The sequence below is a fragment of the Heptranchias perlo genome, chromosome 40 (assembly GCF_035084215.1).
Source record: "Heptranchias perlo isolate sHepPer1 chromosome 40, sHepPer1.hap1, whole genome shotgun sequence".
Classification (NCBI taxonomy): Eukaryota; Metazoa; Chordata; class Chondrichthyes; order Hexanchiformes; family Hexanchidae; genus Heptranchias; species Heptranchias perlo.
Window position 1 is genome coordinate 17,326,734 of NC_090364.1, and position 144,179 is coordinate 17,470,912.

General features: G+C 45.0%; 1 protein-coding gene across 1 annotated transcript; it reads right to left on the reverse strand.

The window, feature by feature from the left end:
• Positions 1-9,209: 9,209 nt before the first annotated feature.
• Positions 9,210-104,054, reverse strand: LOC137305760 (SUN domain-containing protein 2-like). Its single transcript, XM_067974710.1, has 18 exons — positions 103,799-104,054; positions 94,199-94,366; positions 90,509-90,714; positions 86,880-87,038; positions 75,953-76,021; positions 75,134-75,227; positions 73,731-73,792; positions 70,337-70,470; positions 66,682-66,930; positions 66,134-66,211; positions 64,192-64,235; positions 57,512-57,674; positions 52,420-52,659; positions 51,864-51,948; positions 43,769-43,884; positions 37,676-37,843; positions 27,145-27,237; positions 9,210-17,158 (listed from the first exon to the last, which is right to left on the reverse strand). Exons 2-18 carry the CDS (start codon positions 94,318-94,320, stop codon positions 17,045-17,047), a joined length of 2,196 nt encoding a protein of 731 aa, XP_067830811.1. The 5' UTR covers positions 94,321-94,366; positions 103,799-104,054; the 3' UTR covers positions 9,210-17,044.
• Between the last annotated feature and the right edge of the window lie 40,125 nt (positions 104,055-144,179).

Genomic DNA, 144,179 nt, shown 5'->3' on the forward strand with positions numbered 1-144,179 from the left:
ACCTGACATACATTTACCTGCATTGTGTGTAGGTGTTTTCTAATAAAATTAATGCATGTGGCTAAAACAGTGTCGCTATAACCATGCCTGTGGCGAGTCAGCGATTTCTATTGGACAACACTGGTTTAATATATTACCAGTGAATGTATTTAAGGTAAGCCCAAGAACACACTTTTCCATAAAGGTACCAATATTATGCCATGTAAAATAGTATATTGATGTGTGGTCCCTTTAGACTTGAAGGTGTAATTGGTGTGGATTCTTGAAATGACTCCAGGTGTTGTCTGTACACGGGCCCAATAACAGGATGAGTGAGATATACTAAATGTTATCACCATCACCTTCAGTTATTTCCTAGGGTTTCCCAGACCACACATTATCCACAAGCAGGTGTGCAGGAAGCCAGCCTGCTGCCAGACTCAGCCCCATGTTGCTCTATTGCTGCTGGCTGAGAGTTGGATGAGCGGCGAGGACAGAGTCCTCTTCCCTGTGAGCTCCTACTCTGCCACGCCACACGGCCAAGAGTTACTGGGCTGTGAGCGAAAATCCCCGTCCAGCCACTCGGTGCCACAGGCCGCTCCTAGTCCTACCTTCACTGGAATTGTCCAAATATCCGTGGCAAGCCTTTCTCTGTTCGATTACAACCCGACCAGGTGGCCGTTACCACTCAGCGACCTCAGGCTCTGACGTTGCCCAAAGTCATTCCCCCTCCCCAGTTTGTCAAACTGTGTTTAATGACCCACCCCGCCTCTCCTGCTCACCTCTCGGCTCCTCCGGATCTCACCAGAAAAATGGCGCCCGACCCGCGCCGCGCCGCCCGCCGAAAAAGGAAAACCTGCCACGTGCTACTGAGACCAAGTCTCACGCGTCCATTGGTTGATCCCATCACGTGTCTCTCATTTAAAGGCAGCCGGCCGTTGGAACAGTTGGTTTTGGCGGGAGTGGGAAGAGCGGGAAAGGGAGCCTGGCGCCACCCTGGGAACATGAGCTGTGAGGAACCTTTCTGTCTAACGATCTAATTCGCGGTGGTGAAAAGTAACCAGCATTCTCTTAAAAAAACGGCAATAGTTTTCCAATCTGATCAGAAGACATTCCACTGGTGCAGACTGTTCAACCATAGACCTGTCGATGACCACCTACAACATGCTCATATAATCAGCTCCTCCTTGGGTTCAGTTTTATCATTTTTGCTCTTTAACACCACAGGCACATGGGAACAACACCACCTGCACGTTGCCCTCCAAGTCACACACCATCCTGACTTGGAAATATATCGCCGTTCCTTCATCGTCGCTGGGTTAACTCCGTTCCTAACAGCACTGTGGGAGAACCTTCGCCACACGGACTGCAGCGGTTCAAGAAGGCGGCTCACCACCACCTTCTCAAGGGCAATTAGGGATGGGCAATAAATGCCGGCCTCGCCAGCGACGCCCACATCCCATGAACGAATAATTTAAAAAAACTGAACATACAGCCTGTGGGATCACTGAGGTTGTGATGGGCGGGGGCTGTGGCAGCTATGAACCTACCGTTGGTTAGCTACTGCAATAGGAGAGAATCTGGCAACAGGATTGCTGGAGGTGAGTCATGCTACCCTTGGGCTCATCTTCAAACAAGGAGTTGGGGCACCGATTGGATGGCCCTGCAAGTGGAGACCCTGCAGAATAAAAGTGTGTGCGTGCCAACTGATGCCCGTGGCAGTGTCTGAGACAAGAGTTGCGTTGGGTATGTAACAATGATATTTACTACACGTGAGTCAAAAATAAAAGTGTTGCTTATATGCTTGTGTACTCCCAGACCATGCCCAGGACACATGTCGGGAAACTGCCCACCTCCAGTATTCATTTCTTGGTCTCCAAAAGAAGGGAAATTGTTACTTTGAGATAATTTGCTAGATATCTAAACACAAGATTGATTTGGATGAAAAGGGGCCATTTGGGTTCAACCCTCCAGTATACTAATCCTCACTGTCTTCCTATCACAATCTCTTGCTGTTTTCTGAATGAATCCATTGTCTTGGCCTCAAACACTCCTTGGCAACTGGTTCCAGTTTTTGATCACTCGCCTTGTAAAGAAATACTTCCTGACCTAAACTTGTCTTTCACAACATTGATCTTGACTGAGATTACGTAGTCTCCTCTGAGACTTTTTTTCAAAACTGAAGAGCTTCAGCTCCGGGCTGGCCAACTGACACCTTGGGAGCTACATACAGCTGGTCAGTGTGTGATTCTGAATGCTTTGTTTTGCTACCCCGCCAAAGCATTTAATCCTGAGGTGCAGATCATAAAAGCCACATTAAACTGGCAGAATCCTCTCTGTTCTGACCTAGGAATCCTGTACAATTTTGAATTACTGTATTAACTATTTTCCATTGGGTGTGCAATAATGAAATAATGTGATCCTCACATATTGCAGCACACTAAAACAGGGAACCAAAGCTTGACTTAACCCGTGCTGAAAAACAAGCTTTTTCTTATGTGAATCATTGGCTCAAGAAGATGGTGTAGACTGAGGAGCTGGAACTTGCATATATAATCTTCAGCTTGAGAAGTTTTATGCTTTTTTCAGATCCTGGTGTTATGTTTTTGGGTCTCTTACTCAGGTATTTCTTTTGTGCTCAGTGTCAAAGACCATTTCTGTAAGTGAGCTCCTGCTCCATATAACCCAGAGTATACTTTTATATGTCCAATATCTTGCAAGGGTTGAACATAAACCCGTGTCACGGCACTTAGCTTACGGGATATGTCATGAGCCATTTCATGGTCTAGATCTCAGATAGCACGATCAGACTGTAGCTTAGGCTATAAACTATGTAACAGATTTTCTAAAAGTAACAGTTAAACTGTAGTAAAGTATACACAGAACAAATCTATTCTTCCTCAAACATTGAAAATAATAGAGGTGACCTGACGTAGAGTTCCCTAATAAGTTTTTTTTGAGGTGTTTTGCTTTTTCTTCGCTGAGCTATTTTCTTTCTCTTGATGACCTCAGAAGACCTGGTGAACTGGGAGCAGCAGCCAAAGGTATACCCTGGTACCTTTTGAAATTAGATCATGAACAAAGGAAGTCAAAAATGTATATCTCATAATCAAAGCTGCCAATCAATATACTTGAAGCCACCGAGTATGTGTACAACTGTAGGAACCATCCTATGAGTGTCAGAAGTGTCCATTTAAATGTCAGACCCAAATCCATTTATCACCTGATTGCAAATTCCTTCAGTATTACCATCCACAGGACAAAATAAACCACTTTAAGGTGGTTTCAACCTAATCCGCTTTGCAATCAACCATTTCTTATACCGATCATCATTCAGAGGTGAAACTCCAAATGTTGAAAGTTGAAACCATTGTTGACTATGAACAAGGACTGCTTGAAAATGGCGTGCATAGGTTATGCTTTTAATTCATTACAGGTGATACTGGAATAGGCGTGCCATAAGATAAAGTAGATTGTCTGTTCCTAGGGTAGTAGAATCAGTTTTGGTTCATTAAATGTTAACCTGAATGCACCATCTAACCAGCAAGGGACCTATTGTGCACATAGCAGCTCATAAATGATCAAGCAATGTGGGGCCTGGCAAAAGGAGAGGGCATTGTTACTACTGCCACAAACAAAAACCTTCAGCGCTACCAACAGTTGTTAGCTGTTTTGAGGCACCTTTCAGGAATGAGACAGAGCTGCTGCTAATAACTGCATGATAGAAAACAAATGAAGGAGAGAAGAAATGAGAGAAATGGCACGGGGCCTTGCCACACGGGAACATGGGTTGCAAAATCAGCTTCTAATGTTAAAATATGTATCCGTGACTCACACTTCCTCCTATCGCGGCTCTTCCCTGAATTTACCCGTATACTTAAAATTGTCTTTTTTTTATCAAGTCATTCATAATAACTTATCTCTCTAATGCTGCTCTCCTCTAAAACCTGTTTGCCCCCTTATGTCACAGATGTACACTATATGGGACACTCTGGGTTAAGCTGCAGCATGATCTGGGTCCATAAACTCAACTGCTCTGGCAAAAACCCAGCATCCTGCTGACAGTGTACTGCTGCTTCATACTGTTTTGACGTGGTGAATGTCTTTTTCAAACCCCTCTTGACAAGTCCTATCCCATAACGTATAAATTCCTCTTATTTTTGCTCCCAATATGCAGTGCCATACACTTGTATGTATTAAACTTCATTTCCCACTAATTGGCACAGATGCATACCCTGTTGACCTGTCTTTGTAAGTGAATTTTTAGATTGTTTCCCTATTGTTGCTCTTGTTTTTGCTTCGTTTTAAATGGAGGTTGAATATTCATTAAAAGTCAGCACGTTTGTACTTAGACAAGATGTCTGGTTTACTGTTGCAGTACCTCTTTGACATGCTACGGTTTGATTGCAAAATTGTTATGGGTTGATATACCACAAGAAGACTTCCTGTTAACTATTCATGAGTCACCCATTAATTGAAGTTGCCAGACTCTACCTTGTTGGATTTTTTTGTAAATAGTATATTTGTCCTGTAATCCCATCAAGATGAGCGGCTGAGCATTATCTAAAAACAAACCATTTTCAGGTCAAACGGAATCATGGACATGTTTACAGAAATGTCAACTACAGCTCAGTTTGATTTGTCTTGCTGTGGCAACGTTCACCTGAGGAAGGAGGAAGCCTCCGAAAGCTTGTGAATTTAAAATAAAATTGCTGGACTATAACTTGGTGTTGTAAAATTGTTTACAATTGTCAACCCCAGTCCATCACCGGCATCTCCACGTCATTGCTGTGGCAGACAGTGAATTAAATGCTACATCATGCTTGCATAATTCATACAAAGATTATATTCTATTTTTGCTGAGAAACAAGTTTACTTTTTTCCTGCTGAGAAGTATTTAATCAAAACAAAAGCAAAATGCTGCAGATGCTGGAAATCTGGAAAAAAAACCAAAATGCTGGAAACACTCAGGTCAGGCAGCAACTGTGGCGAGAGCAACAGAGTTAACGTTTCAGGTTTATGACTTCATCAGAGGTATTTCATGTAAAGCTCTGTAAGAGGAATTCGCAGGGCAATGTTTGCTGGTTTATTTGATTAACTCCTTATGAACTGTTTGCAGATTCCTGTGTTGGACTGTTCAACATTTCACCTATACTACTTGCTTCTGTGAATAATTCTTTGTGAATAAACATGTTTGATTGTTTAACCTGTTACAAAAAGTATCTAGTTTGGGTTATATTATCTATCTTCTGAAGTGAAGTGAGATTTAATGGAATCCTACATACTATACAATGGCAAATAAAAGGGAGGATGATTTGCCCTGTGATACACTATTTACCATTTATTGAACATGTAACATTGTTTCAATCATGGGGCCCACTTATGGAAGCTGCCTTTTACAGTGAGATTGAAGAAAAAGTATTGGAAGCATGCCTGAATTGTGTCTGAAATCAAGTCTGGATGAACAAGAACTTTCCTCAGTTCAACTCTGAAGGCATCCTGTGCGGCTCCTGGCAGAAACTTTACATCTTGTGTTGATTCCATTTCCCTCCTTAACTGCCTGCTCAGACTGAATCCATCACCTGTGAAATCATGGTGAAGTTCACCTCTAAGCTGAGCTTCTAACTCCACATGCAGTCCATCTCCAAAGCATTTTTCTTCCACTTCTGGCCCCTTTTGAACCATCAGGCCCCAACCCCCACTGCATTCCTGCCCATCAGTCTCCTCTCTCCACAGCCCCTTTTGTGCCCTAAGATACCCTCCCCCACCACCGTGCTCATTGTCAGTCATTTCCTGTCCTTGCATTTCTGCCTTAAAGGATTTAATAATAATTTTCCTGCTGCTTAAAATTAGTGGATGGAAAAATCACAGGCTGAGGGTGTGCAATTTTCCGATATGTGCTCTAGGAAATGGAGATTGGAAAATATAGTGCACTATTAGTGAGTTTGTCGACTTATGAAGTCTTTAGCAAACATGAATATCCCTAAAGAAAAATTACCTCATAAAATGCTGAAAAGTTTGTTTATGCAGCTTTTCTATAAAAATATTTCTTTAAGCCTCAGAAATTGTTCAGAAGAGATTTTTTAACTGGATTTTCAATAGTAATAAACAGGCAAGTGAATAAAAGGAAATCCAATCTTGATAAACAATGTTTTATATTCTGATTGTCAACAAAGAAGCCATGACTGCAGTTACGACTGATCAACAATGTCTGTCTGTGAGCGGTTCATATCAGAACATAGCATGTTAACAAATACCAGATTTGCCTGAAATAAAGCTTTGAGAATCCATCTCTAGCTTCTTTCAATGGCTTGCAAAGAAACATTTAAATTCTCACAAGATGAGGGTACACACCCTTCTAACCTTCAAGTTATTCCGATGCACAGATTGTGTGCTAGGAAATTCTGTGAACACTTAGATTGCACATATGTGGTTGAAAGATTTGAATAACTGTTGAAGTAAAAATAACGAGTCAAAGTCGAGGCTTTTGAGGCCTTGTAAAACCTTTAACAGGCACAAAAGACAATTCAATGGGTAAATTTAATCATTATTGTGAAATATGTATTTTTTTTAATTTAAGGCCTTACTTTGGACATTAGAAAATTGTTACTGAGGGAAAAATGGGAGACAGAATTTTTTTTCAAAAAGCATGTTGAGTTGTTTGCTTAAATGAGGAAGGGAGTTTCAATCAATGTTAAATGTTGACAAAAGCATTACCGATGTTTGTGACAATAGGAAGCAAGGTTTGTCAACAGAGAGTGTATATATTGATGATTAGTTCTTCCGCTAGTTCCTCACCGACCTCTTTCAGTACTGTGGTGTCCAAAGCATCTGGTCCGAGAGTCTTAGTCATTTTTAGTGTTCTCAGCCCCTTTAGAATAGTTTCCTTATTAATACATATATCTATTGGCTGCCCTACATCATCATCCACAATACTTAGTTCACTCTCCTCAGAACACTACAGCAAAGTATTCATTAAATAACTATTTCCTTATCCACCATAATCTCATTTTTGAGTGGCCCTCCTCAATGATTCACTTTTTCCTATAAAAACCTTAACTATTTTCCATTACCCTGGCTGCAGGTTCTTTCATATTCCCACTTGGCTCTCCTTATCTCTCTTTGTAGATTACGGTATTTCTCACAACTCTGTTGTGTCTCTTTAGCTTGGTCTTATGCTTCATTTTCAGCCTAATCCATGGAACTATGACCGAAGCGTAGCCCCTTTTAAATGTTAAAGATTGACCTGGGATGTGATCAGGTCACTCTTCAGAACCTGGGCTTTTAATTGGCTGAATGACCTCATAAAAAACATTATATTGTTTGGGTAAAGTTTCCACTAGATTGCGCTAGTTATATCAGCGCAATCTGCTCAAACCAGCGCAAGAGGTTGTGGAAAATCAAGTGCAAGTTATGCCAACTGTAAATTAAGTTTCCACAATCTTTAAATCTGGTTCAAAAGTTATTGCACCCGAAGCTGAGCCTGCCCACAAAATTGGCCAAGCCCCCAGATCGAAATAACGAGGATGGCAAGTTTTGGCCAATTGTGCCCATTCGAGGAGGGTCTTCAAATTAAGCTTGTTTTCTTAGGCGCACAGGCACTAGTAGACACATCTTAAAAGTTTTTACATATTAAATATTTAATTTACTAAGAAACTGACTAGTTTACACCAATGAAAGTAGTAAATGGTTCAGTATAGTTTTTTAAAAAAAGTCATTTTCAGTGATTTAAAATCAGGTTACTCGCAGGTAGAGGACTAGACACTGATTAAAAATGTATATTTTTTGTAATTAACCCATTTTCAGCTGCATTAATAAAACTGCACCAGGTTATCACTCTTAAATACATCAATTTAATGCAAAGAAAAAAAATAAACAATTACGTTCGATTACGCTGACCGATTGCACTGGTTCAGGGAAGATTTTGTTTGTGGTTATGCAAATACATTTTAGCAGAAACTTGCAATTTCAAGCGCAATTAGTGCCCAATTTACTGATTGCGCCCAAAGCGGAATCTCTATATTTTTTTAACCCCAATATTTCCGATTTCATTCTGTCCAGACCCCTTGGGAGATGCGGGCCAGATACTCGTGTCAAACCCAGTAAATAAGCCACATGATTTTGTGGAATTGCACGTTTCCATGCACAAAAAAAAAGCATAATTCACACACAAAAATGGAGATCTTCCAGGCACACACAAAGCCAGGTTGCCCCATCCACAAAACTACCCAATGCACACAATTCTTCCCATCCTTCCTCTCCATCCAAGCTTGAAAAAAGATTCAGCTATGGCTTTTTTAAACTTCCAGGCTAGAGGACTGATTGGTGCAAAAAAAGCTGCTTATTCATTGGTCTATATCAATCAGAGAGCAGCCTTTTCTCTAGTCTCCCAGGCCCAGGATATTTAAAGGCCAGTTGAGTTTTTTTATCCAGCTCCCACTTCTCATACTGGGAGAGATTTTGAGTCCTCCCACTTAATGGAAATGGGGCAGTAGCAACCTGAAAATGGTAGGGAACGACTTGCCACCCCATTTTGATTGTGCAGCCATCCCTATCTTCCCCAGGGCACACCTCTGCATGGCCAGAGTGCCTGTCTTGAGTCAGGTGGATGTAGCCTGCAAATTGTATACTCTGTATTGTGTAGTTTGGAATGTGATATGACAACTGTATTGTATGTATTGCTGCAAATTTTATGAAAAGTATATTTTATGAAAAAAAGCCTGTCTGAATCAGGTGGTGGGCCCTCTTAATATGCAAATTTGGGTCTTAGGACCTACATAGGAGCCCAATTGCCATTTTAGGACATTATTGGGCTGAGTGTGTGCTATGCACAATTCACAGTTTTGGCAACCTTCTGGCCTGGCTGACTGATGTGGCAGAGACTTGAAGCTAGCGAGCTGCCCTGGAGTGCTCATTTTTTTTAAAAAACCTGAATCCCACCAGCCCTGTGCTAATGAGGCCTGGCCCTCCCATTGGGACTATCTGGCAGCGGCAGGCATTCACCGCCAGTTGGTTGCCCGAATACACTGCAGGGGGAAATCTACCGCATTAAATGCGCACAGTCGAGGTTCAGCTATAGTTAGTTTCAGCTTCCAGTGAAACTAATGCAAGTTGAAACTGGCTTTCTGCTCAGGGACTGGATTTGGCCTCAGACTTTGACAAGCCTGCTTTTAATTTTTTTTTGTTCTTTTTTTAATATTTAGAAGTACACCACACCTTTTTAAATGCATTTGTAGCTTTATTTTTATGCAGTGCAAATTATAATAAAACATTGGTAACAAGTTAAGAGAAGCATACAAAAATAAATTCCAGAATCCTTTTAAGTGCAGTAGAAAATACTTGCATTTTTATCCAGTAGTTATGTCACGATAGAACTGATATAATGTATAATACAAGAAACAAAAATAAACATTAAAATGTTCATCTGGTTTTTTTGAATCAATGAGCAGTAAAGCAAAGAAGCAGATTGCCCTTTTTATCCAGAACAAACTTAAATTTAATACATGCACTTTTGCATTTCCGTTGAAAGCTTTAAGTAAAATATCCTTACATGGTTTGAATCAGGAATCAAATCATTGTTGTATCACAGCAATACACTAATATATCAAATACTGCATGGAGTCAGTATTGCTACTGTAGGAAAATACTAGTATCAGAGATACTGGTGGACATCTATAATAGCTCCCCGTTTGCGTGGTTTACATTTATGTTCCAGTTGAAAACGACTGCCTTGCGTGGATGCCTCAGCTTTGAAAAGATACATATTGCTATACTTGCTTTGTTAGCTGCTAGGAAAAGAACTTTTGTAGAGCGCTTAAGAAAAAAAATACCCTTTTCTACATTTCATGTTCATATATTATTATAGCTGATAGCCCTGTCAATATTAATTCTATATTTTAATACAATAATTATGTAGAAGTCTTAGCTGTCAACAGCTCAACTTCATTGTGCTGGTTTTTCTTTGAATCTTTTTTGAAAATTTGTCATTGTGACCAGTCCTTTACCTAACAAATCTTAAAGGTGGTAGTGACCAGTGCAATAGCATAGCAGTGCAAATATATTGCCTCATAATGCCGATAGCAGGCCCACAGCTAATGCTGCAAATCATTAAAAATAAACTACTTGTCACTTGGTGACTAGCAGTGTTCTTACTTCATTTGCCTAAATTAACTTAACATGACACAAACTCTGACTATAAGAAATAAGTACCCAAAGAGTGAAATATACCATTAGATTTGATGGGGCAGGGGAATGAGGAACATGACTAGAGAATCCCACTCCCAATCTAGCTGGGGGTGAGTGCAGGAACAAGAGGTTCTCTAGATATACAAGAATGGAAAAATCGAAACAACTCAGCAGCATGGTGTGTGAATCCTTCCAGCTCCAATCCCTCACTCATTGTTTTCTTGCATCTGATCCTGTGTGGCCAGTTGCAGATTTTCATTTATATCTATAGTTACATTTTTATAGTTAAGAAAAAAGTTGCTGATTTTTTTTTTAGTGCTCATCAAGGTAATGGATATTAAGTTCTGAGAAATGGAACACCGTCTCATTTCAGGCACACAGTGTCAGCATCAGTAATTCCCAGGTTAAGTATACATACCACTGTTTGGTGCAAAGTAAAATTTCCTCTACCCCGACAATGTGCATCCACCCAAACCTCAAAAGCATCACCTACTTCACTGCTTCCATTCTCCATACCAGTCATCTTGTAATCCCTCTAAGTCAGGTTGCTAATTAGTGCAATCTTAAAGGTTCCAGAATTGATTTTCATGTTGAGTGTTACGGGATTCTGAAGAGAATTTGATCCTGTCCATCTCTGCTTATTAAAACCCAGCTCCTAATGGTGAAAGATAGTATGCTAAACTGTTTCACCAACTCCCTGTATATTAACCTATTTAAGGTTTATTTCTTCTGGCCAAAGTTGCTTTGTAACCAGTAATAGGTTAATTTTGGCAATTTGAAAGAGACTTGCATATCATGGAGTGAGTAAATTTGAAAATGTTTTTTGAACACCATTTAAGGGTACAGGTAAAGGGGAGTAAAAGAGAACAGGTGAAGATAGAGCTTTACTTATAAAAGTTGTGAATTAGAATCATAGAATCTACAGCACAGAAGGCGGCCATTCGGCCCATTGTGCATGTGCCGGCTCTTCGAAAGAGCTGTCCAATTTAGTTCTATACCCCAGCTTTGTCCCCCATAACCCTGCAAATCTTCAAGTATATATCCAATTGCCTTTTGAAAAGGTCCTACGGAATCTGCATCCACCACCCTTTCAGGTAGTGCGTTCCAGATCTTAACAAGCTTTTGTATGAAAACATTTCTCCTCATTTCCCATCTAGTTCCTTTGCCAATTATTTTAAATCTATGACCGCTGGTTACCGACCAACTTGCCAGAGCAAACAGTTTCTCCCCACTTGCTCTATCAAAACCCCTCATACTTTTGAATACCTCTATTAGGTCTCCCCTTAATCTTCTCTGCTTTAAGGCGAACAATCCCAGCTTCTGCAATCTCTCCAGATAACGGAGACCCTCATCCCTGGTATCATCCTGGTAAACCTCCTCCTCTCAAAGGCCTTGATATCCTTTCTAAAGTGTGGTGCCCAGAATTTTACACAGCTGAGGCCTAACCAGTAATTTGTCAGGGTTAGCATGACTTCCTTGTTTTTGTATTCAATGTCCCTATTTAAAAAGCTAAATATTCCATACTTAGCTTTCTTAACCGCCTTATCAACTTAACCTGCACCCCCAGGTCCTGCTGTTGTTGCGCCCCTCTCAAAATTGTACCATTTAGATTATACTGCCTCTCCATGTTGTTCCTCCCAAAGTGCATCACCTTACACTTATCCACAATTGTTTTGCTTTTTCGGTCACTAAAACAGAAAAGTAACTTGTCGCTTGTCTGCCTATCCAACATTTAAATCTGTTGCTGGCAATTCTTGGTCATGCCACTGGGAAAAGACCTACCCGTGTTAGCAGAGCATTATGCCTCACAGTGGACCAATATTACCTGCCTCTCAGACTGCTATGGAAAGCTATTGACACTGGGCTGTTGAGCAGTGCCCAATCTGCATTGTTCGCCTTCCAACAGAAACTGAAAAGAAGAATGGAGAGGTGTTGTGGGGCAGAGACCGAGGCTAAGGTGGACAGGTCAAATAGAGTACCTTTAAATCTAGTTACCATTATTGGTTTGAAAGTAAACCTGAAAAACTGTTTCTATATACTTCATTTAAAAACCATTTCATTCACTACACTGTTAGACTAACGCAGGAATTTGATTTAGGATGGGTACTTTATTGCAGAGAGTACCTGTGCTTGCATTTACCCTTTCCCACAGCACCTGCGCTCTGTCAGGCATCTTGCTGCCAGTAGATTTCGGGTGTTTACAATTCCTACAAAGTAAACATTTTTTTTCCTTAAAATAGACACCTTGCAATGTGGCCTAGCAATTATTTTTGTTCCCATACACGAACAAAAATTACAAGTGTGGGCAAATGGAAATCTTGTGCGCGAGCATTGTTTTAATGTAAACTATTTGCTGGTAGGTTAAAATATGGGAAGAAAAAACCTGCAGATAATAAATACCTATTAAATGGCAGGTGACGACCTCTGTTCTGCATTAAAAAAATTACAGAAAATAAAAGCTTACAGGGATGAGTCCAAGCAAAAACTATGATCAAAAGGAAGAAAAAAAGGTGAAATGCAGCCCTCTCCTCAGCACACTGTTATTCAGAGGTTTGGCACCTCAGATTGTGGACAAACCCTTTCAAAAAATAGCACTGGCTGAGGACAAACAGCTGCGGTTATTTAATTAAAACTTTCACATGGACATTTCTGATTTCAGTCTGTACCATATTTTTCATTGTAACTGGGTCACTGCAGGTTAGAAGCATGAAAGCTCGGTAGCAGATGTATGTTGCGGTCGTGTGAGAGTTATGATGGTCTTCTATAGGGGCAATAAATGTTGCTTTGCAGTCAGCCATGTGATAAGTGTGGTTGTTGGGTTGGGCACCCACTTTCAGTTTGAACCATCTTTTAAACATACAATGTAGCATTGTTTTATAATTCAATCCATGAATTACCGTCTAATTTGCGCAGACACAATCATTCACAAAATTAAATAAAACTAGATGCAATTTACTTGTTTTCTGCTCTCACTCCCATGATTGATCCCATTCACTGATAGGACGGATATTGCTTTTCAGCTGAATACAGTAACATTCACTTAATCAGATTTAAACTTGTCAGACACCAAAATATTGCACACACCAGCATGATTTAAACAAACACATTTACAATTACAGAAATCTCTGGGTCCTAACATTACTGGCTAATCATATCTTGCGTTTGAAGTCTATAGTCTGAACCCTGCACCTGAAACATGATTATTCTGTCACTGATTACTATGACTTCGGTGTACATCAAAAGACAACATGATCCTTCCTGCCTGAGATGTTAACGCAATGTCACAAACTCTGATCAATAATAAAACTGAAAGCAGGGTGAAAGATAGGGTCATGGCAACAGTTGGCTGTACTTGTAATCATCCCAAACAGCTTCAACATGGCTACAAGTTTCCTTCAGCAGCCTGTCAGTAGTAGAAAATGGTGTTGTTTCCTTTTTCTGAACTTTTTACAGAAATATGGTAAAATCATGCTGGGTAAAATCAACCCAGCATGACAAAAATGAAAGATCACAACAAAATGTTGCATTTAAAATGCCAAATAATAAATATCAAATAAGAATCTTTCCTGTAACTGCAACTAAATATTGCACTTTAGGATCAAACACATGAAGGCTACACACTCTATACAAACATATGCAAAAGGTCTGGAGAGAAAAATTTAGAGAAGTGTTTATTCCCTTGGTCCCTGTTCTACACTTATCATAGAATCACAGAATGATACAGCACAGAAGGAGGCCATTTGGCCCATTGTGCCTGTGCTGGCTCTTTTAAAGAGTTATCCAATTAGTCCCATTCCCCTGCCCTTTCCTCATAACCCTGCAAATTTTTCCCCTTCAAGTATTTATCCAATTTCCTTTTGAAAGTTATTGAATCTGCTTTGACCACCCATTCAGGCAGCGCATTCCAGATCATAACAACTCACTGCGTAAAAAAATCTCATCATCTTGCCTCTGGTTCTTTTGCCAATTACCTTATGTTCTCTGGTTACCGCCCATTCTGTCACTGGAAACAATTTCCACTTATTTAATCTATCTAAACCAGTCATAATTTTAAACGCCTCTATTAAATGGTATAAAAATGGTCCTCCATAATATCTACCAGTGAATAATAAAAGCCACTCCTACTATATGGAATTCTCAAATGAAATACAGAGCTGTGACCATCATCTTAAATACTACCACACTTAATGCTGGTTAACTTGAGCTGAAGGCATCAACATTTTTTCAAAAATGTTATTTCTACATGCTCAACCACAAAAAGAAATGCTTGTACTTAAGCTAACAATTTTTACAACAATCTGACAGACTTAACATTGAAGACCATTTCAAGTCTAATGACTATTGTACAGGGGCTTTGCTGGTATTTTACAGCAGATTGGATGGTAAGATGGGTTGTGATGAAACACTATGGGGGTGAATTTCTTTAGGGCTTGCTCTCACGTGTCAAATTTCTGCCAAAGTTATGGCAGCGGAGCCCCAAGGAACTTCACCCCCATCAGAAGTAATTCAGATCAAAGCAAAACCTACTCTGCCATTTGGATTTTCTAGCTTCCCCAAAGGGTCAACGTCAATAGACTAGAACCAGTACTATGTATCAGTAGTAGCATTACACTCTGGTGTAGCACATTCTATCGAACATTAAACTTCAACCAAACAACTGGAAATTAACTGCAGAGGACAGGGGACAATTCTGCAATGCTTTCATCACCACCGTATTCCACTTTCAAAATGATAGTAAAACAACCTAAGAAAATAATACCTTCTACTCTTAATTCAAAGTTGCTCAATTCAAATGATCTGTTTTTTTTAGTACTAAATACCCACTTTTCTGTGTTATTTACATTAATTAATTTAATACTGAATAATTCAAATGTTTAGCATAAACAACAAATAAATTATGCAGAGTAGACTGTATTGCCTTAATGTGACACCCACTGCTCATTTACAGCCAGTATAGTCATGGCACGTAACCTCAGATCATAGGTGAGATGGACTTTTATGTATCCTTTTTACAATTCAGCTTTTGAGTGCTGTTCATCTATTGACATCATACTCTTGGCCCAAGTTGTGGTATTTGGGAAACACTAGTCCCAAATTCTTTAGTTACAAAAGACACAGGCCGACTGTGAAGCACGAGTGACCTTATTTGGGGGCTCTACATAACACTGGGCAGCCAAAATGCTGAAAATATTGGTTGTATAAACTTCTGTAAAACCACCAATTAATGTAGCTCAAGAGGTTCAAAATTTTATTCCCAAATACAAATTGCAACAAAATTTAAGGTTTGTCATTTTGGCTTGTTTAGTAACCGCAAGCATCATCCTATTCCTATTGGTAAGCTTAACAGTACCTCACAAGCCCCATGTTGAGGTGATGAAAATGGACACATAATTGGCACAAAGAGTCCTAGTGAAGCATTACTGGACATCACTTTGAGCAGAGTAGCCTAGTGGTTATGGTACTGGACTATGTAATGAGTTCAAATCTCACCATGACAAGTTGTGAAATAAATTTGATAAATCTGGTAATTTGTTGCTGGCACCAGAAAATGACCAAGAAAGCTGCTGGACTATCGTAAAAACCCAGTTGGTTCACTAATGTCCTTCAGGGATGGATCAGTCACCCCTACCTGGTCTGGCCTACATGTGACTCCAGTCCCACGTGTGGTTGACTCTTAATGCAGTCAAGGTAACTAGAGATAGGCAATAAATACTGTCTTTCCAGTGTTGCCCACTTCCCAAGAACAAATATTAACATCACTTTGAAATGTTAGACCTTGACTTTTAACAATTTAAATCCGGGCTTGTCCATGAAGACCTGATTTTTAAAAGTACAAATTATTAGGAATTAGGACTCTTACAAAAATGCCAGGAATTTGAGAGAAGTTGGCATTCTTCCACATGTGACACCATGGCAGGAGGGTTCGTTGTGCTGTGCTATTGAGCTCACGCAATATTTTCAGTTAAGGAGCTCTGATGGGTGGAATGAATTTTTGTCACAAATCAGCGCTCTGCCAAAGAATCATTTTAGTCATAATAGTCCTGAGAAAATAGCTGTGCAATTGGACTCTTGACCAGAGCTGCAATAACCCTAAAGTGTACCCAGACTGCGCCAACAGTATATTCCTGGCACACAATACTTGCACTGGTCCATCCTGGGACTGGAACATGTGTGGGGTTGGTATCTGAATGTCAGTCAGTTGCAGGATAACTGTTTCCAGATGAATACAAATGTTCTGTCATTTGCAACTTCTGTACATGGTGGGAGTCAGTGGTCTTTCACCAGTGTGAAAGCCTGGATGTTTTTGTAAAGGTGACTCACCTTGTTTGCCAGTGAATTCTCATTTTATAGTTGCAGTTGACAGGAAATCAACTTTCAGTTAAATGTTATGGAATTATAATTTGAATGTCTGGATCACTTGCAACACCGACACAAAAAGTTTAAAATGTCTCATTGTGTCCCATGGTCCTTTTAATATGGATGAGTGCTTAGACTTTACCACTGGGGTTTACAGGTGGGCAGTGAAAATGAAGGGTTTCTTGAGAGGAAAGATTTCCCAAACACTTGGCATCCAGCAGATTTCATTCTTCCATTCTTCGCCTTCACAGTTTATAACCGGAGATGTGAATAAATTGGAAGTCCTGAAATTGTGACGTTTCATTTCAATATTTTCTAGTTCCAAATATCGTTGTCATTCTTTCCAGAAAAATGTGCTTTGTTTTTTTTCCACTTGCAACAAACAACAGAGCAGAGTTTGAGCGACAGTTAGAATAATCTCCAGCACTGTAGCTTCAGATGTGGAAAAAATAAAAGCTTGATCAGGTCCATGAAATGCTGCCCAAACATTTCCTGTACAGTGCAGGTTAACTGATTCCCAACATTACTTCACTGGGTCTCCATGGACGCGGAATCGATAGAGGCAGGTGTACTCGGGATGACCCCAGTTACTATTCACCCGCAGTTCAATGACTTGAAATGCCCGAAGTTCTTTATTCTGAAAGATAAAAACAAGGAAAGGACATTACGTCAAGTCATGAGGCTGGTTCAGCATGAGGGTACTGCAAATAGAGGTGGCTGGTAGCAGTGTACAAGGGTTGGCCTGGAGACTGAATTTACAATTTACTCATACTAGCACATTTCCCATGGTTCTGCTCATGGAGTCCGAGGACATACTGTTCTATGACAACAACGTGCATTGATATAATGACTAACGTAGAAAAAAATGTCCCAAAAGGTGCTGTGGGGAAGGGTTTAAACTAATATGGCGGGGGATGGGCACCAGAATAAAACATTAGAAAGGAGAACTAAGGTTCGCAGAGGACTGGGAGAGACAAATAGCACTAGAGTACAGAATAGTTTAGAAATAGGAGGGATCAGAATGCAAGGCAGTCTCAGATGAGTTTACTATATACTGTTGCCTCACAACCTACCCTCTATTTACCAATAAGATTGGTGAGCTGCAGCTCATGTCACCACATAGGATTCTGATATAGTGGCAATACCAGAGACCTGTCTCAAAGAAGGGGAGGATTGGGTACTTAATATTCCTGGCTACAAGGTATTCAGGAAAGATAGAGAAGGAAAGAAAGGAGGGGTGTGGCAGTATTGATCAAAGAAACTATTATAGCACTGGAAATGGATGATGTAGTTGAGGGGTCAAAGACAGAAACTATTTGGTTAGAATTAAGGAACAATATAGAGGAGCTATTACGCTGCTGGGTGTAGACTATAGGCCGCCAAATAGTGGGAAGGAGATAGAGGAGGAAATTTGCAGGCAATTTACAGAAAGATGCAAGATCTATAGAGTAGTGATAATGGGGGACTTCAATTACATTGTAGACTGGGATCGTAACCAATGTTCCCTCTAATTTCTGTCAGCCATATGCGGAATGAATTTGAGTTTGTGTACCAATATAAAGGGTGTGTGCGCCACCGTAAAAAAAAAAAAATCACAACTTTGAATAGAAGATCTTTTTAGAAAATATTATTCAGGGTATACAACAAACATACAAAATAATGGATAATTGTAACAAGGCGAGCTGTCAAGGATTTTTAATGAAACAAAACTGGTTATAGAAACCTCAGAATTAAAAACTGTCACCAAAGGAATGGGGACATCCTGATTGAGACCCAGGCCCCGATATTAAAGTGGAGGTGGGATGGCAGCCGGTGGGGGGGGGGGGGGGGGGGATGGTGATTAAGCGTGTGGGTAACCGGCCCAATAAAAAATGTTCGTTTCCCACTCGTTCGTGAGTCAATTGGAGCCACTTAGCGTGGCTTCCGGGTTTGCCGTCTGAAAGCTGCGCAGCGGGCAGACTACGCACCCACATCACAGGCGGTCAGCTGGAGGAGCTCTATTTAAAGGGGCATTCCTCCAATGGCTCCTCCTGGAACAAACACCCACACACCACAATGGAGCAGCATAGGGGCAAGGCTGCTCCAAGGTTCAGCGATGCCTCACTCCAGGTGCTACTGGATGGGGTGAGGAGGAGGAGGGCTCTCTTTTACCCAGCGGACAGGAGGAAGTGGCCTGCCTCTGCCACCAAGGCAGCTGGCTTGAGGTGGCAGAGGAGGTCACCAGCACCAGCAACATATCCCGCACCTGAATCCAGTGCAGGAACTGCTTCAATGACTTAACTAGGTCAGCCAAAGTGAGTACACTTACTGATTCCCCTACATTCTGTCTTCCACATCACCGCCCCCACCCCCCAATACATTCTGCGCTGCCAACACTACTCTCACATCACTCCCCACACCCACTTAAGGCTCATCCTCAACTTATCTGCACTTCCTCACCTCCCCATTAGTCATCCCACCATTATCACTCAATCCAATCCTCATACAGTGTCATGGCTGTCTCATACCCACCCTCTGATACATCTCTTTCACAGTCAGCCGCACCCAAACCAATGCATTCAACGGTTGGCCACGTCTCCATCACTCACTCACTCACGAGTCTGTACTTTTTCCCCTTACAGGAGAAGAGAGCTCAGAATGCACAGGAGAGGGCGAGAACCGGAGGGGGACCGCATCAAATAGTCGTCCTCAACGACGCGGAGCAGGAGGTGCTGGAGCTCAGCCGAACCCTCGAGTGCCTGTCCGTCGGGGACGCCGAGACTAGCACCCGAGAAACGTCTGGTGACATAGCTTTAACATTCAGCACACACAATATGAATTGATGTTATCATGTCTTGCCATCTTCAGCACCTCAGTATGCTCATCGCAACATGACACATCTGAGATGATGCTTAATATTGCCTTCTGTTCTCTTACAGGGCCTTCAGCGACTGCAGAGGCGATTCCTCAGAGGACCTGCCAGCCTCTGAGGGTGCACCATCACATCTTAGCAAGCCATCCAACAGCGCAGATACTCACACCTCGGTGGGTCCTAGTCCTCAGTTAGTTGGGTTGGCACCTGGTGAGTTACCACACACGTGAGCACGAGCAGACACTGGTGGCAGGGCAGTTGGGGAGAGTCCACGTCGGTGGGAGCACTCCTCTCCAGGCTCTGCTGAACTGGACACAGATGCTGAACCCTGAGGGCCATCCTTTAAAAGGATAATGATTGAGGAACAGCAGCACATTTGCGAGATACTGGAACAGGTGCGACGCACACTCTCCACACTAGCGCAGAGGATGGAGGAGTCAGACTCCTGCAGGAGTGGAATGGTGGCACAGGTACGGGAGGAAATCTCAGATAGTGTCACAGGGACGTGAGCAACTCTCTGAGGTACTGTCACGGGTAAGTGCGGGAATGCCTGTGATGGAGAGAAGGCTAGCCTCCATTGAGCTTCAAGCATGGCTCACAAATGAGTCCATTCAGGCCCTGACAACGTCTGTTCGGACTCAGTGAACAACATTCTGCCGCCTTAAAAACAGACGGGCAGATACACTAGCACTGGCCTTACAAGGCTTCACACGTCCTCCAAACTGTTGTCCGGCAGAATGGTAGGAGTGATATGGGCCTGGCCCAGGGGAGGGATGATGGCAAAAGGGACTATGGAAGTGGGGACGCCACTCAAAGCACTCTCTCCCGTTGCCCCCCTCTCAACCAGTACACGCAATGCTGCCTCCTCTCCAGGTGGCCAAGTCTGCCTCTGCAGGTGGAGCAGTCTGTGGAAAGGCCCTCACGGGCACCAAAATCCAGAGGGCTTTGTAAGCACGAAGGGTATGCACAAGAGCGTTTGACGGTTGGTCATGTTTTTTTATTTATATTAGTTTTTTGTTAAACGCACATTAAATAGTATTACTGCTACCACTACTGCCACGTCTTGGCCATTCTTGACTGGCTTCTTTAATAGGGCCCTTTCATGAGGTTCACAATGAGTGGTGACACTTGATGCCACCCATTGGGTCACTCTACAGTGGGTGTATGTATAGTTGCAGGCCTGTTTTGTGCAGGGAGGGGGGGGCGTGGGGGGCTGGTGTGGTGTCAGGACTGGACTCTTCACAATGTCTGATGTTAGGAGAACTGTTCACATATCAGTGATTTCCTGGCCTCACGAGCAGGATGACTAAAGATAGAGATTAAAATGAAACAAAAAGAGGATTATGACAAAAGGTAAAGTTCATAATACAGCAGAGAACCAGGCTGAATACAGAATGGACAGAGGAGATCTATGAAAGGGAATAAGAGAAGCAAAGAGAGAGTATCAGAATAGATTAGTGGCTAACATAAAATGGGAACCCAAAAGTCTTTAATAAATATATAAATAGTAAAAGGGTAGTCAAAGGAAGGGTCGGGCCGATTAGGGATAACAAAAGAGATCTTCTTGTGGAGGCAGAGGTACTAAATGAATACTTCGCATCGGTCTTCACTAGAGAAGAGGATGCTGCCAATGTAGCAGTAAAGGGGGAGGTTGTAACGATATTGGATAGGATGAAAATAGATAAAGAGGAGGTACTCAAAAGATTGGCAGTATTCAAAGTAGAAAAGTCACTTGGTCCAGATGGGATGGATCCTCGGTTACTGAGGGAAGTAAGGGTAGAAATTGCAGAGGCTCTGGCCACAATCTTCCAATCCTTCTTAGAGGACAGTTCTGGAGGATTGCAAATGTTACACCCCTGTTCAGAAAAGGAGAGGGGGATAAATCCAGCAATTACAGACCAGTCAGCCTGACGTCGATGGTGGGGAAACTTTTAGAGACAATAATCTGGGACAAAATTAATTGGCACTTGGAAAAGTATGGGCGAATAAATGAAAGTCAGCACGGATTTGTTAAAGGAAAATAATGTTTGACTAACTTGAATGAATTCTTTGATGAGGTTGATGTATATATGGACTTTCACAAAGCATTTGAGTTGGTCACACCGCAGGTAAAGGGTATACAGGCAGGAAGTGAATGGGTGACCACCAGGAAGAGTAAGAGATGCAGGCAGGTAGTGCAGGGGTCCCCTGTGGCCATCCCCCTCTCAAACAGATATGCCACTTTGGATGCTGTTGGGGGGGGATGACTTATCAGGGGAAGGCAGCAGCAGCCAACTTCCTGGCACCACGGGTCGCTCTGCTGCATAGGCTGGGAGGAAAAAGAGTGGCAGAGCTATAGTGATAGGGGACTCAATTGTAAGGGGAATAGACAGGCGTTTCTGCGGCCGCAACCAAGACTCCAGGATGGTGTGTTGCCTCCCTGGTGCAAGGATCAAGGATGTCTCGGAGCGGCTACAGAACATTTTGGAGGGGGAGGGCGAACAGCCAGCTGTCGTGGTGCACATAGGCACCAACGATATAGGTAAAAAAGGGGATGAGGTCCTAAAAGCAGAATATAGGGAGTTAGGAGGTAAATTAAAAAATAGGACCTCAAAGGTAGTAATCTCAGGATTGCTGCCAGTGCCACGTGCTAGTCAGAGTAGAAATAGGAGGATATTTCAAATGAATACGTGGCTAGAGGAATGGTGCAAGGGGGAGGGATTCAAATTCCTGGGACACTGGAAACGGTTCTGGGGGAGGTGGGACCAGTACAAACCGGATGGTCTGCACCTGGGCAGGGCCGGGACCGCTGTCCTAGGAGGAGTGTTTGCTAGTGCTGTTGGGGAGGGTTTAAACTAAAGTGGCAGGGGGTTGGGAACCTGAGCAGGGAGAGAGAGGAAAGCGTAACAGGAAGGGACAGAAGGTATGGAGTAATAGGTAAAGTGTTAAAAAAGGAAAAAGCAGGAACTAAGCGTCACAAAACAGATTTGAAAGTTCTTTATCTGAATGCACGTAGCATTCGTAATAAAATGGACGAGTTAACGGCACAAATAACTACGTATGGGTATGATCTTGTGGCCATTACAGAAACATGGCTGCAGGGTGACAACGACTGGGAATTAAATATGCCAGGGTATTTAACAATCAGGAAGGACAGGCAGGAAGGAAGGGGAGGTGGGGTGGCTATGTTAATAAAGGAAGGAATCACTGTAATACAGAGAAATGATATTGGGACAAAGCATCAAGATAATGAAACAGTTTGGGTGGAGATAAGGAATAATAAGGGAAAAAAAACATTAGTGGGCGTAGTATATAGGCCTCCTAATAGTTGCAACTCTGCTGGAAGAAGTATTAATCAGGAAATAGTCGGGGCATGTAATAAGGGAACAGCCATAATTATGGGGGATTTTAATTATCATATTAACTGGACAAATCAAATTGGGCAGAGCAGCCTCGAGGACGAGTTCATTGAGTGCATCAGGGATGGATTTCTTGAGCAGTATGTAACTGATCCTACAAGGGGGCAGGCAACCTTGGACCTGGTCCTGTGTAATGAGTCAGGATTAATTAATAATGTCCTAGTTAAGGATCCCCTTGGAACGAGCGACCACAACATGGTTGAATTCCATATCCAATTAGAGGGTGAGAAGGTTGATTCTCAAACAAGCGTACTGAGCTTGAATAAAAGGAGACTATGATGGTATGAGAGCGGAATTGATTAAAGTGGACTGGGAAAATAGATTAAAGGGTAAGACGGTACATGAGCAGTGGTGTTCATTTAGGGAGTTATTTTACAACTTTCAAAATAAATATATTCCACTGAGGAAAAAAGGGTGTAAAAGAAATGACAGCCATCCGTGGCTAAGTAAAGAAATCAAGGATAGTATCCGACTAAAAACAAGGACATATAAGGTAGCCAAACTTAGTGGGAGGATAGAAGATTGGGAATTCTTCAAAAGACAGCAAAAAGTAACTAAAGGATTGATTAAGAAAGGGAAGTTAGATTATGAAAAGAAATTAGCAAAAAATATAAAAACAGATAGCAAGAGTTTCTATAGTTATATAAAAAGAAAAAGGGTGGCTTAGGCAAACGTAGGTCCCTTAGAGGATGAGACCGGGAAATTAATGGTGGGAAACATGGAGATGGCAAAAATGCTGAACAAATATTTTGTTTCAGTCTTTACAGTAGAGGACACTAAGAATATCCCAACACTGGACAAACGGGACTCTCGGGGGGGGGGGAGGAGCTAAATACGATTAAAATCACTCAGGAGATGGTACTCAGTAAAATAATGGGACTCAAGGCGGATAAATCCCCTGGACCTGATGGCTTCCATCCTAGGGTCTTGAGGGAAGTGGCAGTAGGGATTGTGGATGCTTTGGTAATAGTTTTCCAAAATTCCCTGGACTCAGGAGAGGTCCTGGCAGATTGGAAAACTGCTAATGTAACACCGTTATTTAAAAAGGGTAGTAGGCAGAAGGCTGGAAATTATAGGCCAGTTAGCTTAACATCTGTGGTGGGTAAAATTTTGGAGTCTATTATTAAGGAGACAGTAACGGAACATTTAGATAAGCATAATTTAATAGGACAAAGTCAGCATGGCTTTATGAAGGGGAAGTCATGTCTGACAAATTTGCTTGAGTTCTTCGAGGATATAACGTATAGGGTGGATAAAGGGGAACCAGTGGACGTAGTGTATTTAGACTTCCAGAAGGCATTCGACAAGGTGCCACATAAAAGATTATTACTTAAGATAAAAAATCACGGGATTGGGGGTAATATTCTGGCATGGGTGGAGGATTGGTTATCGAACAGGAAGCAGAGAGTTGGGATAAATGGTTCATTTTCGGACTGGCAACCAGTAACCAGTGGTGTTCCACAGGGGTCGGTGCTGGGTCCCCAACTCTTTACAATCTATATTAACGATTTGGAGGAGGGGACCGAGTGCAACATATCAAAATTTGCAGATGATACAAAGATGGGAGGGAAAGTAGAGAGTGAGGAGGACATAAAAAACCTGCAAGGGGATATAGACAGGCTGGGTGAGTGGGCGGAGATTTGGCAGATGCAATATAATATTGGAAAATGTGAGGTTATGCACTTTGGCAGGAAAAATCAGAGAGCAAGTTATTTTCTTAATGGCGAGAGACTGGAAAGTACTGCAGTACAAAGGGATCTGGGGGTCCTAGTGCAAGAAAATCAAAAAGTTGGTATGCAGGTGCAGCAGGTGATCAAGAAAGCCAACGGAATGTTGGCTTTTATTGCTAGGGGGATAGAATATAAAAACAAGGAGGTATTGCTGCAGTTATATAAGGTATTGGTGAGACCGCACCTGGAATACTGCATACAGTTTTGGTCTCCATACTTAAGAAAAGACATACTTGCTCTCGAGGCAGTACAAAGAAGGTTCACTCGGTTAATCCCGGGGATGAGGGGGCGGACATATGAGGAGAGGTTGAGTAGATTGGGACTCTACTCATTGGAGTTCAGAAGAATGAGAGGCGATCTTATTGAAACATATAAGATTGTGAAGGGTCTTGATCGGGTGGATGCAGTAAGGATGTTCCCAAAGATGGGTGAAACTAGAACGAGGGGGCATAATCTTAGAATAAGGGGCTGCTCTTTCAAAACTGAGATGAGGAGAAACTTCTTCACTCAGAGGGTGGTAGGTCTGTGGAATTTGCTGCCCCAGGAAGCTGTGGAAGCTACATCATTAGATAAATTTAAAACAGAAATAGACAGTTTCCTAGAAGTAAAGGGAATTAGGGGTTATGGGGAGCGGGCAGGAAATTGGACATGAAGCTGAGTTCGGATCGGTCAATGCCCTGTGGGTGGCGGAGAGGGCCCAGGGGCTGTGTGGCCGGGTCCTGCTCCGACTTCTTGTGTTCTTTAGATTTGTGGTTGGGATCAGATCAGCCATGATCTTATTGAATGGCGGAGCAGGCTCGAGGGGCCGATTGGCCTACTCCTGCTCCAATTTCTTATGTTCTTATAATTGAGTTGTAAGTAAAATTAAATCCCACAGGATTAAAGGCAGTAGCAGTATGGATACAAAAATTGGCTAAGGGACAGAAGAAAGCAGAGAGAATAGTGGTGAACAGTTGTTTTTTTTTTAAGATTGGTGGGAAGTATACACTGGTTGGTATTAGGACCATTGCACTGATAAAAATTAATGAGTATACAGGGTAAAATTTCAAAGTTTGAAGCGGACAACAAACTCGGAAATATAGTAAACAATGTAAAGGTTAGTAACAGACTTCAGGAGGACATAGACGGACTGGTGAAATGGGACATGGCAGATGACATTTAACGCAGAGAAGTGCAAAGTGATACATTTTGGTGGGAAGAAAGAGGAAAGGCAATAGAAACTAAATGGTACAATTTTAAAGGATGTACAGGAACAGAGACCTGGAGATGTATGTACTCAAATCTTTGAAGGTGGCAGGACAAGTTGAGAAGGCTGTTAAAGGCTGCGTGGAAAAAAATTCCTGAATTTATTTCTATCACTAAATGACTAATTTTTATGGGTAGGATCAGTGATTTATTTTCCTAATTATGCAAAATGTGTTTTTTCAAACTGCTTATTACATAAACAAGTGAGTGATTTGACCGGTTTGTATTGTGGCAGGTGATGGATCCTACTAATTGGTAGCTTTGGAAAAAAAACCCAACATTTTGGTTGGGTTTGCGTAGGTTGCTGCTGGCAACTGAGCAACTTTTCTAACCTGTTTCTAATTGAGTAAATTAGCATTGTTAATTTGTGCTAGTCAATGCGACATATACTTTCCTACACACTATAGACATGTGATAGATGCAACACTTTTAATATTAATTTAACTTTCAGCTGAACCCATGTGCAACTTTATTGAAAAGAAGCCTCTCACAGCTGTTCCTTCTGATCTCTTGCCAAAGCTGTCTATCAGAACTTATGTGGATCCTTCTTTCTTCCATCCAATGTTAGCTCTCCAAAGAAGAAAGCTGACCCTTTAGTCATTTTTCTCCTTCAACTCAAATTTTTAATAAGTTTTTGCCAAGAATCTCCTTTCATTGCTCCATGCTAATCTAACACTGTGACTGACACCCCTGTCCTGTATGCTGGACCCTCTGTTTTCTGAACGTTCTTGAAGATGTGTGTTTCTGAACTTACTCCATGTCCTTGATCATTTCTTCAGTTACTCTTACTCCAAATCTACCTTTCCTTTTAGAAATTTGCATATGTTCATTCTATTTTGAAGAAAGCCAATCCTTTGGACCCTTTTCATTACTGCCCTACTATCCATATTTTCAAACAGGCAAGGAAGCTCTCAAACTATCAATCATTTTGAAAGTTATGGCCTGATCCATTTCGCTGGTGACATTTTGCTCATGTTATTCACCTCTGCAACTCTGCTCTTGAACACTGAAATAAATCAATTCTCAACACCTTGGATCTCTCCACAGCCTTTGACAGGAACAAAAATCCAAATGGCATCAAAACCACAGAATGAAGTGAGCACCTCAACAACAAAACTTGGAATCACACCCCAATCATCAGTGTGAAACAAGCATCTGAATACAAACAGTGAGATATTTGTGACTTGCTAGATTTCAGTTTTAAAGTATCAGTTATTACAATGAGAAGCCATATTTTAGGAGAAAGATGGAAAAATATTTGAAGCAGTGGAAGATACAGGACCATGGGGAGAGAGCAGGGTAGTGGAATAAGTTTTTGATTGTTCTAGCGAAAAGCTAGCACCAATACGATGGGTCGAATGGCCCCCTTTTTGTGGTGTAACTTCGATGTTTCTATTACCTGGACCTGAAACGTCTGTATTGAGTCTGCATCCTGGTCGTATGTGTAACGTCCCAACAGGAGGCCTTCTTCCCGAATCTCTTCATCTAGACCCTGTGAAGAAGCAGTAATGAGTATAGAGATTAATTAACTATCTTCTGCCATTTTGTACAAGAAGTTATCCCACAGTGAAAATCCCACTCCATCCAACTCCAGACATAGTCTACATGGTGTAATTGTTCCACACACCTTGGGGTGAAATTCCTCTCACTAATAATTTTAACAAGAAAGTTTTCATGAGTACAAAATAGCATTTCCATTTGATACTCAACTTTTTCCCTAAAAATATCAACAGGAAGAATTTCATCACTTTGTTTTAGCATATGAACTGAATATGTATGTAAATGATCTTATTGCAACATGCTATGTCCTGCACGTGTAGGGTGCAAGTTGCAGTGGTTTCATGAGCAAATGCTCCTGTTTATTTGTGGCTGTATTTTAACTGGACAAAGGCTGTAACTTATTCACTTCAGTGCAATGTTGGTGAATCAACAAACAGAAACAAAATCTATATAAGGTAAAACAGAAACACAGTTTACTAGTTGTAACTCTTTACAGTTTTAGGATAAATTCCTACGGAATACTAACGTCTGGAAGGGGGAAATAAAAGCAAGCTAACCTGACATTAGTTGTAATATTACTGTTGTATGGTGTCTAGATTGATGTTGACCCCCTCTTATTTTTCTTCTTTTACTTGTGGATCTCCCATGATGTAGCTCATGGTTACACAAATTGGAGTTGTATTCTCTAGAGTTTCGAAGGTTAAGAGTGATCTGATCGAAGTTTAAGATATTAAGGGGAACGGATAGGGTGGATAGAGAGAAACTATTTCCACTGGTTGGGGATTCTAGGAGTAGGGGGCACAGTCTAAAAATTAGAGCCGGACCTTTCAGGAGTGAGATTAGAAAACATTTCTACACACAAAAGGTGGTAGAACTTTGGAACTCTCTTCCGCAAATGGCAATTGATGCTAGTTCAATTGCTAAATTTAAATGTGAGATGGATAGCTTTTTGGCAACCAAAGGTATTAAGGGATATGGGCCAAAGGCAGGTATATGGAGTTAGATCACAGATCAGCCATGATCTTATCAAATGGCAGAGCAGGCACGAGGGGCTGAATGGCCTACTCCTGTTCCTATGGTAAGCAGGAAGGTAAAGTAGGGAGAATTGGAGATAGCGGGGTGATTTCGATTTTAGTAGGGATGCAAAGGACTTGAAGTGTAGGGTAATCTGATTTAGAACATCAATAGGGAGATATAATTCTTTTAAATGAGTATGGTATTGACTAAGTTGAAGCACACGCTGCCTCTGATGCCCCTGTGCTGCGAGTTGTCTGCCACTTTCCTCTTCTGGTCATTGCTGTGTTTTTCTGATCTTTTCTGCTTGTGTCTGTCTTGTCTTCTGATTCTCTTTTTCAGTGTTTTACCTTATATAGATTTTGTTTCTGTTTGTTGATTCACCAACATTGCACTGAAGTGAATAAGTTGCAGCCTTTGTACTCACTCTTTTATAGTTCTGTGTGGTGGTGTTCTGCCTCTTTTTTTTGTCAGTTGGAGGTATGTGTGGTTGGGAGGGGGTCTATGGTGAGAGCTATAGATAGGTTTTGGTGGTGGATGGAGGGAGCGAATGATCGGGCCTGCTTTAGGATGGTGAGTGATGGCATTAAACAGCCACAGGGTTATAGTGGAAAGTCTCGTGAAGGGGGTGGCATTTCAATCAGTTGAAAAGGGATCTGGCCCAGGTAGATTGGAATCAAAGATTGGCAGGTGCTGCAGTAAATGAGCAATGGGAGGCCTTCAAGAGGAGATAGTTCGGGTACAGAATAGACACATTCCAATGAGGGGGAAAGGAAGGGCATCAAAAGCTCCCTGGATGACTAAAGATAGAGAGATTAAAAGGAAACAGAGAAAGGAAGCTTATGATAAATGTCAGGTTCATAATTCAGTAGAGAACCAAGCGGAATACAAAAAAATATACGGGAGAACTCAAAGGAATTGAGAGGGGCAAAGAGGGGTGGAAAGTTTGCTGATGATATAAAGCTAGATGGGAAAGTTAGCTGTGAGGAGGACGCAAAGAGGCTGCAAAGGGATATAGACAGGTTAAATGAGTGGGCGAGAATGTGGCAGATGGAGTATAATGTGGGGAAATGTGAAATTATCCACTTTGATGGGAAGAATAGAAAAGCAGAATTTTTAAAGAAGGTGAGAGACTAAGAAATGTTGGCAGTCAGAGATTTGGGTGTCCTTGTACACCAATCACAGAAAGTTAACATGCAAGTACAGCAAGCAATGTTATGTTAGCCTTTATTGCAAGGGGGTTGGAGTCTAAGAGTAAGGATGCCTTGCTGCAATTATATAGGGCTCTGGTGAGACCACACTCGGAGTACTGTGTACAGTTTTGGTCTCCTTACCTAAGGAAAGATATACTTGCCTTAAAGGGGGTGCAACAAAGGTTCACTAGATTGATTCCTGGGATGAGAGGGTTGTCCTTTGAGGAGAGATTGGGTAGAATGGGCCTATATCCTCTGGAGTTTAGAAGAATGAGAGGTGATGTCATTGAAACGTATAAAATTCTTAGAGGGCTTGACAGAGTAGATGCTGAGAGATTGTTTCCCCTGGCTGAAGAGTCTAGAACTAGGGGACATCGTCTCAAGATAAGGGGGCGGACATTTAGGACAGAGATGAAGAAAAATATCTTCACTCAGAGGGTTGTAAACCTTTGGAATTCGCTATCCCAGAGGGCTGTGGATGCTTAGTCGTTGAGTACACTTTAAGACTGAAATCACTAGATTTTTGGACACTAAGGGAATCAAGAGATAGGGGGATAGGACGGGAAAGTGAAGTTGAGGTAGAATATCAGCCATGATCTTATTGAATGGCGGAACATGCTCGAGGGGCTGTATGGTCTATTCCTGCTCCTATTTCTAACGTTCTTGAGAGTGTTTGAGAATAGATTAGCGGGTAACATAAAAGGGGAGCCAAAGATATTTTAAAAACATACACATAGTAAAAGGGTAGTCAAAGGAAGGGTGAGGCCGATTAGGAACCAAAAAGGAGATCTTCTTGTGGAGGCAGAGAGCATGACTGAGATACTAAATGAATACTTTGCATCTGTCTTCACTAAAGAAGAGGATGCTGACAATGTCACTGTGAAGGAGGAGGTACTAGAGAGATTGGATAGGATAAAAATAGATAAAGAGGAGGTACTTAAAAAGGTTGGCAGCGCTTGAAGTAGAAAAGTCACTTGGTCCAGATGGGATGCATCCTAGGTTGCTGAGGGAAGTAAGGGTGGAAATTGCAGAGGCTCTGGCCTCCAATTCTCCTTAGATATGGGAGTGGTGCCAGAGGACTGGAGGATTGCAAAGTGTCACACCCCTGTTCAAAAAAGGGGAGAGGGATAAACCTGGCAACGACAGGCCAGTCAGCCTAATGTCGGTGGGGAAACTTTTAGAGACATTAATCTGGGACAAAATTAATTGGCACTTGGAAAAATATGGGTTAATAATTGAAAGCCAGCACAAATTTGTTGGAGGTAAATAGTGTTTGACTAACTTGATTGTGCGGATATTACACAGTGTGCTGAGAGTTCGGTAAGTGTGGGAGTTTGGTGAAGTGGGGGAAGGAGGTGCTGCTTTGCCTTGCTTTTCCAAACTTTTCCTGCAGAGCGGTCGTGGACCTGAGAGTAGAAGACTGAGATTGTGGAATAAAAGCAGCAGCAGACCTGCACCAAGAGACAACTACTGTGCGACATCACAGGGACTTAACTCCTGGACCTGAGATAAATAAGAAGCAAAAAGTAATCCAAGTGGGACGTCACCAAGGAAGAGGTAAGTGATTGGCTGGTGAGTATTTTCCTGCTGAATTTGTCTAAGGTTAGAGTTTGTGGATTCTCTGGTCTCTGTTGTGCAGTGGGGGACTGCTGTTCAGCAAGGGCCCTTGAGTATACCTTTTTAATTGAAGTGAAATTGGTGGGATTCATTTAATTTGAATTAATTAGTTAAAGGGTAAGTCATGTCAGGACAGCCCAGCCCCGTGTTATGCTCTTCCTGCTCTATGTGGGAAATCAGGGACCCTTCCGGTGTCCCTGACGACCATGTGTGCGGGAAATGCATCCAGCTGCAGCTACTGACAAACCGCATTGCGGCACTGGAGCTGCGGATGGATTCATTAAGGAGCATTCGCGATGCTGAGAACGTCGTGGATAGCACGTTTAGTGAGGTGGTCACACCGCAGGTAAAGGTTGTACAGGCAGGAAGTAATTGGGTGACCACCAGGCAGAGTAAGAAGAGCAGGCAGGCAGTGCAGGGGTCCCCTGTGGCCGTCCCCCTCTCAAACAAATATACCGCTTTGGATATTGTTGAGGGGGATGACTTATCAGGGGAAGGCAGCAGCAGCCAACTTCCTGGCACCAGGGGTAGCTCTGCTGCACAGGCTGGGAGGAAAAAGAGTGGAAGAGCTATAGTGGTAGGGGATTCTATCATAAGGGGAACAGACAGGCGTTTCTGTGGCCGTAAACGTGACTCCAGGATGGTTTGTTGCCTCCCTGGTGCCAAGGTCATGGATGTCACTGAGCGGCTTCAGGGCATTCTCAAGGGGGAGGGTGAGCAGGCAGAGGTCGTGGTCCACATTGGGACCAACGACATAGGTAGGAAGGGAGATGAGGTCCTGCATCAAGAATTTAGGGAGCTAGGTAGCAGATTAAAGAGCAGGACCTCAAAGGTTGTAATCTCTGGATTACTCCCAGTGCCACGGGCTAGTGAGTATAGAAATAGGAGGATAGAACAGATGAATGCGTGGCGAAAGAGTTGGTGCAGGAGGGAGGGTTTCAGTTTCCTGGATCACTGGGCCTGCTTCTGGGGAAGGTGGGACTTGTACAAGTCGGACGGGTTGCATCTGAACCAGAGCGGGACAAATATCCTTGCGGGGAGGTTTGCTAGCACTGTTGGGGGGGGGTTTAAACTAACTTGGCAGGGGGATGGGATACAGAGTGCAGCCAAATATAGAGAAAAAAACAAGTCAGCTTGGAAGACAGGGCAAATATGTGAGGGCAAGGCTGGATGGCATCTATTTTAATGCAAGGAGTCTTGCGAATAAGGTGGATGAACTGAAGGTGTTGATAAACACATGGGAGTATGATATTGTTGCTGTCACAGAGACATGGTTGAGGGAGGGGCAAGACTGGCAGCTCAATATTCCGGGGTACAGAATCTTCAGGCGAGACAGAGGGGGAGGTATAAGAGGAGGGGGGGGTCGCAATATTAATTAAAGAATCAATTACTGCCATAAGGAGGGATGATATATTAGCAGGTTCCTCTAATGAGGCCATATGGGTGGAGCTTAAAAACAAAAAGGGGGCAAGCACTTTGATGGGAGTGTACTATAGGCCCCCAAACAGTCAGGGGGAGATAGAGGAACAGATATGTAGGCAAATCTCAGAAAATTGTGCAAATAATAGGGTAATAATAGTGGGGGATTTCAACTTCCCCAATATTAACTGGGATACTCAGAGTGTAAAAGGCTTAGAGGGTACAAAATTCTTAACGTGCATCCAGGAGAGCTTTTTGAGCCAGCATGTAGAAAGTCCTACAAGAGAGGGGGCGGTACTGGACCTAATTCTAGGGAATGTGGCCGGCCAAGTGGAAGAAGTGCTAGTAGGTGAGCACTTTGGTGACAGTGACCATAATTTGGTGAGATTTAAGGTGGTCATGGAAAAGGACAGGGAGGGGCCGGAAATAAAGGTTCTAAATTGGGGGAAGGCCGATTTTAATAGGATAAGGCAGGATCTGGCCAAAATGGACTGGGATCAGCTGCTTGTAGGAAAATCCGCATCGGAGCAATGGGAGTCTTTCAGAAGGGAGATCGAGACCATACAATGGCAACATGTTCCCGTAAAGGTCAAGGGTGGTTCCAAGAACTCCAGGGAACCTTGGATGTCAGGGGATATACGAGAATGGATTAGGAAAAAAAGGAGGGCTTTTGACAGATACAAAAGGCTAAAGACGGAGGAAGCCCTCGAGGAGTACAAAAAGTGCAGGGGGATACTTAAAAAAGAAATTAGGAGATCAAGGAGGGGCCATGAAATAACACTGGCGAGCAAAATAAAGGAAAATCCTAAGATGTTTTATAAGCATATTAAGGGTAAGAGGATGATGAGGGAAAAAAATAGGGCCCATTAGGGACAAAAATGGCAATCTGTGTGTGGAGCCGGCAGATGTAGGAGGGGTTCTAAATGAATTTTTTGCATCTGTTTTCACTATGGAGAAGGACGATGTAGACATAGAAATACGGCAGGGGGACTGTGATATACTCGAACATATTAACATCGAGCGGGAGGAGGTATTGGCGGTTTTAGCAGGCCTAAAAATGGATAAATCCCCAGGCCCGGACGAAATGTATCCCAGGCTACTGTGTGAGGCAAAGGAGGAGATTGCGGGGGCTCTGACACATATATTCAGAACCTCTCTGGCCACAGGGGATGTGCCAGAGGACTGGAGAACCGCTAATGCAATACCATTATTCAAGAAGGGGAGTAGGGAAAAACCGGGGAACTACAGGCCAGTGAGCCTAACATCAGTGGTAGGAAAATTATTGGAAAAAATTCTGAAGGACAAAATTAGTCTCCACTTGGAGAAGCAAGGATTAATCAGGGATAGTCAACATGGCTTTGTCAAGGGAAGATCATGTCTGACTAATTTGATTGAATTTTTTGAGGGGGTGACTAGGCGTGTGGATGAGGGTAACGCAGTGGATGTGGTATACATGGATTTCAGTAAGGCCTTCGATAAAGTCCCGCACAGGAGGCTGGTCAAGAAGGTACGAGCCCATGGAATCCAGGGTGCCTTGGCACTTTGGATACAAAACTGGCTTAGTGGCAGAAGGCAGAGGGTGATGGTCGAAGGTTGTTTTTGTGACTGGAAGCCTGTGGCCAGTGGGGTACCACAGGGATCGGTGCTGCGTCCCTTGCTGTTTGTGGTCTACATTAATGACTTGGATATGAATGTAAAAGGTATGATCAGTAAGTTTGCTGATGATACAAAAATTGGTAGGGTGGTAAATAGCGAGGAGGATAGCCTCAGTCTGCAGGACGATATAGATGGGTTGGTCAGATGGGCGGAACAGTGGCAAATGGAATTTAACCCGGAAAAGTGCGAGGTGATGCACTTTGGAGGGACTAACAAGGCAAGGGAATACACAATGAATGGGAGGACCCTAGGCAAGACAGAGGGTCAGAGGGATCTTGGTGTGCAAGTTCACAGATCCCTGAAGGCGGCGGAACAGGTAGATAAGGTGGTAAAGAAGGCATATGGGATACTTGCCTTTATTAGCCGAGGCATAGAATATAAGAGCAAGGAGGTTATGATGGAGCTGTATAAAACACTGGTTAGGCCACAGCTGGAGTACTGTGTGCAGTTCTGGTCGCCGCACTACAGGAAGGATGTGATCGCTTTGGAGAGGGTGCAGAGGAGATTCACCAGGATGTTACCAGGGCTGGAGCGCTTCAGCTATGAAGAGAGACTGGGAAGATTGGGTTTGTTTTCCTTGGAGCAGAGGAGGCTGAGGGGGGACATGATTGAGGTGTACAAAATTATGAGGGGCACAGATAGGATGGATACTAAGGAGCTCTTTCCCTTCGTTGAGGGTACTATAACAAGGGGACATAGATTCAAGGTAAAAGGCGGGAGGTTTAGAGGGGATTTGAGAAAGAACTTTTTCACCCAGAGGGTGGTTGGAGTCTGGAACTCACTGCCTGAAAGGGTTGTGGAGGCAGGAACCCTCACAACATTCAAGAAGCATTTGGATGAGCACTTGAAATGCCATAGCATACAAGGCTACGGACCAAATGCTGGAATATGGGATTAGAGTAGACAGGGCTGATGGCCGGCGCGGACACGATGGGCCGAAGGGCCTCTATCCGTGCTGTATAACTCTATGACTCTATGACTTTGATGAAGTAACAGAGAGGGTTGATGAGAATAGTGCAGTTGATGTTGTGGATATGGACTTTCAAAAGGCGTTTGATAAAGTATGGTATCATAGAATCATAGAAAGTTACGGCACAGAAGGACGCCATTCGGCCCATCGTGTCCGTGCCGGCTGACAAAGCTATCCAGCTTAATCCCACTTTCCAGCACTTGGTCCGTAGCCCTGTCGGTTACGGCACTTCAAGTGCACATCCAAGTACTTTTTAAAATGAGTTGAGGGTTTCTGACTTTACCACCCTTTCAGGCTGTGAGTTCCAGACCCCCACCACCCTCTGGGTGAAAAAAATTGTCCTCAGCTCCCCTCTAATCCTTCTACCAATTACTTTAACTCTATGCCCCCTGGTCACTGACCCTTCTGCTAAGGGAAATAGGTTCTCCCTATCCACTCCAACTAGTCCCTTCATAATTTTATATACTTCAATTAAATCTCCCCTCAGCCTCCTTTGTTCCAAAGGAAACATCCCCAACCCATCCAATCTTTTCTCATAGCTAAAATTCTCCAGCCCTGGCAACATCCTTGTAAATCTCCTCTGCACCCTCTCTAGTGTAATCACATCTTTCCTGTGATGTGGTGACCAGAACTGTACGCAATACTCAAGAGCTGTGGCCTAACCAATGTTTTATACAGTTATAGCATAACCTCCCTGCTCTTATATTCTATGCCTTGGCTAATAAAGGAAAGTATCCCATAAGCCTTTTAACCACCTTTATCTACCTGTCCTGCTACCTTCAGGGATCTGTGGACATGCACTCCACGATTCGTTTGTTCCTCTACACCTCTCAGTATCGTCCCATTTATTGTGTACTTCCTTGCCTTGTTTTCCGTCCCCAAATGCATTGCCTCAAACGTCTCTGGATAGATAGACAGATAGACCTTATGATGGATAGAATTGTTAGAAAAGTTGAAGCTCATGGGATTAAAGGGGCAGTGGCTGCGTGGATCCGAAATTGGCTAAGGGACAGAAAGCAGGGGGTAGTGGTGAACGGTTGTTTTTCAGGGACGTGTGCAATGGTGTCCCCCTGGCACACGCACACGTAGTACAACTGCGAGGAGGATAGCAACAGATTCCAGGAGGACATAGACTGACTGGTGAAATGGGCAAACACATGGCAGATGAAATTTAATGCAGAGAAGTGTGAAGTGATTCATTTTGGCAGGATGAGGAGGGGCAATATAAACTAAATGGTACAATTGTAAAGGGGGTGCAGAAACAGGGACCTGGGTTGTACATACACAAGTCGTTGAAACTGGCAGGACACGTTGAGGAGGCTGTTAAAAAGGCATACCGGATTCTTGGCTTCATTAATAGAGTGCAAAAGCAAGGAAGTTATGCTAAACCTTTATAAAGAACTGGTTAGGCCCCAGCTGGAGTACTGTGTTCACTTCTGGGCACCACACTTTAGGAAGGATGTCATGGCCTTAGTGAGGGTACAGAAGAGATTTACTAGAATGGCACCAGGGATGAAAGACTTCAGTTACGTGAAGAGACTGGAGAAACTGGGGTTGTTCTTCTTAAAGCAGAGAAGGTTAAGGGGAGATTTGATAGAGGTGTGCAAAATCATGAAGGTTTTGATAAGGTAAATTAGGAGAAACTGTTTCTAGTGCAGAAGGGACAGTAACCAGAGGACACAGATTTAAGGTAATTGACAAAAGAACTAGAGGTGAGATGATGAGAAATTCTTTTTCGCAGCAAGTTATGATGATCTGGAATTCTCTGCCTGAAAGGGTGGTGGAAGCAGATTCAATAATAACTTTCAAAAGGGAATTGGATAAATAGTCAGAGTGAAAAATTTTGCAGGGCTATGGCGAAAAAGCAGGGGAGTGGGATTAATTGAATAGCTCTTTCAAAGATTCGGCACTGGCACGATGTGCCGAATTGCCTTCTGTGCTGCATTATTCTATAATTCTCACCCCCCCTCCCCTAACACTGCCAATCCCGTTCTCTCCTCCCCCCACACCGCCAATCCTCTTCCCCCCCCCCCCTACACTTCCAATCACCTTCCCCACCTGCACTGCCAATCCCCTCCCCCCACCTTCACTGCCAATCCTTCCTTCCCGGCATTGGCATGATGGGCCGAATGGACTCTCTCTGTGCTGTATTATTCTATGATCTATCCTCCTCGATCATGCCTATTGCCCTTTGTACTCCAATGCCCTTCCCCTCCTTTTTACCTCTCTATGACCGTGTATGACCCCCATCATCTTCATGTTGTACTCCTGATCAGGGCCAGGAATTAACAATCAAAACTGCTTGGCCTGAGGAGGGTGTAGTACTGAGGAGTGTGGGGTATATTAGAGGGTATAATACTGATGGGTCACTGTGCTTCTGGGATTAAAGCTGCTAAAGCCATTAACAGTGAGATATGTGATCCCTCAAGACCTTAAGCAGCATCACCCTGAATATTTAAATTAAAGTCCAAGAATACATTGCCCAGTTGCACTGTGCTCTGGCAGTCAAACTGCATTATTCTGGATGCAGTCAATCTGGATTTTACACAGGCTTCACTCACGTAAACAAAGAAATCTCGTGGTGCACTGCTGATTGATCCAAGGAGAGCAACTGACTTTGGAATGTGCTCTAGGGTAAAGGCGGTGGGTCTGATCCGGGCAGCAAGCTGAATGACGACAAATCCTTGGGAGCCTTTAAATGCCCAGCAGTTCCCTGGGTGAACATCAGGCTGCAGGAGAGAACAGTACAAAGATAATCAATAAAACATTGCCACTTCCAACAGTTTCCCATTAAAAAGGTTAGTTTAATTTTGCTTTCTTTCCATAGGACACTTTGATTTCCTCAGAATGGGCTCAGGAGATTCACTGCCAATTCACCACGCAAGGTAAAAGTGCTTCAGTTTTCACTGTCAGATCTGTTTGAGCTCGGTCAGTCGGTCCTGGTTTCTGGCAAGATAGTTACTGAAAAGATATTGGAAGCAGACAGTCACTGAGCCAGCAATCCAGAGTCTGTGAATTCATAGACTGAGTGACCAGGTGGCACTGACCAGTGTTCTTGCCATGTCTGAACCATCCCATGACTTGACTGCAATTAATTGGAATTGCCCTGAACCTGATTCTTTCAGTCTGTACTGGTTTGCTGTGTCCTGCTTTACATGGGCCACCTCAGTACAGACTGCTGCACTCAAAACCAATCTGGTCATATTTTTCCTGAAATATCTGGTACTGATACCTCAGGACAGATGGGGAAAAAACAAGAGGGAATTTAAAAAGAGTCCAACAAATTCCTGATAGAAAACACATTTTTAGTTGCACTACCTCTTATTGCAGTCACTCAACAACCCCACCTCTCAGTATATCAGTATTTACAGCAATCTTTCTCCAGTAATAACCACACAAGTGAAGTAGTACAATTTTTCAAACTCTCAATTGCAATATATACAACTCTGCCTCACATTTCTCAGATTATAAATTTCACATAGCGTGTCATAAAATAGAACAAAAAAAAATCCACTTTCACAGCATTTAGTTAGAATCAATAAATAAATTTTGCATTCATCAAAATGACACAACACTTCCCACTTTTAACACCAGGCAGCATCAAACACTCTCAGGGCAGGTACAGCACGGTTTAAATACAAAGTAAAGTTTCCTTTACACTGTCCCATCATTGCACATGAAGCCAGGCTTAAAGGGGATGACTAAATATGACTATTGTGCCCAAGTGATTTTTTTTTTTCTGCAGTCCATTCCATTTTGTGGTCTGAGTGAGATTGCCAATTTAGCCCAATTTGTTCTAAATTATGGATAGTTTTGTGGTGTGAGCATGTGCCAACAGGGACCTAGGGTAAGACTTCCCTCCTAAGTTTAAATCAAACTGAGTCCAAGAGATGAGGGAACAGTGTGTTAATCCACTGCACCGCTAATCTCCAACAGTTGGTCTCACCTCATACAGAAAATTACTGTTTTTTGGAAACTTTGAGGACAGTTGTCATTTATGTAAAGATAACGGGCGTCATTTTAGCACCCGCTATCGGGTGCGTTCCTGGCGGGGGGGGGGCTCCGAAAATCGGAGAATCCCGGAGCAGGACCGGAGCCCGCCCTGAACCCGCGCACTTCTGGGTTCCCCGCTGACGCGCCGGCGTGTGCGCGCAGCCCCCGCTGGTGGGAATCCCGCAGGCAATTAAAGCCAGCGGGATGCCACTTGAAAGTATTTATTAAGGTATTTCAGGTCATTAACTGACCTGATTAAGGGATTATGTGAGGAGGGGTGGGATTTGAGAGCAAACTGGGACTGTTTCCCACACTGGGGGAAAACACTCACAGTTCAAATGGACGTGTTGCAGCTGTCAGCCTGTGGCAGCTGCAAAGGTCCATTTGACAGGGGGGGGGGGGGGGGGGAAAAGACCCTCACCCATTGCAGGAGGCCACTCTGTCACTTGGGACAAAGTTTGGCCTCCACCACCCTCCTCCTGACAGTCAAAGTCACCAACCTGCACACTTACCCCGGGGTCTGGAGCCATGTACCTATCTTGCGGATGGGGGCCACCGTAGCTGCAGTCATGACCTCCTTGGAGGGCGAACAGCATCACCAGCCTTGCCATCCACCTCTGACACGTGGAGCTCCACAACAGAGTGCTGTGACACATCCACCTGCACAGCAGGAGGGAGGGCTACCGCAGAGAGAGATGCGTCGCAGAGGGCACTACCCTCGCCACAGAGTCCACAGACCGAGGCTCAGCCTCCTGGACCTCTGAGCAGCAGTGCACACGGAGGCTGAGTCACTCGACATGTAGTCGTGGACATCTGCAGCCTCTTTCATGCCAAGCTGCTCCCGGCTGGTCCGAGCAACATCTTCGTACCTGTCGCTGTCAAAGTCACCACTGCCCTCAACAACTTCTCCTCCGCATCCTTCCAGGGTGCAACCGGGGACATCGCCGATGTCTCTCAGTCGTCTGCACAAAAGAGCCCTGCAAATACACCTACACCCACTCTGCAGTGACACAATGGGTGGCATCAGTTGTGGGTCCTCAGTGATCCTCAGGAGAGGGCATTATTGCACAAACCAGACAGGATTCGCGAAGACATGGCAGTAGTGGTGCCAATATAATATGTAATGTGAGTTGGTCAGAAATTCAATATAAGTAACACCCATGACAAACCCTCAAACACCCTTGTGCATCCCCTTCATGCTCACGACACGTTTGCCTTACGCTGCCTACTGCACATATGTGATGCATGCCCTGTGGCTGCAGCACAGGTTGTGGCAGGTTGAGTGAGGCTGGCCGTGAAAGAGATGCACGAGAGGGTGAGTATGAGATAGAGCCATGAGATTGTATGAGGATTAGGTTGAGTGGTAGTGGCGGGATGAGTACTGGCGAGGTGAGTAGGTGCAGGTAAGATGAGGATGAGGTTTGAGTGGGTATGAGGGGTGATGAGACAGAGTAGTGTTGGCAGTGCTGAAGGAGATGTGGGGTGGGGGCAGTGATGTGGCAGATGGAGTGTAGGGGAAAGACTACGTGTACTCACTTTGGCTGACCTACTGAGGTCATTGGAGCGCCTCCTGCACTGTATGCAGGTGGGCAATATGTTGGTTGCGTTGGTGACCTCCTCTGCCACCTCGAGCTATGCCTTCCTGGTGGCAGAGGCAGGCCGCTTCCTCCCGCACGCCAGGAGGAAGATCTCTATCCTCCCCCTCCTCCTCACCCCATGTATTGTTACCTGGAGTGAGGCATCATTAAACTGGGAGCAGCCTTCCTCCTGGGCTGCTCCATGCTGTAATTTTTTTTATTTGTTGTAGCATCTGTCAGTGGAGGACTGCCCCTTTAAATAGAGCTCCTCCAGCTGACAGATCTTACTGCGCATGTGCAGTCCGCCCGACGCGCAGATCAGCAGTGGGGAACCCAGAGGACCAGGTAAGTGGATCCAATTAGTGGATTGTCTGCTACAATCGCGCGGGAAGCTGACTAATTTCACCGGGCGCGTTACCCACGTGCCCGATAGCACCCCCGCCGAGAACCCGCAGCCCTGCTAACATCGAGCCCAATGCATCAGTTCAGTAGAATTATCATCAGTGTGGGATCAGTGAGTGACTGGACAGTCAGGAATATCATCGTACCATAGTAGGTACAGCACAGAAGGAGGCCATTCGGCCCATCGTGCCTATGCCGGCTCTTCAAAAGAGCTAGCCAATTAGTCCCATTCCCCTGCTCTTTCCCCGAGGCTCTGTACATTTTTTCCCCTTCAGGTATTTACCCTTTTGAAAGTTACTATTGAATTTGCTTCCACCACCCTTTCAGGAAGTGCATTCCAGATCATTACTTGCTGTGTAAAAAAATGTTTCCTTATATCACCTCTGGCTCTTTTACTGATCACTTTAAATTTGTGTCCTCTGCCCCTGGAAACAGTTTCTCCTTATTTACACTTTTAAAACTGTTCATTATTTTGAACACCTATCAAATCTCCCCTTAACCTTCTTTGTTCTAAGGAAAACATCTCCAACCTCTCCATATAACTGAAGTTCCTCATCCCTGGTACCATTCTAGTAAATCTCTTCTGCACCCTCTCTAAGGCCTTGACATCTTTCCTAAAGTGTGGTGCCCAGAATTGAACACAATACTCCAGCTGAGGCGTAATCAGTGTTTTATCAAGGTTTAGCACAACTTCTTTGCTTTTGTACTCTATGCCTTTCTTAATAAAGCCCAGGATCCCGTATGTTTTTTTTTAAAAACAGCTTTCTCAACTTGTCTTGCCACCTTCAAACATTTGTGTATGTGCACCCCCATGATCCTCTGTTCCTGCACCACTTTGAAATTGTACCATTTAGTTTATATTGCCTCTCCTCATTCTTCCCATCAAAATGTATCACTTCACACTTCTCGGTGTTAAGTTTTATCTGCCGTGTGTTTATCTATTCTACCAGTCTGTATTTCCTCCTGAAGTCTGTTACTGTCCTCCATATTGTTTACTACATTTCAGAGTTTTGTTTTATCTGCAACCTTTTGAAATTATACCCTTTATGCCCAAGTCCAGGTCATTAGTGTATAGCAAAAAGAGCAGTGGTCCTAATACTGACTCTTGAGGAACACCATTGTATACTTTCCTCCAGTCTCTGCTTTCTGTTCCTTAGCTAATTTTGTATCCATGCTACCACTGTCCCTTTAATCCCATGGGCTTTAATTTTGCTACCAAGTCTATTATGTGGTACTTTATCAAGTGCTTTTCGAAAGTCCATATATACTACATCAACCACACTACCCTCATCAACCCTCTCTGTTCCTTCATCAAAGAACTCAATCAAGTTAGTCAAACATGAATTTCCTTCAACAAATCAGTGCTGACTTTTATTTATTAGCCCATACTTTTCCAAGTACCAAATTAATTTTGTCCCGATTATTGTCTCAGTGTGGAAACAGCTAGTGACTGCACAGCCAGTAATATAGTCAGTGTGGGATCAGCTAGTGACTGCATAGTCAGGAATATTAGCTTGGAAAACTCTTGATCAGTAAATAATATTTCATTAATTGAAAAGTGACCTAATAAAGAGAGTCTGCATATTATTTTGTGATGTATACTATCTCTCAGCCAAGTTAATGTGTAGGGGGACACTGCAACACAGGCAGCTCACAGACAATCACCTGTTTCATACACTGCTAGATGCAATCTACTTACACTTAAATGCCTTGATGAAGACATGATGTGGAGATGCCGGTGATGGACTGGGGTTGACAATTGTAAACAATTTTACAACACCAAGTTATAGTCCAGCAATTTTATTTTAAATTCACAAGCTTTTGGAGGCTTCCTCCTTCGTCAGGTGAAGGAGGAAGCCTCCTTCGTCACATCGTTCACCTGACGAAGGAGGAAGCCTCCGAAAGCTTGTGAATTTAAAATAAAATTGCTGGACTATAACTTGGTGTTGTAAAATTGTTTACAATTGATGAAGACAAGCAGCTTCAGGAGGATTGAGAGATTAATTAAAATATTTACAGTGAGTTAGTGCACTATCCTTTCACCTCTGACATCTAGGTTCAAATCCAACCTGACCATTTGTTGGCTGCAAGGGTCCCAGATGAAATGGGTTTGGAAAGTTGTAACGCAAATATAAGATCTGCCAAACACTGGCAATTTCACTCAGGAGATGATGGTGGTGGGGAATAGGAAAGTGTCACACCAGTAGCACCAGTGAGGTTAAGGCATGTTGTTGACTGTGCAGAGGGCGCTTTATACTGCACCTAAAGTAGTGCTGTACCTGACCTAGCATGCATGATGGGGCAGTTTAAAAAGAAAGAAAAGATTGACATTCATACAGTGCCTTATCACGCTTCACGTATGGTGCATTACTTTTATGAACTGCAGTGATTTTATGAAATGAGCCACTGCCTACATAACAATCAGGGTTAAGTGAGCCCAGAGCAGGAGGTGACAGGCTCAGGCTCTGGTCTGTGCTGAACTGCTGATCTTGGCTGTGGTAATAGTTGGGGACTATATCTGGCCCTGGTGCACCTGGGTATGGAGGGGAAATTAGCCAGGGTTTCTGCTCCTGGTCATTATCGAGAGAGAGAGAAAATGAGTGTATGTCCAGGGAAGTTTACTCCAGCAGGAGTCAGTGCTTTACAAGCAGCAGAAGGGGCTGCAGTTTGAAAAATACATACCTGAATGACAGCTCTTGGAGACTGAGAATAGTACCAGAGGGGGACTCCAAACAGGCTAAGCAGAGCGGTCTTGGTCTCAAATGTCTCTGAACAGCGAGTGCTGATTACACTGGCACCTAACAAGAGAAAAACATACAAATTACAGAACTGCAAGGGCATTCCACAGGTTTCTCCGTGCCCGGTGTCCCTGGAGGAGGAGCAAGTGGTGTCTGCCGGTACACTTGAGGCCTTCCGCGACCGCTGGGCACCGGAGCGCTTAGTAGACAGTGCCAATAATATTATGATTTAATTTGCTAAGTTTCAATGGTCTTTTGTATGATTTGGGTGTTTACTAGTTGTGCCCATCAGGGCACTTTTGTTAGATTTCTTTTATTTTGGGTTGATGACACTGGGTTTATTATAAAGAGGCAAGTACACAAAGTTCACCAATAATTCTTCAAGAAACATCTGCAGGAAATGGTCTGCACAAACATATTGACATTGTTTAGAGACTGTAGCAAAGTTCTGTGATATAGGGACTACAAAAGGTGTTCAATTACAGCTGGATGTAAAGAAAGAACTTACATTTTATTTAGCGAATCACATCCTCAGTACAACCAATGAATTACTTTTGTAGTGCAGTCACTGTTGTTTTGTAAACATGAAAGCTAATTCGCACACAGAATATCCCACAGTGAGTAAATGAATGATCAGAGTTCTGCTGTAGTCTCTAAATGCTGTGTAAATGTGTTCGTGCAAATTAATGAATGACCAGCCAATGTTTCAGATGGTGTTGGTTGAGGAAGCAATGTTGGCCAAGAAATCCGAAGAACTTCCTCTTGTGCATCCTCGCTTTTCATCACTCCACCATTGGCGGTCGTGCCTTCAGCTGCCTAGGCCCTAAACTCTGGAATTCCCTCCCTAAACCTCTCCGCCTCTCTCCTCCTTTAAGATGCTCCTTAAAACCTACCTCTTTGATCAAGCTTTTGGTCACCTCTACTAATATCTCTTTATGTGGCTCGGTGTCAAATTTTGTTTGATAATCGCTCCTGTGAAGGGCCTTGGAATGTTTTACTACGTTAAAGGTGCTATATAAATGCAAGTTGTTGTTGGTTTAGAACTGCCACATGATTTTGTTACATCCACCTGAGCAGATAGACGGAGCCTCAGTTTAACATCTCATCCAAAAGATGGTACCTCAACAATGTAGCATTCCTCTATCTTGCACTGGAGTGTCAGCCTTGATTACGTGCTTGCTACATTATGCTAAGCAGATTCAGCTGTGCAGTCTTATTATACCTATAACATAACCCAATGGAGTTAATATGTTACCAAGTGCTGCTGCTTAGTTTACAGTGGTAGTAACCTGACAATCCCATAGTTAAAGGGGTTCAGGCATGAACCCAGCCAGAGAAGCAACTCTCATTTCTGTCTGTGATGCTGCAAGTTAAATGCATATAAATCGGGCCATTTTACACAGTTGCCATTTCTGTAAAAACCTACTGTAATAAAAATGAAGTATTTTTGTCTAGTTTTGGCTTGGTGGCTATCACTTTAAATCCAGTCACAATACTTAAGCGGCAGTCATTCTCCCAATCTCCCTCCATAACTTCAGCAGAAAGCTTGGAGAAATGGAATAAACGGCCCTTTATAGAACATGTTATTTTCAGTGGAAATTATACTATTGAGCCCCTTGAAATGAAAAAAACAAATATTTGCAAATTTTACATTAAATTACAGTTCTTTTGAATCAGTTATTTATTAACTAGTTTATTTATTGTAAAATAAATTCATTTCTATATTCATCATCCAAAATGAGGACTAATAGTGAGAAGCTCTGATGGGAGGAAGATCCTGTGGAGAAATCGGATAATTCCATTTGCTAAACATTGCTGAAAACATGTTCCCAGTGAACTGGCCCCAAACACAATATTATTACACCACAGCCCCATGCATAAACATCAGTTCATCTCCTGCTACACAATTGTGTCCCAGTACAAATGAGCTCTTTGCATAAAGGGGAATTATTTATTATTGATGCATTTTGGAAGGAAGAATGAGGAGAGGCAGTATAAACTAAATGGTTTTAAAGAGGGTGCAGGAACAGAGACCTGAAGGTTTATGTATACAAATCTTTGAAGAAGGCAGGACCAGTTGAGAAGGCTGTTAAAAAAGCATATGGGATCTATGGCTTTATAAATAGAGGCACAGAACAAAAGCAAGGAAGTTATACTTAACTTTTATAAATCACTGGTTTGGCCCCAGCTAGAGTATTGTGCCCAATTCTGGGCACCACATTTTAGAAAGAATGTCAAGGCCTTGGAGAAGGTGCAGAGGAGATGTACCAGAATGTTATCTGGGATGAGGAAATTTAGTTATACAGAAAGACTAGAGAAACTGGGATTGTTCTCCTAAGAGCAGAGAAGGTTAAGGGGAGATTTAATAGAGGCGCTCCAAATTATGAGCAGTTTTGGGGGAGTACATAGGGAGGAACCGGTTCCACTGGCAGGAGGGTTGGTAACTGGAGGACACAGATTTAAGATGAAAAGCCTGGGAGGGGGAGGCGAGTCTGCGATCAAGAGTCCAGGAGGTGTAACGGTAAAGGATATCTCGGAGCAACTAGAGAGGAACTTGGAAAGGGAGGGGGGAGGATCCAGTTGTGGTGGTCCATGTCGGCACCAATGACATAAGGAAGAAGGTGGAGGTCCTGCTTAGGAAATATCTGAAGATAAATTAAAAAGCAGGATCCCAGGGGTGGTAATCTTTCGATTATTACCTGAGCCATGTGCTAGTTGGCATAGGGATAGGCAGATCAGAAAGGTGAATGTGTGGCTGAAAGATGGTGTGGGAAGGAGGGGTTCCATTTCATAGGACTGACACCAGTACTGGGATAGGAAGGAGCTGTACTGCTGTAGGAGGGTCTCCACCTGAACTGGAGTGGGACCAGAGTCCAAGCAGAAAGGATAAGGCTTTAAACTTAGCAAGATGGGGGAGGAATCAGGTAGCAATAATAAAAGCCTAAAGATAAAAGAAACAGGAGATGAGTGTAAAAGTCAGACCAGAGTTAAGATTAAAGATAACAAACGGTCAAGGAACAAATACAGTTATAAAACAGAAGTGTAAAAGGACTGTTAAAAATAAAGTAAAAGGAATAATTGTTAAAGTTGAATTAAACTGCCTGTACAGTAATGTACACAGCGTCCAAAATAAAATGGGAGAACTGGAGGCAATAATCCATAGCGAGGAACTAGATGTAGTAAGAATAACTGAAACATGGCTACATAAAGAACAGGTATGTGAAATGAGTAAAGGACATAGAATAATAAGCATGGGAGATTTTAACTACCCCCAAATAAACTGGCAAGAAGAGGTAGCTAAAGGTGTACTGGGAATGGAGTTTTTTTTACAATGTGTGCAGGACTCCTTTCTTAGTCAGAATGTAAAAACCCAACAAAAGAGGAATCACTGCTAGATCTAATAATGAGAAATGATCCAGAACATATAAGAGAAGTAAGTGTAGGGGAACATTTAGGCAATAGTGATCACAACATAATAAGTTTTAAGATAAAGATTGAGAAGCACATAAGTAAGACAAAGAACAAAGTAATAAATTGGAAAAAACTGATTTTAAGGGGATGAGAATGGAACCAGGGAAAATAAACTGGAAAAAATTACAGACAAACAAAGAAATAGAAGAGCAGTGGGAAACATTTAAAACAGTGATCATTAGAGTCCAGGAGAAATATATCCCACTACAAAGCAAGAACACACCAGCTGGTAATGACACACCATAGATAAATAAAGAATTAAGGGCAAAATTGAAACTAAAGAAAAAGGCATACACTAAGTACATAGACAACAAAGGAGAGGATGACAAAAGGGAATATGAAAAGGTGAGGAAAGAAGTCAAAAAAACAATAAGGAAGGCAAAGAGAAACTACAAAATTAAATTATTAAGGAACATAAAAAAAAGTGAAGTATTCTACAGACACATAAATAACAAAGAAAAATTAGGATAGGGATAGGGCCATCAAGGGATATGCACGGTAAACTCACAGGTAATGATACTGAAATGGCAGAAATATTAAATAATTACTTAGTCTCCCTGGTCAATACTGAGGCAAACATGATGGGCATGATCTAAGAAGAGATCAAAAAAGATATAAAGACATTTAAAGTAGAAATGGGGGAAGATAATTGATAAACTAATCAAACTTAGAGGGGCTAAAACCCCTGGTCCAGATGGATTGCATCCATGTCTATTAAAATAGGTTAGGGAAGAGATAGCAGAGGCACTATTACAAATATATAAAAAAATTCATTAGAAAAAGTAAATAGTACCAGAGGACATGTGGGACAGCTAATGTGATTCCTGTATTTAAAAAAGGGAGATAGAACAAGTCCACGGAACTATGGACCAATTAGCTTAATTTTGGAGGTAGGAAAGATAATGGAATCCTCTCTCAAAGATGTGATGAAAAAACATCAAAAACCGAAAATATAATAAAGAATAGTCAGCATGGATTTCAACAGGGAAGATCATTCTTGACCAACTTTTTTGAATTCTTTGAAGTAGTAACAGAAAAGGTAGACAAGGATAATGTAGTAGATGTAATATATTTGGATTTTCAAAAGGCCTTCAATAAAGTGGAGTAGACTCATGACTCAAGGTCAGAGCATGTGGAGTCAAGGGACGAGTAGCAGAATGGATAGCAAGCTGACTACAGAACAGAAAACAGAGAATAGGGGTTAAAGGTAGTTACTCAGACTGGCAAAAGGTGGGAAGTGGTGTTCCACAAGGATCAGTGCTGGCACCACTGTTGTTCACCATTTACATAAATGATTTGGACTCAGGAATCAGAAGTACAATTTCGAAATTTGTGGACTACACCAAATTGGGGGATATAGTTAATACTGAGGAGGACTGCGACAAAATACAGGAAGACATTAATAAACTTGCAGAATGGGCATGTAATTGGCAAATGAATTTGAATATAGATAAGTGTGAGGTATTATCTTTTGGTAGGAAGAATAAAGAGGCTACATACTGCTTGGATAATAAGAGTCTAAATGGGGTAGAGGAGCAGAGGGATCTGGGGGTACAGATCATTAAAAGTAGCGACACAGGTTAATAAGGCCATAAAAAAAAGCAAACAAAGCAGTGGGGTTCATTTCTAGAGGGATAGAATTGAAAAGCAGGGAAGTTATGTTAAACTTGTATAGGACCTTGATTAGACCACACTTGGAGTACTATAAACAGTTCTGGTCTCCATATTATAAAACTGCATATTATAGAAGCACTGGAGAAGGTGCAAAAAGATTTACTAGGATGATACCAGAATGGCGAGGTTATACCTACCAGAAAAGACTGAACAGGCTGGGGCTTTTTTCCCCTGGAAAAGAGAAGACTGAGGGGTGACCTGACAGAGATCTTAAGATTATGAAAGGGTTTGATAGGGTAGACAGAGAAAATATTTCCACTTGCAGGGGAGACCAGAATTAGAGGTCACAAATATAAAATAGTCACTAATAAATTCAATAGGGAATTCAGGAGAAACTTCATTACCCAGAGAGTGGTTAGAATGTGGAACTTGCTACCACAAGGAGTGGTTGAGACGACTGGCTTAGATGCATTTAAGGGGAAGCTAGATAAACACATGAAGGAGAAAGGAATAGAAGGATATGTTGATGGGGTTAGAAGGAGGGTGCGAGGAGGCTCGTGTGAAGCATGGACCTGTTGGGCCGAATGGCCTGTTTTTGTGCTGTACATTCTATATAAATATTTCTACTCTTCGAGTTATGATCTGGAATGCACTGCCTGAAATGGTAGTGCAAGCAGATTCAAATGGTAACTTTCAAAAGGGAATTGGATATATACTTAAAAAGGAAAAAATTTGCAGGGCTATTGGGAAAGAACTGGATAGTGAGACTAATTGGAAAGCTCTTTTAGAGAGCCGTCACAGGCACGATGGGCTAAATGGCCTCTTTCTGTGCTGTACGATTCTATATTCCAACAGTGTTTATTTACTCAGGTGCTTTCCCCTTTGTGACTATGTATGGAAAACACATCCTGTTTTAGTGCACCTTCTAAGTGCTACCTTACTGGTAGAAGGAAATGAGGTAGCTCTCTGCTGGATGTCAGTGTTTCCTGGCATGGATTTACTTCCTTCTGCAGGGTGATGAGATGGTCCCACAATTGCTGAAATCAGTTGTCTGGGCTGGCTCTGCATAGGTCATTTGAGTGGAGTAATTAGGTGGCTTGGATGTTGAGCCTCTGAGAAACATCTCCCTCATCTGTGCCTACTCCTTCCATGTCCCTGTGATCTACATGTGAGCAGACTGCATGTGTCAGTGCTGTTTAGCCCATTTGCCCAGCCTGCTGAATCCAGATGGGACAGACTCATGAAAAAGCCCACGGTCTAACATCAATTAGTATGATCCAAGAGAACCCACAGCTGCACTTCTATTAAAGGGGACTCTGCTGCAGAGGGACTTCAATTCAGTGAAGTGGTCAAACACCACTGCACATGTGATGGCTGCAGGATTCCTCTATACTAGCTGAAACACCATGCAGAGTACTTTGTACACTCTCAAATGACGAAGCTCAGACAGCAGCTGTCTCCTGTATGCTGGCCCTGGATAGCACCAATGTCAGAACTCTGCAGCTGAGGGTGGCTCTCCAGCTGCTCTGCCACCATCTGCATTTGCTCCTCCTCACTCATGCTGTGGGTTTCAAACCTGCGCTCCCTCCTCCAAGTTTAAATATCAATCTCTTGGAATGGATATTCTTGTGCTGGTCTTTGCTGCAGGTGGAGTGAATGGCACTATGTGCTGTGCTGTGGTAAGCTGCCCCATCATGCATACCCAGGGAAATACAAGAACAAGAAGCATTACAATATCAGCAACATACTCTTCGTATCATATGACTTGCCAATACATGATGTGCTAGGATATTGTGGTGCATACTAAATTTGTGATTTGGGAGGAAGGGAAAGCAGCAATGGGGTGCAGTATGCCCTCTAATGAGCTCCACCAATTCCTGCCCAATGATCTAAAGCATCCAGGATTGGGAGATTCTGCCCCTGATGGTGAAAATCATATTTGAAGGGGAACCTCTACCAGTTGCTCACATTTTTTTACCCTGTTAGAGGTGTCTCTTCCCTGCAAGCATTCACAGATTGATGAAATGTCCTGACATTGTTATGCAAATAGCCTACCCGCCTCCCTAAACATGAGCCAATAAGCTTGAGGCTGGCAAGGGGCTGGTGGAAATTTCATCAGGCTGTGAGGCACATCCTTGGAATATTTCCTCAGAAGATTTTCCACCCATTAATATAGACTGCTTTGCAATTGTGCAAGAAAGGTTCCCAAATGTTGATGAGGCATATAGCTGGTTGAGGCAAGTGTGTGTGTTTGGCCATTCCATAGCATTACACTTTGAACAGCTACATTCAGGATACACTTACCACAAGCAAAATGCCTCAGCATCTTGAACTTTTTTATCCTCATCTGTGCTGATCACCTCCTCACATGCAACACAACAGTCTGTAACTTTATCCCAGGCAACACATACAGCAGACATCGGAGGATGGTACTCCTCTGACCTAAATATAGCAGCCCCCACTTTCTGCACTTCCCTCAGCATTATCCCCAGGGTTCTCTTGATAAAGGGGACAGTCCTCCCTCCTCCCTCGGCTCTGGCAGCATTGCTACCAACTCTAGCAAAGCAGTGGATTGCAATCTTGGTAGTTACTAACTTGCACTGCTGCGATTGCTAATGTCACTTTACGGCACAGCAGCAGCTCTTTAAATCTGCTGCCAACACATGGCCCAATCCACGGGAGAGATGAATCATTCTTTAACTATGTGAACCTGGGCAACTCTTGAGATCTGCATCATGTACGTTTGATATAAGATGTGTTTCTGCACTTCGAGGTGCGCTGCCATTATGTTCTGATTGGAAAATCAGCACTTTATTCACCTGTAAAAGGCAACCCAAGAGAAAAGGCCTACATTCTGGTACCCTACAACCCACTTTCAATCTGCTACACTCAGAAGCTCAGATTTACTTGCAAGCTCTGAATTTCCAGGGATACAGGTTGTGTCCGATATTTACCAGCAGACTCCAGTGCATAATCCACCATTCCAATCTGATCGGCACTGTACAGCTTCAGGGCTCGTTCCACAATACTCTTAACTTCCTGTAAACACAAAGGGAGAATGCAGCATAACTCTGGGACAGTGAGGAGTTAGTGCAGTGCAGAGCCCTCGCACGGGTACAGAGGCAGGCGACACTCCCCCTTATGATTCTCCGTCCTCACTACTGTAATCAATCAGGTCCAATAAAAATGGACAGGTGTATTTGGGAGATGACATACTTCTCATTAGAACAAGGCAGGTTCAAGAGAATCATAATCTAAAGATTAAAATGAAGGAAATGGTGACGTGTCTTTATCTAGGCTTCATCATTTCAGGGTCTATTTAGCACTGTGCTGAAATAATCTTGATCATTATTACATCAATGTATTACAGCAGCCAGCAACTACCACAAGTAGCATGAACCTGCCCAGCACACGAGACAGGATGGGCAAGGGTTCTATGCTGCTGTTCATGCTCTGCCCCAGATTTACAAGCACTGCTTGCTTGCCTAGAAATGCTCCTTTCTAATTTACCTCTGTAATCCCTGCTCCAACTAATGTGGCTTTGACAGTGGCCGAGTTCTGCTCTGCTGTCTGGCCGTGGTACCGTGATAGGTCTGCAAAGATCTTTTTCTCCAAGTCATGAAGGAGGGCCTCTAAGTCCTTGCGATGGACAAACTGCGATGTTAGTGCTTGTTCTGAAGATAGGGATGTGCTGTCCTTTGATGGACCAAAGAGCAATCTGTGGATCAAATCAACCACTTCCGTCTCCAGCTAAATTGAAAACAAAAAATAGGTATTGAAGGATCAAATATTTTTCCTTGCAAATGAAGCAAACTTTACAGACACTGACTATGGAACTTGTAGAAAAAAGCATTTTTGTTGGCATTTTAACACATTCTTCCATCATTTACAGTCCCTTTATGCTTTACACAGCACACCTGGCCAGACACTCAGAGGGACACAAGAGAAACTGGGGCGGGGGGGGGGGGGCACCATTACCCCAACCCAAGCGTCACTTAGGAGTCTTGGTTCAGATCAGGAGTATGGACATGTGTGGAGTCACCTAGTTCTTATGCAGTGAGTGGAGTGAGGTTGTTAGCTGAGATAGAGCTACTGATTATCCCAAACCTCTCCATTCTCTTCCAAAGCCTCCCATCTCATTAATAATCATCAACCATTCCATTCTACAGTGCAGTAACTAAAGTAAAAAGAAAGGGAAGGTCTGCAGGTCTTATAGCAAGTAGCTTTTTAAAAAAAAATGAATCAAGGTCCCTAGTGTAGTTAACATTCTCTAAATTAAGAGTAATTTAAAGGAGTAAACTCCTTAAAGGGAGTAACTAACGAGCTTAATCTAAGGCAAGTCATGGCAGTAGAGCTCGCACCAGTGATATGCTCTTCCCGCGCTATGTGGGAAGTCATGGATACTACCGGTGTCCCTGGCGACCATGTGTGCAGGAAGTGTGTCCACCTGCAGCTACTGACTAACTGTATTTCGGAGCTGGAGCTGCGGGTGGATTCACTGTAGAGCATCCGTGATGCTGAGATTATCGTGGATAGCACGTTCAGTGAGGTGGTCACATCGCAGGTAAAAATTACGCAGGAAGAAAAGAAACGGGTGACCGCCAGGAAGAGTAGAAGGACTAGGCAGGTAGTGCAGGAGTCCCCTGGGGACAATCTCCCTCTCAAACAGATATGCCGCTTTGGATACTGTTGGGGGAGATGGCTTATCAGGGGAAAACGGCAAGAGCCAAGTTCGTGGCACCATGTGTGGCTCTGCTGCATAGGAGGGGAGGAATAAGAGTGGCAGGGCTATAGTGATAGGGGATTCAATTGTAAGGGGAACAGATAGGCGTTTCTGCAGCCACAAACGTGACTCCAGGATGGTATGTTGCCTCCCTGGTGCTAGGGTCAAGGATGTCATGGAGCAGCTGCAGGGCATTCTGGAGGGGGGAGGGTGAACAGCCAGTAGTTGTGGTCCATATCGGTACCAACGACATAGGTTTAAAAAAAGGGATGAGGTCCTGCAAGGTGAATTTAAGGAGTTAGGAGATAAATTAAAAAGCAGGACCTCAAAAGGTAGTGATGTCAGGATTACCACCAGTGCCACGTGTTAGTGAGTATAGGAACAGGAGAATAGACCAGATGAATGCGTGGCTGCAGGGATGGTGTAGGAGGGAGGGATTTAGATTCCCGGGACATTGGGACCGGTCCTGGGGAAGGTAGGACCTGTACAAGCAGGATGGGTGACACCCGAGCAGGACTGGATGTCCTCGCGGGGATGTTTGCTGGTACTGTTGGGGAAGGTTTAAACTAGAATGGCAGAGGGATGGGAACCTGAGCAGGGAGACAGAGGAGGGGGAAACAAGGATAGAAACAAAAGACAGAAAGGGAAGAAGCAATAGTGGAAGGCAGAGAAAACAAGGGCAAGAAACAAATAGGTCCATAGTGCAAAATAAAACTAAGATGACTAGCAATCTTAAAAAGACAAGTCTAAAGGCATTGTGTCTTAATGCGCGGAGCATTCGCAATAAGCTAGATGAATTAACAGCGCAGATAGATATTAACGGTAATGATATAGTTGTGATTACGGAGACATGGCTGCAGCGTGACCAAGAATGGGAACTGAACAACTAGGGGTATTCAATATTTAGGAAGGACAAGCAAAAAGGGAAAGGACGTGGGGTAGCGTTGTTAGTAAAGGAGGAAATCAATGCAATAGTGAGGAAGGATATTGGCTCGGAAAATACGATGTGGAATCTGCATGGGTGGAGCTAAGAAACACCAAGGGGCAGAAAACATTGGTGGGGGTTGCCTATAGGCCCCCAAACAGTACTGGAGATGTAGGGGAGGGCATTAAACAGGAAATTAGAGATGCATGCAAGAAGGGTTCAACTATAATCATGAATGACTTTAATCTAAATATAGATTGGTCAAACCAAATTAGCAATAATACTGTGGGGGAGGAATTCCTGGAGTGAGTACGTGATGGTTTTCTAGACCAATACGTTGAGGAACCAACTAGAAAACAGGCGATCCTAAATTGGGTATTGTGCAATGAGAAAGGATTAATTAACAATCTTGTTGTGCGGGGTCCCTTAGGGAAGAGCGACCATAACATGATAGAATTCCTCATTAAGATGGAGAGTGAAGTAGTTGAATCCGAAACTAGGGTCCTGAATCTAAATAAAGGAATTTACGAAAGTATGAGGTGCGAGTTGTTAATGAGAGATTGGGGAACTTTACTAAAAAGGGATGACAGTGGATAGCTAATGGCTAATATTTAAAGAATGTGTGCAGGAACTACAACAATTATTCATTCCTGTCTGGCGCAAAAATAAAACAGGAAAGGTGGCTCAACCGTGGCTTACAAAAGAAATTTGGGATAGTATTAGATCCAAAGAGGAGACATATAAAATTGCCAGAAAAAGCAGCAAGCCTGAGGATTGGGAGCAGTTTAGAATTCAGCAAAGGAGGACAAAGAGATTAAGAGCAGGAAAATAGAGTATGAGAGTAAACTAGCAGGGAACATAAAAACTGACTGTAAAAGCTTCTATAAATATGTCAAGAGAAAAAGATTAGTGAAGACAAATGCAAGTCCCTTACAGTCAGAAATGGGGGAAGTTATAATTGGGAACAAAGAAATGGCAGAACAATTAAACACATACTTTGGTTCTGTCTTCACAAAGGAGGACACAAATAACCTCCCAGAAATGTTAGGGAATCAAGGGTCTAGTGAGAGGGAGAAACTGAAGGAAACCAGTATTAGTGAAAAAATAGTGCTAGGGAAATTAATGGGGCTAAAGGCTGACAAATCCCCAGGGCCTGATAATCTACATCCCAGAGTACTAAAGGAAGTGGCCCTGGAAATAGTGGATGCATTGGTGGTCATCTTCCAAAATTCTATAAACTCTGGAACAGTTGCTACAGATTGGAGGGTGGCAAATGTAACCCCACTATTTAAAAAAGGAGGGAGAGAAAAAAAACAGGGATTTACAGACCAGTTAGCCTAACATCAGTAGTGGGGAAAATGCTAGAGTCTTTTATAAAGGATGTGATAACAGAACACTTGGAAGGCATCAACGGGATTGGACAAAGTCAGCATGGGTTTATGAAAGGGAAATCATGCTTAACAAATCTACTGGAGTTTTTTTTGAGGATGTAACTAGTAGAATAGATAGGAGAGAACCAGTGGATGTGGTGTATTTGGATTTTCAGAAGGCTTTTGATAAGGTCTCACACAAGAGGTTAGTGTGCAAAATTAAAGCACATGGGATTGGGGGGAATATACTGGCATGGATTGAAAATTGGTTGATGGACAGGAAACAGAGAGTAGGAATAAATGGGTCTTTTTCCAGGTGGCAGGCAGTGACTAGTGGGGTACCACAGGGATCAGTGCTTGGGCCCCAGCTATTCACAATATATATCAATGATTTGGATGAGGGAACTAAATGTAACATTTCCAAGTTTGCAGATGCCACAAAGTTGGGGTGGAATGTGAGCTGTGAGGAGGATGCAAAGAGGCTCCAATGTGATTTAGACAAGTTGGTTGAGTGGGCAAGAACATGGCAGATGCAGTATAATGTGGATAAATGTGAGGTTATCCACTCCGGTTGTAAAAACAGAAAGGCAGATTATTATCTGAATGGTGATAGATTGGGAAAAGAGGAGATGCAATGAGACCTGGGTGTCCTTGTACACCATTCACTGAAAGCGAGCATTCAGGTGCAGCAAACAGTTAGGAAGGCGAATGGTATGTTGGCCTACATTGCAAGAGGATTTGAGTACAGGAGCAGGGATTTCTTACTGCAGTTGTACAGGGCCTTGGTGAGACCACATCTGGAGTATTGTGTGCAGTTTTGGTCTCCTTATCGGAGGAAGGATGTCCTTGCCACGGAGGGAGTGCAACGAAGGTTTACCAGACTGATTCCTGAGATGGCAGGACTGACGTATGAAGAGAGATTGGGTCGACTTGGCCTATATTCATTAGAGTTTAGAAGAATGAGAGGTGATCTCATCGAAACATATAAAATTCTAACAGGACTAGACAGACTAAATGCAGGGAGGATGTTCCCGATGGCTGGGGAGTCCAGAACTAGGGGTCACAGACTCAGGATAAAGGGTATGCCATTTAGAACAGAGATGAGGAGAAATTTCTTCACTCAGGGTGGTGAACCTGTAGAATTCTCTACCACAGAAGGCAGTGGAGGCCAAGTCATTAAATATATTCAAGAAGGAGATAGATATATTTTTTTTAATGCTAAAGGGATATGGGGAGAAAGCAGGAACAGGGTACTGAGTTAGACGATCAGCCATGATCATTTTGAATGGTGGAGCAGGCCCGAATGGCCGACTCTTGCTCCTATTTTCTATGTTTCCTGATGTTTTCAGGTTTCAGTCACAGTTCTGAGCCCTCTGTGATTTTAGTTAGACTCAGTCTAGCACACAGTGCCTCCCACTCTTGTATAACTGGATTACTTCACCACACAAAAACACTCCAAAAACAGTTTACTTCCAGACTTTAACCGCTTTGACTAGGCTCCTATCTCCAGTCTAGAATGGGTCACTAACACAGTTTTGATCGTTTTCAGTTTAAATAAAAGCAGTAACTATTTGATTGACTCACATTGTCCTTCATACTTTCAATCCGGCTACTCAATGTTTCCATGTTTGATGCCATGTTCCTTTGTGCAGTATGCATGTTTATCAGCTCAAGCTGGGTTTGGCTGAGCTGTTCTTCCAGTTGGTTCAGTGCAGACAGTAGCGTTCTCTGCTCATCAGTCACACTACTGAGGACAAATAAAAGAAACAGTCAGAGAACATGAGGTAAAACAGATAAATAAGAGCAGTTTACACACCCCGCAGCATTTGGCTAGTTACCTCGGAATCGAGCGGACAAACTGTAGTTTTTTTTTTAAGAAGTATTCCTGTGAGTTGATTCATTAATTCTGCAAGCCTGCAAGAAGGCAACTACTGACTTGGCCAGAGAAGGACAGTATTCTGTTTCACAATCCAGCCACTAAAAAGCTCACATACAGAGCTGCACTCTCACAGGCACTGTTCTATTGGCATTGCTCCAAATATAGACAGAACAATTGGCTGGAAATGTTCGTGACCAGCTGGACAGTACCAAGTTGTGCTGTTCCAATTCAGGGTCAGCTGGAGAAGGACTTGTTTATCCCGCTACACTGCATGTGGCATTTTTAAGGCAGCTCCTGACACTGCAGCTGACAGCCCAAAGGGGAGAGTGATAAACCCGGCAACTACAGGCCAGTCAACCTAACGTTGGTGGTGGGGAAATTTTGAGACACAGTAATCTGAGACAAAAGTAATTGGCACTTAGAAAAGTATGGGCTAATAAGCGAGGGAGCATGGAGTAGCAGCTATCGACGGAGTCTGGTTTTGACAGAGTTTATAATTGGGAATTTGGTGAGTGAGGGGATTTGGTGCAGTAAGGGGTGAGGTGTATTTGTTTAGACAGCAGAGAGGAGCGTACCGAGAGCGGGCCACAGCAACAACAAAACCAAACTGCAGTGTGGTTGGTGGAGTGTATCTCTTCTGTTTTCTTCTTTAGGACGAAGTAATTTATAGCATGAAACTAAACTTTAAAAAAAAAATTAAACTTAATTTAATAAATTAAACAAGGCCAGTACTTGGTTCAACCTAAAAATAATTTGATTGGCATTGTAGTAATCAATTAAATAAATAAAAGAGTTATGTCAGGGCAGGAGATGTGTTGCAGCTGCAATATGTGGGAGCTACTGGACAGTTTTGTCCAGGGTGACTACATCTTGGTAAGTGTCTGCAGCTCGAGGAACTTCGGCTCAGAGTTGAGGAGCTGGAGTTCGAGCAGCAGACATTGTGAGGCATCAGGGAGGGAGAAAGTTACCTGGACACTTTGATCCAGAAGGCAGTCACGCCCCTTAGACTAAATACTGTAGAATTGGCACGTGGTCAGGGACAGGAGGGTGTGACTGCAAGTGAGGCAGGTACGGGGGTCCAGGGGGTAGCATTGCAGAAGCCTCGGCCTCTGCACTTGTCCAATAGATACGAGGTTCTTGCAGCCCTTGTGGACGAGTGCAGGGACTGCAGGGAGGATGAGCAAACTGGCCACGGCACCATTCAAGTGGCGGGAGTAAAAAGGAATGTGGTTGTAGTAGGCGACAGTATAGTTAAAGGGATAGATACTGTTCTCTGCAGCCAAGAGAGAGAGTCCCGAAGGCTGTGTTGCCTACCCGGTGCCAGGGTTAAGGACATCTCCTCAGGGCTGGAGAGAAACTTGGAGTGGGAGGGGGAGGATCCAGTTGTCGTGGTCCACGTAGGTACCAATGACATAGGTAGGACTAAGAAAGAGGTTCTGCTGAGGGAGTTTGAGCAACTAGGGACTAAATTAAAAAGCAGAACCACAAAAGGTGATAATCTCCAGATTATTACCTGAGCCACGAGCAAATTGGCACAGGGTAAATCAGATCAGAGAGATGAATGCGTGGCTCAATGATTGGTGTGGGAGAAGTGGGTTTCGATTCATGGGGCACTGGCACCAGTACTGGGAAAAGAGGGAGCTGTTCCATTGGGACGGGCTTCACCTGAACCATGCTGGGACCAGTGTTCTGGCAAACTGAATAACTAGGGCGGTAGAGAAGGCTTTAAACTAAATGGGGGGGGGGGGGGGGAAGAGGAGGGCTCAGGTGGGGCGAAGTTTAGATTGATAAAGAGAAAAGACAAGGAAGTAGTATAAGAAAGTGATGGGGATAATGATAAACAGTGTGTCAGGAAGGGACGGAGCGTACAAACGTAAGAGTGCACTAGCAAATGGGGCCAGGGTAGGAAAGAATGGTAAAAAGACAAAATCAAAGGTTCTTTATCTGAAATTGCGAATGCTGCGCGCAAAGATAGATGAATTGACGGCACAAATAGGAACAAATGGATATGATCTCGTGGCCATTACAGAGACGTGGTTGCAAGGTGACCAAGGTTGGGAGCTAAATATTCAGGGTTATTTAACAATTTGGAAGGATAAGAAAAAAGGTAAAAGGTGGTGGGGTAGCTCTGTTAATAAAAGGGTGAAATTGGTATAATAGTGAGAAATGATCTTGGCTCAGAAGATCAAGATGTCGAATCAATTTGGGTGGAGGCCAGAAATAGCATGGGAAAGAAATCACTGGTGGGAGTAGTATATAGGCCCCCTAACAGTAGCTACACTGTAGGGCAAAATATTAATCAGGAAATAAGGGGGGCTTGTAAAAAAGGTAATGCAATAATCATGGGTGATTTTAACTTTCATATAAATTGGACAAATCAAATTGGCAAAAATAGCCCTGAGGAGGAGTTCATAGAGTGTATTAGGGATTGTTTCTTAGACCAATACGTCAGGGAACCAACCAGGGAACAGGCCATTTTGGATCTGGTAATGGGTAACAAAACAGAATTAATTAATGATCTCAAAGTAAAGGATCCCTTGGGAAGCAGTGATCATAACATGATAGAATTTCACATCCAGTTTGAGAGCGAGGATCTTGGGTCTGAAACTACTGTATTAAACTTAAATAAGGGCAATTATAAAGGAATGAGGATGGAATTGGCTAAAGTGGACTGGGTAAACAGATTAGACAGTATGATGGTGGATAAGCAGTGGCAAACATTTAAAAAGGTATTTTATAACTCGCGACAAAAATATATCCCTGTGAGGAGGAAAGACTCCACAAAAAGGGTAAACCAACTATGGCTAACTAAGGAAGTAAAGGATAGTATCAGGTTAAAAGAAAAAGCATACAACGTGGCAAAGATTACTGGTAAGCCCGAAGATTGGGAAAACTGTAAAAACCAGCAAAGGATGACTAAAAGAATAATAAAAAGGGAGAAAATAAATTATGAGAGTAAACTAGCAAGAAATATAAAAACTGACAGTAAAAGCTTCTACAAGTATATAAAAAGGAAGAGGGTAGCTAAAGTAAACATTGGTCCCTTAGAGATGAGACTGGGGAAATAATAATGGAAAACAAGGAAATGGCAGAGGGATTGAACAGATATTTTGTATCTGTCTTCACAGTAGAAGACACTAATAATATACCAATGATAGTAGAAAATCAAGGAGCAAAGGGGAGGGAGGAACTAAAAACAATATCACTAGAGAAAAAGTACTAGGTAAACTAATGGGTCTAAAGGCTGACAAGTCCCTTGGACCTGATGGCTTGCATCTGAGGGTCTTAAAGGAAGTGGCTACAGAGGTAGTGGATGCATTGGTTGTAATCTTCCAGAATTCACTAGATTCTGGCAAAGGTCCCAGCGGATTGGAAAACCGCAAACGTAATACCCCTATTCAAGAAGGGAGTGAGACAGAAAGCAGGTAACTATAGACCAGATAGCCTAACATCGGTCATTGGGAAAATGCTAGAATCCATTATTAAGGAAGTAGTAGCAGGACATTTGGAGACTCAATACAATCAAGGAGAGTCAACATGGTTTTATGAAGGGGAAATTGTGTCTGACAAATTTATTAGAGTTCTTTGAGCAAGTAATGGGCAGGGTGGATAAAGGGGAACCAATGGATGCAGTATATTTGGATTTCCAAAAGGCATTCGATAAGGTGCCACATAAAAGATTACTGCACAAGATAAGAGCTCATGGTGTTGGGGGTAATATACTGGCATGGATAGAGGACTGGCTAACTAACAGAAAACAAAGAGTCGGGGTCATTTCAAAATGGCAATCTGTAACTAGTGGGGTGCCGCAGGACTCAGTGCTGGGGCCTCAACTATTTACACTATATATCAATGACTTGGATGAAGGAACAGAGTGTCTTGTGGCCAAATTTGCTGATGATACGAAGATAGGTGGAAAAGCAAGTTGCAATGAGGACACAAAGTGTCTGCAAAGGGATATTGACAGGTTAAGTGAATGGGCAAAAATTTGGCAGATGGAATGTAATGTAGGAAAATGTGAAGTCATCCACTTTGGGAGGAAAAATAAAAAAGCAAAATATTATTTGAATGGAGAGAAATACTATAAAATGCTGCGGTACAGAGGGATCTGGGTGTCCGCGTACATGAAACACAAAAAGTCAACATACAGGTGCAGCAGGTAATCCGGAAGGCAAATGGAATATTGGCCTTTGTTTCTAGGGGGATGGAGTATAAAAGCAGGGAAGTCATGCTACAACTGTACAGGTGATGGTGAGCTGGAGTACTGCTTACAGTTCTGGTGCCCTTATTTAAGGAAGGACATACTTGCATTGGAGGCAGTTCAGAGAAGGTTCACTAGGTTGATTCCGGGTATGGAAGGGTTGTCTTATGAGGAAAGATTGAACGGGTTGGGTCTCTACTCATTGGAGTTTAGAAGAATGAGAGGAGATCTTATTGAAACATACAAGATTCTGAGGGGACTCGATAGGGTAGATGCTGAGAGGATGTTACCCCTCATGGGGGAATCTAAAACTAGGGGGCATAGTCTCAGAATAAGGGGTCGCCCGTTTAAGACGGAAATGAGGAGGAATTTCTCCTCCCAGAGGGTCGTGAATCTTTGGAATTCTTTACCCCAAAAAGCTGTGGAGGCTGAGTCATTGAATACATTCAAGGCTGAGTTAGACAAATTTTTGATCAGCAAGGGAGTCAAAGGATATGGGGAAAAGGCGGGAAAGTGGAGTTGAGATAAAAATCAGATCAGCCATGATCTCATTGAATGGTGGGAGCAGGCTCGAGGGGCCGAATGGCCTAATCCTGCTCCTATCTCTTATGGTCTTATGGAAAGTCAGTACGGATTTGTTAAAGGAAAATCGTATTTGCCTAACTTGATTGAGTTCTTTGGTGAAGTAACGGAGAGGGTTGATGGAGGTAGTGCGGATGTTGTGTATATGGACTTTCAAAAGGATAAAGTACCACATAATAGACATGTTAGCAAAATTAAAGCCCATGGGATTAAAGATACAGTGTCAGCATGGATACAAAATTTGCTCAGGGGTAGAAAGCAAAGAGTAGTGGTGACCGGTTGTTTTTCAGACTAAAAAGGAAAGTATACAGTGGTGTTTCCCAGGTCTCAGTTTAGGACCACTACTCTTTTTCTTATTAATCACCTGGACTTGGATGTAAAAGGTATAATTTCAAAGTTTGCAGATGGCACGAAACTTGGAAATGTAGTAAACAATGGGAGGTTAGTGACAGACTTCTGGAGGACATAGACAGACTGGTGAAGTGGGCAGACACATGGCAGATGAAATTTAACGCAGAGAAGTGTGAAGTGATACATTTTGGTTGGAAGAACGAGGAGAGGCAACATAAACTAAATGGTACAATTTTAAAGGGAGTGCAGGAACAGAGGGACCTTCGGGGTATATGTACACAAATCTTTGAAGGTGGCAGGACAAGTTGAGACGGCTGTTAAAAAAGCATATGGGATCCTGGGCTTTATTAACAGAGGAATAGATTATAAAAGCAAGGAAGTTATGCTAAACACTGGTTAGGCCACAGCTGGAGTATTGTGTTCCATTTAGGAAAGATGTCAAAGCCTTGGAAAGGGTGTAGAAGAGATTTACTAGAATGGTACCAGGGATGAGGAACATCAGTTATGTGTAGAGACTGGAGAAGCTGGGGTTGTTCTCCTTATAGCAGAGAAGGTTAAGAGGAGATTTGATAGGTGTTCAAAATCATGAACGGTTTTGACAGAGTAAATAAGGAGAAACTGTTTCCAGTGGCAGAAGGGTCAGTAACCAGAGGACACAGATTTAAGGTGATCGGCAAAAGAGCCAGAGGCAACATGAGGAAACTTTTTTTTTTGCAGCGAGTTGTTATGATCTGGAATGCACTGCCTGAAAAGGGTGGTGGAAGCAGATTCAATAGTAACTTTCAAAAAGGGAATTGGATAAATACTCAAGGAGAAAAAAAAACAGGGCTATGGGAAAGAGCAGGGGAATGGGACTAATTGGATAGCTCTTTCGAAGAGCCGGCACAGGCACGATGGGCCAAATGGCCTCCTCCTCTGCTGTACCTGCTATGATATTCCTGACTGCAGTCACTAGCTGATCCCATACTGACGATATTCCAGCCTGTCCAGTCACTCGCTGTTCCCATACTGATGATAATTCTACTGAACTGATGCACTATTTCCATTGGTTGTCATTTTTTTGAGGACAGTTGTCATTTATGTAGTTTCCAAAGAGTGGCCTCCTCCTGTGCTGTACCTACTATGATACTATGAATACCCAGCTCAGAGATTAGTAACAGTCATCACCGCGGCTATTTCTGATTGGAAATGCTCCTGTTAGGCAGTATGACACATGGTAGAGAAACAGTGCCACAGGCCCATCCCCCGTACCTCTCAAAAGCAGACTTTGCATCCTTCATTTCTCTGTACATCTCCTGGAAAGGGAAAGAAGCAGAAAATGGGACTCAGTTCCAATTTTATGTGTTTGTGCTTTGAGAGGCTTGTATGGATTCCCAGTTACAACTGCCCAGGCTGCACAGACCCTACTGGCTTGCCATCTGTACAATTTTAGAACAGTTTGATTTTCAAGTGGGCTGTCCAGAAACTTTGAAAATGTAAAGCAAACACCAAGAATCTGGTTTCTAAAATGGAAGATTTCCTCCCATTTCTTTCTACCTTTTATGATGTGCACACATTAATTATTGAAGCTTTTAATGAATTTTCAGCAACACAAAATACCATGAACTATCCCTGCTCAGTTTTGGATTTGACAAAAGGTGGCAACTCAAGGCCTGAGCCTATTTCCTCTGGAGAGTAGGAGGTTTAGGGGTGATCTTATAGAAGTCTATAAAATAATGAGGGGCATAGATAAGGTAGATAGTCAAAATCTTTTCCCAAAGGTAGGGGAGTCTATACGAGGGGGCGTAGATGCGTAGATTTAAGGTGAGAGGGGAGAGATACAAAAGGGTCCAGAGGGGCAATTTTTTCACTCAAAGGGTGGTGAGTGTCTGGAACAAGCTGCCAGAGGCAGTAGTAGAGGCGGGTACAATTTTGTCTTTTAAAAAGCATTTGGACAGTTACATGGGTAAGATGGGTATAGAGGGATATGGGCCAAGTGCAGGCAATTGGGACTAGCTTAGTGGTATAAATTGGGCGACATGGACATGTTGGGCCGAAGGGCCTGTTTCCATGTTGTAAACTTCTATGATTCTATGTCCAGCCTAAGACCAGAACTGCACAGGTCCCAGCTCCTGGCCCAACACCACAACTTAGGTCCTAGCCCCAGGACCGGCCCAACATCAGAACTATATAGGTATGAACTCCAGGCCTAGCCTAAGCCCAGTGATGTATGAAAGCCAAAACACTTCATAGATTGTTGTTCTTGCATTTTTCGCCCCCTCACAACCTCCTCATCTTGATTGTGCAGCAGTTCTAAATCCCTAAAATACATATCCTTACCTTTTTGCATTTTGCCACCAAGACACCATCGGAACATGAGAATTGCTAGACAAAAAAAGACCACCTACGAGAGCTGACTTATACCCCCATAGGTCCAAAGTCACTTGTTCCTCCAAAGCATGCCTGGGCTGGGACCATCGTGAGCAAGGATGGTCCCGGCAGTTAGCGAGGGGGGAAAGCTCGGGGCAACGATTGGGGGAGGGGGGGTCTGAGAGGTCGGGGTTGCGATCAGGGGGAGGTGGGCGTCTCTCTGCGATGGGGAGAGGGTGGGTGGGGGCGTGTAGACTGGTGCAAAGGGAACCAAAGGCTTACTTGTGAGGCATGGATAAGTACTCTTGCCTCTCCTGGCCCACAGGGAAACAGGAAAAATAAGTTTAAAAACTTTACCTTCTGGGCTGCTTCTGGCCAATTTCCGGCTCCCGATAGGTTTGGCCCAGGAGGCTGACGGGGAAGCTGACACTGCCACCCTCCCCCGCTCAGGCCTCAGGTTGAAAATGCAGATTGGTGATGATGGCATTATCAGACCCGATCTGCATACTTATAAAAGGACTCTGCTTCTTTCCTGCTCTCCAGCTTAAAAGAGCAGGTTAATATGGGGACACGGGGTGGGGGGGGGGGGGGGGGAAGCAAGATTAGAGGGGGTAAGTGACTCCCGTTATTTTAATTGTCCCCCGCCTGCTTTCCACCATGTGGGGGAAGTTAAAATAGAGGCTATTGTTTCCAGAGATTAGTTTTGAATTTAACCCCCTTCAAGCGCAGGCCAACTCCTCTGGTTTTAACTGTTATTTAGTCCTTATAGCATCCTAAAAACAGCAATCATATCACCTCTCAACTGGCACTGACTGACCCATCGCTACAGGTTTACAAAACCCACCTCTGTTTGGCCACTAATTTTTTGTAGCACCTTCTCCATTTGGGCATCTTGTTGGTTCCGAATGATAGCTAGTTCATTCTAGAGAAAAAAAAAGATAAAACATCACTTACAGAATCCCCCTCCTTGTATAAGCGAGGGTCTTTCCACAACATTTGCGAATGGAATTTACCAGGCACTTTGTACGATGTATTAACTAGCTCACACACCACTAAGCACCTACATCGCACACTACACTTCCATCACACATCACTAAACATAACACCACTAAACACACTCATTGTATACCACAGTTCCATCACACACCACTAAACACCCCCATCGCACACCACTAAACACTTTGAGTGCAAAGCCTCCTCCAGGGGTGCCGAAGCGCACTAATTTTGCACTTTAATGATATTCGTAATGTGTGGTGATGGGTAGAGATATGGAGAGTGGAGAGAAAGCCTTCCTGAGCTTGGTGCCAGTGGGTACTACATCCTGTTAGTGTTACAAGTCATTGGGGCCATGCAATCGAAGGTCTGTAGGTGAAGACAAGAATTAAATTTCACCTGAATCTTAGAAATTGAATCATTTGGCGGTTCGTCTCGGAATGACTCGTGCTGTTGGCTGGTGTACTCGTTGAACAGTTTGGTCACATCATCCTGTGTAAGTGGAGGAGCCACCGGGACAGTCTCCCCCTCCGTTGCCTGCCGGATTCGCTGACTGTTTTCAGTGTCTTGCTGTACCCGAGTACTTAAGTCAGAAGCCAGCTGTGCCAACTGGTGCTCTATTCTCTGCATACGAGACTGCAAATCATCCTAATAAAAGAATTAGATAGTTAGCTCCTTAGTGGATGTCTACATGATCTATGATGGATTAAATGCAGTCTTATTTCCCCTTTCTTCAGTTTGTGTAACCAGCACACTTTGTTCTTTATAAGCTTCCTGTGCGATGGCGAAGGACCAAGTTATTCTGAAGAGCAGCCTGGCCCCTACACGGATCGACGCTGCAAATGACCGCCAACATGGAGCAGAGACATACACTCATTTGAATTTCACCTATAATCCAGTGCGGGTTCTCGATACTTAATATTGGCAGAGGGCTTGCACTACCAACCCCAACTCCCCTCACTGACAAGCCCCCCCCATCCCCGCATCCCCACACTGCCAATCCCCTTCTCCCCTCCACACTGCCAATCCCCTCCTCGCACTGCCAATCCCCTTCTCCCCCTCCCATGCTACCAATCCCCTTCCCCACTCCCACACTGCCAATCCCATTCCCCCCCCTTCCAATCCCCTCCTCGCTCGCCACAATGCCAATCCTTGTCTCCCCTTCCGCACTCCCAATACATTTCCCCCCTCCCATATTGCCAATCACTTTCTCCTCCCCTGCACCCCACACTGCCAATCCGCTTCTGTCAATAGTCCCCCTCCCGGTCCCCTTCTCCCCCTCCTGGTTCCTACCTCCTCTGCCTCCCCCCTCCTTCTCGCACTGCCCTGCACTACCCTTGCAACATCCAAACTCAACACGATATTTAATGAAAATGTTTTTTGTAACAGCAACAATTTGGTTGAGATGCTGACTTAATGCCATTTTGAAATCCCACTTCCAATTCAATCTACCATCTGTACACATCAACACTTCATGTGTCAGCTTGATTCAGTAGCAGTACTCATATTTGTTAGAGGTTGTGGTTTTAAGCTTCCCTTCAGGGACTGAAACAGTTATTATAAGCTGACACTTGAGTGCAGTAATGAGGGAGTGCTGCATTGGTTATGGCATCTTTCGCACGACACGTTAAACTTCGGCTGTGTGTGCTGTTCAGTTGGGAGTTCACCTGATGTGTTGGCCAACACATCTCTCTACCAGAAGCATTGAAATAGATTAACTGGCCATTCAACTCACTGCTGTTTGTGCGATCTTGCTGTGTGCAAATTGGTTGTCACATTTACCTACACTTCAAAAGTAATTCAATGGCAGTACCACAATTTGGAATATCCAGAGGATATTAAAAAGTGCTATATAAATGCAAGTTCTTTTTTTTCATATCTTCAGACTTGTTATACTCGACAGGATGACTGGGCTCTTCACTGACTTGTTCCCTGCCACACAGATATAGACAGAGGGCACAGAGAAGGAACCTGCAACCTGCCCAGCCAACTTAATAAACACAAGGGCATATGAGTGCTAGCTCTGCTCAACATGCCCACCTGTCATCAGTTATTCTCTCTTAAGAAAAAAAGTCCATATAATTTGTGAAGTCAGCATAGTTTGTCAGACAGTACGTGCAGAGGAGTGCACTGGGCACAATGTGCTGTTTGGGGGTCAGGATGATTTGATAATGGCCCCTAGTTTTTGATCTGGAAGGAAATGTGGTAGAGAGGATAGGAAAGTGTTTGTAGGGATTTGTCAAGAGTGGAGACACAGATCCAGCAGAGTTTTGAGCATGGGTAGGTTCTGGAGATGTGTAATTTGGAGGTGGCATGAAAAGGTCATGCTAGGTAAGGGGGAAATGTGTCAATTGGAAAATCACAAACTGGCTTCTGTCAAGGAGTTGACAGAGTTTGGGGCTGCCTTTGTCTTGCTGGTTCAGAAACCACCCTTGCTGAATGCATTTGGGAGTTACCCATTATGCCAGATTTGAGAGAGGACCAATGGGTCCAGATGGATTTCAGAGAGATGAAGACCTCTCCAGGCAAATAGTGTTGCCATTATTAATGGGTGTTTCTGGGCCCCAGTTTACCTTTTCTAGGGGTCTATGAAGGGTAGGCTACATAGGGGGATTGGCCCAGAGGCCCCGGTCTCCATTCCCAGATAAGGGTTGTGGAAACAGACTAATTTTAGGCCATAGTTCCCTGGAGTTGAGCTACCCAATAGTAATGGCTAAGGTTGGGTAGACTGGCCCCTTCCTCCTGCTTGGCAAGCTGCAGATGTATCAGTCCACAGACACTTGGAGATGCAGGTGTCACGGTTCTTGAATAGCTACATTGGGCGTAACCAATAGCAACTGAAACAGGTTGAGGTGATGGGAGAGTACATTCATTTTCATTTTGCTCATCCTTCCAAAGATCAATATGGGCAGGTTGCTCCATCTGTCCAGGTCAGTGTCTATGCTGGCCAGGTGTGAGAAGGTTTTCTGGACAGGTCAATAAGTTTGGGCATCACTATTGCTCCTAGTTATTTGAAGCTGGATCCTGATCAGAAATTGGTTTGTGGATGGCCTACACAAGGGGCATCACCTGTTTTGGAGAAGTTAGGACTGTGGACTGAGAATCAGCCAAGCAAATTGATCTTAAGGAAAATGTTGGGAGTGAGGTGGAGCAGTTAGTTATATAATGTAGGATGTCATCAGCATTCAGTGATATTGTGTTCCGCTCCTCCAGCTGCTACAGTGTGGATGTCCAATCTCACTCTGCTATCAGGGTTCTATGATCAGTACAAAGATGATGGGTATTAAGTGGCACCTTGTCTGGTCCTCTGTTAGAGGGGGATGCTGGGGAGCTGAGGCTGTTGGTGCACAGAGTGGACATGGGTCGGAGTATAGGATTCTAATTCACTTCTGGAAAGTGTCACCCAAGCCCATTTGTCTTGAGTACAACAAGAAGGAAAGTCCACTTCACCCAGTCAGATGCCTTCTCCACATTCGGGAGAGTATTAGGGTAGGGAGGGTGCTACTGCTGCATTGGTGTGCAACACTGAATAGGCATCTTGTGTTTTATTAGGTGTTGGCCTTGCATGAAGCTTGTTTGGTCACAGTGAACTGGACCTGGGGCAACCGTGTCCAGTCTATTGGCCAGGATTGAGTAGGAATATAGGTCTGTGGGAGGAACATGGTGGTGGTGGGGGTGGGGGGCGGTGCAGGGTGATGGGATTTTTGCCTTTTTTGTGTAATTGAGGCGGTCTTCAAATTGCTGGTAGAGTTGCTTATCTCCTTACGGTTGTTTCAGGAGGAGGAGACGACATGTGGAGCTTTGTTGGATAGTCATTGGTTTCTGGGCCTTTTCTGGAATAGAAGTTGTTGGGATCTTCCAGCACCTGTAGCTCTATCAGGGTGAGTCTACCCTATGTTTATGGGCTGTATAGGATGGATTGGAGCATTTGAACATATAGCCAAAACTGTTTAATTGACATCAGTTAGAAGCCTGCAGGTGAAGAGATAGCTAGAGAAAGAACCCCAGGTAGAGATGAAATGGGAGGTGCCCAGTGAATGTGTATACTGCTCACCTGCTGAGAGAGGTCCATCGCAGGAGCTGCCAGCTTCTCCGGCCAAGCTGACCATTTCGCAGCTTCTCTTTCTATTTTTGCTGGCATCTCAGCTCGAGTCCTCACGGGTCTGGATGACATTAAGAGCCAAACACCTGCAGAGGAATGAAGATCCCGCCTTAGTGACCAAAGGAGGTGACATTACTGACCATCGCTGCATCTAACATTCAATACCAGACTTCATTCAAATAACTCCTCATAGCAGTCCACTTCCTACCCTCTATATACCCCATGCCACACACCCCTATCCTCTAAACTATTGCCCCACCCCCTACATACCAATAAGGCTGGTGAGCTGCAGGCTCAAGTCACCACATGGAATTATAATATAGTGGCAATAACAGAGACCTGGCTCAAAGAAGGGGAGGATTGGATATTTAGTATTCCTGGCTACAAGGTATTCAGGAAAGATAGGGGGGGTGTGGCAGTATTGATCAAAGAAACTATTATAGCACTGGAAAGGGATGATGTAGTTGAGGGGTCAAAGACAGAAACTATTTTGTTAGAATTAAGGAACAATAGAGGAGCTATTGCGTTACTGGGTGTAGACTATAGGCACCAAATAGTGGGAAGGAGATAGAGGAGAAAATTCGCAGGCAAATTACAGAAAGATGCGAGAGCTATAGTGATAATGGGGGACTTCAATTATCCCAATGTAGACTGGGACAGTGACAGTGTAAAGGGCAAAGAGGGGGAGGAATTCTTGAAATGTGTACAAGAGAACTTTCTTGATCAGTGTGTTTCTAGCCCAACGAAGAAGGAAAAATAGTGCTGGATCTAGTTCTGGGGAATGAAATGGGGCAAGTTTCGATGAGGGAGCATTTGGGGAATAGTGATCATATTATTAGATTTAGAATAGATAGGAGAAAGGACACGGAATAATCAAATGTGAAAATACTTAACTGGAGGAGGGTTCATTTCAGTGAGTTAAAAAGGGATGTTGCCCAGGTGGATTGGAATCACAAATTGGTGGCAAAACAGTAATTGAACAATGGGAGGCCTTCAAGGAGGAGATGGCACATTCCCACGAAGGGGAAAGGAAGGGCATTCAAAGCTAGGGCTCCCTGGATGAATAAAGATAGAGATTAAAATGAAACAGAAAAAGAAAGCTCGAGAAATCTAAGGTTCATGATACAACAACAACTTGCATTTATATAGCGCCTTTAACATAGTAAAATGTCCCAAGGTGCTTCACAGGAGCGTTATCAAACAAAATATGAAATTAAGCCACATAAGGTGATAATAGGACAGGTGAGGAGCTAGGTTTTAAGGAGCATCTTAAAAGGAGGAGAGGTAGAGAGGTTTAGGGAGGGAATTCCAGAGCTTAGAACATAAAAATAGGGGCAGGAATAGGCCATACGGCCCCTCGAGCCTGCTCCGCCATTCAATCAGATCATAGCTGATCTTCAAGCTCAACTCCACTTTCCTACCAGATCCCCTTGATTCCCGTAGGGTCCAAAAATTTATCTATTTCAGCCTTGAATGTACTCAACAACTCAGCATTTATAGCCCTCTGGGGTAGAGCATTCCAAAGATTCACAACACTCAATGAAAAAATGCCTCATCTCAGTCTTAAATGGCAGACCCCACATCCTGCGACAGTGCCCTCTAGTTCTAGACTCTCCAGCCAGGGGAAACAGACTCTCAGCCTCTACCCTGTCAAGCCCCCTTAGAATCTTATATGTTTCAATGAGATCACTTCTCGTTCTTCTAAACTCCAGAGAATATAGGCCCATTTTACGAAACCTCTCCTCATAGAACAACCCTCTCATCCCAGGAACTAATCTAGGGGCTGCTCTTTCAAAACTGAGATGAGGAGAAACTTCTTCACTCAGAAGGTAGTAGGTCTGTGGAATTTGCTGCCCCAGGAAGCTACATCATTAAATAAATTTAAAACAGAAACAGACAGTTTCCTAGAAGTAAAGGGAATTAGGGGTTACGGGGAGCGGGCAGGAAATTGGACATGAATTTAGATTTGAGGTTAGGATCAGATCAGCCATGATCTTATTGAATGGCGGAGCAGGCTCGAGGGGCCGATTGGCCTACTCCTGCTCCTATTTCTTATGTTCTTATGACCTCACCTGGAGTACTGTGTACAGTTTTCGTCTCCTTATCTCAGGATACTTGCCTTTAGAGGGGGTGCAATGAATGTTCATTAGGTTCATTCCTGGGATGAGAGGGATTGAGTAGAATGGGCCTATATTCTCTGGTGTTTAGAAGAATGAGAGGTGATCTCATTGAAACATTTAAAGACTATGAGGGGGCTTGACTCCTGAGAGGTTGTTTCCCATGACTGGAGTCTAGAACACCAACATTTAATAGTTTCTCACCACTTAAAAAATATTCTGTTTTTCTATTCCTCCTACCAAAATGAATAACCTCACATTATACTCCGTCTGCCACCTTGCCGACTCACTTAACCTGTCTATATCCCTTTGCAGACTCTGTGTCCTCCTCACAGCTTACTTTCCACCTAGCATATGGGATCCTGGGCTTTATTAATAGAGGCATAAAGTACAAAAGCAAGGAAGTTATGCTAAACCTTTATAAAACATTTGTTAGGCTGCAGCTGGAGTATTGCATTCAATTCTGGGCACCACACTTTAGGAAAGATAGAGAGCCTTAGAGAGGTGCAGAAGAGATTTACTAGAATGGTGCCGGGGATGAGGGACTTCAGTTATATGCAGAGACTGGAGAAGCTGGGGTTGTTCTCCTCAGAACAGAGAAGGATAAAGGGAGATTTGATAGAAGTGTTCAAAATCATGAACGATTGTGATAGAGTAAATACGGAGAAACTGTTTCCAGTGGCAGAATGGTCGATAACTACAGGACACAGATTTAAGGTGATCGGCGAAAGAGCCAGAGGCGACATGAGGAAACATTCTTTTATGCAATTGTAATGATCTGGAATGCACTGCTTGAAAGGGTGGTGGAAACAGATTCAATAGTAACTTTCAAAAAGGGAATTGGATAAATACTTGAAGGGAAAAAATTTACAGGGCTATGGGGAAAGAGCAGGAGCTTGGGATTAATTGGATAGCTCTATCAAAGAGCTGGCACAGGCACGATGGGCCGAATGGCTGCCTCCTGTGCTGTACCTACTATGATACCATTGCCCCACCTGTACCCTCTATATGCCCCCATTCCCACCCCTACCCGTTATAAACCCCAGTGCCCACTCCCTACCCGCTATCACCCCAATGTCCACCCCCCCCCCACATAACTGGGCTCATGTCAGCTTTTCACCGTACTCTCACTGAATTCACTGCTATTGGGATTTTCAGATACAATAAAAGTGAAGATAGAAACATTCTGGTCGATGTTGTAGGTGACCCTAAATGGAGCAAGTCCTTACCCAATAAACCCAGCAACACCAGCAAACCCAGCAGCAGCCACCTCTTCATACTGGGTACACACCTAGAAGGAGAACAAAACAAAGACGTTGGTTGATTCCTGCACACAGAATCTTCGTCCACTTTCACTATTAGCACTCTGACCATTTTCCAGCAATCACAAACAAACAAGGCATCAATAATTATAGCGACAAAGATGGCCATGTAGGACCCTCCATCTAATAAATCTAACAATCCACTTCAAATCTTGTTACTAATCACACATTTTGCTTTTCAGTTCCCGTCACACTCCGCCCCACCACAGATATCAGTACATTGCCCTAATGTGCCACTCTACCAGCTACACCAGGAGGGTCAATACAGTGGATTGTTGTGGAGGGGAAAAACCTTCCCAGCAAACAAAACAGCACCCATCAAAAGCACCAAGAGAAGGTCACAAAGGGTTGACCATTTAAATCATAATAAACTGGAGTTCAGCAGCACTTACATCAGTATGAAATATCACCATCAGGCGAGCCTGTGAAATCTACAATATTTCCAGCGATTTACAGCCACCTACAAAATCCTCAACACAGAGGCACCAGCAGAGTAGTAACAATGTGAGCCGCAAACAACCAGGCTTTGGGTTTTGTATTACACACATATTATAGTGTATTATAGTGAGGGAGGTGTGAATGTCCTGTATTAGGTACAGTGAGTGTGGCGTATTCTGTGGAGGGGGATGTCCTGTATTGGGTACAGTGAGTGTGGCGTATTCTGTGGAGGGGGATGTCCTGTATTGGGTACAGTGAGTGTGGCGTATTCAGTGTGGAGGGGGATGTCCTGTATTGGGTACAGTGAGTGTGGCGTATTCTGTGGAGGGGGATGTCCTGTATTGGGTACAGTGAGTGTGGCGTATTCTGTGGAGGGGGATGTCCTGTATTGGGTACAGTGAGTGTGGCGTATTCCATGTGGAGGGGGATGTACTGTATTAGGTGCAGTGAGTGTGGCGTATTCTGTGGAGGGAGGGGGAAATGCATTGTGTTAGGTACAGTGAGTGTGGTGTACTCGGTGTTGGGCAGGAATGTCCTATATTAAGTACAATGAGTGTGGATTATTCTGTGTGGGTGAGGGTAATGTCCTGTATTAGGTACAGTGAGTGTGGTGCATTGTGTGTGTGCCCGGGGAACGTCCTGTATTAGGTACAGTGATTGCAATGCTTTCGGTGAGGGGAGGATGTTGTGTACAGTGTGATGTATTGTGTGTGACGCAGAGTATTTTCTGTATTAGGTACAGTGAGTGTGGTGCATTCTGTGGGCGGGTGGGATGTCCTGTATTAGGGAAAATGTTTGTTTTGTTCCAGGTTCCTCACTTATAACTGAATGCCGGCAGTGAAGGAAAGACCTTGACTCCCAGCAGCACTCACCTGGACAGTGTGTAGACATCTAGCAGGGAGGCTGCGGTTGTTAACTGGTACCATGCTGTCCCGAGCCACCAGTACACCATGGACAGAGCTTTCCCTGAAACAGACAGAATCCAGTCAGTCAGGCAATACTACGACTAGTAAACTTCCCATCACTAGAAGGTAACAGTGCCCAGGCTGTTCTACAATGGAGCCAATAGATATTGTAGACCATCTCTGGCTAAGTAACGCATTGTTACCCTCCTAAGTGGTCAGTGCACAGACCTGGGCGCGCGCGCACGCACGCACACACGCACACACGGGGAATTGGTTAGCGATGTTGTGCACAAACCCTGACGTATTGTTGCCCTCCGTAGCACAGAACACCGAGACAATGATAGGTAATGATCCTATTGTTACCCGACTTGGAGCAGGTAACTCAGCACAGACTGTGGATTAAACCTGTCACCTTCTGGTCTGTACACCCAACTCATTAATTATGGAGAAAAACTTGTCATTAAATGACACCTTTGGGCACCAACAGAGGGATGTACAGATCTAAATAATGCAACATAGAGGCTGAAGCACATCAACGGTGACCAGGCCCCTTCACCGAGACTAAGAGTTATAATAAATCAGTCCTAATAATCATGCACTGTTCAGTGAACAGAATAACTGGAAGCATGGTTTCTGTAAATTACTGCCTTTAAATTCGAGGAAGGAGCAGAGTGCTCCACTGTTCTGGGACCCATTCATCAATCGGGTCCCGTTTCATTGGGGCAGAATTTTGGGACCTTTGACACGGATATATGTTAACATGACAGGAAGGAATGATGGAGGCACCTGGAGACAGCACAGAGATCCAGTTCCAGAGCTTGGCAATGGGAGAAGCCGGTGCTGAATGTGTGGAACCTGGGAAGTGAAAAGGAAAAGGCAATCACTGAAATGAACTTCGCCCATAAAACTACAGAAGTTTCCTGTACAAAAGGAGGCCATTTGGTCCATTGTATCTATACCAGCTCTTTGCTAGAGCAATCCCAAACTAATCCCACTGTCCCATTCTCTCCCCATAGCCCTGTATCTTTATTTGCTTCAAATACATTTCCAATTTTCCTGTAAAAGATGTAATGGTTTCTGTCCCAACCACTCCCTGTGGCAAAGCATTCCCTGCTCTAATAACCCTCTGTGTAAAAAATAACTTATCCTAACCTCTCACTCTTAGTGACAATTTCCCCTCGTAACTGACTCCGCAACCAGAGCAAATAGTCTTTCCCCATTCATCCTTTCAAAATCCTTCGAATTTTAAAAACGTCTACTAAATCACCGCTTTGCCTTCTCTGCGCCGGTGGAAGTAGTTCCAGCATCCAGGCTTGGGCTGATAAGTGGCAAGTAACATTCGTGCCATATAAGTGTCAAGCAATGACCATTTCCAACAAGAGAGAGCGCTTAATCACCTCCCCTTGACATTAAATGGAATTACCATCATCAAGTTCCCCACCGTCAACATTCTGTGGGGGGGGGGGGGGGGGGTCACCAATGACCAGAAACTCAACTGGACCAGCCGCTTAAATGCCGTGGCTTCTAGAGCAGGTCAGAGGTAGGGTATTCTGTGGCGAGTGGCTCACCTCCCAATTCCCCAAAGCCTCTCTACCATCTACACGGCATAAGTCAGGAGTGTGATGGAATACTCTCCACTTCCCTGAATGGGTGCAGCTCCAACAACAATCAAGAAGCTCGACACTATCCAGTATAAAGCAGTCTGCTTGATCGCACCCCATCCACTAGCTTAAATATCCATTCCCTACAGCATCGGTGCACCATGGCTGCAGTGTGTATTATTTACAGGTTGCAATACAGCAACTCGCCAAGGCTTCTTCGGCAGCACCTCCCAAATCTGTGACCTCCACCACTTAGAAGGACAAGGGCAGCAGGTGCGCAGGAACACCATCACCTCCAATTTCCCGCCCCCCCCCCCCCCCCCCCCCAAGTCACACACCATCCCAACTTGGACATATATCGCCGACCAATTAGCAACCAAAAAGGAAATCTATGTTGGGAGGCAGAGGGAATGGCTGAGGTACTAAATGAATACTTTGCATCTGTCTTTACCAAGGAAGAAGATGCTGCCAAAGTCACAGTAAAAGAGAAAGTAGTTGAGATACTGGATGGGCTAAAAATTGATAAAGAGGTACTAGAAAGGCTAGCTGTTCTTAAAGTAGATAAATCACCCGGTCCTAGGTTGCTGAAGGAAGTAAAGTTGGAATTGCGGAGGTACTGGCCATAATCTTCCAATCATCCTTAGATATGGGGGTGGTGCCAAAGGACTGGAGAATTGCAAATGTTACACCCTTCTTCAAAGAAGGGTGCAAGGATAAACCCAGCAACTACAGGCCAGTCAGCTTAATCTCAGTGGTGGGGAAGGTTTTAGAAATGATAATCCGGGACAAAATTAACAGTCACTTGGACAAGTGTGGATTAATTTAGGAAAGCCAGCACGGATTTGTTAAAGGCAAATCATGTTTAACTAACTCGATAATGTTTTTAGACGAGGTAACAGAGAGAGTCGATGAGGGCAATGCGGTTGATGTAGTGTATATGGACTTCCAAAAGGTGTTTGGTGAAGTGCTGCATGTTAGGCTTCATAGAATCATAGAAGGTTACAGCACGGAAAGAGGTCATTCGGCCCATCGAGTCCATGCCTGCTCGATGCATGAGCAATCCAGCTAGTCCCACTGCCTCGCTCTATCCCTGCTCATTTTTTTGTTTCAAGTACTTATCCAGTTCCCTTTTGAAGGCCATGATTGAATCTGCCTCCACCACTCCCTCGGGCAGTTCATTCCAGGTCCTAACCACTCGCTGTGTAAAAATGTTTTTCCCTCATGTCACCTTTGGTTCTTTTGCCAATCACCTTAAATCTATGCCCTCTGGTTCTTGACCCTTCCACTAATGGGAACAGTTTCTCTCTATCCACTCTGTCCAGACCCTTCATGATTTTGAATACCTCAAATCAAATCTCCTCTCAACCTTCTCTGTTCCAAGGAGAACAATCCCAGCCTCTCCACGTAATTTAAATCCCTCATCCCTGGAATCATTCTACTGGATCTCTTCTGCACCCTCTCTAAGGCCTTCACATCCTTCCTAAAGTGCAGTGCCCAGAACTGGACACAATACTCCAGTTGTGGCCGAACCAGTATTTTACAAAAGGTTCATCATGACTTCCTTTCTTTTGTACTCTATGCCTCTATTTATAAAGTCTAGAAGCCCGTATACTTTTTCAACCTGCCCTGTCACCTTCAACGATTTATGCACATACAACCCCATATTCCTTTTAGAATTGTGCAGTCTAGTTTATATTGCCTCTCATTTTTCCTACCAAAATGCATCACCTTGCATTTTTCTGCGTTAAACTTCATCTGCAATATGTCCGCCCATGCCACCAGCCTGTCTATATCCTCTTGAAGTCTATCACTGTCCTCCTCACTGTTCACTACACTTCCAAGTTTTATGTCATCTGCAAATTTTGAAATTGTGCCCTGTGCTCCCAAGTCCAAGTTATTAATATATATCAAGAAAAGCAGTGGTCCCAACACCAACCCCTGGGGAACACCACTGCACACCTCCCTCCTGTCCGAAAAACAACCACTCATCACTATCTCTGATTCCTGTCATTTAGCCAATTCTGTATCCATGTTGCCATTGTACCCTTTATTCTATGGGCCGCAATCTTGAAGTGCCACATGGTAGGCTTGCTATTATCAAATGCTTTTTGAAAATCCATATACACATCAACTGCATTGTCCTCATCTACCCTCTCTGTTACCGCATCAAAAAACTCTATCAAGTTGGTTAAACACGATTTGCCTTTAATAAATCCATGCTGGCTTTCCCTAATCAATCCACACTCGTCCAAGTGACTGTTAATTCTGTCCTGGATTATCGTTACCAAAAGTTTCCCCACCACCGAGGTTAAACTGACTGGTCTATAGTTGCTGGGTTTATCTTTACACCCTTTTTTGAACAAGGGTGTAACATTTGCAATTCTCTAGTCCTCTGGCACCATCCCCGTATCCAAGGACTTCTGGAAGTACCTCCTTGTGGCCAGTACCTCCACAATTTCCCCCCCTACTTCCCTCAGCGACCTACGGTGCATCCCATCCACACCAGGTGACTTGTCTATGATTATCTTTAATGACGAGCCTTATCTAGGCTTGTCATCAAAATTGAAGCCCGTGGAATAAAAGGGTCAGTGGCAGCACTGTTACAAAATTGGCTAAGTGACAGGAAACAGAGTAATGGTGAATGATTGTTTTTCGGACTGGAGGGAGGTGTACAGTGGTGTTCCCCAGGGGTCAGTACTGGAACCACTGCTTTTCTTGATATATATTAATGACTTAGACTTGGGTGTACTGGGCATAATTTCAAAATTTGCAGATGACACAAAATTTGGAAGGGTAGTAAACAGTGAGGAGGATAGTGATTGACTTCAAGAGGATATAGACAGGCTGGCGGCATGGGCGGACACGTGGCAGATGAAATTTAACATAGAAAAGTATGAAGTGATAAATTTTGGTAGGAAGAATGAAGAGAGGCAATATAGGGTACAATTCTAAAAGGGGTGCAGAAACAGAGAGATCTGGGGATATATGTACACAAATCGTTGAAGATGGCAGGGCAGCTTGAGAAAGCGGTTAAGAAAGCATACAGGATCCTGGGCTTTATAAATAGAGACAGAGTACAAAAGCAAGGAGGTTATGATGAATCTTTACTGGTTCGGCCACAACTGGAGTACTGTATCCAGTTCTGGGCACCGCACTTTAGGAAGGATGTGAAGGCCTTAGAGAGGGTGCAAAAAAGATTTACTAGAATGGTTCCAGGGATGAGGAACTTCAGTTGCATGGATAGACTGGAGAAGCTGGGGTTGTTCTCCTTCGAACAGAGAAGCTTGAGAGGAGATTTGATAGAAGTGTTCAAAATCATGACGGGTTTAGATAAAGTAAACAAAGAGATACTGTTCCCATTGGTTGAAGGGTCGAGAACCAGAGGACACAGATTCAAGGTGAGTGGCAAAAGAACCAAAGGCGACATGAGGAAAAACTTTTTTTATGCAGTGAGTCGTTATGATCTGGAATGCACTGCCTGAAAGGGTGGTGGAAGCAGATTCAATCATGGCTTTCATAAAAGGAATTGGATAAATACTTGGAGAAAAATTTGCAGGGCTATGGGGAACGAGCAGGGGAATGGGACTAACTGGATTTCTCTTAAAGAGCCGGCACAGGCTCGATGGGCCGAATGGTTACAGCACAGAAGGAGGCCATTCTATAATTGTACTTCTATTCAAAGAGCTTTATTTATCCTGCTCTCTCTTTCTAGTACTAAGTCAAGACGTTCCCCATGTAGAGCCATATCAGTTTAAATCCCACCCTCCACTGCTGTTTACTATGTCTACAGGAGATTGGTGGCATTTCAGTTCAGGTGAAGGCCTTCCAATCTCTAGTTCCGAACTCACTCCACAGATCCAGAATTGTGAGCCCTTACCTCTTGCACCAGCCAGGCAATGACCTTTCTAATCTTCCTCTCCTTAACATATGGCACAGGAAACAATATGTAGATTATTCCCGTGAGATCGTCTTTTTCACTCGTGTCTTTGGGAGCGAGCCCTTTCACTTAGTGGTAGCATTCCTGTCTGTGTCATTGGGTGCAAATCCCGCTTCAGACAGTACTGGCGAGTGGAGATCGGAGCTTTGGCTCTGAATTCTGGATTGAGATTTAGTGGGATACTCATGTCTGGTGACTATAGGTAGACCCCCTCATCATATGGGTTGTGGAAGCCCATAAAACTCTCCTACCATATAGGACTAACCACCACGTCGGCTGGTGCAAAGATGATTACGGCCTCGGAAGGAGCATTCACATCATGGCCTGTCAGACTGTTAATCAGCCTGCAAATCCTTCCCCTACTTCACACTATTCTCCAAGGGAAGACAACAACATTCTATTGCCTAATTTCTTAAACTCCCTCTACAAAACTGTATGTTATGTTTTTGAGTTTTTAAGCGAGATCTTTCCTTGGGTTCAGCATCACCACTTCGTAGATACAAGAACAACACTGTCACACCAAAGCACAGGCTATAAATCACCAGACAAATACAGCTACATGTAAACAGCACACAGTACAAAAAGTATATTTACAGTCGTTGCAAACTTTTATTAAGCTTTTAACCCATTTCCTGTGCTAGCTTTCACTATAAGACTGACTCTCGAAATACAGCTGCTCACTTCTGAAGTGGCTACTTGCTGACACACTGTCCTGTAATGGTGCTTTAGACTGACTGGTGAAACTGAGCACAGGTGGCCAAATATAAGGCCAATGGCAAAAACCCCTGGCTATAGACCTTTCCATCAAAGAGATTATGATAGAATCATAGAATCAAAGAAGTTTACAACATGGAAACAGGCCCTTCGGCCCAACATGTCCATGTCGCCCAGTTTATACCACTAAGCTAGTCCCAATTGCCTGCACTTGGCCCATATCCCTCTACACCCATCTTACCCATGTAACTGTCCAAATGCTTTTTAAAAGACAAAATTGTACCCGCCTCTACTACTGCCTCTGGCAGCTCGTTCCAGACACTCACCACCCTTTGAGTGAAAAAATTGCCCCTCTGGACCCTTTTGCATCTCTCCCCTCTCACCTTAAATCTATGCCCCCTCGTTATAGACTCCCCTACCTTTGGGAAAAGATTTTGACTATCGACCTTATCTATGCCCCTCATTATTTTATAGACTTCTATAAGATCACCCCTAAACCTCCTACTCTCCAGGGAAAAAAGTCTCAGTCTATCCAACCTCTCCCTATAAGTCAAACCATCAAGTCCCGGTAGCATCCTAGTAAATCTTTTCTGCACTCTTTCTAGTTTAATAATATCCTTTCTATAATAGGGTGACCAGAACTGTACACAGTATTCCAAGTGTGGCCTTACTAATGTCTTGTACAACTTCAACAAGACATCCCAACTCCTGTATTCAATGTTCTGACCAATGAAACCAAGCATGCCGAATGCCTTCTTCACCACCCTATCCACCTGTGACTCCACTTTCAAGGAGCTATGAACCTGTACTCCTAGATCTCTTTGTTCTATAACTCTCCCCAACGCCCTACCATTAACGGAGTAGGTCCTGGCCCGATTCGATCTACCAAAATGCATCACCTCATATTTATCTAAATTAAACTCCATCTGCCATTCATCGGCCCACTGGCCCAATTTATCAAGATCCCGTTGCAATCCAAGATAACCTTCTTCACTGTCCACAATGCCACCAATCTTGGTGTCATCTGCAAACTTACTAACCATGCCTCCTAAATTCTCATCCAAATCATTAATATAAATAACAAATAACAGCGGACCCAGCACCGATCCCTGAGGCACACCGCTGGTCACAGGCCTCCAGTTTGAAAAACAACCCTCTTCAACCACCCTCTGTCTTCTGTCGTCAATCCAATTTTGTATCCAATTGGCTACCTCACCTGGGATCCCATGAGATTTAACCTTATGTAACAACCTACCATGTGGTACCTTGTCAAAGGCTTTGCTAAAGTCCATGTAGACCACATCTACTGCACAGCCCTCATCTATCTTCTTGGTTACCCCTTCAAAAAACTCAATCAAATTTGTGAGACATGATTTTCCACTCACAAAACCATGCTGACTGTTCCTAATCAGTCCCTGTCTCTCCAAATGCCTGTAGATCCTGTCTCTCAGAATACCCTCGAACAACTTACCCACTACAGATGTCAGGCTCACCGGTCTGTAGTTCCCAGGCTTTTCCCTGCCGCCCTTCTTAAACAAAGGCACAACATTTGCTACCCTCCAATCTTCAGGCACCTCACCTGTAGCTGTCGATGATTCAAATATCTCTGCTAGGGGACCCGCAATTTCCTCCCTAACCTCCCATAACGTCCTGGGATACATTTCATCAGGTCCCGGAGATTTATCTACCTTGATGCGCGTAGCACCTCCCTCTCTGTAATATGTACACTCCTCAAGACATCACTATTTATTTCCCCAAGTTCCCTAACATCCATGCCTTTCTCAACCGTAAATACCGATGTGAAATATTCATTTAGGATCTCACCCATCTCTTGTGGTTCCGCACATAGATGACCTTGTTGATCCTTAAGAGGCCCTACTCTCTCCCTAGTTACTCTTTTGCCCTTTATGTATTTGTAGAAGCTCTTTGGATTCTCCTTTGCCTTATCTGCCAAAGCAATCTCATGTCCCCTTTTTGCCCTCCTGATTTCTCTCTTAACTCTACTCCGGCAATCTCTATACTCTTCAAGGGATCCACTTGATCCCAGCTGCCTATGCATGTCATATGCCGCCTCCTTCTTTTTGACTAGGGCCTCAATCTCCCGAGTCATCCAAGGTTCCCTACTTCTACCAGCCTTGCCCTTCACTTTATCAGGAATGTGCTTACCCTGAACCCTGGTTGACACACTTTTGAAAGCCTCCCACTTACCAGACGTCCCTTTGCCTGCCAACAGATTCTCCCAATCAACTTCTGAAAGTTCCTGTCTAATACCATCAAAATTGGCCTTTCCCCAATTTAGAATTTTAACTTTTGGGCCAGACCTATCCTTCTCCATAGCTATCTTAAAACTAATGGAATTATGATCACTGGTCCCAAAGTGATCCCTCACTAACACTTCTGTCACCTGCCCTTCCTTATTTCCCAAGAGGAGGTCAAGTTTTGCCCCCTCTCTAGTCGGGCTATCCACATACTGAATGAGAAATTCCTCCTGAATACACAACAAATTTCTCTCCATCCAAGCCCCTAATGCTATGGCTGTCCCAGTCAATGTTGGGAAAGTTAAAGTCCCCTACTATTACCACCCTATTTTTCTTGCAGCTGTCTGTAATCTCCTTACATATTTGCTCCTCAATTTCCCATTGACTATTTGGGGGTCTGTAGTACAATCCTATCAAAGTGATCTCTCCCTTCTTATTTTTCAGTTCTACCCATATCGACTCAGTGGGCGAACCCTCGGATATATCCCCTCTCACTACTGCCGTGATGTTCTCCCTAATCAAGAACGCAACTCCCCCTCCTCTCTTACCTCCTGCTCTATCTTTCCTATAGCATCTGTACCCTGGAACATTGAGCTGCCAGTCCTGCCCCTCCCTTAGCCATGTTTCAGTAATAGCTATAACATCCCAGTCCCATGTATCCATCCATGCCCTGAGTTCATCTGCCTTGCCCATCAGACTTCTTGCATGATGACAAAAAGGAAGCATTTTTGTCTTTTTTAAATTACTTGTTGGATTTTTTGTCGCTGGTCATCATTAACATTGTCAGATAGCTCTTTCTGTAAGCTAAGGCATTAATATACGCCTGTGACTGGACGAAGAGGAGTTTAATATGTTAATCTCTGTTGAATGCAGATTTAAGTGGTGTCAACCTGTTGTGTAGTATCTATTTTCCTGGTTGGACTATGTTAATTTCCAGTAATCACAGTGGTTGGGACAAACATCCAATGTGATAGATATATTGGGAATCTTCTGAAAGTAATGGGCTTCATTAACAGCGACATTTAAGGTGAAGATGCGCAAGGTTTGTGAGAAGGGCAGGCAGTGATGTTTATAGTCGCTTCGATTGAGCAGAGTTTTAAAGTTTATAATTATTGTAAATGTCCTGTTTCTACTGAGTACTGCTCATTGCTCAATAAATTATTATAACAATATCTCAGTCTGATCGAGTGCATATTCATCTTCCTATTGAAGGTGAGGAGATCATGTGGGTGCATATGATCTATTCTTTAAGCTGGAATGCACTGACAGGAGTTCTCTGACCTCTGGGTCTTGCTGCATTTACCAAGATACTCGGCACACTCAGGCCGTCAGGAACAAGAGGTCCACTTAGGGGAATAAGCAGTGATACTAAACTCAAGGAGAATATCTAGCATAAAACCAAAAATGTCACACTGTACAACATTCAATAAACAGCTCCTACCATTATTACAGGTAACCTGCGAAGCAAGCACTGCAGCCGATTCAGAACCATGTGATACTGAGTGCCGAGAGCTATTTATAACAAAAAGTAGGTGCTAAGCATTTACACATGGATCCCTATGTTGAATACCACTGTATAAAGGATCCCTCCATCATAGAGGGCGTGCTGTCTAAATGTTTCCTCCACCATGAGTTGGGTGCAAAGATTATTTAAGTTACTGTAAGCGGTGGGATTATCTTCTTGTGAGCTCACAGCCAGCAGTGCCATGTTTAGTAACCGGGTCACTGATCCTAATCCAGCATCAAGGACATGCTTAGTCACAGCCCCCCATTACTATAGTTGTACAGGGCATTAGTGAGCCCTCACCTGGAGTACTGCGTACGGTTTTGGTCTCCTTATCTAAGGAAGGATATACTTGGCTTAGAGGCAGTGCAACAAAGGTTCACTAGATTAATTCCTGGGATGAGAGGGTTGACCTCTGAGGATAGATTGAGTAGAATGGGCCTATACTCTCTGGAGTTTAGAAGAACGAGAGGTGGTCTCATTGAAACATATATGATTGAGGGAGCGCGACAGGGTGGATGCTGAGAGATTATGCCTCTTCGTTCAAGAGGCATAATCGCAGGAGAAGGTATCAGCAATTCAAGACTGAGATAAGCAGTAATTTCTTCATGCAGAGGGTTGTGGATCTTTGAAATTCTCTACCCCAGAGGGCTGTGGATGCAGAGTCATTGAATATATTCAAGATGTGGAGATGCCGGTGATGGACTGGGGTTGACAATTGTAAACAATTTTACAACACCAAGTTATAGTCCAGCAATTTTATTTTAAATTCACAAGCTTTCGGAGGCTTCCCCCTTCGTCACCTGACGAAGGGGGAAGCCTCCGAAAGCTTGTGAATTTAAAATAAAATTGCTGGACTATAACTAAGAATATATTCAAGGCTGAGATGGATAGATTTCTGGACTCTAGGGGAATCAAGAGATGTGGGGAGCGAGTGGGAAAGTGGAGTTGAGGTCGAAGATCAGCCATGATCTGATTGAATGGTGGAGCAGGCCCAAGGGTCCGTATGGCCTACTCCTGCTCCCATTTCTTATGCTCCTATGAATCAGCACTGAGTCCAATCACATCCCCCCCCCCCCCCCCCGTTACCAGCACCGAGCCCATTCACATCTCCCCAACCCCCCCCCCCCCCCCCCCCTCAAAGTATCAGCACCGGGTCCATTCACATCCCACCAGTATCAGCACCAATACTATTCACAAAACTCCCCACTGCCCCCCCCACCCCAGTATCAGCACCAAGCGCATCCGCATCCCCCAGCCCGGTATCAGCACAGAGTCCATTCACATCTCCCCGAGCCAGTATCAGCACCAGGTCCGTTCACATCTCCCATTCCCCAGTATCAGCACCAAGCCCATCAATTTGCCCTCTCGACATTCCCCACCCCGGTATCAGCGCCGAGTCCCATCACATCCCCCACTATTCAGCACCGAGTCCATTCACATCCCCCCCCCCCCCCGGTATCAGCACCGAGTCCATTCACAGCCTGCCCTCTCATCCAGTTACATCCATCCTGGTATTAGCACGGAGTCCATTCACATTTCTTCCCCCCCACTCCAGGTACCAGCTTCTCCACCATTCATAGCCCACTGCGTGCTCTAGTTTGACTCCCTATAGTGTGGCCATTTCGAAATACAGTATTGAGAATGTACAGTGGGTGTTTTGGGAAAGGGAAAACAAGATATTGAACACGCCACTCACCCAGCTGCTCATCCTCAGAGGAGTATCCAGATGTGGAAGATGTGTAGATATCGGAGGAAGTTGAAGGTGCTAACAGAATGTTGCTCTTGTAGCCATTTGCTCTCCTTAACTTTCCTGACAGCATCCCATAATTGTCATCAAGGCCAGGTGTGTCACCAGCTGTTGACACATTACAACATGTTACTGATCAAAAATCCTTCTATTAAACAAGAGGGAAATCATTACGCAGCAGAGTCTGTAATCTCTTGCACCTTTCAGTCAATCATTACACAGCACATAACCTGTAATCTCTCCCACCTTCCTCATTACACAGCACTGAGTCTGAAATCTGCCCCACCTTCCAGTCAGTCAATCTTTACACAGCAGAGCCTGTAATCCCTTTGTCCTAAGAGTAATTACACAGTACAGTGCCTATAATCTCTCCCACATTTCAATCAATCATTACACAGCATGGAGCCAGTAATCTCTCCATCATTACACAGCAGAGTCTGTAATCTCTCCAACCTTCCAGTCAATCATTGCACAGCACAGAGTCTGTAATCTCTCTGAAGTTTGAGTCATTACACAGCACAGGGCCTATAATCACTCCCACAATTGAGTCAATCATAACACAGCACGCAGCCTGTAATCTGTGCCACCTTCCAGTCAATTACACAGCACAGAGTCTGTAATCTTTCCCACCTTCCATAAGAACATAAGAAATAGGAGCAGGAGTAGGCCATATGGTCCCTCGAGCCTGCACCGCCATTCAATCAGATCATGGTTGATCTTCAACCTCAACTCCACTTTCCCGCCCGATCCCCATATCCCTTGATTCCCCTAGAGTCCAAAAATCTATATCTCAGCCTTGAATATATTCAATGACTCAGCATCCAGAGCCTACTAGGGTAGAGAATTCCAAAGATTCACAACCCTCTGTGTGAAGAAATTCCTCCTCATCTCAGTATTGAATGGCTGACCCCTTATCCTGCGACTATGCCCCGTAGTTCTAGACTCTCCAGCCAGGGGAAACAATCTCTCAGCATCTACCCTGTCAAGCCCCCTCAATCTTACATGTTGCAATGAGATCACCTCTCATTCTTCTAAACTCGAGTATAGGCCCATTCTACTCAATCTATCCTCACAGGACAACCCTCTCATCCCAGGAACTAACCTGGTGAACCTTTGTTGCACCACCACTAAGGCAAGTATATCCTTCCCTAGATAAGGAGACCAAAACTGTACACAGTACTCCAGGTGAGGTCTCACTAAAGTCCTGTACAACTGTAGCAAGACTTCCATACTCTTGTACTCCAACCCCCTTGCAATAAAGGCCAACATACCATTTGCTTTCCTAATTGCCTGCTCGACCTGCGTACTAACTTTTTGTGTTTCTTGTACGAGGACACCCAAGTCCCTCAGATCACCAACATTTAATACTTTCTCACCATTTAAAGAATATTCTGTTTTTCTATTCTTCCTACCAAAGTGAATAACCTCACATTATGCTCCATCTGCCACCTTCTTGCCCACTCACTTAATCTGTCTAAATCCCTTTACACTGTGTCCTCCTCACAGCTTGCTTTGCCACCTAGCTTTGTATTGTCAGATAACTTGGATACATTACACTCGGTCCCTTCATCTAAGTCATTAATATAGATAGTAAATAGCTGAGGCCCAAACACTGATCCTTCCGGCACCCCACTAGTTACAGACTGCCAACCTGAGAATGACCCGTTTATCCATACTCTGTTTTCTGTCCTTTAGCCAATCCTCTATCCATGCTAATATATTACCCCTAACCCCATGAGCCCTTACCTTGTGCAACAATCTTTTATGTGGCACCTTATCGAATGCCTTTTGAAAATCCAAATAAACGACATGCACTGGTTCCCCTTTATCTACCTTGCTAGTTACATCCTCAAAAAACTAATAAATTTGTCAAACATGATTTCCCTTTCATAAAAACATGTTGACTCTGCCTAATCATATTATGATTTTCTAAGTGTCCTGTTAACACTTTGCTGTGTAATTACACAGCAGAGTCTGTATTACCTCTCACCTTCCAGTCAATACACAGCAGAGTCTGTAAACTCCCCTCCAGTCATTACACAGAACAAAGTCTAATCTCTCCAAACTTCAAATCATTACACAGCACAGGGCCTATAATCTCTCCCATCTTCCTGTCATTACACAGCACAGGCTGTAATCTCTCCCACCTTGCAGTCAATCATTACACAGCAGAGTCTGCAATCTCCCCCACCTTCCAGTCAATCATTAAGCAGCAGAGCCTGTAATCACTCTGACCTATGAGTCAATTATTACACAACATTGTGTCTGTAATCTCTCCCACCTTCCAGTCATTGCACAGCAGAATCTGTAATAGCTCCCACCTTCCAGTCATTATACAGTACAGAGTCTGTAATCTCTGCAAACTTCGAATCATTACACAGCACAGGACCTATAATCTCTCCCACCTGCCAGTCAATTATTACACAGCACAGAGTCTGTAATCTCTCCCACCTCTCAGTCAATTTTAACCTAACCTGCCCATTGGGGAAACTGATGGGATCGGGTGTAATGCTGGTTTTACACCCCACCTGATTTTACTCTCCATTGAAGTCAAAAGGAGAGTATGGTTGGACAGGGTGTAAATCGGGAATCCGACCCCCAACCTGCCCGTTTCCCACCCACCGAATTAGATATTGGGGGCAATTTTAACCTATAAATTGTACTGCTGGCTGTTTCTACAGATTCACACCCCGGATTATCCTTCAGTGACACAGCACTGCCTTCCACCCGCCTCTTTCCCACACGCCATTGGGGAGAGCTCTGTCAAATCACACATTGGGATAGCGGTGCAGGTGTGGTTTTATGTAGTAAGCACCAGTGACCATTGAAGAACATTAACAACTTCAAAGTTAGATTTAGAAGCCAAAGAAGGGCAAATCCCAAATGAGTCTCCTTACAGCAGAAAAGGTTAAGGGGAGATTTGATAACATGATACCAGGGATGAAGGACTTCATTTACTTGGAGAGACTAGAGAAGCTGGGATTGTTCTCCTTAAAGCAGAAAGTTAAGAGGAGATTTAATAGAGATGTTAAAAATCATGAAGGGTTTTGATCGAATAACTAAGGAGAAATTGTTTCCAGTGGCAGAAGGGTCGGTAACCTGAAGGTACAGATTTAAGGTAATGGGCAAAAGAACCAATGAGGAGAATCTTTTTTTTAAAAAACGCAACATGTTGTTATGATCTGGAATGCACTGTCCTGAAGGGTGGCAGCAGCAAATTCAACAGTAACTTTTAAAAGGGAATTGGATAAATACTTGAAAGGGAAAACACTTGCAGGGCTATGGGGAATGGATAACTAATTGGATAGCTCTTTCAAAGAGTCAGCACAGGCATGATGGGCTGAATGGCTTCCTTCTGTGCTGTGTCATTCGGATACTGTGAGTCAAACCTAATACAATTTATAGTTCAAGAATTATAGCTGAGCATTGATCCTTGTGTTAAAGTTGCTGTAAGGTTCCCATGGTGTAAGAGTGATTATATAATATAGACAGGAGCAGATTATTACACCATTGCCCTCAGTTACTAGTGCCTAGAATTAGGATTTCTGAAGGACCAATATCCCCCATGGGACACGTACCGATGGGCTTGGGCTCAGGCTCAGGTTCCTGCCAGTAGTGATCGCTTATTATCCGTTGACCCAATGCAGAGGCACTGCTGATGTGGCTGGCGAGGCTGCATTGACTATTCACTGAGCTGTTGGATGTCGAGCGTTTCAAGCTGGGCACAGGCGTGCTGCGTGGAGTGGGCCCTGAGTATTTAGTGTTCGTTTTTTTCTTGTATAACCTAAAAGGTAAATAAAAGGTGCATTAATTGAGGGTGGAGACAGCATCTAGACTTGTTCCTTTAAAATAAAGATTTGCATTTATATAGCACCTGATCACATCTTTTAGAAATGTACACATGATTTTGAAGTTCAATATGTTTGTTGTTTATGAAGGCAAATGTAGCAACCATTGTGTGTGCACAGCAAAATCCCACAAACAGCTCCAATCTGCTTTTGGTGGTGTTGGTTGGAGGAGGAATATTGACCCAGACAGCTTCCTGCTTGATGAATGCTGCAACAGTCAGACCGGCCTCTTAAATTAACCAATCTAGGAGTAAGGGCCAAGGCCTGTAATGAGATTGCCACCAGGATTGATTGTTGAGAGCAGGAGAGTAGCAGTTATGTGCTGCCAAGCTTGGGTTTTAAAAGCTTGAAGGTTGTAGGAGGAAGAGTGGACTGAGGGAGGTAACATGAAGCGGAGATGCCGGTGATGGACTGGGGTGGACAAATGTAAGGAATCTTACAACACCAGGTTATAGTCCAACAATTTTATTTTAAAATCACAAGCTTTCGGAGATTATCCCCTTCGTCAGGTGAATGAGTGGAAGGTTCTCAAATCGCATGTCTTATATTAGGCTGGGATAGCATCACACCAATCAAAAGGTGTCGTTGTTGTTCAAACAGGCCAGTCACGGAGAACAGCACGTCCCAGTACACTGGATATACATTGTGTCAATTACACAGACAGAAAGAAAGAGACCCAAATGGCAGAGAGAGAGAGAGAGAGAGAAAATATTAAAACACACAACTTTTTTTCCCCCTTTTTTGCTGGTGGGGTTATGTGTAGCGTGACATGAACCCAAGATCCCGGTTGAGGCCGTCCTCATGGGTGCGGAACTTGGCTATCAACTTCTGCTCGACGATTTTGTGTTGTCGTGTGTCTCGAAGGCCGCCTTGGAGAACGCTGACCCGAAGATCGGTGGCTGAATGTCCTTGACTGCTAAAGTGTTCCCCGACTGGGAGGGAACCCTCCTGTCTGGCGATTATTGCGCGGTGTCCGTTCATCCGTTGTCACAGTGTCTGCATGGTCTCGCCAATGTACCATGCTCTGGGGCATCCTTTCCTGCAACGTATGAGGTAGACAACGTTGGCCGAGTCACAGGAGTATGAACCATGTACCTGGTGGGTGGTGTCCTCTCGTGTGATGGTGGTATCTGTGTCGATGATCTGGCATGTCTTGCAGAGGTTGCCGTGGCAGGGCTGTGTGGTGTCGTGGACGCTGTTCTCCTGAAAGCTGGGTAATTTGCTGCGAACGATGGTCTGAGGTTGGGTGGCTGTTTGAAGGAGAGTAGTGGAGGTGTGGGGATGGCCATAGCGAGGTGTTAGTCGTCATCAATGACATGTTGAAGGCTGCGGAGAACATGGTGTAGTTTCTCCGCTCCGGGGAAGTACTGGACGACGAAGGGTACTCTGTTGGTTGCGTCCCGTGTTTGTCTTCTGAGGAGGTCTATGCGATTCTTCGCTGTGGCCCGTCAGAACTGTTGATCGACAAGTCGAGCGTCATATCCCGTTCTTACGAGGGCGTCTTTCAGCGTCTGTAGGTGTCCATCGCGTTCCTCCTCGTCTGAGCAGATCCTGTGTATTCGTAGGGCCTGTCCATAGGGGATGGCCTCTTTGACATGGTTAGGGTGGAAGCTGGAAAAGTGGAGCATCGTGAGGTTGTCTGTGGGCTTGCGGTAGAGTGAGGTGCTGAGGTGCCCGTCTTTGATGGAGATTTGTGTGTCCAAGAAAGAAAACGATTCTGAGGAGTAGTCCATGGTGAGTTTGATGGTGGGATGGAACTTGTTGATGTTATCGTGTAGTCTCTTCAGTGATTCTTCGCCGTGGGTCCATAGGAAGAAAATGTTGTCGATGTATCTGGTGTATAGCGTTGGTTGGAGATCCTGTGCAGTGAAGAAGTCGTGCATGATCTGCGGGTCAGCGTTCTCCAAGGCGGCCTTCGAGACACACGACAACGCAAAATCGTCGAGCAGAAGTTGATAGCCAAGTTCCGCACCCATGAGGACGGCCTCAACCGGGATCTTGGGTTCATGTCACGCTACACGTAACCCCACCAGCAAAAAAGGGGAAAAAAAAGTTATGTGTTTTAATATTCTCTCTCTCTCTCTCTCTCTCTCTCTGCCACTTGGGTCTCTTTCTTTCTGTCTGTGTAATTGACACAATGTATATCCAGTGTACTGGGACGTGCTGTTCTCCGTGACTGGCCTGTTTGAACAACAACGACACCTTTTGATTGGTGTGATGCTGTCCCAGCCTAATATAAGATATGCGATTTGAGAACCTTCCACTCATTCACCTGACGAAGGGGATAATCTCCGAAAGCTTGTGATTTTAAAATAAAATTGTTGGACTATAACCTGGTGTTGTAAGATTCCTTACATTTGAGGGAGGTAACAAGTTCCAGTTTGGAGTTTCTGAGACAGAATGAGTTGGAGTAGGAGTTGGTGCAGTGAATCTTGACTTCAACCACGGAGGATATATGGAGGATCATGTATTGGAGTCCCTGTACTGGACACAATATCCACCCCGACACACCGTTGCTGTAGTGTGTACTGTCCACACGATGCATTCCAGAACTCGGCAAAGTTACTTTGACAGCACCTCCCTCCCCTGTGACCTCTATTACAGAGAAGGACAAGAGCAGCAATATCATGGGAGCACCATCACCTCTAAGTATCTCTCCAAGTCACACATCATTCAAACAAACATATATTGCTATTCCTTCATCGCGCTGGGATGGAATCCTGGAACTCCCTACCTAACACCATCGTGGGAGCATGGACTGCAGCGGTTCAGGGAGAAGGCCCACCACCACTTTCTCAGGGCAACTAGGGATGGGCAATAAATGCAGCCACATCCTGAGAAAAAAAACCAACAAATTTGAAGCTTAATTCCTCAGAACCCCCATGAAAGGGCTCCCTCACTCATTGCCAGTGACAAGAAGCCTTGTCCACTCCATGGTCTTGTTCAGTGCCATGCACAAGGAGCTGTGCAGCCACACCATTATGGCTACAGGGACAGCTGATTCAAAGTGTGGGGGCTCCACAGTAATAGTCACTGCAGTATCCCATCCGTGGGATCTGGAATAAGAGTGGCCCTCCCCCCTCTCCAAGCTGCAAACCACCTCCCCCCACAGTAACAGCTGTTGTACATACCATCCCCAGGGGCTGTGATCTCAGCAGCTGCACCACCTCACTGAGGAGGATTCCTTGTCAGTTCATTATTAAATCTCTGCTGCACAAGGTGATCTTGGAGCAGCGATCAATGATGTCAAGACAAGACTGGTTGTTGGCGTTTTCATTCTGGTTTCTATCTATCTTTGAGAGAGAGGGGAAAAGGAGGGGTTGGGCAAGAACGAGTGGGAAGCGGACAGAGTTGCTGGAAGCACCAATTTCCTCTGAGCTGTTAACAGAATTCACGGCTTTAAGACATGGTGGAACCCACCTGACGGGACTCTCCTTGTAGGACACCACACTCCCGGTGACAGATCCCCCACTGCTGCTTGAGGCATCATCATCATCTTGATAATAACCACTAGTTGCAAGACGCATGCTACGCCGCGACATCCTCGATGGGCTCGGATACTCTCACACCGAGTAATGATAACTCAAACTGAAATCAAAAGTGAAACAGAATCTGATAACGTGCAAATCTCCACCGAGAGACACAATAAACACATGAGATGTACAGGTACTGTTTAACACCCTGGTTACAGGTTTCTGTATAATACTGGGGTACAGGTATGTCACTGTATAACACTGGAGTACTGTACATTATATGTGCGGAGTGACAGTTGTGTGTGCGACGAACTACCTATTGGTGTACTGCACACGTTGCACCCAGTATCAGCCGTGTCTCAGCAGCATGTTTACGAACACAGAGCCACTGTTCAGCAATGGAATGATTAATATTAAATAATTCCAATTACAGAGCACCTCATCATTCAGTACTTTACTCACCCAGTCTCTCAGTGACAGTCACTGGCATTTCCTGCGACTCCCTGAATCACACATGCAGGGTGAGCAATAGAAAAAGAAAATGAGAAGACGAGGATTTCAGAACAACAGGAAACATCATTGCACAGAGATCATCGACCACAATACCAGCAACTGCTGGAGTCATTCTATCACCTTCAGAGAGAGCACTGACAACAATGCCAGCAGCTGCTGGAGTCACCATCACCTTCAGAGAGAGCACCGACAACAATACCAGCAGCTGCTGGAGTCACCATCACCTTCAGAGAGAGCACCGACAACAATACCAGCAGCTGCTGGAATCACTCCATCACCACATGCTGAGAGTGGGCTGAGAGCAGCAATGCATACTGGGTGTGAGGGCAATGAGCCAAGATGAGCAGTGCACACTATAAAAAACACAATGTATGAAATGAGTAAAGTGAAGCTGCTCCTTCCAGGGACGGTATCAACCCGCCCCGTCTGTGGCTTCACCCCAATTCGCTCATCTGTTGAATGATTTACTTTAAATATTTCAGAACCTTCCCTGATCAAGTCCAAGAAATATTCTTATTGCTCTTCTCATAAAAGATTATTGCTCAAGATAAAGAATCACTGGATTGGGGGTAATATTCTGGCACGGGTGGAGGATTGGTTATCTAACAGGAAGCAGAGAGTTGGGATAAATGGTACATTCTCGGACTGGCAACCAGTAGCCAGTGGTGTTCCGCAGGGGTCGGTGCTGGGTCCCCAACTCTTTACAATCTATATTAACGATTTGGAGGAGGGGACCGAGTGTAACATATCAAAGTTTGCAGATGATACAAAGATGGGAGGTAAAGTAGAGAGTGAGGAGGACATAAAAAACCTACAAGGGGATATAGACAGGCTGGGTGAGTGGGCAGAGATTTGGCAGATGCAATACAATGTTGGAAAATGTGAGGTTATGCACTTTGGCAGGAAAAATCGGAGAGCAAGTTATTATCTCAATGGCGAGAAACTGGAAAGTACTGCAGTACAAAGGGAACTGGGGGTCCTAGTGCAAGAAAATCAAAAGGTTAGTATGCAGGTGCAGCAGGTGATCAAGAAGGCCAACGGAATGTTGGCTTTTATTGCTAGGGGGATAGAATATAAAAACAGGGAGGTATTGCTGCAGTTATATAAGGTATTAGTGAGACCGCACCTGGAATACTGCATACAGTTTTGGTCTCCATACTTAAGAAAAGACATACTTGCTCTCGAGGCAGTACAAAGAAGGTTCACTCGGTTAATCCTGGGGATGAGGGGGCGGACATATGAGGAGAGGTTGAGTAGATTGGGACTCTACTCATTGGAGTTCAGAAGAATGAGAGGCGATCTTATTGAAACATATAAGATTGTGAAGGGGCTTGATCGGGTGGATGCGGTAAGGATGTTCCCAAAGATGGGTGAAACTAGAACGAGGGGGCATAATCTTAGGATAAGGGGCTGCTCTTTCAAAACTGAGATGAGGAGAAACTTCTTCACTCAGAGGGTGGTAGGTCTGTGGAATTTGCTGCCCCAGGAAGCTGTGGAAGCTACATCATTAAATAAATTTAAAACAGAAATAGACAGTTTCCTAGAAGTAAAGGGAATTAGGGGTTACGGGGAGCGGGCAGGAAATTGGACATGATTTTAGATTTGAGGTTAGGACCAGATCAGCCATGATCTTATTGAATGGCGGAGCAGGCTCGAGGGGCCGATTGGCCTACTCCTGCTCCTATTTCTTATGTTCTTATAACACTCTCCGATACACAAATACCCTCTGGAGTGTAGGATACCTGAAACTTCATGCAAGCCGGGAAATTCCCGCTGCCCGGCAATGCATCACCGGACTGGAGTGGGTCACCGTTCACCCAAATTCAGTAGGCCCAATGGCCAAATCTGATTCCTACGCTCCTACCCTGGATCAGCTCCTTTCCTTGGAATGGCATTTCCAGGGCCTCAGCATCTCAGGACCATCACGTTCCACCCTTTCTATCTGTACTGACCCTAGCCCTCAGTCCTTATCCCTCTCTATCCATCTGTACTGACCCTAACCCCAAGTCCCTGTCCCACCCTCTATCTGTACTGACCCTAACCCTTAACCTGTGTCCCATCCTCTATTTGAACTGACCCCAATGCTCAATCTAAAGCCCTCTATATCTGCACTGACCCTAACCCTCAGTCCTGATCCCTCTCTATCTGTACTGACCCTTACCATCAATCCTTGTCCCTATCTATCTGTACTGACTCTAACCCTTAGTCACTGTCTCTTTCTACCTGTACTGACCCTAACCCTCAGCCTTTGTCCCTCTCTATCTGTACTACCCCAACTCTCAGTCGCTGTCTTTCTGTACTGACCCTAACCCTCAGTCCTTCGCATCTCTACCTGTACTGACCCTAACCCTCAGTCCTACTCCATCTCTACCTGTACTGACCCTAACCCTCAGTCCTTCTCCATCTCTACCTGTACTGACCCTAACCCTCAGTCCCTGCCCTCTCTACCTGTACTGACCCTAACCCTCAGTCCCTGTTCCTAGCCAGTGATCCATCCAGCTCTTATAACTCTATGCAATCAACCCAACATGAATTGTTTGATCTGAGAGTCTGCTCCACACACCCTGCTGGGAATAAATTATTTTAACTTGATAATCCTGTCCTCTGCTTTTGTGCTTGAATCCACATTGCCCATTCCTCTTAGCATTTTAAAACCTGAATCAATCCCCTTGATCTTCATTTCTCAAATGAAAACAAGTACACTTCCGAGAGTGTCATAATTTAAAGCCCCAAATTCCAGTTGTCCCTGAACCCTCTAGGTTTATCAATATCCTTTTGATAGCTGGGTTTCCAGAGCTGCAGACAACAGGCTAGATTTTTCACTTCAGTGCTCTTGCTGGGAGTTCCTTTGGGAAATTCTGCTGTCCCAGACCCACATTTTTGATCCATTCATTTTAACAAAGTGGAAAATCTCCCCTAATTTTCCAAATGTGGCCTCACCAGGGATGCTTGTGAGTCCATTCTAAGTTCTAATATTAAACTGAAGCACCGTCCCAAACAGCCTCACACGCTGCAGGATATTGGCCTGCACAGTGTCACCACCTAAAGATAAGAGACAACGCAGGCCACAGGCGTTGTGACAACTTGTGAAACTAGACACAATCTTTGCTATTCACACCGAAGAAAAGACTTGCCATTTTCGAAAATTCCACGAGACCATACCTCTTCCTATTGATTGCCACAGCCTCCATGAATCTCACTACAACTCTGCACAGCTCCCGAACACTTTGCTCTTGGGCTATTATGAAGAATGGACAATTGATAGCATGAATGGCAAACATCAAGAAACCAGACACGACATGGTGGCGGTGGGCCAGTCGGGTCCGCGCGCGGCGCCACACACCCGGTGGGCCAGTCGGGTCCGCGCGCGGCGCCACACACCCGGTGGGCCAGTCGGGTCCGCGCGCGGCGCCACACACCCGGTGGGCCAGTCGGGTCCGCGCGCGGCGCCACACACCCGGTGGGCCAGTCGGGTCCGCGCGCGGCGCCACACACCCGGTGGGCCAGTCGGGTCCGCGCGCGGCGCCACACACCCGGTGGGCCAGTCGGGTCCGCGCGCGGCGCCACACACCCGGTGGGCCAGTCGGGTCCGCGCGCGGCGCCACACACCCGGTGGGCCAGTCGGGTCCGCGCGCGGCGCCACACACCCGGTGGGCCAGTCGGGTCCGCGCGCGGCGACACACACCCGGTGAGCCAGTCGGGTCCGCGCGCGGCGCCACACACCCGGTGGGCCAGTCGGGTCCGCGCGCGGCGCCACACACCCGGTGGGCCAGTCGGGTCCGCGCGCGGCGCCACACACCCGGTGGGCCAGTCGGGTCCGCGCGCGGCGCCACACACCCGGTGGGCCAGTCGGGTCCGCGCGCGGCGCCACACACCCGGTGGGCCAGTCGGGTCCGCGCGCGGCGCCACACACCCGGTGGGCCAGTAGATCACATAAGCAGTGTCACACATCCAATGGGTCAGTAGTTTATGAGCATGGTGTCACACATCCAGTGGCAATGAAAAACAGTACAAAGTCGCATGAGTGGGTTTTGCTCAGACACTTCCCAGGGTCCCTCACTTACCCAAACAGGGAGGAGAGAATGAAAAACAAAACAGCCTTTAAAGCATAGTATACTTAGAGTGAGGAAAGTGCATTTTGGAGCCACATTAAATGACAGCTGCAGCTCTCCTCAGTGTCAGACTACCTACTGTGTGTGATAGATCAGAACCCCGAACGCACAACATCACTATAACCCCATCCACTGCTAGTCAGAACCGAGATCTCACTGATCACAATGGAATACTGTCAGACACCAGGGCACTTTCAACAATATTAGATTTCCTAATCCAGCAGGAAGATTGAGAAGCATTCCTGGATGGGAAAGGAACATTCATACATAAAAGGCCGATGGTTGGCATAATAATCCTGTCCTGCCATAGTTGGTTACTTCTCAGCAGGCCTGTGCCTCACGAAAGCTACCAATTGGTCACAACGTCTACACAACATGACAGAGGCAGCACCAAATCCCAAACTACATGCAGCTGATCTTCAGGACAGACAAGGATCCACCAACACACGAGCACTCACACACACTGACACAACACAAAAAATGGGAGATGGATAAACCTAGTACCTACAGGCCAGTCAGTCTAACATCAGGGTGGAAAAACTACTAGAGAGCATAGTCAAGGACAAAATTAATTCTCACTTGGAGAAGCATGGATTAATAAGGGACAGCCAGCATGGATTTGTTAAAGGCAAATAGTGTCTCACTAACCTGATTGAATTCTTTGATGAAGTAACAGAGCGGGTTGATGAAGGTAGTGCAGTAGCTGTTGCATAAATGGACTTTCAAAAGGCATTTGATAAAGTACCACCTAACAGACTTATTTGGAAAATAGAAGCACGTGGATTAAAGGGACAGTGGTAAATTAGGTATGTAATTGGTTAAGGGATAGGAGGCAGAAAGTAGTGGTGAATGGATGTTTTTCTGACTGGAGAAAAGCATGCAGTGGGGTCCCCTAGGGGTTGGTGTTAGGACCATTGATTTCTTGTTTTATATAAATGACTTGGACTTGGGGAGAGGGAGTACGGTTTCAAAGTTCGTGGATGATACAAAACTTGGTAACGTAGTAGATAGTGAGCAGGATAGTATAGACTTCAGGAGAACTTAGACAAACTGGTGAATTGGGCAGACACACGGCAGATGTAATTTAATGCAGATAAGTGTAAAGTGATGCACTTTGGGAGGAACAACATGGAGAGGCAGTATAATCTAAATGCTACTATTTTGAGGGGATTGCAAAAGCAGAGGGACTTGGGGGTTCATAGTTACAAATCTTTGATGGTAGAAGGGCAAGTTGGTAAGGCGGTTAAGAAAGCTTATGGGATACTTGGCTTTATAAATAGGGCCACTGAATACAGAAACAAGGAAGTCATGCTAAACCTTTACAAATCAGTGGTTAGGCCTCAGCTGGAATATTGTGTACAATTCTGGGCACCACATTTCAGGAAGGAAGTCAAGGTCTTGAAGAGGATACGGAGGTGGTTTACCAGGAATGAGGGACTTCAGTTACGTGGCGAGATTGGAGAAGCTGGGATTGTTCTCGTTAGAGCAGAGAAGGTTATGGGGAAACCTAATAATAGGACGTTTTCAAAATTATGAAGGGTTTTGATAGAGCAACCATTTCCAGTGTGGCAACTGGGTTGGTAACCAGAGGTCACACATTTAAAATAATTGGCCAAAGCTCTAGCAGGGAAATGAGGAGAAATCTTTTCACACAGAGTGTTGATAAGATCAGTAATACACTACCTGAAAGGAGTGGTGGAAGTAGATTCCAAAAGGAACTTTCTAAGGGCAATTGGACATGTACTTGAAGAGGACTAATTTAGAGCTTTGGGAGAAGGGCTGGGGTGTGCGACTAAATTGGATAGCTCTTTCAAAGAGCCGGCACAGGTACGACAGGCCAAATGGCCTCCTTCTGTGCTGTTAGATTCTATGATTCTAACATACACACTGACACACAATGGCACAACACAGACTTTGACACAACAACAACTTGCATTTATATGGCGCCTTTAACATTGTAAAACATCCCAAGGCGCTTCACAGGAGCGATTATCAAACAAAATTTGACACCGAGCCACATAAAGAGATATTAGGACAGGTGACCAAAAGCTTGGTCAAAAAGAGGTAGGTTTTAAGGAGCGTCTTAAAAGAGGAGAGTGATGTAGAAAAGGGAGAGGTTTAGGGAGGGAATTCCAGAGCTTGGGGCCTAGGCAGCTGAAGGCCGCCAATGGAGGAGTAATTAAAAATCGGGGATGTGCAAGAGGCCATTATAGGAGGAGCGCAGAGATCTCGGAGGGTTGTAGGGCTGGAGGAGATTACAGAGATAGGAAGGGGCGAGGCCATGGAGGGATTTGAAAACAAGAATGAGAATTTTAAAATAAAGGCATTCCCAGATCAGGAGCCAATGTAGGTTAGCAAGCACAGGGGTGATGGGTGAACAGGACTTGGTGCGAGTTAGGATACAGGTAGCAGAGTTTTTTTGGATGAGCTCAAGTTTACAGAGAGTGGAAGAAGGGAGGCCGGCCAGAAGAACATTGGAATAGTCAAGTCTAGAGGTAACAAAAGGCACAGATGACTTTTAGTCATCTTATAGCGATTCATTATCAGCTCGTTGTATTTGCCCCATAATCGAACCAATTTGCCCTTTTTAAAAGTAAGATTCCAGATCTTAAAGACATCTGTGTCTCTATACCCTCAGATCTATATTTCTGCACCCCTAGATCAGTGTCTTTGAACCCCCAGATCCGTGTACAAGAGCAAGAGGTAATGTACAAGGTGATGGTTAGGCCTCAGTTGGAGTACTGTCTGCAGTTTTGGGCACCCCGTTATAGAAAGAACATTAAAGCCATAGAGAGCGTACAGTATTGATTCACCAGGATGATGTCAGGGAGGGGAAACTATAATTATGAGACAAGAGACTGGGACTACTTCTACTGGAGCAGAGAAGCCCAAGAGGAGATTTAAAGTTTGGAAGGGTATTGATAGAGGGAATAGGGAAAGACTGTTCGGGGAGTCATGAATTTAAAATGATTACTGAGAGTGAGGTTAGGAGAATTTTTCAGGAGTATGAGATGCTTTGCCACAAAGAATGGTTGAGGCAGAGACCTTTGTATTTTTTTTAAATGAAAACTGGATAAACATCTGAAACAGAGGAAGGTACAGGTCTATGGGAGAGAGTGGAGCAGTGGGATTAGTTTAGGATTGTTACAGTGCTATGGGGAGAGAGCAGGCAGTGGGATTGATACAGGGATTTGGGGAAGAGAGCAGGGCAGTGGGATTAGTTTTGGATTGATACAGGGCTATGGGGAGAAAACAGGGCAGTAGGATTATTTTGGGATTGAATTAGTAAAAAGCCAGCATAGACACAATGGGCCAAATGGCCCTCTTCTGTGCTGGAAACTTTGATCAATGGTTCACAATCAAAGCCAGTGGTGAACGCTGCCAGTCCCAGCATTCAGCAGGGAGCCATGGAACAGCTTCCTAGGTAATTTCCTACCTCAGATCCACCATTAAACTGCCAGAAAGCCAGGAGAAAAATCCTCCTTTCCAACTTTAAGTTCCATTAATCCTTTTAACACAGCTTCCCTTTTAATATTTATATCTCTAAAATTCATGGATCCTGCAATCCTTCCTTCGCCCACTTCAGTAAATACAGAGGCAAAATGCCCAGAAAGCATGTTTCCCATTTCTTCATTGTGTACCACAAGATCTGATGTGATTATCAAAATGCCCTTTATATTACTGGTACCTAATGTAGATTCAATGCAGCAACTGTGCCCGAAGAGAGCCAGGGAATCCGAAAGTAGCACCCACCCACGGGGACACAGCTCCCTGGATAAAAGCAGTCACCTGCTCAGGGGCTCAGCACAAATTCCCTTCACCACAGGCAGGTTTCTAGCGGAGTGCACAGACCTCTCCTTTCAGGGAGACAAGAATCTGATAGGATCAGGCCTGTGCTTCAGCTGTATGTCTCTCTGCCAATCAAAGTAGCTGATCGATCCAAAAACAGACAGGGTGGGCACACGAGAAACCGGCCCAGGTGCGGGCGCAGGAGGGCACAGCCGGCCCAGGTGCGGGCGCAGGAGGGCACAGCCGGCCCAGGTGCGGGCGCAGGAGGGCACAGCCGGCCCAGGTGCGGGCGCAGGAGGGCACAGCCGGCCCAGGTGCGGGCGCAGGAGGGCACAGCCGGCCCAGGTGCGGGCGCAGGAGGGCACAGCCGGCCCAGGTGCGGGCGCAGGAGGGCACAGCCGGCCCAGGTGCGGGCGCAGGAGGGCACAGCCGGCCCAGGTGCGGGCGCAGGAGGGCACAGCCGGCCCAGGTGCGGGCGCAGGAGGGCACAGCCGGCCCAGGTGCGGGCGCAGGAGGGCACAGCCGGCCCAGGTGCGGGCGCAGGAGGGCACAGCCGGCCCAGGTGCGGGCGCAGGAGGGCACAGCCGGCCCAGGTGCGGGCGCAGGAGGGCACAGCCGGCCCAGGTGCGGGCGCAGGAGGGCACAGCCGGCCCAGGTGCGGGCGCAGGAGGGCACAGCCGGCCCAGGTGCGGGCGCAGGAGGGCACAGCCGGCCCAGGTGCGGGCGCAGGAGGGCACAGCCGGCCCAGGTGCGGGCGCAGGAGGGCACAGCCGGCCCAGGTGCGGGCGCAGGAGGGCACAGCCGGCCCAGGTGCGGGCGCAGGAGGGCACAGCCGGCCCAGGTGCGGGCGCAGGAGGGCACAGCCGGCCCAGGTGCGGGCGCAGGAGGGCACAGCCGGCCCAGGTGCGGGCGCAGGAGGGCACAGCCGGCCCAGGTGCGGGTGCATTTTAAACAGACTTTTCCTGTGCGGAGTTTATTTATGAGAATGAATTGGCAGCTCGGCCTGAGACCGGACAGATAAACATCCAGCATGGCAGCGAGGAGATATATAAAATAGAAATGAGCTGGGATGCTCCCCACACTGTCATCAAATACACACACACAGACAGACAGACTGATGATCGGACACCTACCTTAGGGCCAGACACAGCTGTCCCAAGGAGCACTCACACTGCGATCCAGTATTCACATCCACCATTCACTTTAAACAAATGTACAAGGCCAGCAAGGGGCCAAAGCTGCACGGCTCCTCATCGCTTTCCAATCTGAAAAATATCCTCCTTTAAATCAAGTAATCAGGCTCAAGAATTCAATGACACACGATATCGGATCCAAATCATATCCTATTATTGGGGTGTCAGAGACCCCGCCCAGACCAGCCCTGAAACACTGAAATTACAACATGGCCTCAGCTCCTCCCCACTCACCAGAATCTACAATCAAGGATCGCCGACTGGGCCCACCCACACTACCGTTATCCCGTCCCGCAACACTTATTGGATAACATGTCTTCAATCAAAAAAAAATACTTTCCTTATTGGCTGTTGTATTCAAAAGCTTCACTTCCTTGTGTCAGTTCCAGCCGTTGTTTGGAGAGCAGGGAGTGATTTAAAGGGACAGGCGCCCTAACACCCTTGTTTTTATTTTTTCCCCTGTTCCTCTCCCCTTTTCCCCCTAAAGACACCGACTCTCACTCCCACTAACTTCAGGGTGGGACCTCATGTGTGGCCATTCTTCATATCTAAACCTAGATAGTGAGAGTCAGCAGGCTATTCAACCGCAGAGGGCATCACAGCCAAGCCCGATCCTGTCCTTCTCTGATATCCACACTGCTTCCTTTGCACTATGGGTTGGGGAGGGTCACTGGATAGTCATGAGGAGTGGGAAACCAAGAGCAGCACCATGAGAAACCGTGAGACAGAGAGCGACACAGTGAAACAGAGAGTGATACACCGTGAGACACCATGAGACAGAGAGCAGCACCATGAGGCACAATGAGGCAGAGAGCGGCACATTGAGAGTCCATGAGAAAGAGAGGAGTACCGTGAGACACAGTGAGACTCCGTGAGACAGAGAGCAAGACAGTGAGGTACAATGTGACATCATGAGATACCATGAGACAGAGAGAAGCACTGTGAGATAGAGACCAGGGAGATGAGGTAGGAGTGCATTTTGGTGGTAGTGATCATAATTCAGTTAGATATAGAGTAGGTATGGAAAAGGACAAAGATAGAACAGGAGTAAAAGTTTTCAATTGGGGAAAGGCCAATTTTACTAAGCTGGGAAGTGATTTCGCAAAAGTGGACTGGAAACAGCTACTTGAAAATAAATCAGTGTCAGAACAGTGGGAGGCATTCAAGTAGGAGATAGTGAGGGTTCAGAGCAAATATGTTCCCACAAAGAAAAAGGGTGACACTCCCAAATCTAGAGCCCCCTCGATGTCAAGGAGCATATAGGGTAGGATAAGGCAAAAAAGGGAAGCTTATGTCAGATACTGAGGGCTCAATACTGCAGAAAGTCTAGGGAAGTATAGAAAGTGCAGTGGTGAAATTAAAAAGGAAATTAGGAAAGCAAAGCGAGGGCATGAAAGAATATTGGCAAGTAAAATTAAGGAAATCCCAAAGATGTTTTATAAATACATAAAGAGCAAGAGGATAACTAAGGAAAGAGTAGGGCCTATTAGAGACCAAGAAGGTAACCTGTGTGTGGAGGCGGAAGATGTGGGTATGGTTCTTAATGAATACTTTGCGTCTGTCTTCACAAAAGAGGGGGACAATGTAGACGTTGTAGTTAAGGAGGAGGAGTTTGAAATATTAGACGGGATAAACATAGTGAGGGAGGAAATAATAAGGGGTTTAGCATCTTTGAAAGTGGATAAATCGCCAGGCCCAGATGCAATGTATCTGAGGATGTAAAGAGAAGCAAGGTAGGAAATAGTGAAGGCTCTGACCATCATTTTCCAATTCTCTCTGGCTACAGGCGTGGTGCGGGAGGATTGGAGGACTGCTAACGTTATACCATTGTTTAAAAAGGGAGAAAGGGATAGAACGAGTAATTACAGGTCAGTCAGCCTAACCTTGGTGGTGGGCAAATGATTGGATACAATTCTGAGGTACAGTATTAATCATCATTTAGAAAGGCACGGTTTAATCAAGGACAGTCAGCTTGGATTTGTTGAGGAAAGGTTGTGTCTGACTAACTTGATTGAGGAGGTAACATGGATGGTCGATGAGGGTAGCTTGTTTGATATAGTCTACATGGATTTTAGCAAGGCTTTTGACAAGGTGCCATATGGCAGGCTGGTTAGAAAAGTAAAAGCCCATGGGATCCGAGTGAAAGTGGCAAGTTGGATCCAGAATTGGCTCAGTGGTAGGGAGCAAAGGGTAATGGCCGACGGGTGTTTTTGTGACTGGAAGGCTGTTTGCAGTGGGGTTCCGCAGGGCTCAGTACTTGGTCCCTTGCTTTTTGTGATATATATCAATGATTTAGACTTAAACGTAGGGGGCTTGATCAAGAAGTTTGCAGATGATACAAAAATTGGCCGTGTGGTTGATAATGAGGAGGAAAGCTGTAGACTGCAGGAAGATATCAATGGGCTGGTCAGGTGGGCAGAAAAGTGTCAAATGAAATTCAATCCATAGAAGTGTGAGGTAATGCATTTGAGGAGGGTAAACAAGGCAAGGGAATACACAATAAATGGGAGGATATTGAGAGGTGTAGAGGAAGAGAGGGACCTTGGAGTGCATGTCCACAGATCCCTGAAGGTAGCAGGACAGGTAGATAAGGTGGTTAAAAAGGCATACTGGATACTTTCCTTTATTAGCTGAAGCATAGAATAGGATGTTATGCTAGAACCGTATAAAACACTAGTTAGGCCACAGCTTGAGGACTGCATACACTTCGGGTCACCGTATTACAGGCATGATGTGATTACACTGAGAGGGTACAGAGGAGATTTATAAGGATGTTGCCAGGACTGGAGAATTTTAGCTATGAGGAAAGATTGCATAGGTTGGGATTTTTGGAAGAAAGGAGGCTCAGGGGAGATTTAATTGAGGTGTATAAAATTATGAGAGGCCTAGATAGAGGACCTATTTCCCTTAGCAGAGAGGTCATAACCAGGGGACATAGATTTAAAGTAATTGGTAGAAGGATTAGAGGGGAGCTGAGGAGAAATTTTTTCACCCAGAGGTTGGGTGGGGGTCTGGAACTCACAGCCTGGAAGGGTGGTAGAGGCAGAAAACTTCATCGCATTTAAAAGGTGGTTGGATATGCATTTAAAGTGCCGTGGACTACAGGGCTACAGACCACGAGCTGGAAAGTGGGATTAGGCTGGATAGCTCTTTTTCAGCCAGCACAGACACAATGGGCCGAATGGCCTCCTTCTGTACCATAAGTTTCTATGATTTTATGACCAGTACCATGAGACAGAGAGCAGCATCGAGAGACAGAAAATGGCACAGTGAGACACCATGAGACTGAAAGCGGCACTGTGAGACACCGTGAGACAGAGAGCAATAACATGAGACACCGTGAGACAGGGAACAGCAACGTGAGACTCCGTGAGACAGAGAGCAGCACTGTGAGACAGAGAGCAGCAACATGAGACAGAGAACAGCAACGTGAGACTCCGTGAGACAGAGAGCATCACCGTGAGACAGAGAGCAGCACCGTGAGACAGAGAGCAGCACTGTGAGATACCGAGACAGAGTACAGCACCGTGAGACTCCGTGAGTCAGAGAGCAGCACTGTGAAACAGAGAGCAGCAACATGAGACAGAGAACAGCAACGTGAGACAGAGAGCAGCACTGTGAGATACCGTGAGACAGAGTACAGCACCGTGAGACTCCGTGAGACAGAGAGCAGCACTGTGAGACAGAGCAGCACCGTGAGACTCCGTGAGACAGAAAGCAGCAGCGTGAGACACCGTGAGACAGAGAGCTGCAATGTGAGACTCCGTGAGACAGAGAGCTGCAATGTGAGACTCCGTGAGACAGAGAGCAGCACCGTGAGACTCTGTGAGACAGAGTGCAGCTACGTGAGACAGAGAGCAGCAACGTGAGATATCGTGAGACAGAGAGCAGCACTGTGAGACACCGTGAGACAGAGTGCAGCACCGTGAGACTCCGTGAGACAGAGTGCAGCTACGTGAGACAGAGAGCAGCAACGTGAGATACCGTGAGACAGAGAGCAGCACCGTGAGACAGAGTGCAGCTACGTGAGACAGACAGCAGCAACGTGAGATATCGTGAGACAGAGAGCAGCACTGTGAGACACCGTGAGACAGAGTGCAGCACCGTGAGACTCCGTGAGACAGAGTGCAGCTACGTGAGACAGAGAGCAGCAACGTGAGATACCGTGAGACAGAGAGCAGCACTGTGAGACACCGTGAGACAGAGAGCTGCAATGTGAGACTCCGTGAGACAGAGAGCAGCACCGTGAGACTCCGTGAGACAGAGAGCTGCAATGTGAGACTCCGTGAGACAGAGAGCAGCACTGTGAGACACCGTGAGTCAGAGTGCAGCACCGTGAGACAGAGAGCAGCAACGTGAGACACCGTGAGACAGAGAGCAGCAATGTGAGACTCCGTGAGACAGAGAGCAGCACCTTGAGACTCCATGAGACAGAGTGCAGCTACGTGAGACAGAAAGCAGCAACGTGAGACAGAGAGCAGGAACGTGAGACACCGTGAGACAGAGTGGTGTTAATTGTATCCATGTGATTTATATCAATTAGTGTTAATTGTATTCAGGTGGTGGGTATCAATGGGGACTCTCTTGTATTCACTTATAGGAGGTTGTGTAATGTTGAGCTGTGTGACTAAAGGGTTGGAAGCAACTGAAGACCAGGCTCTAGTATTCTGTCCTTCACCACCTGGCTATCCAATTTGTAACATGGTAGCAGAGAATGGTTGCCTAAAGATGGAGGTTGGAAACTATGGTTTTTTTGGACATGAAAAAGAAAAACTTGAAAGCCTAGTGGCCATTGTGGAAAATGGCAAAAAGCAAGTTTAAATCGTCGAGGTCTGATTTCCCTCCGATGTTCTCGGAGTTTGAACCGTATGACCAGTGGAAGAATGAGATTTATATGCGGACACGGGTTACGACTGTGCCAAAGAGAAAATTAGGCATGGCCTTGGCGCTGTCGTTTCCTGAACGAACTAAAATCAGAAGTAAGGTTTTTTCTGAGATGGATGGAGATCTTTTGGATAATGATGAAGGTTTTACCTTTCTAATAGAATTTCTGGATCAAATCTACAAGAAAGATGACCTGTAAAGTGCCTATGAGGCCTGGTCAGCATTTGATTGATTTCGGGAAACGGATGGTCATTTAATAGAAGAGTATATCATGGACTTTAACAAATTGTACAAAATGTTGACAAAGTTCAAATTGGGAATCCCTGGATTGGTACTAGCGTTTCAATTACTAGATTGTGCTAAGGTGTCCCATATGGACAGGCAACTGGTCCTAACCGGTGTCCAGTTTTCAGAAAAGGAGACTCTATTTGATCAAATGGCTGCAGCCTTAAAAAAATTCCTGGGGAGACAGTCATTCCCTTCAGACTTCATGGAACAAATGGGGTCTTCCGCTGTGATACAAAGAATAGAAGATTTGATGGTCACCAAGTTTCGAAATGTTCCAGATACTAAACGCAGGCGTCAGACTGGGTTTCAAAATTTTTAAGAGATCGGATGCAGGCGTCAATATGATGGAAAGATTAAAGACAGCAAATTGGTGATGAAAGCAGGCACAGCAAATCCAATTATATCAACAGAAGATAAAATTGTGACAGTGGTAATGGGCAAATGAATTTCAGGAAAGTCCAAGGGAAAATCAGTAGATACTTTAGCTGTGTCTCTAAGTATCATTATGAGGCGAATTGCCCACAGCGAAGATGCAGGGTCTTTGAAATGATGCTGAAGAAAGTAGTTCTGAGGAAGACGATGAAGATAACGATGAATCTGAACAGATTGTACTGGTCATAAAGAGTTTTAATCCTGTGATGAATGTATTAGTCGCAGATTCCTTTAATTGTGCAGTGTTAGATAGTACATGTACTTCAACTGTATGCGAGGTAAATTAGTTAAAATGTTATCTTGATTCGGTAAGTAGTGAGGATCAACACAAGGTTAAGGAATATAAAAGTTTTACATGTTTTAGGTTTGGAGATAACAACACCTTGAGGTCACTCAAGAAAGTGGTAATTCCATGTAAGATAGCTGGAGTAAGCCATTTTATAAGTACGGATGTAGTCTCGAGTGAGATACCAATGCTTTTGGGTAAACCTTCCATGAGAAAGGCAAAAATGAAACTTGACATGGAACACGACGAGGCAGTAATTTTTCAGAAATCGATTGATTTGCAGTTTACCCAGTTAGGGCATTATTGTATCCCATTAATAAAACCTGATGTTTCTCATCAACATGTTAGTCAAGTATTAATGGCATCAAGCGATAAGGATAAGAGAGAAAATAAACAAATTGTCTTAAAGTTATGGCTTCTGTGATGGTGGGGATATCTGGAGGAGGCCGAGATGGATCATCCACTTGGCACTTCTGGCTGAAGATAGTTGCAAACGCTTCAGCCTTGTCTTTTGCACTCACGTGCTGGACTCCACCATCATTGAGAATGGGGATGTTTACAGAGACTTCTCCTCCCGTTAGTTGTTTAATTGTCCACCATCATTCATGTGGCAGGACAGCAGAGCTTTGATCTGATCCATTGGTTGTGAAATCGCTTAGCTCTGTTTATAGCATGTTGCTTACGCTGCATGTAGTCCTGAGTTGTAGCTTCACCAGGTTGGCACCTCATTTTTAGGTATGCCTCGTGCTGCTCCTGGCATGCTCTTCTACACTACTCATTGAACCAGGGTTGATCCCCTGGCTTGTTGGTAATGGTAGAGTGAGGAATATGCCGGGTCATGAGGTTACAGATTGTGCTGGAATACAATTCTGCTGCTGCTGATGGCCCACAGCACTTCATGGATGCCCAGTTTTGAGCTGCTAGATCTGTTCTGAATCTATCCCATTTAGCACAGTGATAGTGCCACACAACACGTTGGATGGTGTCCTCAGTGTGAAGACGGGACTTCATCTCCACGAGGACTGTGCGGTGGTCACTCCTACCAATACTGTCATGGACAGATGCATCTGTGACAGGTAGATTGGTGAGGACGAGGTCAAGTAGGTTATTCCCTCGTGTTGGTTCGCTCACCACCTGCCGCAGGCCCAGTCTGGCAGCTATGTCCTTCAGGACTCGGCCAGCTCGGTCAGTAGTGGTGCTACCGAGCCACTCTTGGTGATGGACATTGAAGTCCCCCATCCAGAGTACATTCTGTGCCCTTGCTACCCTCAGTGCTTCCTCCAAGTGGTGCTCTATATGGAGGAGGACTGATTCATCAGCTGAGGGAGGACGGTAGGTGGTAATCAGCAGAAGGTTTCCTTGCCCATTTTTGACCTGATGCCATGAGATTTCATGGGGTCCAGAGTCAATGTTGAGGATTCCCAGGGCCACTCCCTCCTGACTGTATATCATTGTACCGCCACCTCTGGTTGGTCTGTACTGCTGGTGGGACAGGACATAGCCAGGGATGGTGATGGAAGAGTCTGGGACGTTGGCTGAAAGGTATGATTCTGTGAATATGGCTTTGTCAGGCTGTTGCTTGACTAGTTTGTGGGACAGCTCTCCCAATTTTGGCACAAGTCCCCAGATGTTCGTGAGGAGGACTTTGCAGGGTCGACTGGGCTTGGTTTGCCTTTGTCGTGTCCAGTGCCTAGTGGTCCGATGCCGGGTGGTCCGTCCGGTTTTATTCTTATTATGACTTTTTTTAGTGAGATTTTACAACTGAGGGCATTTAAGCATCAACCACATTGCTGTGGGTCTGGAGTCACATATAGGCCAGACTGGGTAAGGGCATTAGTGATGGGTTTTTACGACAATCTGGCTGAAGGTGGTTGCATACGCTTCAGCCTTGTCTTTTGCACTCATGTGCTAGACTCTGCCATCATTGAGGATGGGGATGTTCACGGAGCCTCCTCCTCCCGTTAGTTGTTTAATTGTCCACCACCATTCATGTGGCTGCACTGGAGAGCTTTGATCTGATCCGTTGGTTGTGGAATCGCTTCGCTCTGTCTATAGCATGTTGCTTCTGCTGTTTAGCATGCATGTAGTTCTGTGTTGTAGCTTCACCAGGTTGGCACCTCATTTTTAGGTACGCCTGGTACTGCTACGGGCATGCAGAAGACGGCTCACCACCACCTTCTCAAGGGCAATTAGGGATAGGCAATAAATGCTGGCCTCACCAGCGACGCCCACATCCCATGAACGAATAAAAAAAATTTGCTCTTCTGTACTCCTCATTAAACCAGGGTTGATCCCCTGGCTTGTTGGTAATGGTAGAGTGAAGAATGTGCCGGGCCATGAGGTTACAGATTGTGCTGGAATACACAGAACATTTACCCTAAGTGGGTACATGGATAACATATGTTCCAGAAGGGACTAATGAATAGAGGGATGCAACAATTTTGGGATATGCAGGCAAAGCTACTGGTAGGTTTAAATGTTGGTTTAATGTTCAGGATGATGGCCAAGAAGCGAGGTCCATGACAGGCAGAATGAGGTAAAAGAGTGGAGAGTACAAGTCGTAATCGGGAGTCCGGAAGTGAATCTCACGTCAGAAAACGATTGCGAACTGGAGTTGAAAGAGGGGAATCTTGCGGTAGTAGTCCCTACAGACATAGAAGTGTAAGTAGAAGATGTAACTTGACTAGGTCAGACAATGAAACAAAGACCACATAACAGTCACGTAACAGAACTAGAAGCAGAGGTCCTCGTGATCATGAAGTTTTGATGGCTGCCAATAAACTTGAGGATACATGAGTAAGAGAGGCAAAACAAAGGGAGTTAGACAGTTGAAAAGAAATTGGAATTTATTCTGAGGTAACAGATAAGGGTCAACCAGCTTTGTCACGGAGATGGGTTTGTACTGAAAAAGTCCTTGCAGATGGGACTTATAAGGCTAAAGTGGGGTTGGTAGCTCGGGGTATTGAAGAGAAACTGGGAGTGGATTCTCCCACTGCTGGAAAGGTAATCTTAAAAATCTTTTCGGCTGTTTTGACAACATGTTCATGGGAGTGTAGGTCAATTGACATAAAAGCTGCATTTCTGCAGGGCGATACTTTTCAGAGAGAAGTGTTTCTGAAACCACCTAGAATGGTAGCAGACGCGGAAGGAAAACTGTGGAATCGAAACAAATGCTTCAGTGGCCTGAATGATGCTTCCAGGTATGGTATTTTTTGGTGAGATCTGTTTTGCTGAAAATAGGTTGTGTTCAACCAAAAGCAGATCCTGCAATGGTTTATTGGTACCATAACGGAAAACTTTCAGGCATCTTCATGATGCATGTTGATGATTTCTTATGGGGTGGTGCTGTGGAATTTGAGAAATTCGTCATAAGAAATAGAAGCAGGAGTGGGCCACATGGTTCCTTGAGCCTGCTCCACCATTCAATAAGATCATGGCTGATCTTCGACCTCAACTCCACTTTCCTGTCTGATCCCCATATCCCTTGATTCCCCTAGAGTCCGGAAATCTGTCTATCACAGCTTTGAATATAGTCAATGAAATTCCTTCTCATCTCAGTCTTAAATGGCCGGCCTCTTATCCTGCGACTATGAGGAAGCTAAGAAGCTAAGAAAATAAAAAGGGTTGTTGAAAGTAATCTGGCTGCTGAAATACTGGCTCTTGTAGACACAGTGGATATGGGATTCTATTTGGCAAATCTTTTGAGTGACATCCTGTACAATGGGAGTACTGAAGATAGTATACCCATTGAATGTTATGTAGACAATCGTTCATTGTGGGATAATGTACACTCTATTAAAAATGTGAGTGAGAAAAGATTACGGATTGACCTTGCTGGCTTGAAACAAATGCTGGAGAGAAAGGAAATCTCTAAAATTAAATGGGTGGATTCAAGCCATCAACTGTCAGATTGTTTTACTAAAAGAAATACAAGTACGAAGAAATTATTAGGAGTCCTGGATATAATGCTTTGAATTGAATAAGTTGTACAGAGTATGAAAGTTTCTAATTTTTGAAATTTTGTTTGTTTTGCATATATAAAGTTTAATGTTTTTTTATTTTATTTAAAGAGAGAGAAGGGAATCTGTTAATTGTACCTATGTGATTTATATGAATTAATGTTAATTGTATTCAGGTGGTGGGTATCAATTGGGCACTCTTGCATCCATTTATAGGAGGGTGTGTAATGTAGAGCTGTGTGAATAAAGGCTTGGAAGCAACAGACGACCAGGCTCTAGTATTCTATCCTTCACCACCAACATGAGACCCCATGAGACAGAGAGAGGCACCGTGCAACATCGTGAGACAGAGAGAAGCACCATGACATGCCGTGAAACAGAGAGTGGAAACCTGAGACACCATGAGGCACCGTGAGATACCATGAGGCACTGTGGGACAGAACGCGGCACTGTGAGCCAGAAAATTACACCGTGAGGCAGAGAGCGGCACCGTGAGGCAGAGAGCAGCGCTCTCTGCTAAGAGAAGCAAGGGAGGAAATAACGGAGGCTCTCACCAGCATTTTCCAATCCTCCCTGGCTACAGGTGTGGTGCTGGAGGATTGGAGGACTACTAATTTTGTAACGTTGTTTAAAAATGGAGAAAGAGGTAGACCGAGTAATTATAGGCCACTCAGTCTATCCTCGATGGTGGGCAAATTATTGGAATCGATTCCGAGGGACAGCATAAATCATCATTTAGAAAGGCACGGGTTAATCAAGGACAGTCAGCATGGATTTGTTAAGGGAAGGTCGTGTCTGACTAACTTGATTTAATTTTTTGAGCAGGTAACAAGGAGGGTTGATGTGGGTAATGCATTTGATGTAGTGTACATGGATTTTAACAAGGCTTTTAACAAGGTCCCACATGGCAGACAGTCAAAAAAGTAAAAGCCCATGGGATCCGAGGGAAAGTGGCTAGTTGGATCCAAAATTGGTTCAGTGGCAGGAAGCAAAGGGTAATGGTCGATGGGTGTTTTTGCGACTGGAAGACTGTTTCTAGTGGGGTCCTGCAAGGCTCAGTACTAGATCCCTTGCTTTTTGTGGTATATATTAACAATTGATCAAGAAGTTTGCAGATGATACAAAAATTGGCCGTGTGATTGATAGTGAGAAGAAAAGCTGTAGACTGCAGGAAGATATCAATGGACTGGTCAGGTGGGCAGAAAAGTGGCAAATGGAATTCAATCCAGAGAAATGTGAGGTAATGCATTTGGGGAGGGCAAACAGGAAAGGGAGTACACAATAAATGGGAGGATACTGAGAGGTGTAGAGGAAGAGAGGGACCTTGAAGTGAATGTCCACTGAAGGTAACAGGACAGGTAGTCTTGGTGGTTATAAAGGCATAGGGGATACTCTCCTTTATTTGCCGAGGCATAGAATATCAGAGCAGGGAAGTTATACTAGAACTGTATAAAACATTGGTTAGGCCACAGTTGAGTACTGCATACAGTTCTGGTCGCTACATTACAGGAAAGATGTGATTGCACTAGAGAGGGTACAGAGGAGATTTATGAGGATGTTGCCAGGACTAGAGAATTTTAGCTATGAGAAAAGATTGGATAGGCTGGGGTTGTTTTCTTTGGAACAAAGGAGGCTGAGGGGAGATTTAATTGAGATATATAAAATTATGACAGGACTAGATAGAGTGGATGGGGAGGACCTATTTCCCTTCGCAGAGGGGTCAGTGACCAGGGGGCATAGATTTAAAGTAATTGGTAGAAGGATTAGAGGGGAGCTGAGGAGAAGTTTTTTCACCCAGAGGGTGGTGGGGGTCTGGAACTTACTGCCTGAAAGGGTGATAGAGGCAGAAACCCTCAACTCATTTAAAAAGTACTTGGATGTGTACTTTAAGTGCCGTAACCTACAGGGCTATGGACCAAGTGCTGGAAAGTGGGATCAAACTGGGATAGCTCTTTTTCGGCCGGCATGGACACGATGGGCCGAATGGCTGTAACTTTCTGTGATTCTATGTGAGCCAACGTGAGACACCATGAGACAGACAGCAACACCATGAGACACCATGAGAAAGAGAGCAGCACCATGAGAGACCATGAGACAGAGAGCAGCACCGTGAGACACCATGAGACAGAGAGTGGCACCGTGAGACACCACAAGAAAGAAAGAGGCACCATGAGACACCATGAGGCAGAGAGCAGCACTGTGAGACACCGTGAGGCAGAGAGCAGCACCGTGAACATAAGAACATAAGAAATAGGAGTAGGCTATATGGCCCCTCGAGCCTGCTGCACCATTCAATAAGATCGTGGCTGATCTTTTACCTCAACTCCACTTTCCTGCCCGTTCCCCATATCCCTTGATTCCCCTAGAGTCCAAAAATCTATCGATCTCAACCTTGGACATACTCAACGACTCAGCATCCACAGCCATCTAGGGTAGAGAATTCCAAAGATTCACAACCCTCTGAGTGAAGAAATTCCTCCTCATCTCAGTCCTAAATGGCCGACCCCTTATCCTGAGATTGTGCCCCCTAGTTCTAGACTCTCCAGCCCCAGGGAAACCACCTCTCAGCATCTACCCTGTCAAGCCCCCTCCGAATCTTGTATGTTTCACTGAGATCACCTCTCATTCTTCTAAGCTCCAGAGAGTATAGGTCCATTCTACTCAAACTCTCCTCATAGGATAACCCTCTCATCCCAGGAATCAATCCAGTGAACCTACATTACACCACCTCAAAGGCAAGTCTATCCTTCTTTCGATAAGGAGGCCAAAACTGTATACACTATTCCAGGTGAGGTCTCACCAAAGCCCTGTACAATTGTAGTAAGACTTCCTTACTCTTGTACTCCAACCTCCTTGCAATAAATGCCGTTTGCCTTCCTAATTGCTTGCGGTACCTGCATGCTAACTTTGTATTTCTTGTACAAGGGCACCCAAATCTCACTGAACAGCAACATTTAATAGTTTCTCACCATATAAAAAATATTCTGTTTTTCTAATCTTCCTACCAAAGTGAATAACTTCAGATTTCCCCACATTATACTCCATCTGCCACCTTCTTGCCCACTCACTTAACCTGTCGATATCCCTTTGCAGACTTTGTGTCCTCCTCACAGCCTACTTTCCCACCTAGCTTTGTATTGTCAGCAAATTTGGATACATTACACTCAGTCCCTTTATTATAGATAGTAAATAGCCGAGGCCCAAGCACTGATCCTTGTGGCAACCCCACTAGTTACAGCCTGCCAACCTAAGAATAACCCGTTTATCCCTACTCTCTGTTTTCTGCCCTTTAACCAATCCTCTATCCATGCTAATATATTATCCCCAACCCCATGAGCCCTTATCTTGCTGAACAACATTTTATGTGGCACCTTATCGATTGTCTTTTGAAAATCCAAATATATATCATCCACTGGTTCCCCTTTATCTACCCTGCTAGTTACATCCTCAAAAAACTCTAATAAATTTGTCAAACACAATTTCCCATTTATAAAACCATGTTGACTCTGCCGAATCATATTATGATTTTCTAAGTGCCCTGTACCATCTCCTTAATAATGGATTCCAACATTTTCCAAGGGCAGATGTCAGGCTAACTGGCCTGTAGTTCCCTGTTTTTTCTCTCCCTCCTTTCATGAATAGCGGTGTTACATTTGCTACCTTCCAATCCGCTGGGACCGTTCTAGAATCTAGGGAATTTTGGAAGATCAAAACCAATGCATCCACTATCTCTGCATCTCTTTTAGAACCCTCAGATGTAGGCCATCAGGTCCGGGGGATTTATTGGCTTTTAGTCCCATTAGTTTCTCCAGTATATTTTCTCTACTGATATTAATTACTTTAAGTTCCTCACTCTCATTAGTCCCTTGGTTCCCCACTATTTCTTGTATGCTTTTTGTGTCTTCTACGTCTCTGTCATTTCCTTATTCCCCATTATAATTTCTCTTCTCCCAGCCTCTAAGGGACCAACATTTACTTTTGCTACTCTCTTCCTTTTTACATTACTTGCAGAAGCTCTACAAACTGTTTTCATATTTCTTGCTAGTTTACTCTCATATTCTACTTTCTCCCTTTTTATCATTTTTTTGGTCATCCTTTGCTGGTTTCTAAAATTCTTCCAATCCTCAGGCTTACTACTCTTCTTGGCAACATTATAAGCCTCTTCTTTTAATCTTATACTATCCTCAACTTCTTTAGTTAGCCACAGATGAATCACTTCTCCAATGGTGTTTTTAATTTCTCAATGGAATGTATATTTGTTGAGAATATTGAAATATTTCTTTAAATGTTTGCCATTGCCTATCTGCCGTCATACCCTTTGATCTAATTTCCCAATCTACCTTTGCCAACTCGCCCCTCATACCTACGTAATTGACTTTATTTAAGTTTAAGACTCTAGTTTCGATCTTAAGTACGTCACTCTCAAACTCAATGTGAAATTCTATCATATTATGATCACTCTTCCCCAGAGGATTCTTTACTGTGAGATTACTAATTAACCCTGTATCATTACACAATACAAGATATAAAATAGCCTGTTCCTTGATTGGTTCCACAATGTATTGTTCTAGGAAACCGTTTCGAATGCATTCCATGAACTCGTCCTCCAAATTGCCTTTGCAAATTTGATTTGTCCAGTCTATATGAAGTCAATGTGAAACACCGTGAGACATAGAGCAGCACCATGAGACAGAGAACAGCACCGTGAGGCACCATGAGTAACCATGAGACACCATGAGTAACTGTAAAACACCATGAGATAGAAATCTGCCTTCCTTACCTAGTCTGTCTGCTACGTGACTCCAGACCCACAGCAATGTGGTTGATTCTTAACAGCCCTCTGGAATGGCCTTGCAAGCCACTCGGTTGTACAATCCTGCTACAAAAAGTCATCATAAGAATATAACCAGAAGGACCACCCAGCTTCGGACCACTGGGCACTAGACATGACAAAGGCAAAGGCAAACCAAGCCCAGTCGACCCTGCAGTTCCTCCTCACTAACATCTGGGGACTTGTGCCAAAATTGGGAGAGCTGTTCCACAGACTAGTCAAGCAACAGCCTGACATAGCCATACTCACAGAATCATAACTTTCACCCAACGTTCCAGACTCCTCCATCACCATCCTGGGTATGTCCTGTCCCACCAGAGGTGGCGGCACAGTGGTATATAGTCAGGAGGGAGTGGCCCTGGGAGTCCTCAACATTGACTCCGGACCTCATGAAATCTCATGGCATCAGGTCAAACGTGGGCAAGGAAACCTCCTGCTGATTACCACCTACCGCCCTCCCTCAGCTGATGAATGAGTCCTCCTCCATGTTGAACACCAAGGGCACAGAATGTACTCTGGGTAGGGGACTACAATGTCCATCACCAAGAGTGGCTCTGTAGCACCAACATTGACCGAACTGGCCGAGTCCTGAAGGACATAGCTGCCAAACCAGGCCTGCGGCAGGTGGTGAGAGAACCCACACAAAGGAAAAACTTACTTGACCTCGTCCTCACCAATCTACCTGTTGCAGATGCATCTGTCTATGACAGTATTGGTAGGAGTGACCACCGCACAGTCCTGTGGAGATGAAGTCCCGTTTTCACATTGAGGACACCGGCCAACATGTTATGTGGCACTACCACCATGCTAAATGGGATAGATTCAGAACAGATCTTCCAGAAGTCTTCTGTAGGCATGTAAACAGTAAACGGTTAGTAAGAGGAGGGGTGAGGCTGATTAGGGACCATAAAGGAGATCTACTCATGGAGGCAGAGGGGATGGCTGAGGTACTGAATGAGTACTTTGCATCTATCTTTAGCAAGGAAGAAGATGCTGCCAGAGTCTCAGTAAAGGAAGATATAGTTGAAATACTGGATGGGCTAAAAATTGATAAAGAAGAGGTACTAGAAAGGCTAGCTACTTAAAATAGATAAGTCACCCGGTCTGGATGGGATGCATCCTAGGTTGCTGAGGGAAGTGAGGGTGGAAATTGCGGAGGTACTGGCCATAATCTTCCAAACATTCATTGATATGGGGGTGGAGCCAGAGGACTAGAGAATTGCAAATGTTACAACTTTGTTCAAAAAAAGGGTGTAAGGATAAACCCAGCAACTATAGGCCAGTCAGTTTAACCTCAGTGGTGGGGAAACTTTTAGAAACGATAATCCGGGATAGAATTAACAGTCACTTGGAGGAGAGTGGATTGATTAGGGAAAGCCAGCACGGATTTGTTGAAGGCAAATCATGTTTAACTAACCTGATAGAGTTTTTTGTTGAGGTAACAGAGAGGATCAATGAGGGCAATGCAGTTGATGTGGTGTATATGAACTTTCAAAAGGTGTTTGATAAAGGGCCGCGTGGTAGGCTTATCAGAAAGATTGCGGCCCATGGGATAAAGGGGGCAGTAGCAACATGGATACAGAATTGGCGAAGGGACAGGAAACAGAGAGTAGTGGTGAATGGTTGTTTTTCGGATTGGAGGGAGGTGTACAGTAGGGTTCCCCAGGGATCGGTGCTGGGACCACTGCATTTCTTGATATATATTAATGACTTGGACTGTGGTGTACAGGGCACAATTTCAAAGTTTGCAGATGACACAGAACTTGGAAGGGTAGTAAACTGTGAGGAGGATAGTGATAGACTTCAAGAGGATATAGACAGGCTGGTGACATGGGCGGACACGTGGCAGATGAAATTTAACGCAGAAAAATGCGAAGTGATACATTTCGGTAGGAAGATCAAGAAGAGGCAATATAAACTAGAGGGCACAACTCTAAAAGGGATATAGGAACAGAGAGATCTGGGGGTATATGTACACGAATCGTTGAGCAGGGCAGGTTGAAAAAGCGCTTTATAAATAGAGGCATAGAGTACAAAAGTATGGAAGTTATAATGAACCTTTATAAAACTGGTTCGGCTACGACTGGAGTATTGTGTCTAGTCCTGGGCACCGCACTTTAGGAAAGATGTGAAGGCCTTAGAGAGGGTGGAAAAGAGATTTACTAGAATGATTCCAGGGATGAGGGACTTTAGTTACATGGATAGACTGGAGAAGCTGGGGTTGTTTTCATTGGAACAAAGACGGTTGCGAGGAGATTTGATAGAGGTAGTCGAGATCATGAAGGGTCTAGACTGAGTAGATAGAGAGGAACTGTTCCTATTGGCGGAAGGGTCAAGAACCGGAGGACACAGATTTAAGGTGATTGGCAAAAGAACCAAAGATGACACGAGGAAAAACTTTTTTATACAACGAGTGGATAGGATTTGGAATCCACTGCCTGAGGGGGTGGTGGAGGCAAATTCAATCATGGCCTTCAAAAGGGAACTGGATAAGTATTTGAAAGGAAAAAATTTTCTGGGCTACAGAGATAGGGCGGGTGAGTGGGACTAGCTGGATTGCTCTTGCATTGAGCCGGCATGGACTCTATGGGCTGAATGGCCTCCTTCCATGCTGTAACCTTTCTGTGATTCTGTGATTCCATAAAATCTAGCAGCTCAAATCAGGGCATCTATGAGCACTGTGGGCCATCAGCAGCAGCAGAATTATATTCCACCACAGTCTGTAACCTCATGGCCCAGCATATCCCTCACTCTACCATTACCAACAAGCCAGGGGATCAACCCTCGTTCAATAAGGAGTGCAGAAGAGCATGCCAGGAGCAGCACCAGCCATACCTAAAAATGAGGTGCCAACCTGGTGAAGCTACAACACAGGACTACATGCATGCTAAACAGCGGAAGCAGCATGGTCTGGACGGAGCTAAGCGATCCCACAACCAACAAATCAGATCAAAGCTCTGCAGCCCTGCCACATCCAGTCATGAATGGTGGTGGACAATTGAACAACTAACGGGAGGAGGAGGTTCCGTGAATATCGCCATCCTCAATGATGGTGGAGCCCAGCACGTGAGTGCAAAAGACAAGGCTGAAGCGTTTGTAACCATCTTCAGCCAGAAGTGCCGAGTGGATGATCCATCTCGGACTCCTCCTGATATCCCCACCATCAGAAGCCAGTCTTCTGCCAATTCGATTCACTCCACATAATATCAAGAAACATCTGAATGCACTGAATACAGCAAAGGCTATGGGCCCCAACAACATTCTGGCTGTATTGTGCTCCAGAACTAGCCGCGCCTCTAGCCAAGTTGTTCCAGTACAGCTACAACACTGATATGTACCCGGCAAAGTGGAAAATTGCCCAGGTATGTCCGGTATGTCCTGTCCACAAAAAGAGGACAAATCTAATCCGGCCAATTACTGCCCCATCAGTTACTCTCAATCATCAGCAAAGTGATGGATGGTGTCGTTGACAGTGCTATCAAGCAGCTCTTACCAATAACCTGCTCACCGATGCTCAGTTTGGGTTCTGCTAGGTCCTCAGCTCCAGACATCATTATAGCCTTGGTCCAAACATGGACAAAAGAGCTGAATTCCAGAGGTGAGGTGAGAGTGACTGCCCTTGACATCAAGGCAGCATTTGACTGAGTGTGGCAGCAAGGAGCCCTGGTAAAATTGAAGTCAATGGGAATCGGGGGGAAAACCCTCCCACTGGCAAGAGTCATACCTAGCACAAAGGAAGATGGTCGTGGTTGTTGGAGGCCAACCATCTCAGCCCCAGGACATTGCTGCAGGAGTTCCTCAGGGCAGGTTCCTAGGCCCAACCATCTTCAGCTGCTTCATCAATGACCTTCCCTCCTTCGTGAGGTCAGAAGTCGGGATGTTCGCTGATGATTGCACAGTTCAGATCCATTCGCAACCCCTCAGATAATGAAGCAATCTGTGCCCATATGCAGCAAGACCTGCACAACATTTAGGCTTGGGCTGATAAGTGGCAAGTAACATTCGTGCCAGACAAGTGCCAGGTAATGACCATTTCCAACAAGAGAGAGTCTAACCACCTCCCCGTGACATTCAACAGCATTACCATCGCCAAATTCCCCACCATCAACATCCTGGGGGTCACCATTGACCAGAAACTTAACTGGACCAGCCACATAAATACTGTGGCTACAAGAGCAGGTCAGAGGCTGCGTATTCTGTGGCGAGTGACTCACCTCTGACTCCCTAAAGCCTTTCCACAAGGCACAAGTCAAGAGTGTGATGGAATACTCTCTACTTGCCTGAAAGAGTGCAGCTCCAACAACACTCAAGAAGCTTGACACCATCCAGGACAAAGCAACCTACTTGATTGGCACCCCATCCACCACCTTAAACATTCACTACCTTCACCACCAGCACACATGGCTGCAGTGTGTACCATCCACAGGATGCACTGCAGCAACTCGCCAAGGCTTCTTCGACAGCACCTCCCAAACCCACGACCTCTGCCACCTAGAAGGACAAGGGCAGCAGGCACATGGGACCACCACCATCTGCACGTTCCTCTCCAAGTCACACACCGTCCTGACTTGGAAATATATCGCCGTTCCTTCAACGTAGCTGGGTCAAACTCCTGGAATTCACTACCTAACAGCACTGTGGGAGAACCTTCACCACACGGACTGCAGCGGTTCAAGAAGGTGGCTCACCACCACCTTCTCAAGGGCAATTAGGGTTGGCAATAAATGCCGGCCTCGCCAGCAACGCCCACATCCAATGAATGATTCACCACAAACTCCACTCTCATCACAAACTCCACTCCCACCACAAACTCCACTCCCACCACAAACTCCACTCTGAAACAAACTCCCCCTTCACCACCAACTCTCCTGTCTCACCCCCAACTCCACCCTCACCCCCAACTCCCCCCTCACCACCAACTCCCCCCCTCACACGAACTTCACTCCCTCGTGTTCTACTCTGATCCACAGCAAAACTCAATGCTGCTCCCCCTCAAACAAAAACTGACAAAAATCACCACTAATTTTAGGAAATCATATAGGTTGTCAAATCTGTCAAGTTATGGGCAAAAATTAGTGAAACGGGTCAGGAATGTTTACTATTGGCAAATTAATCAGTAAAAATGAAAGCAAAGATATTGAGTTGTTGTGTATTTGCTCCGTGCCTGGTACCTGTTGTGGTGAGTCTCTTGTTTTCTGTGTGTAACTCATTCCCAGGTATCTATAATTGAATCTGTAGTTTGACCCACGTATCTGTTCATATCTGTAGCAGCTCTGGAAATATAAATTGTACAGCCCCAGCTGACATCACAGTAACTAAATGACATCATAAAGCAACTCACTCAACTTCCTTGTGGTGCAAAAATACTCATTAAAATATTAAAACACCGGTTATAGTATGTTCTGGAAGTAGAATATGTTATGGCCTGTGGGAGGTGTCTTTTTACTTGTGTTACCCAGCCAGCCTCAGTTGTGGGCATAACTATTATTTATCCTTTAGATTGGGCCCACTGCACAGGTTGGCGGCTTAGGTCCAATAAATGGCCAAAGATCTCATAATCTTCTCTCACAGACCTGTGCTTCACATCAGAACCCAAGGGTACAACAGGAATCTTGCAGAGGGAATCTGCGGAATTAGGATCTAAGCTAAAGATTAAGAGCTGAAGAGCATTAATGTCAGAATTAGTTCCAGTGCCCCGCATTGCTGTTTAGGGAGAGGAGGATTAGAGGTTTCAATTAATAGCCTAATGGCTATTAATAGTCTAATAACCCTAATGGTGCAGAGGAGATGGTTCAGATTCATGGACCATGGGGAAGTCCTGCAAAAAGTGGAACCTGTACTGAAGGGATGGTTTTCACCTGAACCAAAATGGAGCCAGTGTTCTTGAGGAGAGGGGGGAGGCCATTGATAGAATGGAGGGCGAGGTGGGAGATGCAAAGCAGAGTGAAAGCCTATTGCTCGCCCAAAGTATGTTAGCAAAGTGAAATCTGGATTCTGCTTCCCCTGGCCCCACAAAACAATCAGTGCTATAGGATGACTTGGGAGGAGCCTCCAGGGGTCCCTTTAAGAATGCTGGGTTAGACTGCGCTGCGCCCAGTAGCACTGGACCCGAGGCTCCCGCCTGTCTCTAGCAGGAGGACGACTGCCCATTCTGAGTTCTGCTCAAAAATCAAGTTGGGTGGCCAGTGGGTGGGAGATCTTTGATAATTTTTGTCCCATCTTTCAGCGTTAACGTGGTGATAGGCAAACGGAAATCACCCTCATCCTCGCCTTGTGTTAAACAGGAGTTCAATCTCGGGCAGCTGCTATTCCCACATGACCTGCCTCCTGCTGGTTCCAAGAACAGACATCTCCCAGTACTAAGAAGTGTCTCAGTATGATCCGACAAACTGAGGCATTCAGAGCGCTCAAAATAAACACACACTGACCTGCTGGACCATCAGCTATACTGTGCAGAGCACGTTCCGTCCAGGACTCTTCTAAAATGGTAATCAGGGTCCTACCTAAATCTTAGGACTCTGATTTGCATTTTAAAAGGACCTACTGCCTGACTCAGGCAGGTCGTGGGGGAACACAATGACGGCGGGAATGGGGCGATAAGTCAATGCCCACTGTGGGGCATTCCCACCCCACCCCATTTCCACCCCACTCCCACCCCATTCCCATCCCACTCCCACCCCATTCCCACCGGGCAGGAGGCACAAAAATCTCCCCTTAAGTCTTTGACCCTCTTGGTCTCTCTCGGTTCATCCACAACCTTCAACATCTTTCCGATGAGTCTTCCCATTCTTTACTTTCCCTCCCAAACTGTATTACCTCACACATGTCCACATTAATCTGTATCTGTCCCTGTCTGTACATTGTCCAGAGTTCTGATGAAATCGACCTGAAATGTTAATTCTGGCCCTGATATTTGTGTGTGTTTGCTGGGTGGGGTGGGGGGGGGAAGGGGAAATCCGGAAATCCCGGGGACATGAGGTCCGTAGCATTTAATGACAGGACCTCATTATCATCTGTTTTATTCTGTTTCCCACCCGATAGCTGATCAGATTGACAGGCTGGCCGACTGCCAGGTGGGAAAGCCAGCAGCAGGAGGCTGCAGCCGGGGACCCTTGAGCACTGTCCCTGGCAATCGGGAGAGATGGGGGTTTGGTGTTGGGGATCGGAGCCCGGCAATGAGGAGGGAGGGAGGGAAAGATTGGGGGTTGGGGGGGGGGGTCTGCCAATTGCAGCAGCAAGGAGGGGCCGCGATCGGCAGAAGATTTGCTTGAGTTGGAAAGATGTTGCTTGAGGGGGCCACTCCTGCTCCTCCTGGCTCACAAGCAGTGCTTTAAAAAGCACATACCTGTTGGATCCGGCAGCTCCCGTCTCCATTTCGCTGCCGGGTTTTCCGAGCCCTGGGAAACTCGGCCGGCCAGCTTTACATTTAAATCAGGCTCCCAATTGGACTGTGGGAGCCTGATTTAAATATTATAATAAAGTGTCCCACCTCTGCAAGGCTTGTAACCAGCACCATAAAAGTAGCAACGCACGCGTACACGATGGGTTGGGGTTGCGTTTCGCCATTTTTAATCCACCATTTTTAATTTTTAATTCCCCCACCCTAACCGTCTCCCGCCTGTCATAGGGTAGGGGGGGTTAATATCAACCCTTCTTTCTCTCTCCATAGATGCTGCCTGACCTGTTGAGTGTTTCCAGCATTTTGTGTTTCTATTGAACATTGTCCTGACTGCTCTCTGTTCTCCTGAGGTCTTTTACTGTCCTTCTTGTTGTTTTCCAAACCTCCCACTTTTTATTTACCCCCTCCTTTTCTCCTCCAAACACCAGGATGTGGTTTCAATGACACCAGTCAACCTCCAGTATCTTGTCCAAGTGACCATTATTCATGTAGGAGTCTAGTCAGTAAGTATCTGCACACGGTGTGAGGGGACCAGAGCCGAGACCAACCCTGCTATCTCACACCAGCACAGCCACACTCCAACATTAACTGCTGGTTAGTGATCAGGAGCAGGCACTCGACAGCTTTTTATTCTGCCTAACCCATTGGTCCTGAGGCTAACTATAGTGCCACTACCATTTCTGACATGGGAAACTGCTACAGATTTCTCTGCTTCCAACAGAGGATCAGAGAGCTGCAGGCACCCACCTTCAAACAGCTCCTTTAGATATGGTGATTCCCTCGCTTCCAATGCTCTTATTTAGTGCTTTCTCACTTTACTTGTGATCATATACAGTGTTGTCAACAGTGATTGGGCAGTGACTTTAGTCTCCTTCCTGGGAACTGCTGTGTCTGAGACAGGACCCAGCACCCAGGACCCAGCACCAAGTACCCAGGACCTAGCACCCAGGACCCAGGACCTAGCACCCAGGACCCAGTACCCAGGACCCAGTACCCAGTACCCAGCACAGGGACCCAGCACCCAGGACACAGGACCCAGCACCCAGGACCTAGCACCCAGGACCCAGGACCTAGCACCCAGGACCCAGTACCCAGCACAGGGACCCAGCACCCAGGACACAGGACCCAGCACCCAGCACCCAGGACCTAGCACCCAGGACCCAGTACCCAGGACCCAAGACTTCAGAACTCCAGATTCACTCCTATTGTAATTGCAGGATTGGTGTGCCCCTCAGTACGTATCTCCTGATACGAAAGGCCTACCAATTTGACCATTCATCAGTCAGTCAGAGCTATAGAGCTTCCAACCGCAGTTACTATGGGAACCAGTTAAACTAATATAGGGGCTGGGTCCAGAACATGAGCTCACAATACCGTCACTAACTCCACTCTCACCACAAAGGCAGAACTCGCCAAGCCTATGGTGACATCATTTAATGACGACTGAGCAAAACAATGACATCAGCACCTTTTGAGTCCACATCCTCCTGTCACCTGACACATGCTGTCTGCAATAAACATACGGGGGTCATCTTAAGATGGGCCTGGAAAATCAACATTGGGGGGACCAATGTTGGGCCCCGACCTCCCTCAGAAGTGCACCGCTGCCAAATATGCAAATTGGGGCCTAACGCCAGTTGTTCTACAAATGGGTGGAGCTTTTGCTCAGTTGTTCCAAGTCCTTAAAGGAACCACTGGAGGCTGCTCAAAGATGGACAGAAATTTTAAAAATATTTTCATTTCTGTAGAGCAAGGAGGACCAGGAGTGCTCCAAAAAATACTGTGACTTCTTGTCAGCCTTGGCCTTCTCCCTCTACTTCATCACCCCATCCCTTCACTGGAGCTATCCACAGACCAGCTGGTCAGAGCCAGATGGAATTGGTCAGGCGGGTGTAAATCGGGCGGGTGTAAATCGGACATGGTATAAATCGGGCGGTTGTAAATCGGGCACGGTGTAAATCAGGCGGGTGTAAATCGGGCATGGTGTAAATCAGGCGGGTGTAAATCGGACACTGTGTAAATCAGGCGGGTGTAAATCGGGCACGGTGTAAATCAGGTGGGTGTAAATCGGGCATGGTGTAAATCAGGCGGGTGTAAATCGGACACTGTGTAAATCAGGCGGGTGTAAATCGGGCACGGTGTAAATTAGGCGGGTGTAAATCGGGCATGGTGTAAATCAGGCGGGTATAAATCGGACACGGTATAACGCTGGCGGTTGTAAATCGGACACGGTATAACTCTGGTGGTTGTAAATCGGACACGGTATAACGCTGGCGGTTGTAAATCGGACACGGTATAACTCTGGTGGTTGTAAATCGGACACGGTATAACGCTGGCGGTTGTAAATCGGGCATGGTGTAAATCAGGTGGGTGTAAATCGGACACGGTATAAATCATGTGGTTGTAAATTGGGCACGGTGCAAATCAGGTGGGTGTAAATCCAACACGACATAAATCGGGCGGGTGTAAATCGAACGGGTGTAAATCAGGCAGGTGAAAATCAGGCAAGTGTCAATCGGACACGGTGTAAATCAGGAATGGTGTAAATCGGGCGGGTATAAATCAGACATGGTGTAAATCAGGCTGGTGTAAATCAGGCACGATAGGCTCGATTTTAAAACAAAAGTCTGGGCAAAGGGGAGCAAAGAAAATCGGCTTCTCGAAGAGCAGACAGAAATCCCGGCTCCAAGACGCCGAAGAACACGCACAACCCAGAACCATCTGGGTGCGCGCGCCGTTCCCGAATCTGGAAGTCCCGCCGGCAATTAAAGCCAGTGGGACGATATTTAAATCAGCAATTCACCTAAAGTCATTAAAAAACAAATAAATGTAATTTAGAATGAAGGCACTTCTTCAACATGTTTCCCATGCTTTGTGAAACACGGCATTGGGAAGTTGTCGGGTTTCAGCTGGCAGCCATTTGGACATTTAAATCCCTTTTTGACAGATGGGGATAAAAGGTGAGTTATTGAGCAGGGCACTCAGTTCTCTCAGACAAACTTTTGGCTGGGAGATCTTTGGGTTTAGACCGAAAATTCTTGGTTTCCACTCAGAATTGTTCTGTTTACATATATTTACCAAATTTTCAGACTCCCTCAAGCTGACACCATCAGGATGGGGGGGTGTGATGGTTTCATTCACCAGTACATCGGAGGACGAGGAACATCACCAGCCTCACCAGGCACGGTGTGCACTTCCGCCACTTGTAGTTCCACGACACCGTGCTGCGCCACAGGCACCTGCACAAGAGCACGGAGGGAAGCAACAGAGGGACCGATGTCACAGGAGGCACTACCCTCGCCGGAGGGTCTACAGACTGAGGCTCAGCTTCCTGGACCTCTCTGAGGAGCAGTGCATACGGAGGCTGAGAGTGAGTCGCCAGGTGGTTGCAGACATCTGCAGCCTCCTTCATGCCGAACTGCTCCCGGCTGGGCCTGGCGGCATCTCATTAGCCTTTGATGTTAAAGTCACCACTGCCGTCAACTTCTTCGCCTCCGGATCATTCCAGGGTGCCACCAGTGACATCGCTGGTGGTCTGCACACAAGTGCATAAGGCAGGTCACCGTCGGCTTGTTTCGCAGGGCCTCGTAATGCGTCAGCTTCCCCATGGACAACCTCAGCCAGATGGAGAGGGCAGTGGGATTTCACTCTGGCTGGCTTCCCACATGTGCAGGGTGCAATCGTTCACATGCATATAGCAATCCGAGCACCTCCACACAAGCCAGGACTGTTCATCAACAGAAAACGTTATCACTCCATCAACGCTCAGCTCATTTGTGATCACTGCAAAAGATTTCTTCATGTGTGTGCCAGATTCCCTGGCAGCTGCCACGATTCGTTCATTCTGAGGGAATCCAACATCCCAGACCTCTTCCACGCACCAAACAGCCTTAAGGGCTGGCTCCTCGGGGACAAGGGATACCCCCTGCACACGTGACTAATGACACCTCTGAGGAACCCCATCACCGAGCAACAGCGTCAATACACCGACAGCCACATCACCACCAGGTCTGTAATTGAACATGCAATAGGACTGCCTCAAGATGCGATTTTGGTGCCTCGATCGTTCTGGGGAACGCTTCAATACGCACCAGCGAGAGTGGGTCGCATTATAGTAGTGTGTTGTGTCCTGCACAACATGGCGCAACAGAGAGGGTTACCAGTTGGTGAGGTCCCATCCCCTCATCCAGCATCCACATCTGCAATGAACATTGAGGAGCAGCAGCAGGAGGAGGAGGAGGAGGATGAGGATGAACCCATGGGCAGAGCAGCAGCTCACCTGGCTGTTCGTGAGGCCAGGGAGTCACTCATATGTGAACGGTTCTCGTAAGATCACAAAGTGAGAATAGTCCAGTCCTCACACTACCTGGAAAGAGCAGCGCCAACACTGGCTCACTCCACCCCCCGCCCCCTGCACCCCCCCCGTGCACAAAACAGTCCTGCAGCTACACATACACCCACTATAAAGTGACCCACTGGGTGGCATCAAGTGTCGCCGTTCATGATGAAGCACACGAAAGGGCGTTATCACAAAAGCCAGTTAGGAATTGGCAAGACGTGGCAGTAGCGGTGATAATGACAACATTTAATGTGACTTTAACAAAAACCAAATATAAATGAAAAACATGACAGTCTGTCAGAAACTCTTGTGCATACCCTTCATGATCACAAATCCTTAACCTTTCTTTTCCTACTACTTCTGTGTGGTGCATCCCCTGTGGCTGCAGCAGAGGCAGTGGCAAGTTGCTCATGTCCATGGCCGGACTGCTTAGATGCTTTCGGCCTACGGGTTTTGGAGCCCGTGAGGGCCCTTCCAAAGACTGCTCCACCTGCACCTGTGCAGGGACAGACTCGGCCATCTGGAGAGGAGGCAGCGGCAGAATATTGTTCACTGGGAGTCCGAATGGTCATTGTCAGGGCCTGAATGGACTCATTTGTGAGCCGTGCTTGAAGCTGAATGGAGGCCAGCCTCCTCTCCATCGCAAACATTCCGTGCTTACCTGCGACACTATCTCAGACATTTCCATATTCACCTGCGACACTATCTCAATCATTTTGCAGTTGCATGCGACACTATCGCAGACAGTTCCTCACATCCCTGTGACACTATCTCAGAGATTCCCTCACATACCTGTGCCACCATTTCACTAATGCAGGAGTTGGACTCCTCCATCCTCTGCGCTGTTGTGGAGAGTGTGCATGGTACCTGTTCCAGTACCTTGCAAACGTGCTGCTGCTCCTCAATCATTTTCCTTTTAAAGGCTGGCCCCCGCGGTTCAGCATCTGCGTCCAGCTGAGCAGAGCCTGGAGAGGAGTGCTCCCACCGACACGGGCTTTCCACAGCTGCCCCTGCCACCAGTGTCAGCTCGTGCTCACTTGTGTGTGGTGACTCACCAGGTGCCAACCCAACTAACCGAGGTGTGAGTATCTGAGCTGATGGATGGCTCACTAAGATGTAACATTACGCCCTCAGAGGCCGGGAACTCCTCTGAGGAATTGCCCACTCCCGTTACTGCAGTTGTTAAAGGGCCTGTAAGAGAACAGAAGGCAATATTAAGCATCATCACAGATGTGCCATGTTGCGATGAGCATACTGAGGTGTTCAACGTGCCAATCATTGAAAACATCAATTCATGTTGTGTGTGATGAATGTTAAAGTTGGGTCACCAGACGTTTATGGGGTCCCCGACGGACTGGCATTCGAGGGTGCCGGTGATCTCCAGGGCCTCCTCCTCCGCCTCTGTACGGGCCACTATTTGTTGTGGCCCCCCCTCCAGTCCTCGCCCTCTCGCATGCATTTTGCACTCTCTTCTCCGAGAAGGGGAGAAAGTACAGATGTGTGAGGGAGTGAGGGTGAAGTGGTCAGTCGATGAATGCATTGGTTTGGGTGAGGCTGACCGTGAAGGAGGTACATCAGACGGTGAGTATCAGACAGAGATATCTCATTGGATCAGGATTGGGGTGAGTGGTAGTGGTGGGGTGACTAATGGGGAGGTGAGGAAGTGCAGGTAAGTTGAGGATGAGCCTTAAGTGGGTGTGAGGAGTGATGTGATGGAGTAGTCTCGGCAGTGCAGAATGAGTTGGGTGGGGAATGCACCACGGAATGTAGGAGAATCAGTAAGTGTAGTCACTCTTGCTGAAACGCTTCCTGCACTGGACCCAAGTGTGGGATATGTTGCTCCCAAGGTGACCTCCTTTGCCATCTATAGCCAGGCCTCCTTGATGGCAGAGGCAGGACACTTCCTCCTGTTGGCCGGGTAAAATAGTTCCCTCCACATCCTCACCCCGCCCAGCAGCACCTCAAGTGAGGCATTGCTGAATCTTGGAGCAGCCTTGCCCCTGTGCTGCTCCATTGTGACATCTTGCTCCTTGCTCCAGCAAAATCCATTGGAGCAACGGCCCATTAAATCTAGACACTGCAGCTTACAGCCTGTCAGGCGAGCGCGCAGTCCACCCATTGCGCAGCTTTCGGACGGCAAACCCGGAAACAAGATTAATGGCCACCAATTAAGTCGCGATTGTGTGGGGAGCGATAAGATTTTATTATTCACGTTTGCCGCGCACCCATTGACCCCCCCCCCCTCGCTGCCATCCCGCCACCTTATTAAAATCGTGCCCGATGTAAATTAAGCGGGTGTAAATCGGGCGGGTGCAAATCGGGCGGGTGCAAATCAGGCCCGGTGTATATAGGACGGATGTAAATCGGGTGAGGTTTTAAATCAGGTTGGAGTGTAAATCAGGCAGGGTGTAAATCGGGCATGGTATTATAGTAGTATCATGGTATGTTACAGAACAGAAGGAGACCATTCGGCCCATTGTGCCTGTGCCGGATCTTTGAAAGAGCTATCCAATTAGTCTCATTCCCCTGCTCTTTCCCCATTGTCCTGTAAAATTTTTCCTTCAAGTATTTATCCAATTCCCTTTTGAAAGTTATTATTGAATCTGCTTCCACCGCCCTTTCAGGCAGTGCATTCCAGATCTTAACAACTCTCTGCTTAAAAAAATGTTTCCTCGTGTCACCTCTGGTTCTTTTGCCAATCACCTAAATCTGTGACATGAGGAATGGGGATCGGGACTAATTGGATAGCTCTTTCAAAGAGCCAACACAGGCACAATGGGCCAAATGACCTCCTGTGCTGTACCTACTATGATACTATGATACCATGATATGGCAGCTTTATATATGTGACAGTTCTATTGATGGCAGTCCTACATATAGCAGTCTTACGTATGGCTGTTCTGTATATGGCAGTTCTATATATATGATAGGCCAATTTATGAGATCAGACAGGAGATATCGGATTGGAGACATCGAGATCTGTTGCGATTGCTCTGCCCACCCGATACAAGTTCAAAATGAAAATCCGCTCCGTGTTCTGTGAACTCAAAAATCTCATCCTAATCTGAGCAAAACTCGACTCATTTATAAATGCGACCGAATAAAAATAATCTGATTGTTAACTATTTGAGTAACCGATTTGATTGAAAGCAACTTGATTTATTTTTATAAATCACAGTTTTGTTTCTATTAGAATCTCTCCGGGTATTACAAAATATTCCACCACAGATTTCTTCCACAGACTTCACACTAACCTCGCTTGATTTACACCCCGCCCGATTTACACACCACCCGATTAACACCCTTCCCGATTTACACCCTGCTCGATTTGCATTCAGCCCGATTAACACCCTGCCCGATTAACACCCTGCCCGATTAACACCCCGCCTGCTTTACACCCGGCTCAATTAACACCCCGCCTGCTTTACACCCTGCCCTATTTACACCCGCCTGATTAACACTACTTGAGGTCATCCACTTTGGATTCAAGAAAAACAAATTGGCATATTTTCTAAATGGTGAGGGATTAGGAACTGTGGAAGAGCAGAGAGGTACAGAAATCACTAAAACCTAGTGCACATGTATAAAAAGTAATCAAAAAGGCTAATGGAATGTTGGCCTTTATCTCAAGTGGGCTGGAACAAGTGGGGAGGAAATTATACTTCAGTTGTATGGAGCCTTGGTCAAACCCCATATGGACTATTGTGTTTAGTCCTGGGCACCGCACCTCAGGAAGGATATATTGGCCTTGAAGGGGGTGCAGTGCAGATTCACCAGAATGATACCGAGACTAAAAAGGTTAAATTATGAGGACATGTTGCATAGACTTGGCTTGTATTCCCCTGAATTTAGAAGGTTGAGACGTGATCTAATTCAAGTGTTTAAAATGATAAAAGGATTTGGTAGGGTAGATATAGAGAAACTATTTCCTCTGAAGCGGGAATCCTGAACAAAGAGGCATAATTGATTAGGGAAAGCCAGCACGGATTTGTTAAAGGCAAGTCGTGTTCAACTAACCTGATAGAGTTTTTTGATAAGGTAACAGAGGGTAGATGAGGGAAATACAGTTGATGTGGTGTATATGGGCTTTCAAAAGGCATTTGATAAAGTGCCGCACGGTAGGCTTATCATCAAGATTGCAGCCCATGGAATAAAGGGGGCAATAGCAACATGGATACAGAGTTGGCTAAGGGATAGGAAACAGAGAATAGTGGTGAACAGTTGTTTTTCGGACTGGAGGGAGGTGTTTAGTGGTGTTCCTCAGGGGTCAATGCTGGGACCACTGCTTTTCTTGATATATATTAATGACTTGGACTTGGGTGTACAGGGCACAATTTCAAAATTTGCAGATGAAACTTGAAAAAGGTAGTAAACAGTGAGGAGGATAGTGATTGACTTCAAGAAGATATAGACAGGCTGGTGGCATGGGCAGACACATGGCAGATGAAATTTAACGCAGAAAAATGCAAAGTAATACATTTCGGTAGGAAGAATGCAGAGAGGCAATATAAACTAGAGGGTACAACTCTATGGAACAGAGAGATCTGGGGGTTTATGTGCACAAATCTTTGAAGGTGGCAGGGCAGGTTGGGAAAGCGGTTAAAAAAGCATAGGGGATCCTGGGCTTTATAAATAGAGGCATAGAGTACAAAAGTATGTAAGTCACGATGAACCATTATAAAATACTGGTTCGGCCACAACTGGAGTATTGTGTCCAGTTCTGAGCACCGCACTTTAGGAAAGATGTGAAGGCCTTAGAGAGGGTGCAGAATAGATTTACTAGAATGATTCCAGGCATGAGGGACTTTAGTTACGTGGATAGACTGGAAAAGCTGGGATTGTTCTCCTTGGAACAGAGACAGTTGCGAGGAGATTTGATCGAGGTATTCAAAATCATGAAGGGTCTAGACAGAAGAGATAGAGAGAAACTGTTCCCATTGGTGGAAGGGTCAAGAACCAGAGGTCATAGATTTAAGGTGATTGGCAAAAGAACCAAAAATGACATGAAGAAAAACTTTTTTACACAGCGAGTGGTTAGGATCTGGAATCCACTGTCCACGGGGGTGGTGGAGGCAGATTCAATCATGGCTTTCAAAAGGAAACTGGATAAGTACTTGAAAGTAAAAAATTTGCAGGACTACGGGGAAAGGGCGGGGGAGTGAGACTAGCTGGATTGCTTTTGCATCGAGTCGGTGCGGACTCGATGGGCCGAATGGCCTCCTTCCATGCTGTAACCTTTCTATGATTCTGTGATCTTATGATAATCTTAAGATTTTAGCTCGGCCGTTCAGGACTGAGATTGATATATTTTTGCTCGGTAAGAATATCAAGGCGTATGGATCAAAGTCTGGTAAATGGGGTTCAGGTACAGATCAGCAGTGATTTAATTGACTGGCAGAACAGGGTTGAGGGGCTGAAAGGCCTCATCCTGTTCCTGTGTAATCAGATCTGAGGGACTGAATGGCCTCTTCTTATTCCTGTGTAACATGATCGAGGGACTGAATGGCCTCCTCCTCCTCTGATGATGATCCATTTTCATTACTTCCTTTTGTGCTGCAATTTCAGTAGGTTTATTAACAAAGGTATCCATGAAAGCTCATCTGATATCTGTGGGATCAGTGGCAGATATGGCAGCTTTATATATAGCAGTTCAATATCATAGTACCATAGTAGGTACAGCACAGGAGGAGCCCATTTGGCCCATTGTGCCTGTGCCGGCTCTTTGAAAGAGCTATCCAATTAGTTCCACTTCCCTGCTCTTTCCCTATAGCCCTGTAATTTTTTTCCTTTCAAGTATCTATCCAATTCCCTTTAGAAAGTTACTATTGAATCTGCTTCCACCACGTTTTCAGGCAGTGCATTCCAAATCATTACAACCCACTGCACAAAAAATATTTCCTCATGTCGCCTCTGGCTCTTTTGCCAATCACCTTAAATCTGTGTCCACTGGAAACAGTTTCTCCTTATTTACTCTATCAAAACCATTCATGATTTTGAACACCTCTATCAAATCTCCCTTTAACCTTCTCTGTTCTAAGGAGAAAAACCCCGGCTTCTCCATACTCTCCTCATCCCGAGTACCATTCTAGTAAATCTCTTCTGCACCCTCTCTAAGGCCTTGACCTCCGAAAGTGTGGTGTCCAGAATAAATCATAGAATCATAGAAAGTTTACAGCATGGAAGGAGGCCATTCGGCCCATCGAATCGGTGACAGCTCTATGGAAGAGCAATCCAGCTAGTCACACGCCCCCGCCCTATCCCTGTAGCCCTGCAAATTTTTTCCTTTCAAGTACTTATCCAGTTCCATTTTGAAAGCCATGATCGAATCTGCCTCCACCACCCCACCTGGCAGTGCATTCCAGATCCTAACCACTCGCTGTGTAAAAAAGTTTTTCCTCATAGCACCTTTGGTTCTTTTGCCAATCACCTTAAATCTATGTCCTTTGGTTCTTGACCCTTCTGCCAATGGGAACAGTTTCTCTCTATCTCTTCTGTCTAGACCCTTCATGATTTTGAATACCTCGATCAAATCTCCTCGCAACCGTCTCTGTTCCAAGAAGAACAACCCCAGCTTCTCCAGTCTATCCACGTAACTAAAGTCCCTCATCCCTGGAATCATTCTAGTAAATCTCTTCTGCACCCTCTCTGAGGCCTTCACATCTTTCCTAGTGTGCCGCCCAGAAATGGACACAATACTTCAGTTGTGGCCGAACCAATGTTTTATAAAGGTTCATCATGACTTCCATACTTTTGTACTCTATGCCTCTATTTATAAAGCCCAGGATCCCCTATGCTTTTTTAACCGCTTTCCCAACCTGCCCTGCCACCTTCAAAGATTTGTGGACATATACCCCCAGATCTCTCTGTTCCTGTACCCCTTTTAGAATTGTACCCTTTAGTTTATATTGCCTCTCCTCATTCTTCCTACTGAAATGTATCACCTCGCATTTATCTGCATTAAATTCCATCTGCCACATGTCCGCCCATGCCACCAGCCTGTCTATATCCTCTTGAAGTCTATCACTATCCTCCTCGCTGTTGACTACACTTCCAAGTTTTGTGTCATCTGCAAATTTTGAAATTGTGCCCTGTACACCACAGTCCAAGTCATTAATATATACCAAGAAAGGCAGTGGTCCTAGTACAGACCCCTGGGGAACACCACTTCCTCCAGTCTGAAAAACAGCCATTCACCACTACTTTCTGTTTCCTGTTACTTAGTCAATTTTGTATCCATGCTGCTACTGCATCTTTTATTCCATGGCCTTCAATCTTGATGATAAACCTATTATGTAGCACTTTATCAAACGCCTTTTGAAAGTCCATATACACCACATCAACTGCATTGCCCTCATCGACCCTCTTTGTTACCTCATCAAAAAACTCTATCAAGTTAGTTAAACATGTTTTGCCTTTAACAAATTTGTGCTGATTTTCCCTAATCAATCCAGACTTGTCCAAGTGACTGCTAATTCTGTCCTGGATTACCGTTTCTAAAAGTTTACCCAACACCGAGGTTAAACTGACTGGCCTGTAGTTACTGGGTTTATCCTTACACCCTTTTTTGAACAAGGGTGTAACGTTTGCAATTCTCCAGTCCTCTGGCACCACCCACATATAGAATCATAGAAGTTTACAACATGGAAACAGGCCCTTCGGCCCAACATGTCCATGTCGCCCAGTTTATACCACTAAGCTAGTCCCAATTGCCTGCACTTGGCCCATATCCCTCTATACCCATCTTACCCATGTAACTGTCCAAATGCTTTTTAAAAGACAAAATTGTACCCGCCTCTACTACTGCCTCTGGCAGCTCGTTCCAGACACTCACCACCCTTTGAGTGAAAAAATTGCCCCTCTGGACCCTTTTGTATCTCTCCCCTCTCACCTTAAATCTATGCCCCCTCGTTATAGACTACCCTACCTTTGGGAAAAGATTTTGACTATCTACCTTATCTATGCCCCTCATTATTTTCTACAGAATCTTCCAAACATCTGTATATCTACTAATAATTGATAAAGAGGAGGCACTAGAAAGTGCCTTTCTAGTGCCTCCTCTTTATCAATTATTAGTCCGTCCAGTATCTCAACTACATCTTATTTTACTGAGACTCTGGCAGCATCTTCTTCCTTGGTAAAGATAGATGCAAAGTATTCATTTAGTACCTCAGCCATATCCTCTGCCTCCATGAGTAGATCTCCTTTATGGTCCCTAGTTGGCCCCACTGCTCCTCTTCCTACCCGTTTACTGTTTACTTGCCTATAGAAGACTTTTGGATTCCCTTTTATGTTGGCCGTCAGTCTATTCTCATTCTCTCTTTGCCCCACTTATTTACTTTTTCACTTCCCCTCTGAACTATCTATATTCAGCCTGGTTCTCACTTGTGTTATCAACCTGACATTTGTCATACGCCCCTTTTTTCTGATTCATCTTACTCTCTATCTCTTTTGTCACCCATGGAGCTCTGGCTTTAATTGCCCTACCTTTCTCCCTCGTGGGAATGTATCTAGACTGTACCCGAACCATCTCGTCCTTAAAGGCCGCCCACTGTTCAATTACAATTTTGCCTGCCAATCTTTGATTCAAATTTACACGGGCCAGATCTGCTCTCATCCCACTGAAATTGGCTCTCCTCCAATTGAGTATTTTTACTTTAGACTGGTCCATGTCCTTTTCCATACGTATTCTAAACCTTATGATACTATGATTGCTGTTCCCTAAATGTTCCTCCATTGACACTTGCTCCTCTTGGCCCGCCTCATTCCCCAAAACCAAATCTAGCAATGCCTCCTTCCTCGTTGGGCTAGAAACGTACTGGTCAAGAAAGTTCTCCTGAACACACTTCAAAAATTCCTCCCCCTCTTTGCCCCTTATATTATTACTATCCTAGTCTATATTAGGATCGATGAAGTCCCCCATTATCACTACTCTATGGCTTTTGCACTTCTCTGTAATTTCCCTGCAAATTTGATCCTTCTAGTTGGTGGCCTATAGAATACACCCAGTAGTGTAATGGCACCTTATTTATTTCTTAACTCTAACCAAATAGATTCTGTCCTTGACCCCTCCAGGACATCCTCTCTCTCCAGCACTGCAATATTCTCCTTAATCAATACTGCCACCCTCACTTACATAAGAACATAAGAACATAAGAAATTGGAGCAGGAGTAGGCCAATCGGCCCCTCGAGCCTGCTCCGCCATTCAATAAGATCATGGCTGATCTGATCCCAACCACAAATCTAAAGAACACAAGAAGTCGGAGCAGGACCCGGCCACATAGCCCCTGGGCCCTCTCCGCCACCCACAGGGCATTGACCGATCCGAACTCAGCTTCATGTCCAATTTCCTGCCCGCTCCCCATAACCCCTAATTCCCTTTACTTCTAGGAAACTGTCTATTTCTGTTTTAAATTTATCTAATGATGTAGCTTCCACAGCTTCCTGGGGCAGCAAATTCCACAGACCGACCACCCTCTGAGTGAAGAAGTTTCTCCTCATCTCAGTTTTGAAAGAGCAGCCCCTTATTCTAAGATTATGCCCCCTAGTTCTAGTTTCACCCATCTTTGGGAACATCCTTACTGCATCCACCCGATCAAGACCCTTCACAATCTTATATGTTTCAATAAGATCGCCTCTCATTCTTCTGAACTCCAATGAGTAGAGTCCCAATCTACTCAACCTCTCCTCATATGTCCGCCCCCTCATCCCCGGGATTAACCGAGTGAACCTTCTTTGTACTGCCTCGAGAGCAAGTATGTCTTTTCTTAAGTATGGAGACCAAAACTGTATGCAGTATTCCAGGTGCGGTCTCACCAATACCTTATATAACTGCAGCAATACCTCCTTGTTTTTATATTCTATCCCCCTAGCAATAAAAGCCAACATTCCGTTGGCTTTCTTGATCACCTGCTGCACCTGCATACCAACTTTTTGATTTTCTTGCACTAGGACCCCCAGATCCCTTTGTACTGCAGTACTTTCCAGTTTCTCGCCATTAAGAAAATAACTTGCTCTCTGATTTTTCCTGCCAAAGTGCATAACCTCACATTTTCCAATATTATATTGCATCTGCCAAATCTCCGCCCACTCACCCAGCCTGTCTATATCCCCTTGCAGGTTTTTTATGTCCTCCTCACTCTCTACTTTCCCTCCCATCTTTGTATCATCTGCAAATTTTGATATGTTGCACTCGGTCCCCTCCTCCAAATCGTTAATATAGATTGTAAAGAGTTGGGGACCCAGCACCGACCCCTGTGGAACACCACTGGTTACTGGTTGCCAGTCCGAAAATGAACCATTTATCCCAACTCTCTGCTTCCTGTTCGATAACCAATCCTCCACCCATGCCAGAATATTACCCCCAATCCCGTGATTTTTTATCTTAAGTAATAATCTTTTATGTGGCACCTTGTCGAATGCCTTCTGGAAGTCTAAATACACTATGTCCACTGGTTCCCCTTTATCCACCCTATACGTTATATCCTCGAAGAACTCAAGCAAATTTGTCAGACATGACTTCCCGACAAACTTCTTTCTTTCCTTCCCTATCTTTCCTGAACACCTTGTATCCAGGAATATTTAGTACCCAATCCTGCTCTTTTTTGAGCCAGGTCTCCGTTATCACCATGACACCATATTCCCATGTGGCTATTTGCGCCTCCAGCTCACCAACCTTGTTTACCACACTTCGTGCATTTACACACATGCACTGTAAACCTAGCTTAGACCTTCTTGTATTCTCTCTCTCAGTCTGATCCCACCTAATACCGTACTATTTCTTATTCTAGTGCTATCTGTCTCTCCCAATCCTTTGTGCACCTTGTTTCTCCTTTCCAGTGCTACATCCTGGTGCCCATCCCCCTGTCAAATTAGTTTAAACCCTCCCCCACAGCACTAGTGAACCTCCCCGCGAGGACATTGGTCCCGGCTCTGTTGAGGTGGAATCCGTCCAGTCTGTACAGGTCCCACCTCCCCCAGAACTGGTCCCAATGCCCCAGGAATCTAAAGCCCTCCCTCCTGTACCATCTCTCCAGCCACGCATTCATCTGCTCTATCCTCCTGTTTCTACACTCGCTAGCGCGTGGCACCGGGAGTAATCTGGAGATTACTGCCTTTGAGGTCCTGCTTGTTAATCTCTTTCCTAACTCCGTAAAATCTGCCTGCAGGATTTCATCTCTCTTTCCACCTATGTCGTTGGTACCAATATGGACCACGACCTCTGGCTGTTCACTCTCCCCCTTCAGAATGTTCTGCAGCCGCTCAGTGACATCCTTGACCCTGACACCAGGAAGGCAACATACCATCCTGGAATCACGCCTGCGGCTGCAGAAATGCCTGTCTGTTCCCCTAACTATAGAATCCCCCATCACTATTGCTCTCCTGACCTTTCTCCTCCCCCCCTACCTGCCATACAGCTGAGCCACCCATGGTGCTATGATCTTGGCTCTGGCTGCACTCCCCAGAGGAACCCTCTCCTTCACCAGGATTCAGAATCACCTCCTGAAACGTGCTTTCCACATGGCTCTCAGCCTTGCAGATGCACTGCAGTGACACCAGCTGTTGCTCAAGCTCTAAAACCTGGAGCTCGAGCTCCTCCAGCTGACGACACTTCCTGCACTTGTGGTTGTCCAGGACACAGGAAGCATCCTGGAGTTCCCACATTGCACAAGATGTGCATTCGACAGGCCTGAGGTGCCCTGCCTTGCCTCGATTTATCATATTATTAACTAAACTTAACAAAAATAAACTTAAAGACTTAAAAAAAAACACTCACCAGCTACTCACTAATCAGCTCCTTCCCTTGTGCTGATGTCACTTTAGGTGTTTTTTCATCTCTCATTCCTCCTTTTATCGCTGATCCTGCGCTCCGCTCTCTCTCTCCTCCTTTTATCGCTGATCCTGCGCTCCGCTCTCTCTCTCCTCTCTCCTCCTTTTATCGCTGATCCTGCGCTCCGCTCTCTCTCTCCTCCTTTTATCGCTGATCCCGCGCTCCGCTCTCTCTCTCCTCTCTCCTCCTTTTATCGCTGATCCTGCGCTCCGCTCTCTCTCTCCTCCTTTTATCGCTGATCCCGCGCTCCGCTCTCTCTCTCCTCTCTCCTCCTTTTATCGCTGATCCTGCGCTCCGCTCTCTCTCTCCTCTCTCCTCCTTTTATCGCTGATCCTGCGCTCCGCTCTCTCTCCTCTCTTGCTCCTTTTATCGTTGATCCCGCGCTCCGCTCTCTCTCTCCTCTCTCCTCCTTTTATCGCTGATCCCGCGCTCCGCTCTCTCTCTCCTCCTTTTATCGCTGATCCTGCGCTCCGCTCTCTCTCTCCTCCTTTTATCGCTGATCCTGCGCTCCGCTCTCTCTCTCCTCCTTTTATCGCTGATCCTGCGCTCCGCTCTCTCTCTCCTCTCTCCTCCTTTTATCGCTGATCCTGCGCTCCGCTCTCTCTCTCCTCCTTTTATCGCTGATCCTGCGCTCCGCTCTCTCTCTCCTCCTTTTATCGCTGATCCTGCGCTCCGCTCTCTCCTCTCTCCTCCTTTTATCGCTGAGCCCGTGCTCCGCTCTCTCTCTCCTCTCTCCTCCTTTTATCGCTGATCCTGCGCTCCGCTCTCTCCTCTCTCGCTCTTCCTTTTATTGCTGATCCCGTGCTCCACTCTCTCTCCTCTCTCGCTCTTTTTATCGCTGATCCCATGCTCCGCTCTCTCTCTCCTCCTTTTATCGCTGATCCTGCGCTCCGCTCTCTCCTCTCTCGCTCTTCCTTTTATTGCTGATCCCGTGCTCCGCTCTCTCTCCTCTCTCGCTCTTCCTTTTATCGCTGATCCCGTGCTCCGCTCTCTCTCCTCTCTCGCTCTTCCTTTTATCGCTGATCCCATGCTCCGCTCTCTCTCTCCTCCTTTTATTGCTGATCCCGTGCTCCGCTCTCTCCTCTCTCGCTCTTCCTTTTATCGCTGATCCCGCGCTCCGCTCTCTCTCCTCTCTCGCTCTTCCTTTTATCGCTGATCCCATGCTCCGCTCTCTCTCTCCTCCTTTTATTGCTGATCCCGTGCTCCGCTCTCTCCTCTCTCGCTCTTCCTTTTATCGCTGATCCCATGCTCCGCTCTCTCTCTCCTCCTTTTATTGCTGATCCCGTGCTCCGCTCTCTCCTCTCTCGCTCTTCCTTTTATCGCTGATCCCGTGCTCCGCTCTCTCTCCTCTCTCGCTCTTCCTTTTATCGCTGATCCCGCGCTCCGCTCTCTCTCCTCTCTCGCTCTTCCTTTTATCGCTGATCCCGCGCTCCACTCTCTCTCCTCTCTCGCTCTTCCTTTTATTGCTGATCCCGTGCTCCGCTCTCTCTCCTCTCTCACTCTTCCTTTTATCGCTGATCCTGCGCTCCGCTCTCTCCTCTCTCGCTCTTCCTTTTATCGCTGATCCCGCGCTCCGCTCTCTCTCCTCTCTCACTCTTCCTTTTATTGCTGATCCCGCGCTCCGCTCTCTCTCCTCTCTCACTCTTCCTTTTATCGCTGATCCCGCGCTCCGCTCTCTCTCCTCTCTCGCTCTTTTTATCGCTGATCCCATGCTCCGCTCTCTCTCTCCTCCTTTTATCGCTGATCCTGCGCTCCGCTCTCTCCTCTCTCGCTCTTTTTATCGCTGATCCCATGCTCCGCTCTCTCTCCTCTCTCGCTCTTTTTATCGCTGATCCTGCGCTCCGCTCTCTCTCTCCTCCTTTTATTGCTGATCCCGCGCTCCGCTCTCTCTCCTCTCTCACTCTTCCTTTTATCGCTGATCCCGCGCTCCGCTCTCTCTCCTCTCTCGCTCTTTTTATCGCTGATCCCATGCTCCGCTCTCTCTCTCCTCCTTTTATCGCTGATCCTGCGCTCCGCTCTCTCCTCTCTCGCTCTTCCTTTTATTGCTGATCCCGTGCTCCGCTCTCTCTCCTCTC

What these genes read in the sequence shown, in the direction of transcription:
- LOC137305760 (XM_067974710.1), bottom strand. Translation starts at nt 94,320, where the DNA reads ATGTCGCGGCGTAGCATGCGTCTTGCAACTAGTGGTTATTATCAAGAT. An exon ending in GCCTGAGCCCAAGCCCATCG is followed by an intron (nt 87,039 to 90,508) that starts GTACGTGTCCCA and finishes ATGTGTCAACAG; the next exon opens with CTGGTGACACACCTGGCCTT. An exon ending in GATCTCTGTGCTGTCTCCAG is followed by an intron (nt 75,228 to 75,952) that starts GTGCCTCCATCA and finishes TGTCTGTTTCAG; the next exon opens with GGAAAGCTCTGTCCATGGTG.